This window comes from Mesocricetus auratus, unplaced genomic scaffold (genome assembly GCF_017639785.1).
Source record: "Mesocricetus auratus isolate SY011 unplaced genomic scaffold, BCM_Maur_2.0 Super-Scaffold_100006, whole genome shotgun sequence".
Taxonomy (NCBI): domain Eukaryota; kingdom Metazoa; phylum Chordata; class Mammalia; order Rodentia; family Cricetidae; genus Mesocricetus; species Mesocricetus auratus.
The window spans coordinates 86,040,114-86,184,292 of record NW_024429190.1 but is presented as its reverse complement, the minus strand read 5'-3'; the positions used below and the strand labels follow the sequence as shown (position 1 = coordinate 86,184,292).

The window sequence follows — 144,179 nt, the reverse complement described above, 5'->3', positions numbered from 1 at the left end:
GAGTCCAACAACCCATTGGGTTGCATATCATATATACTGTATATCAGATATTTATATTATAATTTATAACAATAGCAAAATTACAGCTATAAAGTAATAGTGAAAATAATTTTATGGTTGGGGGTTCCTACAATATGAGGAACTGTATTAAAGGGTCACAGCATTAGAAAGGTTGAGAACCACTCACTGTGACAGCCATATATATGTAGTAGATATTCATTCAGACACACTAGCATACATGTAAATGAAACAAAAATAATAAATCTTGAAATGGCTATCATATAGACTTTATATAAATTTAAGAAAACTGAGTACTTTTAAACTGTTTAGTGACTTATCAAACTACAGCATTAAGCTGAGCATGGTGGTGTACACCTGAATTCCCAGCACTTGGGAACCAGAAGCAGGAGGCCAGCCTGGGGTAGAAAGCAAGTTCCAGGCCGAGATAGCACAATGGTTAGGAGGAACTGCTGTTCAAACAAAGCACCTAGGTCCAGTTCCTGACAACCATATCATAACCACCTGTAATTCTTATGCCAGGAGGTATGATACCCTCATTTAGTCTCCTAGGCACTGTACCTACTTGTGCAAATAAAAGCGCAGACACGTTCACATAGAAAACAAATAACTACAATGTCTGTTGAGCAAAGTTACAAAAGAACTAGAGTTCATTTTGTCAGAAAAATTATATAAATATATACATGCATAGCAGAGAATACAAACACATATATATATACCCAACAGAATGCCAATAAAACTTATCAACAGAAAGTATAAATGTGGGTCATTTTATTTTTACTTTTGATACATTTTCTAATTCTCTATAATGAATTCACAGAGGGTGTTAAAAGCTTATTAACTCATGCATGTGAAATGTACTTAAACTAGAATAAAACTGAATGTTTATCTAGAGGCACTGTTTAAACTAGCTATTACTTCTGCAGCCCAAACTTTCTCCTCATTATCTGGATAAAAGAAAGTAAAACCAAAATACACAAATAAAACTGGCAGCCTTGGCAAAGTAGAAAGCAGAATTAACATTTCAGTTAACTTGTCTTTTATGTTCTCATTCTCAGCAAATGTTTGAGCACTACTCACTGGCTCACAAGCCTCAACACAGGAGGTTTCCACAAAACATCTACAAGTTTTTTTAACAGAATTCTGCAAGAAAGGCCTCATTCAGTTCCTGGAGATTAGGAGAAACTCAAGAGATTACTAGTCAAGCCACTGAAAATCAAAATGTGGAGGCATGGGGAGAGAAAGAATGGCCCTTCAGTTAATTAATGGAATGGTCCTATGCCCAGAAAAAGATGTAAGTACAAAGCCCTTTGGCTGAGCAGAGAACAGCTAAAGGAAAGAGAATGCCCTCTCCCATGGTTATCAACACCACCTCTATCTCCAGAAGAAGATGTGCCCAGCAGCTTAGCAGTTTTAACACTGTTGCTGAAGACATGAAGAACATAGGAAGGTCGTTTCAACACACACTGCTAACATCTACCTACATATTTCCTTCAGAAGCACCCTCCCAAACCAAAGGACAAATCAAGCTTTCACTAAGACAACAGGCATGAAGACACTTATTACAGGGTTAGAGATGTGTGTGTACACTCATTTGCTGGTGCCAGCATGATGAGAGCTACCTGGGACATTCCAGTACTTACGTAAAAGTCCACCAAGTAGATGCTGCCATTATGATTCCCCGGGGCATGGGAGATAACTGAGATCTTAAGAAAACTAGCATTTAAAGAAGCCAGATTATGAAATCATGTGATCTGAGGTCTCAATCCACACTTTTCCATTACACTATTATACTAGGTGCATACCCCTGAAAAGAAGATAAAGTCCTTACATTTGTGTCAAATTGAAAAGGTCAGTAGACAGAAGTGACAGGCATATTCCACAGTCTCTGTCATATTAGGGTACATAGGGCGATGATGGTTCACTCCTTTAATCCCAGCATTCAGGAGACAGAGGCAGGTAAGTGTCTGTGACCAGAAACCAGCCTGGTCTACAAAGCAAGTCTAGGACAGCCAGAGTTGCTACACAGAGAAGCCTTGTCTAAAAAAAAAAAAATATATATATATATATATATATATATATATAATGTTGTAGAGGGAGGCTGTACTAAACTGAGGATAAGAAGTAGTCCAGTACATAGTCCACAACTGTCTCTACCACATGCCTGTCAGCTTCTGACCTAGTCTCTACTCCTGTCTCCCTCTTGACAAGAGTGAACAACAGCTTGTCTACAAAATGGGGGTGCAATTTGTAGTAGGATTTTAAAAAGAGACACAAGAGGTTTGCTTTTAAAGGTAGACTTAGTAGAATACAACTCTCAGCATCTACTTATTTAACAGACCTGAAACTACAGGTGACTGATCTTACTTCTACTAAGATTACAAAAAGTACTTCTAATACCTCTGCTGGAGAACTGAGTGAGGAACATTGCTATCTACAAGTGTTGCACTAATGATAGACTCAGGAAGGTAGTATATGAATACCCATTACACCAACAATAACTGAGGGTGGATTTTGTATCCAAACCTTTGCTAAACATTGCAAAGGCGATAAACAAGAAAAATACATGGTCTCTGAATTATCATATATGAACATCCCCTAAAAACACTTATGCTTTATGACAAATTAACAAAAGCATAATTTTTAAAATGCATAAGCTAAAAATAAAAAGAGCATAAACTGAAAAAAATAAGTTTGATGAGATTCTAAACTAGCCTAACACAGCCAAAGCTACCAAAGAAACCCAGCCATAAAAAAATAAAAATAAAAATAAGAAAATAAAAAAAGACTGAGACCACTAGTGAGAAGAAAAACAGGCATTCCTGATGAAATGAAATATAAATATGTAAAGGAAACAGTAAAAATCATCTAAATATGGGGACTATAGGAAAGTAACCTCAATGGAGAAGACACACGGATTATGAATATAGACTTGCATTAATAACCCACTAAAGTTCTTAAAACAAAATTTTAGCTTGTTTACATTAATGACGCTTCTTTAATTAGTAATATCCATAATATGGGCCAGCAAGATGGCCAGGGGTTAAAAGCTTGATCCCAGGACCCACAAGATAGGAAGAAAGAACCAACTCCTAAAGGCTGTCCTCTGACTTCCACATATGCACTGTGGCATGTGCACCCATACACACACACACACCTTTACATACACAATCAATAAATGTAGTAGTTTTTAAAAGAAATAGCCACAGACAGAAAACCACAACTGATCAAAATGCAGAGTTGTGGAGCTCAATCTCAACTGAGTCATCTGCAATACACCTCCTGAACCTAAAGCTCTGGGACTGCTGAAGGAGAAAAGGCAGAAAGATTGTTTAGAGCCAGGGAAACAGGAAGTCTCCTAGGACTCTCAGAAGCTATCTCCATGACGTCTCAGCAACAAGGCTGCCTACACATGACCACAACAAAGCTGACACGTACTGACATGTTAACTAACATGGAAGGGGACAAACTCTGAAAGCTTCAACCCCAGACAAAAAGCTACAGACAACTAAAGAATGTTGAGATGCTAGGGAAGAACACATCAGCGAGTTGGTTATCCATACAAGTATCCATACATACAAGTAACATTATATGGATTGGACAGGTTATATTTATATATTTAGAAATACACACAGACATATACATGTAACAATTAGAGAAAAAAGGCTATGAATTTGAAATAGAACAAGGGATTCTACATGGGAAAGTTTGACGGGGGAAGGGAAAAGAAAAAATGATACTATAATCTCAGAAGAACATTTTTTTTAATCCACAGTAAAAATGTATGTGATAGCCAGAAGTTGGTAACTCACACCTTTAATCCCAGCACTTGGGAGGCAGAGGCAGGCAGATATCTGTGAGTTTGAGGCCAGCCTGGTCTACAGAGCGAGTTCCAGGACAGCCTCCAAAATAATACAGAGAAATCCTGTCTCGAAAAACCAAAATAAATAAATAAATAATAAAAATGTATGTGATATTGTTAGACTGCTTAGGTCATCATGTTACTGCATCATAAGAAAGAAATACCTCAGTCTCTGGTGTTTAGCTGTGGTCCTAAGTTTTAGCTTTTTATTTACCTATTTATCAAGATCATATATTAACAAAGACATTATTAAAAAATGTCTTATAAGACTGGGGCTTTCCAGATAGTTCAGGGGCAAGCCAGTGATTCCAACCAGACAGATATATTTTATGTATTTATAAAGAAACTATAATGTTGTGGTTACATTTTTTAAAAAACAAACAACTTTCACAGATAAACAATATTTACATATAAGTTATTATAATTCTAGGATTTATTATTTCAAAGTAATGAGGAGAAAGGTGGGTGACCCTGAGTTGAATTTTACTGAAGCCTGATGATAGACTATACTATTCTGGCTACCATATTTTTAGATACTTTGTTACTTTGTCTATTATAACATTTTTATTTTATTTTTAAATAAATTACATTGTTTCCTCCTCCCTTTCTTTTCCACCTCCAACCCCTCCATGTACCCCCATTATATTATTTAATCTACCAAGCTAGAATATTTATTGAAAAGATATAAGTCATAAATTTATATTCTAGTATTTTCACAAGTATTTGTTACAACCTGATAAAAAAAAAAGACTAGCAGAAAGACTATCATGTTCTACTAATCAAGTTTTACAAGTTAAAAATTCAAAATACTTGACTGACTGCTTTAAACTAAAAGATAATTTAAAGAAAAACTTCATGGTCTGTGTCAATTCTAACATTAAATAGTTATAACATTTCCTTTACATTATTAAAATTTCAACTAACTGTAAACCAAGTGAATTATTATAAGTAGAAATTGATGAGTGTTAAAAACAACTCTTGTGTTGTTTCTGACCCCGAAAGGTAATCTTTTATCACAGGACAGGTAATACCAACACACACTGACCTAAGGCAGTACAGCAACCCCTTGCCCAGCATAACACAGCTGGATTTACTCCATTTTTGTATTATCCACAAACAGGTGGCCACGTAAGACTAGCTTCACTGATGTGAACACATGCCACTGCAATAAGTCTCCAAACTCCCACAGTGAAAACCCAATTTTTTTGCCTAGCTAAAAGATTTCATATAAAATCAACAGTACACTATTATTCCAAAGTAATACTTTCTTAAACTTTGCTGGTAACAAACATTAATTTAGTACTGTGCTGTATTCAAACTCTGAATTCTCAAAGCACTGCTTAACGAAATAGGGACAGAAAGACTAAGTTGCCTGCAATATGTATTGCAGACAGGATCCAGACCTGTATCAAAGCCCATATCAACTCACTGTATCCTCCCAGTGAAGAAAACCAGCCAGGCCCCGTGTGAGGACTCAGTGTGTGATGTCACCAGGAAGGAGGATCACAAGTTCAAAGCCCACCTAGGTAGGTAAGTGGGCATACACTCTCCTCTCTCTTTCATTTATACACACACACAAGAAATTAAAGCCTCTATAAGGCTTGCTACAGATACTACTAGCATGAAGTAAGCACCAAACCTGAACCGTGGTTGTCTTTTCAATAAACTAATGGAACAAGATATACTTTGTAAGATCAAATTTTTATCTTACTGCAACTCCCATAATCTATTTATTGTAAATTCAATCAATGTCTATTTTAATTCCAAATAAATTTTTCTAATTTTGAATGAAACTCTACAAGGATTGCTCTACATCTCGTGAAGATTAAAGTTTTCCATTGATCATAAAAGGAAAAGTGTTGCATTAAATTATGTATAAAATTAATAACAGCAAATTAAAATTCTGCTACCATAAGTAATAAAAAATACAATCCTACTGTGGCACAAAATGTTTTGCTATGGTGACAGAATTTGAGAAATGGCTCAGTAGTTAAGACAGCTGGCTTCTCTTCCGGAGGACCTGGGTCCCACAAGTCCTGGGTGGCTTACAACCATCTGTAGCTGCCTGCAGTCCCAGGATACTGATGCCCTCTTCTGGCCTCCCTAGACACCAGCAAGGCAAGCGGTGCACAGACACACACAGACAAAACACCCACACATATAACAAAATAAAAAACATTTGCCAACTCACAGACAAGCCCACTCACATGTCAGTGCTTCCACAATTACAAGCGACACTAGCACATGGTCACACTCCATCTTCAGATGTTCGGCTTTAGTCACAGAGGTAAGGGGCCGCAATTTGAATCATTCTTCCCAGAGACACATGCCCACTAACTTACTAAGTTTTCTTCTCCATTCATGCTCTCATATTGCATTGTCCAGCAATGCGCATATATTTCTGGAGATCTCAAGAGCTTGGCAAGTTACTCTGCAAAGTACCCTGGCACAGTAATGCGAATGGTTAAATTGTTTTCCTGCTGTCCATCAGAGCACCCTTTTGACAAGCAACACTCTTCAACAGGCGAGACTGCTTGCCACTCATGCCTCATCTAAACCTCAGCCAAACAAAGAAAACAAGGAACAAAAATGCCAACCAACACGAAAGTTCCTTGGTGTATTCAAAAGGCGGGCAATCGTGGGATCTTCGGGAAGGGGTGTGTTAAAGTCCCTAAAAACTGTCAACGTTCTGTCCTGGCTACCCCTCTCCTGTGGCTAAGTCCGGTGTTTTGTCTGGGGAATGACCCCGGTCTGAACTCAGTGCTGAGTAAGTGAAACGCTGGAGTTATCGATCTGTCTTGGGAACCCTGCTCCAACTGCTCCCTCTGCGCCGGCGACTCCCACCGGGAGCTGAGCTCCGCAAGCCTCCAAGCGCAGGCTTAAGCACCCCTTCACCTCTCGGGGACAGCCCTCGCCTCGGCCCCCACACGCCGTACACGCCAAGCTGACGTAAGTAAGATCTTCTTTCAGTAATCCCACCGGCAGATGGGCGAGCGGCGGTCTCTAACCTGCTGTCAAAGTCGGCCCAAACACCCCGGCTGCGGGACGAGCCCTTCCTCGGGGAGGTGCGAACCGCAGCGGCCATTCCAGTTCGCGTTCCTCGGGGCCAGGCCGCCGGAAGCGGTAGCGTCTGGCACCCGCACAGGGGCCAGCTTCTACACTATCTTCTGGCGCTGTGCTTACGGAGGGCTGGCCCCGGGGGCACGCGCGATCGCGGGCCCCCACGTCTCGGTGTGCACCCAGAAGTTTCAGGCGAGCATTCCCCAGCGGCCTGAGCCTCCGGGGGGAGGCGAGGGGCAGAGAGGAGAGGCTTAGGCAGGCTTAGGCCCTGCCTGCCCGCCCGACAGGGCGCCCGCCGCGCTCCTAGCCCCCGCCCGCATCTCCCGCGGCCCGCGAACAATGCGCCCGCCCGCCCGCGCCGCACTCACTCACCACCCAGGTCAGCGCCCCATCAGCACCCGCGAGGCTGGACTTGGCCATGGCAGCTCCTCCCGCGCAGGCCAGGGAAGGGGGGTTGCTGCTCGCGCTCCGGGGCCGCCGGGCCGCCGGGCCCGCCGCTCGCACTGACCGCTGCGCGCCGCGCTCCTTAGCCGCGCCCCATCGCGGGCCTGAGCCGCCGAGGAGGCCGCGCCGCCAGCCGCCCTCAAACTCGAGCGCGGCGCCCGGGCCTAGCGCGCGGCCGAGGGTGAGGAAGGGCTGGCGGTGCGGCGCGGCCTCCCGAGGCCCACGCGGGCGATGGGGGTGAGGATGAGGGCGGCGAGGGTCTGCAGGGGCCGGCGAGGAGGCGCGAGCCGGAGCCCCGACGCGACCGACTGAGGCGCCGCTGCTTCTCCTCACGCCTCCGAGGCCGCCGAGTAGTCGCTGCGCGCGCCGCCGCCTTGAAGGCCGCCGCTGCCACAGAGGCCGTCCAAGTGGCGCCCGAGCCGGTCCTCAGAAGCACAGGCCGAGAGGGACAATAAACACAGCCGCCGTAGTCGCCTCCCTCTAGTCCGGCATAACACCGCACACACAGGCGCGCTCCGGGAGGGGGAGGGCGCGGCGGCCACCCGGCTGTCAGTCAGCCGCGCGCCGTCCAATCACGGCCTTGTCACCGCAGCCCGTCGACCAATCCAAAAATTCTAGGCCTCTAGAGGGGCGGGACCCGAGGGGAAAACGTCATTGCGGGTAGCAACTGAGAGGCAGACTTGGGTTTTTTGTTTGTGTGTGAGAGTGTGTGTGTGTGTGAGAAAGAGAAAGAGCGAATGGGGTTTCCATCTGAAGGGAGAGCGGGCGGCTGTCAGGGGTCATTCCGGGGCGGCTACAGGAGCCCGGAGTCGTGGGCCGAGGGCTGGGGAAACCTCCGGGCTGTGTCCCGCAGACCTGCCGGGAAGCCTCGGAGGGTGGGGGCAGGGAGGCAGGACGCTCAGGCGTCCCCGGGGACTGGGCCCCTGGAGTAAGCTAGCAAGCTGAGGGCAAGCTGAGGCTGGGACTGCCAGCAGCCGGACCCGGCTCCCAGGCCCCAGGTTGCTGCTGTGCAGAGCGTCACCCATCCGGCAGTCTCCCTGCCCTTCATCTGCCCGTCCCCAAACACCGCAGTCAGCCTTCAGTGCCAGCATTTAGAGTACTTAAGAGATAAGGGTGCCCGGGGAACCAGGCAGGGAAGGAACGCGGCGAGCAGGTCAGGGTTCCCTTTCCGGGCTAACTGACCTTCCCTGTGAACAATGCAGACAAGTCCCTGTCACGTTTCATCTGTCAAGAGCTGCACCGCACTGCTCCTAAGAGGGCACGCATATCTGTTTGAACTTCCAGAGGCATTTTCAGATACACCCTAAGGAATAGATTTATTGGTGTGAAAGCTTTCTAAGAACAAAATTAGCAACACCAAAGCCTTTGGCAGATGGAAGAGCGCTTGACTTCACCCAGCCTGTAGATGGAATTGCATTCAACAAGTTCTCCTTGGGCATACTCCTTCCCGTGCTGTGCCAGGCGTGGCAATGGGTTTAAAGTGACAACAGCTTCAGATGTCAGTCTCCCAAGAGGGACTAACAAGAGGACCCCAAAGAACTTTATCCAGATGGAGCTTACGACGTTGTGTGGTGGTGTTTCTGGGAGTCTCTCCCCGCAGCTGAGTATTTCCCTTGAGGGAAAACAAAAACGTCTGGGGTCACACCTCTCAACCACATTCTGAACTCAAAGTGGGGGCTCTGAAACACGGGAATAATTTAAATGTAGTCCTTAAATAGCTCTCTGGAGACTGGAAGTTTGGTTTATTTGGGGACTGTGGGTCCGATCACTAAAGCCTTTCTTTACCTTGAATTTAGTGTTCTGACTTATAAATTGTCAGCCAGGGTCTAAGCTGGACTGAGAACTTGACAATGAAGTACCATGGCTGCGTTAATGAACTCTCCCAAGTTCAGCTTCCCGCCTCCCTCACTGTGGGTTTTTATTCTCATGCACTGTGACTTTACATCCCTGAGTACCCAAATAGTTGATCTTTGAAAACTTAAAGGTTGAGTATTTAAAAGGTAAACGTATGTGTGCTCCACATAGAAGCCAAGCTAAATGTAGTCTGTCTGATTTTGGAGACAAAGTCTCTGTGTAGCTTAAGCTGACCTTAAACCCTTGATCCTTTTGTCCCAATCTCTCAAGTGTGGGGATTACATGTATCACCGCCATACCCTGCTGATGTTTTAAAAAAAAATCAACAACAACAAACAAAAACAAAACATCACTTTCAAAACTCTTGAGCATCAGATTTTGAACTCAATCCAAATAGTTAATTAGTAAAATTCATGTTCACCTTCCAATTTCCCTAAGCTGAAGCAGTATTAAACCCATTAGCTTTCTAAGCAAGAACAAACTTCTCTAATGTTTGTTTATTCTTTAAAAACACTAGCCTAGGGGTTGGAGAGATGTACAAATAAAGACCTTTATTTAATGACCTTTCTCAGTAGCAACCATGGAAGCTCAACTTCAGGTGTCTCTTGGAGTTTATGTGGCTTTTGTTTTGGGACTGTGTCTCACTGTGTAAGCTGGCCTTCCTGCCTCAGCCGCCAGTGTACTGGACTGGTAGGCATGCTGTATTATGCCCAACCTATTAAATGTCTGCTCTGTTAAGTACTTGGGACATGGAAAGTTAAGCAATGAAAATAGTTCTCACATTGAGTTAGTACAACTTTATTATATATATTTTTGGCTGTGTTGTATAATTTTGACACAGTGTTTTTGGCCCAAAGGCATTTTTGCACTTGCTTATTTGCTACTCACTACTGGTCTATCACTAAACTTTATACACAGCAGTTAATTTAATCAATAAATAAAGTAAATATAGAAAATAGCTTTTGAAAACCATAGTGCCCTATAGGGCTGAGTTCTGCTGGAACCATATATTGCTCCAGTATTGCAATTCAATGCAAGGCCTGATGTTTTAGTCAGCAAGCTTTTAGAGCTGCCACTACTGCTCCAAGCTTCATGCTGTCCCCTTTGTGTTAGTTGTGAATACGGAGTATTATAAAATTGTTTTTAATTTCTCCGTGTGTGTGTGTGTGTGTGTGTGTGTGTGTGCATGTGTGTACAAGTATTGTGGACAACTGAAGACATATGACCACATTCCTGAGTATCATCACCACTATAAAGTAAAAAAAGAAAAAATCTAAATATCTTTAGTTCCTACCTGCAATGAATACAGGATGTTTATTTTTGTTTTGGAGGAATTTGGTTTTATTGGTTTGAGTCCAGTAAACTGTTCTGATCCCTAGGTAAGGTTCTAATTACTTCTATAGACAGAAGGAACATCTTCATTTAATTTTCCTTGATATAAATCAATAATGATTAAGGGCTCTTAACTGCTCTCCTGAATTAAATAATGTAGAAAATGCAATTACCACATGCTTGACTTGAAGCTGTTCATGGCCTTTGCAATGGAGTCTAATAGAGTGGACTTTCTCAGAGCAACTGCCTTGTTCTGCAAAGCCCTGTTGAGAACACCGAGGTACTGTCATCTGCCCGCCCTTCACAGACTTGCCAACACCGGCATGCCTGCTTCTCGGCTGCATTTGAAGTCCTTGTACAACCCTCTCCAAGGTTCGCTAAGAGTCAGACCTGAGGCAACAAGATAGCCATGACCTTCCTGCTTGTCTGGTCCCATTTCTGGAGTAAGAAATGCCATAGCTGAAGCTGCCATGTTGCTTTTATTCTGTAATCTCTTGGGATATTTTGTTGAGAGGTGAAACCCATGATGGATTAGAAACATCTATACTAGAAGAATCTATACTAGACTTGGAAACCCTCCAAGTCAGAGGACTCTGTAAATAAACAGAGGGGAGAACTTGAAAGTCATTCAAGGTGTTAATTGATTATCAAAGCACTGAAACACACCATCTTTTAGTGCACCAATTAACAACAACAAAACCAAGTTATTTCTTCTTTTCAAAACCGTAAGATTAGTCGCAATATTTTACAGAACTATTATCTTGTCTAGCAGCTTTCCTCTTTGCTTTGAGAAGATTGTCATAGAGCAAGAAGATGAAGAAGTCTAAAGCAGGGTGATTCTCTAAGGAACACATTGGTGTTTTAAGTGTTTGTGGAAGACATAAAAGCAAAGGCAGCCAGCTTAGTAAATTCCACACTCTGTTGTGCTGCATACCCAAATAAAGTGTCTGACGCATAAGTCAATGTTCAGCAAGTATCTGATCAAACCACCAATGAAACATTGGTGTCCTTCATGCATATCCCTGTGCTCAGACTCAGCGGTTTGACATTTATTCTTCAGCATTGTAAGTGTTTGGTATTTTGGCGGTGTTCTATGTTGTATACTAGAGAGGGTAACAATACCTAAAACTGTTTGACTTAACATATCACCAAGAATTGATTAATTGGGACAGGCATGGTAGGACATACCTATAATATCAGCATTCGATAGGCAGAGAAGAAAATCATTGCAAATTTGAGGCCAGCTTGGTCAATGTAGCGGGTTCCAGATAGGCCAGTTGTGGTGGAGTTGGGGGTAGCACTGGTTTCTCTTTAGGAATAAGAAACAGGATTGTGTGATCAACGAAAGACAAAGATATGTCACAGTTCCAGGAGAAAGAGTGAAGGGCAGAAAGGGGGCCTTGGCACAACAATCAGTGGTGGCTTCATAGTTCTCACCCTTCACTTTACCCCAGCTGGTGCAGTAAGGGCAGGCTCTTTCAAACATATCAGCCTGAGGTGCAGATGGCATAATCATTCTTACTGTAGTCAAGAAACGAGAGGTCACACAACTGTTTAAGTAGTGGGAATAAAAATTCAAAACCAAGTCTCGCCCTAGCCAAGTCATACCCTTCTGCCACAAAGCCTTGTTGGCCAGCATACTTAGAAATGGAGAAAATTTGACCACATCCTGGGAACCTGGACCGCCATGGAAACAAACCTTGATCTTCATCATTGGCCCTTAGCAAAGCCCCCCGTGTTGTTTATTGTTGAGTTTTGGTGACAAGTAGCTACAGTTTGTGTCACTGACTGATCGTCTTCAAAACCAAACTGCATTTGCTTTGTTTTGTCTAATAATAACATATAATACAACAGTTGCTTTCTGAAGTCTAAAATATGGAAGAGAACCCAAGGATCATAGTCCCATGTTCTGGTAACAGGTGACCACCTGTGCAATTTAAACTTTATCATGCAAACTCTATGCCCTTACTCCAAATATACAGCTCGGTTTCTTCGGCAGTTGCATTCAGATGCTGCATGAAGGCAGACCAATGCTGGGACAGTGTTTATGTGCATATTTCAGATAGCTTCCATTTCACAGAAGCTATTTAAGGCAGCATAGAATAGTTTCAAGTAGTCACACAGAGGCTACTGGCTTATAATCTACTTTACTATACCTAACGTTTTTGTTTCTTTCTTTCCAGCATTTTGCAAATGATGTTTCAATTTGCTAGACCTCCAAGAAATATACCTGTATGTTTTAAACTTTGTTGCAGAAACATGCACACAGTTGAGTAGTTCTCACGTGTAAGGATCCATAATGCCTGGTTGTGTTTTAAGTTTCTTAGGAATACTGCAGGGAACAAGTTCTTCTTGAACCATAGTGTTCAGTAAGTAGCTGCACAAAATTCACAGTGAAGCTCTTTCCAGAAGTAGCTATTGACATCCTGAAAATGTGTCTTAGAGAAACAACTCATGGAACCAGTGCCACTGTGTATATTATCTGTTCTCTGAACATGCTTAGTTTATAAGTTTAGACCATTCACACATCCTGTAGACCAGAAGCTCCATTCTTATGTATGTGAAAAATAAAAGTATCTTCTGACATGTACCAGAAGGCACTCTAGATTGCCCAAGCTGACAATTCATAGGGACCCCAACCTAGAAGCAACCCCAGTGGCCATTGATAACAGAATAGACTAATTGTCTGTGCATGCAGTGGAGTCCTGCCCAGCGCTAGCAATGACTAATGGCTAAACACACTGTGAATCTCAAACAGTATGCTAAGGAAGACAGAGTGAAAGGAACACACATTGTAAGATGCCACTTACACAGACTTTGAAAGCATGTAAAATTAATCTACACTAATAGAAGTCAGATATGGGCACCTGTGGATGTAGGCTTGAGTGTGGTCATTTCTATTTGCCAGACTAAGTGATGATATGAGTATGCATGTCCTAAAACACCCAGATGCACACTTCTGCATTCTCTACTTCTTTGTGTAATTGCTGCATTTTTAAGAAAAAATGTTTTAGGGTCTGGATAAGTAAAAATGGCTTGGCTGTTCTTCCAGAGGACCTGACTTTGATTCCCAGAACACGCATGGCAGCTCACAACTGTAACTCTAGTTTCAGGGGGTCCAATGCCTTCTTCTGGCCTTCCTGGGCACCAGGGAGGCATGTGGTACACAGACATACATGCAGACAAAGCATCCACTCACTTAATATAATTAAATAATATTCTTTAAAAAGAAAAGAAAAACGTTTACTTTAAAAACCTTGCCTCAGAAATCTTGCACAGTGACAAACACCTACAAATCCCAGCACTCTGGAGGTAGAGGCAGGAGGGCCAGAACTTCAAGGTTATCCTTGGTGGCTACATTGCAAGTTTAAGTTTAGGTTCATCATGAGACCCTATCTCAAAAGAAACAAACAAAATTCACAAACACTTGACAAGAGAGTGTGGAAAATCAAGCTTACCCAGATCAAATCCAAAGATTCAGTCAGAATCTGAGGTGGCAGAAATCTCTCTCCCACGTGTTTTCCTTTTGATGAGTACAACCTACAACCGGTGTGATGGGGACATGTAAGCTCCCACATAAGCACTGGAGGGCCACAATAAAATTGATTAGCTGCCTTGCTCAGCAGGATACCTTTACTTCCTAAATCTCAAATTTCAAGAGGAAAATTATGTGGACATTTTGTAGTCAAAACTACTATTATTTTTTGGCATGGTGCTGGCAACTTTCCTGCTTATGGGCATTAATCCCTACAGAAAACGATTAGAATAGGACTCTGAGTTTTAGGTGATTTGTTGAGTTTTTGTTTGGGTTAGAGGGTTGTTCATTGGTGGTTGTAGTTACTGTGACAGCATCTCACTCTGGGGTCCAGGCTGATCTGGAACTCATTATACAGTACAGACTGACATGGAACTTACAGTGCTCCCCTGTCTCGGCATCTCAGGCATTTTCCACTAAGGCCAGCTTGGATTAGGAGTTTGTTCTACAAAGTTCTCAAAATTACATCTGCAAAAGAAGATTGTGTCAAGTAAGACCCATAAACAGTCCTTTTGCATGCCTTTCCTGACTGCACTCCTGCCACAGGGTTTATGTCTTCCCAGAACATCACATGTGTGGAAACACACACACACACACACACACCACATACATACACCACACACCCATAAACATTACAAACACACACATACACCACACACACACACACACCACATACCCATAAACACCACAAACTCACACATACACTACACATACACACACACACACCACATACATACACCACACACCCATAAACATTACAAGCACACACATACACCACACACACACACACACACCACGAAGCAGGAGCCAGTCATCAATGGAATCTTAAGTTCTGCCCAGAGAGTTCCTTTACGTGTTCTAACCACAATTTCTGGAGTCTTACCCTGCCAACACAACTGCACTTGACTTATTAGCAGTGACTGCGTGGCTAGATAGCCACTTGGCTCTGAGCCAGCTTTTCAGTCCAGGAGCAGACTCTCAGGCAGAGGACTGCTAGGCTTGGAGATGAGTGCTCCATTAAACACCATGTGTGCATTTCGAGATGCTACTGGCATTCTTGTTCTCTACCTGCCAGAAGTCAGTATCATAGCAACAGCTACCACCAGCATTATCCTCACTGTGCAAACAGTGTCTTCAGACATGCTGACCCTTAAAAGACAAAGTGCCTTTCCTCCCCGTCACCAGAGAGAGTCCCAATCACTTTCAACACTGTTAAAGGATGTAGTGAATACCTCGTCATTGTTATAAAGTACTTTACAGACAAGAAAACTAAGGCCGGAAGGTTGACCTGCCCAATGTTCCAGCAAGGTGAGCAATAGAGCTGCAATTTCAGCAGATATGTCTCTTCTTAATCTCCTTTTCATTTTTTTCAAATTAATACAAAGAGGCATTAGAGAACACATTAAAGAAACCATACCGGACAGTGAACATCAACATTTGCTAAGAATAAATGCAACAAAGCCCTAAAATCACTCTAACTAACATCCTTCAGTTACTTCTAATGGAGTAAATAGTTAAATTGTTTCAGGTCTCCTAAAGGGTTGCGTCAGATAAACTCCTTTATAATACACATTCAGGCCAAATAGAGAACTTTGAGGAATTTTTAAGCAACCCACAGATAATGCTTAAGCTCATCAGTGGATACACAGCACTCTGAATGAAAGGCTCGCTGCTGGCTGGCCCCTCTGCTCTAGATTTCATGTCCAGTGCAGGGTAGACATTTGACAAGATAAACGGCAAAGCACCAGAGGGAGTAAGGAAAATGCATGATTACAGAGCTGTTTCTATTGGGTCTATTGTTGCATGTCAGATATTCAACATACACTAATCATTTGGCACCTGTCGTCATGTGCAATTCGTCCTACCAATATTTATTAAACACCTTCTGTGTCGGGTGGGTTAGCAGGTGCTACAAAGGATTAACTAGAGACAGAGCACACCTCTTGTGAAGCACATGGAAGAAAAGAAAGGGAGTAAGCAGCTGCTGAACTAGGTAATTACATCTGGGGAAAACAGGGGAGGAGGCTGTTGGGAGAGAAGTTGAGTTCTGAGGATGGAATGCCTTAACAAGCCAAAACTAGCCAACAGCACAGGTGAGGCTGAGGCGGGAGGGAACACTTAGAACTGAGGGAAAGGACAGCCCCAGCAAAAGGAAAAAAACCTCAGCCAAGGCAAGCAGGGTTGGGCCACCCTAAGGATTCTTCTCTTTGTCTATCAAAACCAAAAGCAAAAGAAAAAACTGGGAGAAGCCATTGAAGAATTCATAAGCAGTGCCATGTCTCAACTACATTTGGAGTTTATTATTTTATTTATCCTATAAAGTATGCCATAGTATCCAATATATAATACATATCATCTACTGTCAATAAGATCAGGCACCAATTCTTAGAAACTAAGTCAGGCTGGCTACCATGTTTTTCGTCTTACTTTTGGAAAAATGAGACAACTTTGGCCAATTACTGTCTCCCTCTTATTAGCAGTAAACGAGTCTTTCACAAAATGGTACTTAAACATTGTATCTCATCATTCAACAAAAGCTTAATGTCTAGAATCTATAAAGAAGCCAAAAAATTAAACACAGAAAAAGAACAGGGGAGAACGTTCATTTATGTCAGAGTTTCTGTGTTGCCCAGATCCTCAATAGCATTTGTTTTCTAGATAGTGTTCATTCTGAGTGGAATGAAATGGAATTACAGTGTGGTTTCGATTCAGCCCAAGCTTCTTGGGTTATACCTGCAATTTCAACACTTAAGAGCAAGACCCTATTTCAAAAAAGGAGGGGGAGGATGAGGAGGACTATGTGGAGGAGGAGGACTATGTGGAGGAGGAGGACTGTGGGGAGGAGGAGGACTATGTGGAGGAGGCAGACTATGGGGAGGAGGCAAGTCATGCCATTTGCAGAAAATGCATGAAACTGGAGACTTGTATTAAGTAAAATAAACTAGATACCCAGAAAGACAAATGCTAGTTTGCTCTCACAGGTGGAAATCTGCACCATAAATTTTTAAATATGTGCTATGAAAATTAGATGGGATTATTGGAGAGAGAAAGAAGAGGGGGAAGAAGAGAGGGTAGGGGACAGATACTGTATGTTTTATCTCAATATGTGAAATCTAGATTTTATGTATATACACATGCTCATTTACACAGTGAAAGTCAAACAACTTGGGAGGAACAAAGAGAGTGACAGGAAGAAGTGGGAAAAGTCACAGACAGCAGAAGCTGAGCTACCAGGCAGTCGACAGGCTTCTGACAGCCAGCCATGCAAGAGGCCACAGGGAGTGGCAGAAACTCAGATGCTAGGTTCCCTAGACATGACTTTCACTAGGTGATTCTTATCCCAGAGCTCTTGATTTTCAATGCAGCCAACCCCCACTTTTGTTTACTCACGTTGTGTCTCTTTTTTATCCAATTCTTTATCCATTCTCTCTCCCTCTCATTTTTTGTTTGGATTTTGTTTTTAAACAAGGTCTTATTGTATAGCCACAGCTGGCCTGTAACTCATTATGTAGACCAGGCTGGCCTCAAGTTCATAGACTTCTGCTTGTCTTTTTCCCAAGTACTAGCATTAACTGCAAATTTTTATGGTTATTTTTAATTTCTTAGCCCCAATAAGTTTGTGAATTAATCCTTGTGAAGTTCAATTTCTCCAGGTTTCTAGTTCCTTCCTCTGGGAACAAAAGGCCCTGACTTTGGTGTTCCTTTCCCCCTTCCTCTTCCTGCTGGTCCCTTTGTTCAATGATGTTTTGACTTCCACCTCTATGCAAAAAGTAAGATTGACAATTTCAGAAATATAACCAGGGAGTGAATGGCTTGCCTGTTCATAACCTACTCTGGGAATCTTTTCTATAATTCTACAACAAACATTTCATATTTTACCCACATTGTCAGCTTCGGAAGGCAAAAGCATGGCCATGCTCTTTCAACAGAAGGAATGAGAGCGAGCGCCTATTGTTTACCAGAACTGAATGGTATAGTTTAACAATCTGGGAAGGAGGAAGAACAGGAGGTGAGAGAGGGAGGGAAGAGAAGGAGGGCGGGTGGGAGAGAGAGAGGAAGGAAAGACAAAGAGGGAGGGTTGGGGGGAGGAAGGGAATAACTAGATCCCCCTTGTTTGGTTTCAGACATTTCAAAACTGCTTTTGGCTGCTTAAAAGTCACTTTGGTACTGGGCCTTCTTGTTAGAGTGTCCTCATGAGAGGTCATGGGACAAGAGTCAAACTTTGGGGAATTGCTCTTCCCCTCAGCTCAGCCATCTAGTGTCTCTCCCTTGAAGGGAGACAGACAGACAGACAGACAGACAGACAGACAGACAGACAGACAGAGACTGTGTGGATTTGCATTAAGTTGGTTTGGTTGCTTTTCTACTGTTTCCTGGTTCTATCCATTGGATGGATTTTTAAATATATATTACAGTCTTATGAGTTTAAAACAGGTCATCAAATCATTGGCTGACACTCAAATCACGAGACAGTCAAGAATAAAAAATAACATGCCACACCTTCCAGTATGATGTTAAAAATTCTATTTTCATATAAACAGTTACTGGAAATTTATCTTCAATAAAAAAGAAAGACTTCTGGAAATTCTAATGACAAAGACAAGCAGCCCTGCTACTGGACTAGAATGCATTGATGTTCTTTGGGTGTTCACACAGTGCCTATGTAAAAACTTTCTCTTCTTACCCCCTCCTCCAACTTCCTACCACCCCAGCATAGGAAACACCAAAACAACAAGAAAGAAAATAAAGACTGGTACTGTGCCTGCCTCAAAAGTGACTCTTCAGGATCTTGTACAAGCAGTGACATAGAAAGTCATGGGGAGACAAAAGCCAGGAACAATGGAAAAAGTCACCCAGTGGCAACTGAATTCCACACCTTCTCCCTGTATCCCTGCAGAGTTCCAAACTTTCTGCAACTACAAGTGATGCCTGCCTGTTGCTTATTTTAGAAGTGCAGAAAAATTGCAAGTATTCCTACAGGTACCGTTGGATCAATGTTATATATGTTAGGGTTCGAACCTGGGACAAATGGATAGCTGATGTGTCCATTAACATTTCATAACAGGCCTGGCTGCCAGGTCCTCCCTGCATCCCTCAGCCCCTACCTGTTACTGAGTATGGATGGCATACCCCGCCTCCTACCCTAAACTTTTCCATCCCGGAGGCTGGACTGCCCTCCCCCGGCTCCTCTGACCCTATATAACTCAGCCATTTGGGCTATGCCAGTCTGTTGGTGCAGGCTGCTCCTCTTGGTCAGCAGCTCCTGTTCCCTCTCCACCACATGGTCCAGCTCAGGATTTCCTAGGTGTCTCTGTCTCTGCTATACTCTCCCTTTTAGCTACTATAACTCTCCTCTTCCATCACACCTAGGAGCAGTCATGTCCTTTCCTTTATTTCTTTTTGTCATGCAATATACTACTACCAGAAAGCTGGCTTTGTCAGCTCCGCCCTGTGTTTGAGACTGGGGAGCAAGGGTGTGCTCTGTGGAAAGCAGACACGGTGCAGCCAGCAGAAAGACACTTGTCTGATTGTTGGAGCCAATTAGAGGAATAACTCAGGCAGAATGAACATGTTCTCCACCCCAAACCTCAATGTCTGCAGTTACTTCGCATCCAAGCTCTCGGGAACACAGAGAGCGCTGTGAAAAAGAAAGTGCAGGTACCTCGTTCCTTTATGCACCCCCGAGTTCTGTCTGTGCTTCACCGTGTGGTTCATAAAGTGGTGACGCTATGAAGACCATCAGATACATCCACTCTCACAGGTGACAGCACCGTTTTCAATAGGGTGGTATTCCTTTCTTTAATCTTAGAATCACTGTGCACACTAAGTCTTCTAATAGCTCCGTCAAAGCCCGTTTTCCCTACTCCTAAATATCTAACTTTTACTATTATAGAATATTGTTAAAATATTTAATACATTTGGCTTTTTATTGAAAAAATTCTATAAAAAGTAGTGTTTTACTGGCTTAAATGTTACTTTAAAATAACACTTTTACTGGCATTTAGTGCACGTTTTATGACAGATGTCACAACCAGCCATAAACATCTACTCCAGGAAGAATTATGACGAGGCTTCAGCCTCATAAATGGTGTATCTCATCATATCTTAAGAAGGATTCTATGCTCATCTGTATTCAGGACTAACCATTCTGAAACACTTAGCGGCCTTGATTTTAGCAGGATTTTCAACCTTGAAGGTCCTGTCTGCCTTTTAGCCTCTTCTGTATGTTTATAGGTGTCATAAATACATTATACAGCACTTTCTAAAATTACTCAGCCACAGAACATTCTGCTTCACATAGAATCTCAAGACATACTTGGTAGAAATGGTGGCTCACCAGGAGGTGGTGGCATACCTCTTTAATCCCAGCACTCGGGAGGCAGAGGCAGGTGGATCTCTGTGAGTTCGAGACTGGCCTGGTCTACAGAGCGAGTTCCAGGGCAGCCAGGGAAACCCTGTCTCAAAAAAAAAAAAAAGAAAAGAAAACAAAAACAGACAAACAAAAATACTGGCTCTCAAACCACCACCCAGGCCTCCCTGTAGCAGTCGAGTCTTCTATTCACCAGAGAAATTAAAACTCTGGATAATACAAGGTGAAAAGAAGAAATCAGCTCCACTAACAGCAGCATCCAAAAAAATAAAATACCTGACAATAATGGAACAAAAGAAATGCAGAACTTGCACACTGGAAACCACAGAATGATCTTGAATGGAATAGTTAATAGATCTAAACGAGTGGAGTACCTTCCCATGCCCCTGGACAGACTGACGAGATGGTCCATCTCTCCGCACTGACTGACAGTGCAACACAAGCCTAGGCGGGATGCCAGCTGTCATCTTTGTAGAAACTAACAAGCTCGTCCTGACACTTATGTAAACCTCAAATGGTGATAGCTCAAACAATCTTGAAATAAAGTTAATCACACTTTCTGTCTTCAAACTCACTACAGATAGGAGTAACCAAGACACTGCAGCACTGGCGTAGGATAGCTACTAAATCAAGGCAATGCGGTTATGGACTCCAAATAAACTCGTGCCAAAAATGGTGTTTTCAACAGATGATGCTGGGAAAACTGGCTGAGCAAATTGAGTCTGAGGTTGGATCCTTTACACCATTTGCAAAATTCACAAAAAGAAAGAAGAGACTTCCTGGAAGAGTCAAAGTATAAAACTGAGAAAAGCAAGAACAAATCTGTGACCTTGTATTGGGCAACAAATGATTAAATATGCCATTAAAGCCCAAACAACACAAAGAGACTGCAAGAGAGAAGGGGGGTGGAAAGGAGAAAGGAAGGGACCAACTTCACCCAAAGTAAAAACTTTTGTGGAAAAAATACCATTAAGACTATAAAAAGATAATCTGAGGTGTAACTCAGTTGCTAAACTTGTTGTTTAGAGTGCCTGGAGTCCAGACTTCCAGGTTTACTCCCTAGCACCACATAAACTGAACCTAAAACCTCCTTTCTGCACTTCCATGTCTTAGAAGGTGGACATAGGAAAATCATAAGTTCAAGGTAAGCTTGTAATACATGAAATTCTGTCTTTAAAAAATAAGAAAGAACAAATAATAAAAGATAACCTTAGGCCAGGCACAGTGGTGCATGCCTTTAACCCCAGAATTTAAGAGGCAGAGGCAGGTGAAACTCTGTGAGTTCAAGGCCGGCCTGCTCTACAGAACTAGTTCCTAGCATGTAGGGCTACATATTGAAAAACCTGTCTAATACCAAAACCAACAAGATAACCTATGGAGTAGGAGAAAGTATTTGCAAGTGTATTGGATGGTTTTATGTCAACTTAGCACAAGCTAAATGCATTTGACAGGAGGGACCTTAAGTAAGAAAATGCCTCCTTAAGATTAGGTTGTAGAAACAGATATAGAGACCCATAGCCAAACATTAGGCTAAGCTTGGAGAATCCTGTTGAAGAGAGGGAGGAAGGATTGTAAGAGCCAGAGGGTCAAGGACATCACAAAAGAACCCACAGAGACAACTAACCCAGGCTCATAGGAGCTCATAGAGTCTGGACTGACAGGCAGTCTACATGGAACCCACCTAGGCCCTCTGCATGTGGGTGACAGTTGTGTAGCTTAGTCTACTTGTGGGATTCCTAGCAGTGGAAACCAGTCCTGTCACAAATTCTTTGACTGGCTTTTGGGAACCTATTCTTCATACTAGGTTGCCTTGCCCAACCTTATTACAAGGGGAGGAGCTTAATTCTATGCTAGACAACTTGGTATGCATGTTTTGTTGATAGCTATGAGAGGTCTGCCCCTTTCTGAACAGGGCAGGGGCAGGGGAGGTGGGGGAAGAGAAGGGAGGAGAGGAGGGAGGGGAAACTGCAGTTGGGATGTAGAATAAATAAACAAATTTAGATAATAATAATAATAATAACAAAGATCAGGCCTGTAGGGCACTTTCTTAATGAGTGAACAAATGGGGAAGGGCCCAGCCCATTGTGGTGGAACCACCCTTGTCTGGGTCCTGGGTGCTGTATAAAGGCAGACTGAACAAGGCATGGGGAATAAGCCAGTAAGCAGCACTCTCCATGGCCTTTATATCAGCTCCTGCCCCAGATTCCTGCCCTGTTTGAGTTCCTGTCCTGACTTCCTTTGATGATGAATGATATGGAAGTTTAAGCCAAAAAAACCCCTTTCCTCCCATGTTGTGGAATATTTGTTTAACTATGTAAAGATGTGTTGCATTTGTTTAACCATGTAAAGATATGCTGCTCCTTTACATTGCCTGCCTACGGCATCTGATTATTCTAATAAAAAGCAAAATAGCCAATAGCAAGGGAGGAGGTATAGGCAGGACTTTCAGGCAGGGAGAGTAAGTAGGAGGAGGAACTTAGTTTAGGAAAAAGGAGAAAGAAAAAAAGATGCTAGGGGACAGACAGACATGAAAGAAGCAGGAAAGTAGGACATACAGAATGAAAGAAAGGTAAAAAACCCTGAGGCAAAACATGAATAGAAATAGATTAAATTAAGTTAAAAGAGATAACAGGACAAGCCTAAGCTAAGGCCAAACATTCATAATTAATAAGTCTCTGTGTCTCTATTTGGGAGCTGGTTGATAGCCCAAAGAAAATTCCAACTATATTCCCCAACTTGGTTTTCGGTCATGCTGATTCATCACAGCAATGGAAATCCTAAGACAGTAAGCTACACACACACACACACACACACACACACACACACACAGATAATAGTGGACTTGTTTTAAGAATATATAAAGAACTCTTACCACTCACAACAAAAAGACAACCCAATTTAAAATTTAAAAAATAAAAATGAGCAAGGTAGTTGAACTAACATCTCAGCAAAGATGGTATGCAAATGGCTAATAAAAACCCGAGAAAGGGTTCAATAATATTCATGCATAGAATTACCATTTGACTCTGCAATCTTCTTCCTAGATTATGCTCAAAATAATAATAATAATAAAATGTTTGTAGTTTCCATACGATGGGAACAACTCAGATGCACATCGGCTGACTAAGGGGGGGATGGAGTATATTGAATACAGCAAATAATTATCTACATTAAAATATCATTTGACGTGCGTTGTGTCTATGACCTGGGGCCCAGATTTTGTCCTTGCTGGCAGTAAATAGGGAACATGACTTCCAGATTTATGTGCTCCCCTTCTGGGGTTTTCCTCAGCCCTTCGACTTCCTGCTATGTTCAGGTTCTGGAATGTCTGTAGCTGACTTCAAGGATCTACTGAAGCAAGGAACTGTATTTGAAATCTTCAGTTATGTTCTCTTTATTTATTGTGTTTTTAAAATGTCCTTATTCCCAACCATTGCATTCACAATTTTCTGTATATTGAAGCATCAATAAAATAATTCTGTATCACAAAAAAAAAATATCATTTGACGCCAGGCATCCCAGCACTCTGTGATCTCTGTGAGCTCGAGGCCAGGCTGGACCGACAGCCTCCAAAACAATACAGAGAAACCCTGTCTCGTAAAAACCTATATACATACATATATATATATATACATACATATCATTTGACTAAATGAGGAATGAAGTGCCAAAGCCACAATTGGACAAAAAAATCCTGAAACAGCATCAGAGATGAAAGAAGCAAGTCTCAAATCACATGTCTACATCTAAGTGAAATATTCCAGATGGACTCACACAGAATAGTGGTAAAGGCTGGTGAGGGAGACAGGATCTCATGGTCCTGATGGAAACTTCTAAAAACGATTGTAGTAAAGGCTGTTCAGCACAATGAACACCTCATAAACTTTAAATGTGGACTGTATGATAGAAGAAATGTCTCTCAATTAGGTCAATCCCCTTCAGCTCTGCAGCATAGGCTTCCACATGTAACCAGCAGGACATTTCTTCCAGGGAAACCACTTGTTATTGAGTCATGGAGACCTAGGGAGCTTATGTGGACTTATAATGTTGTACCAAACTGTTCTCAAAAAGTAGTGAGCTGCAATATGAAAAATAAATCATCCAGAGACTGATATTGGGGTTCAAACTTCAAGCTGAGTATCAGAAAAGCAAAGCAGCTGGCTACTAGCTCTCACCTCTAGCTCAGGTTGAAGGGGCTGATCCACACATGAACTCTTTACCAAGTCTCAAACTGCTGCCTCTCTTCAGAGTAACTGGAAAACAAATGCCTGATACTGAATCTTTTTCCTGTCTTCAATACCTCTCATGAGTCCGGAGATTAAAGGGGGGAGCTCTGTTACTCTTTTAGACTGATTCCATCTTGTGTAAGCCTGGATAACCTTGAACTCCAAGAGCACCATCTGCCTTGTCTCATGAGTCCTGGGATTAAAGGTGTGTGCCACCACTATCTTATCTCTGTAGCTTGAGGCTGAATTTGCTTTTCTGAATCCTCAGTCAAGCTTTAATAAGTCATAAATAATATATCACTACATCGTGCTTATGACCCGAATTCTCAGACATGGGCTCCTGTGGGCATCCCTGACCTACATACAACATAGCTCACATGAAACACTGCTTTCCAGAATTGTGGCACCTGAGACACCAGTGGAGAACACCCCTGTGGGAGTGGCTACTCAGAAGTAGTTGGCAGACAGAACAGAAGCAATGAAGGGGACATCTCTTCATGCAGACAGGTGCTGCAAGGAAGACTCAGGTCGTGATGCCACACACTTTTAATCCCAGCACTTGGGAGGCAGAGACAGGTGGATCTCTGAGAGTTCAAGGCTAGCCTGGTCTAGATAGTGGAATCCTGGACAGCCAAAGCTCCACTTTGAGGTCCTGTCTCAAAATTAAAATAAAACAAACAATGATGGGGGAAGTCCTTCTGTGTACATGTTTGTCTTATTGGTTGATGAAGAAAACACTGTTGGCCAATAGGGAAGCAAGATAGGTGGTACTAGGAGTCAAGGAGGATTCTGGGAAACAGAGGCACAATCAGTCACCATGTAGGATACGAGAGAAATAAGAGGTCTGGACCCTTTCTCCAGTAAGAGAAGACCATGTGGAAATACTAAAATTAGTAGTTATGGGTTAATAATTAAGTCAGAGCTAGCCATTAAGAAACCATATCAAATGGCCAGCAGCTTCATAATTAATATAGCATCCTGTGTGTTCATTTGGGACTGACGTGGCTCTGGGACCAGGCTGGCAGGGAGAAGGCATATTACAAAACAGCATTAACAAACACCCAATAAACAAAACAAGACAAAGTTAGAGCAGGTTGGGATTCAGGAAGGGCCATGGAAAGAGAGAGAGAGAAGGAGCAGGCCTGAAGACGAGAACTGAAGTCAAGCAAGAGAACCAGAGCTAAGTCAAGAGAGGCTCAAATCAGTCAAGTTTAGTCTAAGAAGCAGCTGAAGCCCAACAGCATGTCCCCTAGACAACTCCAAAGCAAGCAGCCATGGAGCCACCAAGGTGACACAGAAAACTGGGGTGAGAAACATAAAGCAAGATGTGGATAGTTTCTGCAATGACATGGGGGAAATTTGGGAGTCACAGGAAGGCGACTCAAGATTGAGGCCAAAAATATAACTAGGATTAGAGATGTGGTCACAGGTCAGCCTATAGGGCCGGGAGCCTGAATTTGGTTCTCAGCACCCACAATGAGTGGCTTACAATTGCCTGTATCTCCAGCTCATCTACTTTACAATCTTAAATTTTGACTCATTCTAGCTGGAAAATATAAACTGTAAGCAATTTCTATCTTTAACTCGAACACTAAATCTAGCTAGGGCCTATATGATAAATAAGTATATAGTAGAGCTTGTTATGGTATGATGAAATACCACACTGAAAATTAGTTTCCCTTCTCAGTTAGCAGTGTATCAAGATCATGCTAGCAGGTCATTCCCATTAGGCAAATGCGAAGTTAGGGGAGCCAGGGGCTAGAGTTCAAGCCTAAAAGAGAACTTCAGAGACTTGGCAGAGAGAAAAGAAACAACAGTAACAACCAACTTATAAGTATTTACTGACACAAATCACGTAATATTTGTAGAGGCCCCCTGGAAGGAAAGTCGGACTTAATGCTTTGTCCTTGACTTCAAGGACATTTTAAGTATGGAGCCTGGTATTTAAAAATAAATGAGAATCATTTATTCATTCAACAAACATTGACTGAGTTCCTACTAGGCTGAAGTCTGGTGAATATGAAGGAATTGTCCTGTCTTGATTATATTGTCTATCTTGTATGCCTTTCATGTGTGAAATATTTTCTAAGAAATTATTTTAAGTGGTAATTAAACTGTTCAGTTTCAGTGTTGGTTGATGGTAACTATTGATACTATTGATTTTAGGATTTTTCTATAAAATTGGATTTTTTAAAAACATTAACCTTGTGCAATGGTATGTGTGGTCATCAGAGGGCAATTTTTGTGGAGTTGATTCTCCCTTTCCACAATGTGGTTTCTGGGGCTTGGATTCAGGTTATCAGAGTTGGCAACAAGTGTCCTTACCTGGTGAGTTATCTCACCTATATCAGGTTTTAATTAAATATATAAATATATATATGTATATATATTAATTACATGTAATTAAATATATATATGTATATATTTATCCTGAAAACAGACCTAGAATTAGCATTAAGTGAAAATTAGCTTTTCAACTGATCCTAAATTAAAATTTAAAAAACCTGAAAAAGGGGTTTGGGGGGGTTTGGGGTATGCAGGCATTTAATTACTTTTGCATACTTTTGCATTGCCCTTTCAAAGTGCCTGGAGTTTGAACCCTAGCACACCCAGTGAGCGGTCAGTGAGCAAGCTGTTGAGTGTCCTAAAAGACACAAGCGCTAAGCTGAGCTGTGGGCAAAGTTCTTGCCTCGTCTGCGTGGGGTCCTAGGGTGAGGCCCTGGTACTGAAAAGGGAAGGTAAGATTTGTTCTCCTTGCTGTCTCTGGACAGAGTCCCCATCACATGTGCCCAGTGTAACTCTTACATACTGCCTGATCTGGGTTCCTCATAACCGGGCTGCTTCTAAGCCGACAGACGATGAGCTGAGGACTATGGCGGTAGCCTTTTCTGATCCTCTTGGCCATGTTGCTCAGCTCACTACTCAGGGCCACCGGCGCTGTTAAATTCTCAACACGAAACCTCTGCCCGATGGAAAGTTCACATCCAGTGCAGAGATGACAGGCAGGGGAGCTGTTTAAGTTAAAAAAGAAAGACGACAAGGGAGTTTTAATGCATGCCTTTCCTGTGTGTTCAGGCACAGGAAGCACCAAGCCTGGTGTGCTCCTGGCAATTTCTGTGGCTTAGAAACCAGCTCTATTCAACGTGTTTCTTGTCAAGCTCTGACCACCTCCATCCTGCTCAGACTGCTCCTTTTAGCCCCCTCCTCCTTCCCTCCTTTCCTTAAAATGCAATTGAACAGCTGGCAAAACTCCAGGTCTGACTCCATTCCAGGCCTTCAGAGAAACGGCAAAGACTCCCCAGCTTCAGCATGCCCAGGAGCTGGGAAGAAGGATGGACAGTCAGACGGACTGTCAGCTCAGGCCCGGAATCGGAAGCCAGCATGAGCCAGTGTTGCATGCAAGTGATGCCCCTGAAGGCTGAAACCGGATGGCATAGCAGCTAACACAAAGGCACAGGCTCTCCAGGTGCAGCCACAAGGCACCTGTGGGGACTGGCCTGAGGCGCGTCCCCTAAGGAGTACATGACTCGCTTCATAGAACAAACCGCCTTGGCAGTTGAGCCTCGTCTCCAAACCGCCCCTTGTTTGGGAGTTCATTGTTACTTCTCCTCTCCTCAGCTAATAACCTGCCTCTTTTTACTGGGAAGTGAATTAAGTTAAAACCATCAAAGACTTCCAGCAGCGAGATGGCCAGTTCCTCTTACCCATATCCACTTTGCCACTGATTCTCAGCAACAGCAAAGATGGCTTTCTCTGACGCTGAAATCCATCTTGTTTCCCCGCAGCAGCTTTGACTCTATCAGGAAATGCCATGTTATCCTGTTCATTTGAATACACCTCTGCCGTGGCTCAGCTAATTCTGCCCTCTGGACAGCCTGTGATCGCACCTTGTCTCTTACTCGGCCTCTCGGACTTTTTCACCGTTCCAGGGAGGCTGCCACATTTGGCTCAAAGCGGCTGCCATTCTCTGCATCAGTCTTCTCTGTGGTTCACATCAGGAGGCTCCCCTCGTCTCCCATTACTGTCTTCATCACAAGCCCATCCTCCTTCACTCCAGACCTCTTCTGCTCCTATGGTAGATCAAGCTGATCCCCCCACGCCCACCCAGCCTCTTGGATACGCCCACGTGGTCAAGGAGCTTGCACACGGCTCCTCTCACTGTCCGGAGTCCCAGACACCTGCCGGGATCTTGTTCTAGGTGCTGGGGATTCAGGAATACATGACTACCTGGGGATGGGAGTGAAGCGATCAGGTACGGGGGATGCAGGAATAGATGGGGTGGAAACAGGAAGTAGCAAATAGATACCAGGTGGTGTAAGAAAGTCTGGCCAAGAGAGTGGGAAGGTGCGCTCTTTTATTTGTGGGGTCAGAAACGCCCTCCTTTTGAAAGCTGCCGCCTGGGTAGAGACCTGAAGGAGAAGGAGACTCACCGTGGGAGCAGGGTGGGGTCCCAGGAGGAGGGAAGGTCAAGCGAGGTCAAGGCAGGGGCTGCAGTGGTGATCCCAGAACCGTGAGGAGCAACCCAGAGGTGGAGGAGGGCAAGGCCTAGGAGGCAGCAGGTGCCAGGTCCCGAAGACTCAAGTATTCTCCAAGGAACTGGTTTTACAGCCAGTACCAGAGCTCCTGGGATCTGAGCAAGTGGCATGCACTGACTTGGTGCTCTTTTGTTCCAGCCTGTGTCTCCAAATTACCCAACGGCCTCTCCTACCCGTGACCCCGGCAACTCTCGTTACCTCTAAAAAATTATTCTTTAAATGCAGCTGGAATTGCAATATTAATTTTCTTTAATTTTGTGTTTGTTGTTTTGTTGACTTCATTTTGAGAGATGTTCTCACTGTGTGCCCTAGGCCGGCCTTGAACTTGAATCCTGCTTCGATCTACAGCATCACCGTGCTGGCCCAATACCACTATTCTCAAGGTCCTGGTTAGCAACCACTGACTGTCTACGGTTACAATTATCGTTTTAAGATGAAATTTCCAAATGCTGAAAATAATGCAGTATTTACAGTTTGATTATAATCCAAGTAACAGAGGTCTTAAGACAAGATTGGCCATAGCTTGGAACAGGAGTCTTCTATTTCCCAGGCTGCAAGAGGTGTGCCAATGGCTTCCAACAATGTTTCACACCATCGCTGTCATTTTATAGAGAGAGTGGAGAGGCTTGAAAGCTGACCAGGTCTGGGCCACACGTGCTCCAAGGCCCTTTGAGTAGCTGAGGCTGGTGAGGCAGTGCCAGTCCCAGAGTGAACAGAGCCAGTGCCCCAGCTCCAAGACCCGGCTTCTGCTCCCTGCTTCTCCACCGAACCCTGAGAAGCACACAAGCGTGTTCCTATTTGGTAGGACATTCATTTTATATCATTGCAAAGGAAATCAATGACTTCATAGAGCCTCCTTTCCAAGGGTATACATTCTGATGGTTAATACCTTAACTAATAACCAGAATTGCTCACCTGGTGTGTAGGGTGGGGGTGGGGTGGAAGGTTTGGGAAGTTTAGGCCTGCTCATCCATACTCCAGGGAAACTGGTTATTCCTGAAACTTTAAAAAATATCCCTGTGCTTATAAAGAAAATAGCACACCCGGGCATTATCTAGCTAACGAGCTGTTTATCCACGGCCCAGGGCCGGAATGTTAAGGTTGCCTAATAATGAAGGAACTTGTTCCACTCAGAAACCTTGTTCTGCTTCCAGCTGTAGCCAAAGCAGGAGACACAGGGCTGGCTACCCAGCTCCTGCTCTGACATACGTGGATAATGGGAAGAGGCAGAAGATTGCCGGTTCTTCGTTTTGTTAGTTCCTGCCAGAAGGATCCTGGATTCCTGACTACCAGGAAACAGACTTGAGAAAGGTGTAGATGAATTCCACCCTGGGCATCTGCATGCATGACTCTGGGACTCCACTTAATGGTAGGAGATGGATCTGGAATTCAGGGCAAGGACTGGCCGTGGACCTGGGGGACTGGGGCAGGGGCAGCTTGCAACTCAGGCAAAGGGCTTCCAGCTGATGCAGGAAAGTTGACCTCCTGGACAAACGGGCCCTGGGAGATTTGTGAATCCAGGCTGAGGAGAAGCAGCCAGTCGGTGGCTGAGCCTAGGGGCTTGCAGAGAAGGAGGAAAACCGTGATGTGGTCCCAGGTCCCAGCAGTGTTGCCTCCTGGGTTAAACATCCCATTCAAAAGGCAACAGCCTAAGGAAACTGCCTGCGACTCCAGCTCCTGCTTTTTGAGGCAACAGCGGAAGCTGTCTGGTAGATTCGTTAACAATGATGGAAACATACGTCCTACAACTAAGCTAAAACTCCTTTAGAAGCTAGGCCTCTGGGAAACAATGGGGAGTAAAGAGGTGAAAGGTATTCCAGAAATTGGGTTGTCTTTAACTCCCTCTGAACAAAGTAAGTTCATCACAAGACCAGTTTCGATGAATTCCCTTGAGAATCACCAAGAAACACATTAAACCCCAGCCTGTACAATACCCTAAGGTGGAGGGGGCACAGGCTTCGGAAGGTCTCAACAAGCAGACAAGCCCCTCCTCCACGAGCCACATTCCTTTTCCAGCTGCAAGCCAGACCTACCAGAGCCAAGCTGGAGCACTCCCTAGGGACAAGCAGGAATGCAAAACAGAGCAGAACTGAGTGCTGCGAAGATTCATATCCAAGCCGGTTTTATGAGGCTAACAAAGGACGTCAGAACAACTAAGACCAACTGGAGCACAGCCCCGTCTGGAAATCGCTGAGGTTGAATGAAGTGCTCCAGTTAATTAGAATTTCCTTTTGGAGGGAAGAGAACAGTGTTCAACAAAGCTATTAGCTGTTTGGAACCTGGGAGAGAAACCCAGTAACTTATTAAGGTTTGAAGAAAAGTAATAAAACTCATTTATGATCTGAGTTCTTAAAACCTCTACTTCATTTTATATGCTCATAGTCTCTGTTCTTTCTTTCCTCCCTCCCCTCTCCTCCCCTCCCCTCCTCACATCTCCTCTCCTCTTCCTCCCTCCTGCATCTCCTCTCCTCCTACGATGAATACAGTCTCATATTGTGGTCCCGGCTGGTCTTGAACTTGTAGCAATCCTCCTGCCCAGAGTGCTGGGATTTCATGTGTCACATCTCCGTGTCCAGCTTAAGACTCCATTCTTATCTTGAAATTCACAGGCATGGATGGAACTGGGAGAAACCATTCTGAGTGAGGTAACCCAGTTACAGAAAGACAGGAAGGGTGTGTACTCATTCATATATGTATATTAGACATGGAACAAAGGATTACTAGACTACAACCCACATCACGAGGGAATCTAGGAAACAAGGAGGACCCCAAGAGAAGAACGCATGATCCCTCGAAGAAAGGAAGGGGGACAAGAACCCCTGAGGAAATTGGGAGCATAGGGGGATAGAGGAGGGAAGTGGGAAGGGGATAGGGGAGAAGGGGAGGGGGAGGAGAACAGGAGAGATCAGTAGGTCTAAGACAGGGAGGAATAGAGGAGGGCAAGAAAGGAGATGCCTTATAGAGGGAGCCAGTAAAGGTTTGAGGAGAGGTCTGGCACTGGGGAAATGTTCAGGGATCCACAGGGATGACCCCAACTAAGAATCTAGGCAGTGAAGGAGAGGCTACCTTTGATGCCCCTCCCCTATAATGAGACTGATGACTGCCTTGGTTGCCATTCCTAGAGCCTTCATCCAGTAGCTGATCTAAGCAGAAGCAGGCACCCACAGCTAAACATTGGGCCACACTTCTGGAATCCAGTTGCAGAGAGGGAGGAGAGATGAGCAAAGGATCCAAGACTGTGCTGGAGAAACCTGCAGAAACAGTTGGCCTGACCTAGTCGGAGAGCAGGGGAAACCAGCATTGGACTGAACCAAGCCCTCTGAATGTGGGTGCCAGCTAGGAGGCCTAGGAAGTCTATGGGACCTCTAACAGTGGAGCCAGAGTTGATCCCCGAGTCACAAATGGACTTTGGCAGCCCAGATACACAAAAGCGGTACTAGGCTCTCCCCCAAATGATGTGAAGGACTTTGATGGTCCCCCGTGGGAGGGCCTCACTATCCTTGGAGGTGGGTTGGAGGGTTGGTGGGGGGCATGGGAAAATGGAAGGGTGAGGGAATGGGGGAATTGATATGTAAAATAGTGTTTCTATAATAATAATAATAACAATAATAAAAGACTCAGTTCTTACAACGTGGTGGATGCTGTAAACAGCGAGAGAAGATGAGGCTGTGCTTCCCTCCTACCCCTGAGCACCTGCTCACACTGTCGGTGTAAGCCACAGCTCTCAGGATTGAGAGAGGGCTCATTCTAGAGCCAGAGAGCAGTGACCACAAACACAGCTTTAGATCACCCCCAAACCATGTCCCATTGTAGACGTGGTTTCATAAAGTGTTTATTGTCAAAGAACCAAAGTCATAAACCAAGGCTCTTTCCAAGTACATTTATGGGACTATTGGGCCAGAGTGTCACAGGAAAACAGTATGTTTAGATGCTCTCTGATGACATCCTAAGCTTTGATAGGTGAACAACAGTGGTCTAAACCAATATGTCCCGAAAGGACAGTGACAAGGTTAGATCAGACCAGAAGAGGAGACTGTCGAATGGCTAGAAAGATCCCTCTGGACCTGCAATGTCTCAGCCCTCCATCACCACCGCATCCTCAACGCCTTGGCAGCCAGTTGTTTCAGCTGTGCTAGCTGGAGTCTTCCAGTCCTAGGCTGCAAAGCTTCTTTCGTGGACCTTAAAACCTTATGCAAGAGGGCAATCATCATAACCTGTCACTCAGCCCTGGAGTAGCTTCTGGCATACTGAGGATACCAGGGTGACAGTATCCGTGTCAGCCATCAACTATGATGCCAAAATGACTGTGTGAGTAAATGCAAATTTCTGGGGGGAATCTTTTTAGTATCAAAGAAAATCCCTATGGATCTAGGAACTTCTGGGAGGTCCTGGTGGGCAGGAAGAGAACCCATAGCTCTACACAAGAGGCCTCTTGCTGAATGATAGAGAGCAACTGAATGCCTCTTCACAGACTGGCACAGCAGGGTGACACTCAGATCTAGGTTGCCAAGGGGCCAATTCCCCACTGGCATAGCAGGGTTCCCATTTTAAATCCTTGCACAAGGATGTTATCTGTGTGCGGCACTGGCAGGTGGGGGTGGTGGGCTGGTGCCTATCATCAAACTCCAGCATTGGTATGTACTCAGCAGATGTTTTCATAAACTAAATGAACTAATTTCAGCTCCCATCCTGCTGTGAGCCTATCATGAAACACTAGGCATGTGATTAGGCTCGTGCCTTGACTTTTCCATCTGCTTAGTAGGCATGGGCCCTGGTAAAAGGACTGAGTGAAAGGTTCTCAACAATTTAGAGTTGCCTCTGCTTCGTTTGTTCTAAACCATGGGCAGGTGTCAAACTGTCAGTGTCAAAATGGCACCATTATCTTCAATGTCTTTCTTCTTACCAAAAAACCTTCTCTAGCTTAACACAGTGGCTCATGCCTGCCATCCCAGCACTCTTAGAGGCTGAGGAAGGAGGACTGCCAAGATTTCAATGCCAACCTGAGCTACAGAGTGAGACCCTGTCTGTAGGGAGTGATTTTACCTATCCCTAAGCTCTGACCACTCCTGTGTGGGTGTGTTCATGGATACGTAGAACGTGTACAGTGGTAAGTAGAACTAGGGGGGAGGGGACTCTCTCTCTTTGGGTTTCAGTTTTGACCTGGAGAGCAGCTGTGACCTTTGGTTCTTGGATTTCTTGGTGTTCAAGTAAGTGATTTCTCTTTCAGTAAATATCTTAGGACATTCTCTTTTGTGTAGTTTAATATTTCTGCATTACCTGTCTTCATTTCTTCTCCCATTGCTATGATAAAACTATCATGATAAATGCAACTCAAGGGAGAAGGGGTTTACGTGAGCTCATAGTTCAAGGCTATAGTTCTTGATGACTGGGAAGTCAAGACAACGGCCAATCACATGGTGTCCCCAGCCAGAGAGAAGAGAGCAACGAAAGCTACTGAGCAGCCCCCCCCCCTTTTCTATTTAACCATTTGGGGATCTGCCACATTTCCCCCTCCAGCCAGAGAATGGCGGCACTCACAGTGGGCAGATCTTCCCACATCAGTGTAATCGAGTCCCACACATGCCTGTCTCCTGGGTGATTATAAATTTTATCAAGCAGACAATTAACATTAACCACAGACTCCATCATCAACAAACTAGGGTGTGTATTCATGAATGTCAGAACTATTCTATGTTTTCCTTTTTAAGATAGTTTTGTAATTTGTGTATATACGCATTTTACCTGTTTGTAAGCCCGTGAGTCACATGCATGCAGTGCCCATGGAGACCAGAAGAGGGTGCTAGAGCTCTTAGAACTGGAGTTATGGCCACTTGCCAGCCCTACTGTGGGCGCTGGGAACATGGGACCTCTACAGGAACAGTCAGTGCTCAAACCACTTGAACCATCTCTCTATCCCCAAAGCCTTTGAGACATGATTTTATGTATATATTTTCTTGGCCAGACTAAAACTTGTAGCAATCCTCCTGGCATGTAATCACCATGCAAGGTTCTAATTAGTTTAGAATAAGAATTCCCCACATTGATATTCAAGTATCCGAAAATCACTACTGCATCTTCCTCAGATGGCCCCACCCAATGTTCTTCAGCCTGAGTTTTGGGGGCTGGGTAAATAACTCCTGACACCAGCTGACAAGGAACCAATGCGATGGGGAAACAAGTATTTTAATTAACAGGAGAAAGCGCTTACACACAAGCTGGGAAGATGAGAAGCGTGGCCGGCTTCTGAGAGAGAGAGAGCGAGAGAGAGAGAGAGAGAGAGAGAGAGGGGGGGCTTTTGCTTTCTCTTCCCCTTATATCCTCACCTGTCCCCCGTACCCCATCCACGCCCCTTTGGGACGTGGGCAGTATTGTCGGCTCACCCCTACAATTCCCCTTTTAGTCTAAATAAGATATTTAAATTTGATACAAAGCTCAAACATATGCAACATTTATACAGAGAAGGTGATAAACAAGTTATAATCTACTTATATTCTAAACTAAGCATATCTATCCCATCTAAGTCCTAAATTTATCTGAAAGAGATGCCCAAGTCTGAAACCTCCTTTTTTCATTATTTGGTACAAACTGAACCAGATGAACAATAAAAGACACACAAGTTTCTGACATTCTCTAAGCCAAATAGCAGCCCTAATAAGATGAAAATAAAGCAGAAAAGATTATTACATGGCAGTGCTTGTCAGGTGAAGGTAATTCTTAAAATATTTTAAACATAAGCCAGGCATGATGGCACATACCCAGAACCCCTGTATTCACAAGGTTGAGGCAAGAGGATTTACTCTGAGGCCAGTTTAGGATACCCAGTGAGTTTGAGGTCAAACTGGGCTGTATTTAAAATGTCTTTTAAAGCTAATTCCCACTGTCAGACATCAAAAGTCCCTGCATCAGCTATTGCCTCATGCGATCTGGTGATTGTGCTCGGGCATGAAAAACTTGTTCTGTGGCTACTGTGAGGCTTTGGAAGATTCTAGTACAGGTGTTGTCTTGTACCAGAATGAGAACTGTATCATCCCACTGGCTGGAGGCAAAAACTCTTGACAAACAGTCGACTTTGACCTGCAACCATCCACACATGTAATTAGTCTCCAGCGTTCCAGTAACACAATGGGAGTTTATATAGTAGCTGCACCACTCTAACCCAGTGAGAGAAATGTTACACATAGCTTACAGGCCAAAATAGTCAGCTACAGCTCAAAAGAGTGAAGTGTGTCTTACATACTTTGAAGTAGAAGGCGGCTTCCCACATCTTCCTCAGTGCTTGGCATGTGGGCAACTTGACACCAACCCTACAATTAGAAAATACAACATGAGAAATCAGAAAAACTGAAAGAGTTCTGAACTAGGAATCAAAGAAACACTAAGGTTTCACTAGACAAGGCTTGCTAGAAACAGGCAATTTCTTAATTAACACACTTATCTCCTGCTAATTGTGACTCACAAGGTATACAGAGAGCCAGGTTTAGCCATGCCTTTAAGACTTCACTTTCCTAGGCAATGCTGTCTGCATCTTTAGGGTTGCTTCATGTAAGTGCTGTCTATGTTGGCAAGTGACACGAGATGGGGCTCCCCCCAGGCTTTGCACAGTGCTGAGTTCATCACCTTCTGCCACAATTTCTGGTGGCTCTCTGAGCTCTGGGGACTGACGTCTGAACAGCTACATATTCCATACACTGGGGCACGATGCACTTAGCCATCAGACTTAGAGTCACACATCCTTGCACAATCACAGCCACCTGCAATGCCAAACATCCCCGCCACGGATGGTGGGAGTCCTTTCCAATTCTCAAGCTGTTTCATTCACGTTACATCACACCGGAGTAAGCAGGTGGTGATGGGGCAAGGACCAGATGCTGTTTGTCTGATGTTTAGATGGGATTATAAATTGGATATTCAAATGTAAAGGGCATTCCTTCGCTCACTACACACAGATCACAGATCAAAAGCCCCAGCTGCCTGAATCTGACGTTTCACCTGAAGTTGTGAAACACAGCTAAGAAGCCCAGACCTTCTGCTACCACACTTCCCACCCTAACTACCCTAACTGGGAGTGAATGGCTCATTCAGTGTCTGGTCCTACAGCACAAGGCGTATGGGAGGTGTCCAGGCCTGACAGGAGACAGGAAGGCTTACAGTACCCTAGTGACCGTGCAACATAATGGTGATGTCACCAGATGCTACTAATGTGGGAAACTGGACTGTTAGCAACATGGGACTGTCCTAGGTATTCTCAATTTCTTAAAAAGTGTTTTCTTTCCTGCCATTTAATATTTTGTCTTAGAAAATCTGGCACAAAGCAGGAAACTAATCACATTACTGAGGTTCCTAGCTTACATGGATCTTGTCTGACCACAGTAGCTTCAGAGTGAATATATGACTCACACAGAAGAGAAGTAGGTTGTGACTCAAGAGTGGCCCTTGATTTTCCTATATACTCTGTTTTTAAGCTTGGTCTGAGAGAAGAAACTAGAGAAAGCTGAAGTCACTGTCTTTTCCTTAGAACCAACCAACAAGCAAAGGCAGCCAGAATATCACAGGGAATTACAAAGACAAACTACATTGGTAGAATATTGAGGAAAACAAAAACAAGAAATTTAATCACTGTAGCCATTGTAATCTCCCCAATATTAGCTATTAGTGTACAAATGATTAGCTTGTTAATGGCATAACTTCTTCCTTGGAAAAAGGAAAGCACAAGAGCGAGGGCACAGGCTCACATCTATAATCCCAGAGCCCAAAGTCTAAGACAGGAGGATGGGCGCATACTGAGTTCCTGGTAGCCTGGTAGCCTGGGCTACAGAATGAGAGACTGCCAAAAAAAAAAAAAAGGAACAAGAGGCTGGAAGATGGTATACAAGTGTGAGAACCCAAGTCTGAATATCCAGAGCACACATAAAGCTGTGTGCAAAACTACATTTGCAAAACCAGTACTTCAGTGGCAAGAGGAGGAGCAGACTTCATGGAAGCGTGCAGGTCACATAGCCTGGTGTAGGCAGTGCCACACAATAGAGAGCCTATCTCAAGAACAGTGGAGAGAGCATCAGCAGCGAGGCCGTTCTCTGATCTCCATGATGTGCGTTGTGGCACCCATGCGCTGCCCTCACATCACACACAGAAGAATCAGAGACTTGTTAATAAACTAAATGAACTAGCCCGAGTCCAAGAATTTTAACACAAAAACCCCTGTGTGACCCGGAGGTCTACCTTTCCAAGGCCTCTTTCTTCTGGTGAGATGCAATCCTATCCCTATGTTAGGATGTGGTCCTCATTCTACAATCTGATATGCCTAAAGATCCCAGGATCCAAGCTTCAGAAAAAAATGTAAGTAGCAGAAATATCAAACACACCTTTTGTAATTTCTTTTCTTCCTGATTCTATTTATGCATTCCTATTGTAAAACATTCACCCACAGTTCACAGAAGGAATTGTTTCATAAATAGAAGTATAATTTAATCTCTATGCAACTCATTCTGCAATAAGTGAAATAAAAATTATACTTTTATCAGAAAACAAGGCTTAAACACAACTCTGCATTGGATCTGAGAAAAATAATTAACTCACACTCACAAAGCAAAATGAAGTTTCTATAAATAATAAACTTTTAAAAACCTGTGAAGGCTTTGAGAAATCAAACGTTTCTAGTTGTAAGAAACGCGCTTCCTTTGAATGAACCTGTGAACACCCATCACCACAGGGTTCTATGGTACATGGAGGGAGAGTGGGCAAAGGGTGCTGCTCTAACCCGAGGCTCAGTTCCTCAGACTTCTGGAGAGTAGAGGTCTGGAATTTAGGTGGCACACATCTATAATCCCAGTGGTCGGGAGGCTGAAGCAGGAGAATTGTGAGTTCCAGACCAGACAAAGGCTACATATCAAGATACTCCCCCACCAAAATAAAGGAGGGCAGACTTTAGGCTCCCACTGTATTTTTGGGCAGCTCCTCTCCCACATTTTATTAAGGAAATGCTGTACCTTTACCTGGTAACAGAAGTCAGGAGTCACAGGCCCAGCCAGAGCTAGTGCTTCTGGGGCGATAGTCTGAATTCAAGCAACAGTGCAGCCTCATTTCCTCAGCCGTAAAGTTCTGGGATTCAATCACCTTGTGATTCATGTTCCAAAGCTCCACCATCATTCCCCTTCAGCATTTAATCTGTTTCAAATTTGAGTGTACAAGACGCCTAAGATCTTTGCTGGCTGTGTTTACTAAGGGAAGATCAAAGGTTTCTTTGCTTTTTAAGTCTTTTACATTTGCAAGGGATACTTTAACATTTCAGATGACAGTGTCTTTCCACCCAAGAAATCAGTATGAGAAAAATGCCTTTGTTTCCAAACATTTACTTTCCTGAAGCCTAAATATTTTCCGACATGTAAGATCTCAGAGTCACACACATTTAAGGGCAGCCTTTAGCCCACTGTTGTTCATAGCCGCTGGGTTGCTTTGCTTTCTTCCCACTAAGTCCCTCCCCGAGTAGGAATGACTGTTGCAATGAGAAAGTACTAGAAGACGGTCATCTTCCCGAACACACCTTATAGAGAGGATGGCTTCCAGTGTGTGGTATTTTGTGATGAACACATTAGGTTGGCAAGAAAGACACAAGGTGGGTACCCTTATATGATAGGATCTATGCCACAAGGGAGATGAGGGACAAACTTTGTGTCAAGGACTAACCAAACAACTGACACAGCAGCTTGCAGAACACTATGTGTGATGCTTCATACCATTTATACAGATTTACAGCTATTCACGACTGCAGTGTGTTAGTAGTTACTGTGCACAGCAAGACACTACACAATAAACAGACTCTAAATTTGTGCGGGCAGGTGTTTTTAGAGAAGGGAGGACCCAACCAACTGGGTACTAAGGAGACCTTGAGAAGTATCTCTGGACAAGGGAAGATAGGAACAAGAGGGTCCAAGGAGGCTTTGATACTGTTGTCTCTTATTAGATTATAAAGGAGATGAAAGAAAAGGTTTATGTTACTTAATTTCTCTTATTATTTATTCCTGTGGCAGGGTATATACACTGAGTGCATACAGACAGAAGAGGGTGTTGGTTCCCCTCAAGCTTGAGCAACAGGCAGCTGTGAGGTCAGCATGTCAATGTGGTTTCCAGAAGCCAAGCCCAGGTTCTCTACAAGAGCAGGAAGCACTCACTCTTAACCACAGAGTCTTCTCTGTCCTTAGTTTTATTAGTATTCTTTGCACTTTCTTGTATTAGTTTTTAGTAGCCGGATATTAAATAATGGCATGGGTATCTGGAAGGAGCATTGAAGAATATAAATTATTTTTTTTTTTTTGTAGCTAGGGTCTTTCTATGTAGCTAGACTGGCCTAGGCCTCTCAGTCCTCTAGTCAGCCCTCTGCGTTCCTGAGTACTGGAATTACAAGTATGTGTCACCATGGCGAGCTTCTAATGGTGATTTGGCTGGCCAGCTCTGCAGAGAGGGTTTCCCAAAATGCCTTGGGAATATTCTTTACAAAACATGCTGAGAGCCACACTCACAGTACGAATTTGAAGACAGCAAGGAGAACTTAGTACATTGTTTCGCAGGCAATTGAAAGAATTTGAGGAAAGGTGTATGTTGTAAGGACAGGGATTAACACACATTCTACATTCTGAGATTGGTAAGAATAATGATTACCAAAAACTTAAGCAACCTACTTATGAATCCTACACACATAATACCAAGGCCTACTGCCTCTTCACAAGCTGTTCAGCACATCAAACTTTCTTGCTTAAGCAACTTGTAATACAAGGCAGTTATATTAAATAACTGAAATATAAACACATTCATGTACAGTGAATATTCCTCTAGGGCAGAACACTTCTAGGCAGGTGATTTTTTTAATTTTTAAATTTAAATTAGAAACAAGGTTGCTTCACATGTCAATTCCAGGTCCCTCTCTGTTTCCCTCCCCTCCTCCTGTGCCCTCCCACCAACCCCCCCCAATATTCCCTCATTTCCCCAGGGGGGGTGAGGCCCTCCGTGGGGGTGTCCATAGTCTGTCATTTCATCCAGGGCAGGGCCTAGACCCTCCCCGCAAGAGTTCAGGGTGAGAGTGCATCTCTCATTGTTGGATGGGAGTCCAAAGTCCATTTGTATACCCGGGATAAATACTGATCTACTACCCAAGGCTCAATAGATTACCTAGGCCTCCTCACTGACACCCACATTCAGGGGGTCTTGATCAGTCCCATGCTGGATTCCCAGGCATCAGCCTGGGATTCAAGAGCTAACCCTTGTCAGGTCAGCTGTTTCTGGGTGTTAAACCAGCCCAGTCTTAATCCCTTTGATCATCAGTCCTCCCTCTCTGTCTAGGCAGGTGATTTTTATATAGGACTATCCTCAAAAATCAATTATTAATGGCCAAATAAAATGTGAAATGTATTGATTTAGCTCTAAATTTTCAATTTGATCTACACAGAACCAGAATATTTTAAACATAGGTTCTTAAAAACATATTGGTAAGGAGTGATTGGCAGGAGACTTCACTGCAGCTGGGAACATATGGGGATTGGAACTGGAGTCTGAGGGGTCATGTCCTAGAGAGGCTTGCCAGCTGCATCTGTATAGGAAGTATGGGTCTGTACAGACACAGTGGGCACCCCACCTCATTTCTCAATATACACCCAAATCCAGATTTCATGTCAGATACCTTCATTTTAAAGTCTCTGTTGAAAAGATTGGAGATAAACCAATACTGTGAACCACTGTACACCACTCTAGAAAACGGGAATTAGACTGGAGAACCACTTGAACTGTTGTACACCACTCTAGAAAACAAAGAGACTAGAGAACCATGTGAACTGTTGTACACCACTCTAGAAAACAGGAAGGAGACTGGAGAACCACTTGAACTGTTGTACACCACTCTAGAAAACAAGGAGACTGGAGAACCATGTGAACTGTTATACACCGCTCTAGAAAACAGTAAGCTCTTAGACAGTAAGTTGTGGAAAAAATGAAGCTGGGAGTTGTGGCACAGATATACAAAAAGTAACTTCCTGGAACCCTGGGAGCTTAGGCTGTTTCATAGCTCACCATTCCCTAGGGAAGGAGTGCTAAAGAAATTTATAGAATGAGTTGTGAAACCAAGGTTGGCTACTGATAGGATCAGCTTGTTCCCTAACCATAAATACAGCAAACATCTGAAGAAAAACCACTAACATGGGAGAGAGTGGAGATGAACAAGGCATTAGCATGCAGAAACAGAGGTAGCTCTGCAAGAGAGAGCACTGGGACGTTCCAGCAATTTTAAGGGCAGAGAAGGTATTGCCATCACCAATTGTTGACAAGAGGATGAGCAGGAAAATGACTGTGCTAGATGTTAAACATAAACATCCAGACAATGAACTCATGTAACAGAACAGGCGAAGACATAGGTGTGCACACCTGAGGGTCCATATGTTATTAAAAACACCAACATTCTCTTTCTTCTTGTTGTTTTGTTTTTCTGAGACAAGTTTTCTCCATGTAACTTTGGAGCCTGTCCTGGAACTCTATCTGTAGATCTGCCTGCCTCTGCCTCCTGAATGCTGGGATTAAGGGTGTGTGCCACCACTGCCCATCTCCAACACACTTTTAATATTAGCATGCAGTCTTATTAAGAAACATAAGTAAACAGGAAGTAAAGCAGAAAACAAAAATAGCCAAGGAAAGTGCCATCTGAAAAACCAACTTCACAAGCAAACATGGAAATGTAAATTAAAACTAGATATTTTCCATCCTCCAGAATCGTAAAAATAGCTCTGCTACTTTTGTTATCTATTGCTGCATAACAAAATCACTCCATGTGCCTTAAGGTCACTGATTCTCGAGGCTCTGGAATGTGCCAGGAATGTAGTGGTCCTGGTCCTGAGTGAGACAGCTCTGACCTGGGCGGCATGCTCTCAGGAGGCTGCAGTCTCAGAGCCACTCTGAAACAGCTCAGCTTGTTGGTCCTAGCTGTTGAAGGAGGCTGCACTTTTCCTTGAGTCGGCTAGATGACCCCAGTGTCACAGACTGGCTTTTCCAGAGTCAGCAATCCAAGACAGCCAAGGTCTTTAATGCCGAGCCTCGGAAGAGCACATGACTGCTTCCATTAGCTGATGCGACATAAGAGCCAGCTCTAATTTTGTGTGGAAGGGGAACAAGAGCACGGGACTGGGGAGGCAGGCTACACTGGCTGGCTGCCACTGCTGCAAGTTAGCTTTTGCATAAAGGACAGAGCTGTCTTTAACACCATTGCTAAGTGTACAGCCACCAACATTGTGAATGCATATACCTTCGCATATGTCCTATGTGGAAAATGTAGGATGCTCTACATAGTAATGCTGGCAATAAAAAAAGAGGAAATGGAACTCTGTAAATAAAGGGATGTGTATTCATTACAAAATACTGTGCTGTCAAATGAGGAGAGTGACTAGAAATGGACAGATTTCTAAAACAGTGCTAAGAACCTGCACATTCATTTTAGATAGAGGAAAAAACGCGAACACATGAAAACTGCTCTGTGTGCACACAGGTGCAGGCCCACGGGACATCTTGGAACAACACATCAGCAATCTTGTTAGTCGCTTCAGAAAATGGTGTAGAGTTAGGGCTGGATGCAGCATTTTCAATATCCAGGACTATCTTGTTTGAATTTAGCTAAAAATAACTTCAATAATTTAAACATTTGAAAAAGGGGTACGCAAGCCTGAGAGCAACCTAGTGTGTTTCTGTGACATGCCTTGCCAGGCCTTACAGCAGCTATGCAGCCTTTCTGAAACTCCTGCGAGCTGACTTATGAATTTCCTAGTAGCTAAAAATTGCAGATTTCTAAACAAGTTTTTTTTTTTTTTTTTTTTTTTTTTTGGTTTTTACGAGACAGGGTTTCTCTGTATTGTTTCGGAGGCTATTGGTCCAGCCCGGCCTCGAACGCACAGAGATCCGCCTGCCTCTGCCTCCCGAGTGCTGGGATTAAAGGCGTGTGCCACCACCGCCCGGCTCTAAACAAGTTTTTAGAAAACTAGGAGGCAAGGTGTGTTGGTTCATCCCTGTAATCCTAGCACTTGGGAAGCTGAAGCAAGAGGATCGCACTAAGTCTGAGGCTACCATGGGCTCCAGAGACCCTGCTTAAAACAACAAAGGTTGAGGAGGGGAGAATTGAGGAAGATAGTACAATCTCACTTGCTGCAGTTAGCTTTTTCCATTTAGCCTTCCAGTTTGATGTCTATACATTGGGGATAAGACATTACCTACCACCTAGTGTTGCTAAAGCAGTTTTGGGAATCTAGAGGGAACAGTTGTGTGTAATAACTGGAACTTGTATTGACTTAATTTTCATTTTTCTCAAAAGTATTTAAGGAAGGCATGCCTGAATCTCTTAGTTCCTGAGATTTTCTCAGAATATAAGGAAAACCACAACACCATACTTCCTTTTTAAATTTTATTTATATATTTTTTGCATACCAATCACAGTTCCCCCTCCCTCCACTCTTCCTGCTCCCCCCCCCATCTGCTCCTCAGATAGGATAAAGCCTCCCATGGGGAGCCAATGAAGTCTGTCCCATCACCACATTGAGGCAGGACCAAGGCCCTTCCCACTGTGTCTAGGCTGAGCAAGGTATCCCTCCATGGGGAACAGGCTCCAAAAAGTCAATTCATGCTCTAGGTTCTACTGCCAGTGGCCCCACAAACTGCCCAAGCCACACCATTGTCACCTGCATTCAAGGGGCAGAGTTTGGTCCTGTGTAGGTTCCCCAGATGTCAGTACAGATTCAGTGAGCTCTCAGTAGCTCAGGTCAGCTGTTTCTGTGGGTTTCCCCATCATGGTCTTGATCCCTTTGCTCATATTACAACACCACACTTGAATTATTATATACCTTCAGAATTTAGAATAGCTTATAGAGAAGTCACTAGTTCTAAGAACAACTATGCTTTTCACAGTGAACACTGCTGTTAGAGTATCCCAGAAACATCCATAAAATGAAACTCCTGAGTCTATAGCCTTACATTTCAGGAAGAAGTAATTGGGACAGAATCTTGTCTGTATTGCCATTTACTGAACTCTTTGGACAAGTCATTTAACATCTTTGGTCTTGAGCTTTTTGTAGTGAAAAAATGACAAATTCGACCTAAATTATCTCTAATCCTATTGTCACCAAAATTCCACCACAAGATGAGTATTAATCTTTAATAATCCATCAGCACTAAACAACACTGCAGCAGAAAGCAGTGCCAGTAGAACTGGTTGTGGTGGTGGTGGGGTGATGTGGGATTTATAGGCCTGTTATGAACGATGACCACCAGGCAGGGGCACACGGTGAAGCTAGCAGAAGCAGTATCAGGGGCCTGGCCTGGTGTTATTCCTAGTCCCCTCCGAGAATTCAGTAGCTACACAGAAGAGGGTTAACAAGCGAGGGAGCTTGATCACTCTGCAGTGTGCCCTCTGTGAGTGCCTGGACTGTCAGTCAGCTCACTTGCCTAGCTCAATCTGCCTAGCTCACCAGCTCTCTTACTAGTGTATTATTTCATACACTATCGAGAATTTCTCAGATTCCTACCCCGTTCTTCAATGTTTGAATAAGATATTTATTAGTGATTATTGGACTCTCTGCACTGAAACTCTCATGGGAGACAAATATTTAAGTGTCGAAGCTCGGGAGTAGCTCAGTGCTAAAGCACATCCCTGTGTTCAGTCTTCAAATGTCCAGCTGCCCTTTCCCCTCAGTTTCCTACAAAAGGACTCAGTAAAACCTAGCAAGTATTTCTGCAAAGAAGTAGTAGTTGTATTTCAACAAGTCTAGCACCACCTTACTGATAGAAAGCTGCAGACCTGAAGGTTTCCAGATTTCAGGGTTGACTACTGAAACCCAACTGAACTCATACACTCATCAAGTCACAGTCACCAAGCCACACTCACCAAGCTACAGCTGCTGTCCAGTCTCTCCAGCTGCAGGTGCTTAGCCACTGAGGCTGCTACAAATAATTAAAAATCTGAGAGTCCCAGAAAATTAATATTCAAGATATATCAACAAGTTCAGAAACATAGACTATTTAAAAATTAAACAAGTCAGACTTTTTTTTAAGACAGTGTCTCATCTAGCCAAGTGTAGTATTGTATTCTTTCTTGGTCCTTCTTCATTCAGTTTATCTAATTTTAAATATGTAGGATCATGCTAGAACATATTTATGAGAGACAGAGAAATATACCTTTTTAGCAAGGGAGTAATTCTCAAAAGTTGGTCTACTATTTAAGGGTTAGTAAACAACTAAAGATGATTTAAATGGGAGATGAAGTTTATTGACAATTGCTACTCTGCCTTTCTCTCTACAAGATTCTAATATTTTTAATTGATTTGGCATTAAATCCTATAGCTAGAAACAGATTCATGAAACTTAGACTATGGTGAGTTGCTCTATGGTATACTAAGGCATGTCTCAAACCTGTTTCTGCTTTCTGTCCAACAGCTTCAAATCTCATTTACATTACTTAACTTTCTCATACAATACAATTTCAAAGTCAAGAATATTTTATTTGAGGTAGCTCATAACTCAAAGCTACCAAGTTCCCATACATTATGGAGCTTGCAACGTATCTTTTACTTTAACCTGTGTTAAATGTTTTCATAACCTGTGTATACTGAGGTAGTTTTCAATATTCATCATACCCATAAAAGCCTGTTTTTAGTTAAGATAAGCACTGACAAGGTGTTAAGACAAAATAATCTGCTTTATTTTTAACTGTCCATACATTTACAATCATAGAAACCTTCATGCATATAACTTAAGAGATACTTGACTTTCATATTTATTCAAATTAAGAATGTTAGGAAAATCTAATCAGAAAATGTTAAGTGACTAGTAGCCCCAGATTTTATCAGTTATGAGAAGCATTTAATCATGAGTACCATTATTTTCTTTTACAACCCTACTAACAGTGTTTAGTTTAGAATTTCATATGGATACTTTATGCCAAATATCTTATACCAAAGTTTAGTCACAGGTAGAAGTGAGTTTTTAATTGAAGATTTCTTATGGTCCACACCATGAAGATATATATTAATGAGGATTACATGATGTATAGCCAGCAAAAGAAACCTGTTGGTCAGGGTGGTGAACTGCCAACTAGATGCACACTGAGCTAACACACTACTGGAGGGTATGGCCGGTCCCTGATTGTGGCCAGCTTTTCCCTGAAGTTCAGGCTTTCAGAGGTCACTGAGTTCTATAATTATCTCCAAGCCATTTTCTCCATGGTCACTTAGGCTTTGCCTAAACAGCTGGGTATGTTGCCAAGCAACATCTCCATGTCCTCTGCTCAATTCTGCTTCCAAAGTAACTTCTGTGGCACCAGAAAAATCATTATAGGAACGAAGGTTTTTATCTGTTGGAGGAAAACAAAGAATTTACCCTTGAATTTTGGTAATTTGAAAAGCATCAAGAGGTTTGGAATGCACTTCAACCCTTACAAAGCAGATCATTTTTCTTTACAGAAGAAATTTATCCTTTGGAACAAAGAAATGATTTTTCTTCCTGCATTTGTTTCACCACACATGCACACAAAACCCCCGTCAATGTGTCTAATATAAAATGAGATTAAATATTTTACCACAGTAATATGAGTAACCCTTTGGTACAACTCATTAAATGCACGCAGCCCACAGCCTGTTGAACACTATGGCACTCACCTCCCAGCAGGTTGACTTGAGCTGAATCAGACCGTAGTTTCCACCTCACAGATCCACTCTCAAAGCTTTGGCTACTCGTTCTGACGGAAATGTTATCTATTTTCAGGCCAGCTGATCCACACTCAAACTTCCAGGAAATATAAGCAAAAGATGATCCTTCTTTTCTGGCCAAATACACCTAGAAAGTCAGGGCAAGGGGGAGGAATTTTCAGAAGAAACCAAACAGTGCAGAAAACCAAAGTCTCAACAATAATTAAAAATCAATTTTTTCTAACTAAAAAGACTGTGTTATCATTTGTTTATTGCCATCAGCAGCATTTCCTATGGCATCTTTTGGAATTTAGAAAGTTGTTAGAGTACATGTGTTTCCTAAACTACAGTCTATTTAGAAGTTCACTACTTAAAGAAAGCGTTGAGAGGAGCAACGCTGACCATGAGTTGTTCTTACAAATGACCGCCCTTTAACTCATCTCCTCAGTCAGGATTTCCATATGTACTTTCCTACAGTGAGGTCACAGCCTCTCGATGGACGTGGCGTCTGCTCAGCACCACTAAGGGCTGCCTTTCTAGCACACGCCCTGCTCCCTCACAAGCAGCACTCCTCCCCACTTCAGATAGCCATGGTTTAAGGAGCCCGGGTCTACTGCTGTTTCTAGTATATCCCTGTCACAGGAGGCCTCTGTATTTGTCATGAGACTCACAACTGTACCTCGTCCTCTGCAGGCTAACCCACTCACTTGGGCTGGAGCCTAGGAATCTCCCTCTATTATCCCCTCTTCTATCTGGACTCCACAACACATCTGTGTATCTGTATGAGAGAAAGAACGGCTCTGAAAAAGACCCCGCCCTCACCATGCTGCACTAGCCATATAGTATAACGCTTGCACCTTGCTGCCCTGCCTAATGCCGCTCTGTCCTAACCACCGTCATCAGATTTGAGTTTTAAGTCCCACTTCCGCCCCAACATCTGCCTAGTCTTAGCATGTAGCTCAGGTACCAGGATCTTGCCTTAAATCTAAACTGTCAGCTTTCAAATCCTTCAAAATTTTATAATGCCTGGACTTGCCAATCTTTTCTTACTTCACTGTAATTATTTCTTGGGTTTCTGCCTAATGTACCCACATCAAAAATGCTCTGGCAATACAGACTCTGGATTCATGGGAGAGGGGGCTCTAATAAACATGAAATAGTTATCAAACATTAAAAATATGGATAGATATAATACACACAAATGGGCAATTATTCACATTTGACTGGCTCATTTAGAAACACATAACTGATATTCTTTAACTATGGAGCAAATGTTTGAAAAGACCATGTGAAACATACCTACTATGGCAACATACGACTATATGGACTACTTTGTATTCTAGTCTCTATCATCAGGTAAAATTAACCACCATTATCATTCTACTTGTTCTATGTTTTCCTAGGTTAAATATCCTTGGGTGGGTTGTTTTTTGTCAACTTGACACAAAACTAGATATATTTGGGAAGAGGGAATCTTAATTGAGAAAATTACCCTTCCAGAATACTCCAAATGTCAGAAGAAAGTAGAATATAAAGAGAAACGTGTGGATCTATAGCTCTTAGTTCATATCCAACAACATAATTACAGTCCACATTAATTTGCAAGGGGCTGAAAACAATAACTTACCAGAAGCTAGATCTTCCTAGTATAAAATGCGATAGTGTTACTAAAATTCTACATGTTTGTAAGAAAACATTCAAGAACGCAAATCTGGAAACATACCACAGAAGCTGTGGCTAATGATGAAAACTTTATTCTGCAACAAAGTCTCTGGAAAATGAAGCTGTATTTGGGGCACATTATAGATGAGGAATGATCTGGATAAGGTGAATACAAAACTCAATTAGAATCAGTCTTAGTACCAGATACTCCAGGCTACCAATGTTTAGAAACATGGTAGAATTGAAACCACCATATTAAATTCAGCACTAGTCAGTTAAAAAAAAAGGAAATAAGTAGAAGCAGAGATTCACAGCTAAGCACTGCACCTAACTCCTGGAATTCAGTTGTAGAGGAGAAGGAGTCATGAGCAAAAGCATCAAGATCATACTGGGTAAACGGATAAACTCACAGAGAACAGCTGACCCGAGCTCATGGACTCCAGACTGACAGCTGGGGAACCTGTATAAGACCAAACTAGGCCCCCTGAACATGGGTGTCAGTTGGGGGGCTTGGGCAGTCTATGGGGCAGCTGGCAGTGAAACCAGTATTTATCCCTAGTGCATGAATGAACTTTGGGAGATCATTCCCTATGGAGGGATACTCTCTTAGCCTAGATACAGGGGGGAGGGCCTAGGTTCTGTCCCAAATGATGTGGCAGACTGATTATTCCTCCATGGGAGGCCTTGCCTCCCTGGGGAGTGGATGGAGGGTGGGATAGGGGATTTGATGGGGAGATGGTACAGTGAGTGGGAGGCTGGAGGGAGAGGGAACTGGGATTGGTATGTAAAATAAGATTATTTTTTAATTTAAATAGAAAAATTAAGGAAAAACTAATACTAGAAAAATCAAGTATTGAGGAAATCTCTGGCCTTACACATCTCATCTGAAAAGTAGAAAAGCATTTTTTGTTGTTTTGTTTTTTAGTAATTTAAGTTAATTCTGTGAAAAAATATGAATGCTAGATACATTCATTTGCTTAAAGGGGGGCATTTTTAGCTAAGGTTACAAAATAAACTGGTTACATATATATGCATGAAGGCAAGTCTATGGGGCATGACCTTGATTAGATGATGTAGGAGGGCCCATGCCTGGTGGTCTTTTGTTGTATAAGAAAGCAAACTGAACTAGCATGAGGAACAAGCTAGTAAGCAGCACCGCTCCATGGCCTCTGTTTGAGTTCCTGCCCCCAGATTACTTTCCTGAGTTGCGGCCTGACTTCCCTCAGATGGACTACAAAGGTGTAACATGAATATCCTTTCCTCCACAAGCTGTTTTTGGCAATATTTATTGCAGCAACAGAAACCCTAGTTAGGATAATATTCATGGATGTGAAATGTTATCAGGGTTAGTAAAGTGGAGATAATATAGCTACTGAACAATCTTGCTCTAAGAAGATGGTCTTGGGTGCTGGAGATGGCTCAGCTGTTCAGACAATGTCTTGTTCCTATGGAGGCCCTGGATTCCATTCCTAGCACTGGCAGTAGGTGGCTCACAACTTCCTGTATCTCTATCTGCAGAAGATCTGATTTCCTCTTCTGGTCTCACTGCTACAGGCACCTGTACTTAATATAAATATAAACCGGGAGACAGAGGCAGGCAGATCTCTGCACTTGAGGCCAGTCTAATCTCCACAGCAAGTTTCAGGGCAGCCATAGCTAGACAGCAAGACCCTGCCTCAACCCCACCCCCAGATATGTCTGTTTACTGTTCATACGCTCCGATGTGGGGAGCTGTCGAGTGCTCCACTCAAGTTCAAGACAGCCTCATCATAACATTCTCTAGTGTTCACCCTCTGTGTGTTCCTCTTGTAGTTATTTGTAAGGAGAACCTGGGACTCTGTGATGACGGCATGTTCCCTGGGAGTCATTAGTCTCAACCATCTTAAACTACTGGGTATCCATCTAAGGATTAGGCACAGCCGGAATAGCCCTTTAGGAGTGGCTGCTAAAATCTGTTATTTAGGAAAGATAAGCTAAACAAAGGGGCTACCAGAGGAAAGGTGTTGGAAAGAACTAAGTCTAGGAGAAAGCAGTGAGCCAAAAATAGGCATTTATATCTCAGCAAACATTTCTCAGTCCATATTTCCCCTAATGGAGTGGCGCAAGGTACAGTCATGTAAAGTCAAGTTAATTTCGAATTACTAGCTTACGCTAAAAATTACCTTTATTGTATTGAGTGGTTCTGGAGGATTATAAAAGTTGCTGAACATGACTAAAAGAACTGCTTGATTATAAATTTATTTTTTTAGTATTAAAGGTAGTAGCTTTTAAGACCATAAAAACTTAAGATTAATTAGGGTTTATATTTTTAATTCATCAATGCCTAAAAAACCAAACACACTATGAGCAAATAAAGGGTATTTATGCTAAAGAATAACTTGGAAACAAACTAAACCCTATTTATATTTAAAAATTCTTATTCCTTTTTTATACACTATATTCTGTCCATAATTAAATGATGAAATAATACTTTTAGAAGTGATAGGAATATTTAGTTTGGTAACCTGAAATGCACTAATAGAATTTATAGAAACTTTTACTATGTTCATGTATATGAATAATAAATACCAGCAGGACAAGTAACTCTAACTTAAAACATTTTTAAGCTCCTAAATAGTGTGTGTGTGTGTGTGTGTGTGTGTGTTATGAGTACACGTGACAGTGGAGGACAGAAGAGGGGTTCAGATCCCCTGGAGATGGAGTTACAGGCAGTTGTGAGCCCCCTGCAGTGGATGGTAACTGAAATTGTACTCTCTACAAGAGCAGTATATGTTAATACACTTTGATCCATCTTGCTGGCCTCTGTACGTTGTTTTTAACTTCCTACCTCACAGACCAGTCACTGTTTACTGGGTTAATTTATAGGCTTCATTCCCAGTGTGCAGATTTGTATGTTCTTTGTGGGTGTACTGAAGAGTAAGTGCTGCTCTCTGACCTTAGCAGGAACTCTGGTAAAACTGGAAATGATGGAGCTTTTTCTTCAGCAACCCATTCCAGTCCCTTTTGGTGTCTGCACAGACACCAAAGCATGTATAATCTGTGGGTGAGGTGTATGTCATGAAATATACAAACAGATGGAGATTTCAGGACTGAGAAACATTTGCTGTGACTTTCTGGTCTGGCTTTAAAGAGTGTTGAAGAGCTTCTTCACCTTGGGCTGCTGAGGTTCGCTCTAAGTTTCCCATTCATTGCACAAGCACTCTGTAGGCACCCTTCCCACAGATGCCCAGCAGAGCAGCTGTGTGTCACAGGACTTTAATTCACTGCTGGCACACTGGTATTGCTTGTGAATCCTAATTTTGGTTATTCTATTTTATTGCTGAAGTTAAATGAATCCACTTTCAGGTACCCTGTATTAAAATCCTTCTGTGCTATTTCTCTACTTCACCACTTACTATTTCCATGATCATAAACACTTTGCTTCATGTACTGTTCTGAAGCTGAGAAACTCTCCCTGATGTTTTTCTTAGGGAGGCATACCAAATCTTATTTCTGAATGAGGAAAACAACAGCTTTTAAATTTGTTTCCTCTCTTAACACTTGAGATTCACATTCTTATGCTGTCAATCCAATAGCTAGTCCACACACCCTTCTTATACTAGGTCATTGTCTTAGAAGTTACTATTGCAGTGATGAAACACAATGACCAAAAGCAACTTGGGGAGGAAATGGTTTATTCTGCTCACAGGTTTATATAACTTATTATTATCAGAAGCAGTAAGGGCAGGAACCTGGAGGGAGGAGCTGATGCAGAGGCCATGGAGGAGGGCTGCTTACTGGCTTGCTCTCCATGGCTTGCTCAGTCTGCTTTCTTACAGAACCTAAGACCACCAGCCCAGGGATGGCTCCACCCACAATGGGCTGGGTCTTCCCTCATCAGTCATTAATTAAGAAATGCCCTATGGCTGTGTACAGTCTGATCTTATGGAGGAATTTTCTTAATTGAGGTTTCTTCCTCTTAGGATGACTTTAGTTTGTGTAAAGTTGACATAAAACTATCCTGCACATTCATAGGCACCTTGAGGCTTGCTTCTTTGTTCATTCCATCCCGAATGACAACCATATTTGACAATCTACACATTTGATGACCAAATGAAAAATTCCTGACACAAATGAGTATAGTGACAGAAAATAAACTGTTCAAAAGTCCAGCTTGAGATACAAATCAACAGAAAGCTTGTGACATATGTAAGACTCTGAGCACTGCAGGGAAAAAGAGAAAGAACAGGTGCACTCAAGGGTGCTGATTCAACCCATATATCTTACTCTCGCAAGTCTGCAGTAAACACTATGTATTAGCCATCAGACTCATGAGTATGGCAAGAAATGGGAAATGATAAAGGAGATCTTGAAGATGCTACTGCTCTAAGAGAGACAATCTATTCTTACATACAGCTACTGAATAAATGTGCATGCCACACAGTGAAAGAACCTACAAAAGGTGAAAGTCCCAGTCATCTGGGCCTGGGCATTAAGCAAGCTCCGAGGATAAGCAGTTTGCCTAAAGGAAAGTAAAGGAGGTTGATGGGGGAAGTCCTGTATATATGTCAATAAAGCACTGTTGGCCAATAGGGAAGCAAGATAGGTGGGACTAGGAGTCGAGGAGGACTCTGGGAAGGAGATACACAGGGAGTCAAGATGTAACCGCCATAGGGATAAGAAGCCTGGAAATTTCTACGGTAAGAGAAATACTTAGATTAGCAATTATGGGATAAATACTTAAGTCAGAGCTAGCCAGTAAGAAACAAGAAAGGCCAATAGCTTCATAATTAGTATAGACTCCTGTGTGTTTATTTGGGACTGATGCGGCTCTGGAACCAGGCTGGTGGGAAGGCTTCTCTCTACAGGAGGTTCTGATGAGGAAGGACAGGGTGGCTGAGGTTCCTAGGCGGAAGGACAGGGTGACTGAGGTTCCTAGGAGGAAGGACAGGGTGACTGAGGTTCCCAGGAGTAAGGACAGGGTGGCTGAGGTTCCTAGGCGGAAGGACAGGGTGACTGAGGTTCCCAGGAGGAAGGAGGACAGGGTGACTGAGGTTCCCAGGAGTAAGGACAGGGTGGCTGAGGTTCCTAGGAGGAAGGACAGGGTGACTGAGGTTCCCAGGAGGAAGGACAGGGTGGCTGAAGTTCCTAGGAGGAAGGACAGGGTGACTGAGGTTCCCAGGAGGAAGGACAGGGTGGCTGAGGTTCCCAGGAGGAAGGACAGGGTGGCTGAGGTTCCCAGGAGGAAGGACAGGGCAGCTGAGATTCTGAGAAGGAAGGACAGGGCAGCTGAGGTCCTGAGGAGGAGGAAGGACAGGTAGTTGCCCAACAGAGCACTGAGCAAGAGGAAGCTGAAGAAACAGCTAGGGTGCCTTCTGGAAAAACACTCAGAATTTTGGAAGTGCACACTGAATTTTGGAAAGCATTTCCCCAGCAGAGAAAACAGCACATGTTTGAAGGGATATGGCAGATAGGGAGATGAGCTAGGCATTCATTCACCTTGCTTTTAATGGTGAGGTGCTCACTTGTCTCCCAAAGAGAGCACTAGTCTTCTTGATTTGGCTTTTATGTTTCTTTCAATTCAGATATTATTGAACAATGATTTGGAAACTAGAAATTTGGGTATGTCTGTATGGCCTTAGGAGGTAAGAGTCTCTAATACTTAGAAAACGGGCTACTTGTTAACATCGGTGTGGGATGTCACTGAGTAAAGGAGTGCTGGGACTGGCCTGCTACTCAAAAGAGCTGGCAAACAATGGTTGATGTCTCTAAATGGGGGACACAAGGGTTAATGAAAGTTGCTATTCCAAGTCTCTCTCTCTACTTTGCTCCCTTCTTCCCTCCCATTTCTCCAAGATTCTAGCATTTTTATTGGATTTAAATCCTATAGCTAGAAACACAAAATATTGTGCCCTACTCTACATTAAATCAAATCATGTCTCAAATAGTTACGTCTGCCTTATGTTTAATGACCTTCACATTTCATTCACATCTCTTAACTCTTCATACAATGTACCCTTTCTAACTACAATGCTCTCTCTTGATCCATGTATCAAAACAGGCTATATATGCCTACTGCTTTGGTAAACACCTACTCATCTTTGAGTGTCCAGCTCAAATACTGCCTGTTCTGTGGAGATCTGCCCAACTCCCACAGCCTGAGCTAATTACCTCGGCGTTTCCATAGTAATGCACTGATATCCCTATTATAGCTCGTTGCATGCTAGTTAAGATGGCTGTTTATGTTTTCCCTGTTAGAAGATAGGAAAATGGACTCATATTCACTCATATAGCTGACAACAGACGTGTATATGACAGGCACTCAGCAAATGTCTGCAGGTGAACACACGAATGGGGAAGACAAAAGAGAAGTGTGACAGAGCTGCCCTGCATCTCAGCACACACACCTTCTGCCACACATCATTTCCTCTACTATTATTTTCCCTAGCAACACTGCTGGCTAGAGAGGAACATGGGCTTCCTTCAGTTCAGCAAGTATAAACTAGTTTCTGTGTAAGGAAAACTTCTATTCCATTCTGCTTTCTGCTTAGGAGTTTTTAGACTAACGACAGTCTTCCAGATGTTCATCTTCTACCAACTACATAATCATTATAGACATACACACCTTGAAAGTCTAAGTTTTATTTTTTTGTTTTTATGCATTTCATTAGCTACATAAAAATACTTGCAAAATTACAAGCATCATAATCCCACAACCCATTCTTGGTTCAGTAAGAAGTATCCCCACCTTATCATTTAATACAACTATTTATTTTTTATTTTTAAAGATTATTTGTGTGTGTGTGTGTGTGTGTGTATGTATGTGTGTGTGTACTTATACATGTAAGTGTGGGTACCTATGCCCATACATGGGTGTGGCTAACCTCTTCTTTCACTATTATTATTTATTTTCTATTTCTTTTGAAGCAAGGTCTCGCCTTGAACCTAGGCTCATGTTTTCTCAGGGTGGAAACCAGAAAGCTCCAGCAATACTCCAGTTTCCACTCAACTCAAAGCTGGAGTTATAAGTATGTGTGGAACCAAACTTGTTTCACAGGTGCTGATATCATGATTGCATACCAAGTGCTCTTAACTGCTGAGCCACCTGTCCAGCTCCCATAAGATATGACTTAAACTGAACCTTGTAATAGCAAAGCATTAGGTAAGTTTGGAAACAAAAGCTCAAAACTGAATCCAAGAAAGGAAGCAGAACTTGTTTGTGTTTCTTTGTACTGTATGGCAGATGTTTATGAACACAGCACCTTCATCTGTGACTTACTGTTTTGATCTACCCAATGTGTTACAAGCAAACAATGTCCCGTTTAAATATTTTTGTAAGTTAATTTTAAAGCTCCCTATGAGTTAATCAACACTGTGGGGGGAGGCAACTATCAATAATATGCTGAGGGGAAGAGGCAGCTAGATGGCTTAGTGGCAAAGGCACTGCCAAGCAGTCTGCTGACCTATGTTCAATCTCTGGAACCCACATAAAGGAAGAGAGAGTCAACCCCATCAAGCAATCCCATGACCTTCAGACATGTGCCATGGCATGTGAACCCATCCCCTGCCCTCCAATATTATTAATAAAAATTAACAGTATTCACTATTGATGTCTTGAGGGTAACATAGATTATTTACAGTGTTTCCAAGGAACAGGAATCCTTGAAAGCAAAGCTTTTATTCCTTATGGATAAATGACAATAATGTGAAATTTAGTAATTATGTGTGAGTAACTACAGTGCAATCTTCATTCCTTTAACATTGTAGAGCACAGATAGGAAATAACCAATACTTGTGCTCAATTACTCACATCCTAATTATACTTGCTGGACATTGGGCTAAATCCATTAAACTTCCCAGCAGCTAGCATTTAGTAGGTTGGTAATACATGGTTGTGAAAGAATTAAATGATAGCACTCTTACATAGTTATGTGATAGACAGTCATGAGGGCTATTGGTTACTTGATTTACTTTTTCCATAAAAGAGTAAAATTTAGTAGGTGGTTAAGAACACTTTTTGCTCTGCAGACAACCCGGGTTCAATTCCCAACAACCACACTATGTTTCATAATCATCCACAACTCTAGTTTCAGGTGACCAGATGCTCTCTTTTGACCTCTGTGGGTACCAAGCATGCACATACATATATGCAAGCAAAACATATACATAAAATATAATGAATAAATCTAATAAAAATTTTAAAAAGGATTACATTTGAAAAAGGATTACTGATAAAAATGGATATTTTCATGATAAAAGTGCAAGAATCCTTAGTGCATTTTTGATGAAGTGTTGGAAACATTATTTTCTTTTCCCACTGAAAGGATTACCAAAAGCAATTATATCAGTTTTCACATTCTATATAATTGGAAAATGAAGGCAATATATATCTGTTTAAACAATAACACAAATTTTAAAGTTTCATGCATTAAATTACCATGTTCCAGTCTGTTTCAACTTTTCTGAATATGGATTCCATTTTCCACACACCGTTCTCCCATCCAGAGATGTATTTATTGTTGTCTGAGACTCGAATGTAGCGGTCCTTTACAATATCATAACGGAGATGAAACTGCTTAGAGATCTTTTCATTTTCAGAAGGGATGAGCAGGGTTTCCTTTCTCTTAAAAGTAGAAATTCAATATTTAACATTATGGAGACATGAAAACAAAAAGAAAAGATGCTATGAACTATAGTAAGAGGCCCACTCAAATTGAAAAGGAAAAATGTATTTCACTAGAAAAAAACTCAGAAAAGACTTTATCGCTTACATATAGTGAGTATAATACTGATACAAAACAAGGCATTGCAAGACAAGTGTGCGTTTTCATCATTTACAGTGGTGGTTTGAATGAGAATGGCTCCCGTACACTCGCATGTTGGAACACTTGGTCTCTTTTGGTGAAACTTTTTGGGAGGGATTAGCCTTATTAGAGGAGGTGTGTCATGGGGGAGGCTTGAGTCTTCAAAAGCCTTCTGTCATCCTAGTGAGCTATCTACTTCCTGCTCGTGGATCAAGATGGGAACTCTCAGCAGCTGCTTCAGTGCCATGCCCACCTGCCTGCTGCTGCCATATGTAAGTTACCTTGGTAGGATGGTTTATCCCAGCAATAAGAAACTACCTAAACCCATTCATTTTTTCTCATTTCTACTCCTCCACCTCCATCTGTGACTAACACTAAATGTTACACCATTTTGTCACTCTCACCTTCTCTATCTGTGCTCTACACAGATGTTAAAAATTACAACAACTCCCTATGTACTAGAAACAATGACCACTGTAAAAATATCTAACACAAGTGTGTGTCTGTGTGTATCACTGACAATGTTTTAAAATAGTAGCACTAACTGGGGTATGGTGGTGCAAACATAATTTCAGGACTGGGAAGGCTGAGGCAGGAGGATAGAAAGTTTGAGGTCAACCTGAACCATACTGCAAGTCATTATCTCAAAAAATAAAATAAAAGTGAAAACCATTATCAATGTATGAAAGAGAATATAATTCTCTAGCAGAACCTGTATACCGAGCTGTCAAAAGGTAAATAAAAGAAAGTTATTTTTTATCATTTGACTTGATTAAGCTATATTTTAACATTTTCCATTCTCTTCCCAACTTCTCCCTTCCTCCCTTTCTCCTCCCTCTTCCTTCTCTTTTTGTGGTACTGGAACACAGCATCTTGAGAATATGAGGCATGCAATTCTACAAACCCCTCTTCTCTGTTTTATAAAAAGTATTTCAGAATGCTAACACAAACCAAAGGGAGATGTCTAGAATGATTACCTATTTTCTTATAAAGGATAATTGTCAAAATGAAAAGAAAATATACATATATTACTGAATGTAACATGTATACAAAGAAGCAAAGCAGCATGTAATAAGATTAATATTTCATAAAAACTGGAGATCAGGCTGCTCTCAAACTTGAGCCTCCCTAGGGCTGGAACTACAAGTGTGTGCTATCACTCCTAGTCTGTTAGGATAAAACTTTCCTTTCTGGAAACAGTATCAGCAATATTTCCTTCTTTCTCCAAATGACTGTAAGATTAAGATCCAAATAACTTTAGGATTACTATTCTTTTCTGCTCACTTTTAGGATACCCACTTGTAAAATGGGAGTCAGTGGTTTCTTTTTAAAACCACGGCATTAAGATGGTCTCTAGCAACTGAGAAATTCCCAAAGTTTTCAAAAGGGGAAAATGATCTCGTTATGACCCAGTTCATATTTTTAAAGTTTAATTAGTGTTCACCCATGTAAGAGGAAGCACACTCACCCCAAAGATGAAAAGGAAATGAAGACCTAAATAATGTCCATGCTTTCAGCTGAATGCAGTTGTGAGTTAAATGTGCTATCTTTAATGGCTTCATCTAGATTCACACCCCTAACTTGTACTGTGTCAGCAGTGATCAGAAATATTTGTTGGACTTGGCTGTGGTAATTCTACAGCTAAACCAACATTACTACACAGATGATGGAATAAACTAAAAAGCAAATACAAAATTTACTGGAGATAATTCACTCCTTTAGGACATATGAAAAATGGGTACAACAATGGTATATTTACATAAAGGTAACATAAAACTTTAATTTGCTCAGAATTGTTGTCTGGTAACAATATGTGATGGATTATTTTCCTTTCAAGCACTTTCATTAGGTTGCTTCCTAGATTATGCATATGCTGAATAATCCAGCAATGCTACAGGAAGCTCCCTAGGTAAGGGCGATCCAAAGTACTGTGTCTCAATGCTCTTTACAGAACACTGTACATAGACTTTTACCTGGGTCCTAACTGTAGAGTTAAGCTACACAAATCAGTTCCAGTGTTATTCATTCAATTTCCAGAGATTAAACACATGATACCAACCATTCCTTTAGCACTGAGGACTGAACTAGCGCCTCACACATGCTTGGTAAGTGCTCTCTCTTCTTTTCCCTTTTCATTTTGATAAGTTTCACTACACCGCCATACTGAACTTGGAACTTTCCTGTTTCCTGTTTCAACCTTCCCAACATCTAGGAGTACAGGTCAGTGCTAACAGAACAGCTACCTAAGAATTCTTATAGACTACAGAAAGGAGATATTGAAAGACTTAACAACTAAAGGAGCAGATTATAAGAAATGAGTCTAGTATTACTTTTAAATGGAAGCGGAAAAAGGAGATTTCAATCTTGTTTCATATTGTAAATCTATCTCTATATCCCATTCATAAAACCTCCCAGAAGGAAAATTATTCTGATCATTTGCCAACTCAGTTTTCTAAAAGCTAAGAGTATAGTATAGCAAGCAGGAAGTCAGATTAATTGGCTAGAACACATACCTCTAGACCCACTTCACCTCGGGCTACTCTCCAAGCCAATGACCCAGACACCCTTCCACCAAGTTCTCCAGGTCGGGGGGTCTTGGGAGATATAAATTCAACAAGCTCCACAATTATCCTCTGGAGAAGTTCTTTTCTTCTGTTTTCTGACAATGATAGCTGCCTCTGTAATTAATGTTTAAAATCAGAGTTTAGGGGTATACAGAAGTCCACCTCTAAGCAAAATAAAAGCATTGATATTTTCAGAGGTCTTGAAAGATGCATCAATTTTATTTCCACACTCTTTAGAAACTTCAAAAGTATAGAAAACTTAACTTTACATATTTTATTTTCAACTCTTCATGAACTGGATTAGTGCAGCTTTCAAATAGGAGGTAGCACCTTCTGCCCTAGTTGTGAAGGACTGGCTGGTGTTATGCCCATGGCCTTGCTAAGGAAAGCTCTGTAGACATGCATGTGCTCATGTGCACACACAGAGGGTATGAGGGCAACTGGATTCGGTGGGGAAATGAACTAATGTGAAGGACCACACTGTACCCTCTCTCCCTGCCCAGGAACTCGCACGTTATTAAGCAGCATGGGAAGAGGCTGAGAAACCAGGCACAAAATGTGGGCTTAGCCTCTAATAAACAAGACAGAATTCCTATTAGAGTCCAAGACAGGGAAGGAAACCAAGTCAAATGCAAAATGTTCCAGCCAGGTTCTTTTTTTTTTTTTTTTTTTTTTTTTGGTTTTACCAGACAGGGTTTCTCTGTATTGTTTTGGAGTCTGTTGGTCCAGCCCGGCCTCGAACTCACAGAGATCCCCCTGCCTCTGCCTCCCGAGTGCTGGGATTAAAGGCGTGTGCCACCATCGCCCAGCTCCAGCCAGGTTCTTACACTGGCAGGCCAGGGTCTCTACAAAGTTCCTCATGAGACTAGAAGGTCAGTCTGGGACCAGAGTGAGACTTGCCACATGTGAGTCAAGAATCAGATGAAGACTATTGACTTCATTTTTCTTGTCAGGCAAAGCAAAATTAGTTATTTAAGTATGACAAAACTTCCTATGTACATACAATACTACCAAAGGGGTATAAAATGACTCTTCCATCTCAGACCTCTAGTTCTTCCATTCCCTGGTAATCACTATAACCATTCCACACCTTATTTCAGAAATTTTCATACAAGAACATATGGGTACATTTACATATACATTTCTACACAAGTACAGTGCATCATTATATTCAAGATAGAGTCTGATAATTAAACAAGACAGATTTTGTTTCTTCAGACAGGGTCACATTATACAGTTCAAGTTAGCCTGGAATTCACTACCCTCCTGCTCTAGTCTCCCAATGGCTAGGGTTGCTAGGATTACAAGCATTTACCAACAGGCCCAGCAATCACATACTGTGTGCATGTGTGTGTATGTGCTGTGTATGTGTGATATGTATACATATGTGGTATGTGAATATGTGTGGTATGTGTTTCTGTTTATGTGTAGCTTATGTGTGTGCATGTGTGCCTATCTTGTGTGTATGCCCAGAGGTCAGAGGTCAACATCAGGCATCCTCATCTATCTTCTCCTATCTCACCTTTGAGACAGGACCTCTAAGGAACCTGAATCTCACCATCATACCTAGATGAGCTGGCCAGAAAGCCCCTGGGACCTCCCTGACTGTAAGGGCTAAGTACTGGGTTACAGGTGCAAGCTACCACATTTGTAGTTTACATGAGTTCTGGGGATCTGAACTTAGATCCTTATGTTTATGCAGGAAACACTTTACCCACCGAGCTATCTCACCATTCCACAATCACATACTTCTCATGCAAATATTATAAATATTGAAATTGTGCTTCGCTGAACTTTGAGAATGAATGTGACATTTAACATAAACACCCCATAATAACTCAATGAATTATACAGATTTTCCATGAATAAAACGACACTGGCTTAATAATGTAGTCTTGCTAGAGAGATGTTACTGCTTTAGAAATTTCAATGGGGAAGGGAGGGGGCTAAGCATACAGATCAGTTGGTAAACTGTTGAGAACCCTAAGGCCCTGGGTTCCATCCTGCGTATATGACCCTGGGTATGACAATGAGTCAACATGTAGAGAATAAGAGACTGTAGAGTTCTCTACACTCAACCGGATACCCCTCCACTCAAGTCTTGGGGATCACTAAAGAAGGAGACAGAAAGATGAAAAGAGCCAATTGTGGATGACGTACTATCAGCAAAGGCACAGCAGGGCAGGTGTACATATAAAACTCACAGTAGTTGTGACAGTATGTACAAGACCTGTTGTACAAGCTCAAGTCTGACAAAATCCCAGCATGAAGGTGGGGAGGTGGGCATACCCACTACTAAGGAGCTATTGGGAGAAGGAAAGGATTCCTGATATTAACCTCTGGCCTCTATGCATACACACATGGTAGGCACACACACCTACAAGGGTATGAATCCTGGTAGACAGATCAAGCTCCAGGCAGGCCAGGCCACATACACAAGAGTATGTGGGCAGCAAAAATTACACAAATTTTTTTTAGAAGGATATGAAGTTGGGTGGGTGGGTAGGGAGGTAGAGTGGATCTGGGAACAGTGTGGAATGGTGAATATGATCAAAATATACTGCATGAAATTCTCAAAGAATAAAAGAAAAATGTAAAAACTAGGCACTCAGCATACAATCCCACTGCCAGAGAGTCTAGGAAACAGAACCTTCATCCAGCGACTGATGGAAGCAGAGGCAGACACCCACAGCTAAACACTGAACTGAACACCTGGAATCCAGTGACAGAAAGGGAGGACTGATGAGCAAAGGGGTCAAGACTGGGCTGGTTTAATTCACAGAAACAGTTGACCTGAACAAGGGGGAGCTCTTGGACCCCAGACTGATGGCTGGGAGGACAGCATGGGACTGATCAAGACCCCCTGAATGTGAGAGTCAGTGAGGAGGCCTAGGTAATCTATGGGGCCTTGGGTAGTATTTATCCCTGGAATACAAATGGACTTTGGGTGCCCATCCCACAATGAGGGATGCTTTCTCAGCTTGAACTCTTGGGGGAGGGCCTAGGCCCTGCTCTGGATGAAATGACAGACTCTGGAGATCATCCATGTAGGGCCTCACCCTCCTTGGGGACCTGGGGCCCAGAGTGGGGATTAGGTGGGGGGGGGTTGAAGGGCCTGGGGAGGGGTGGCAGAAGGGGAGAGAGAGGGAGCTGGGTTTGAGATGTGAAGCAACTTTGTTTCTAATTTAAATTTTAAAAAAAGGAGGAAAAAAATAAACTAACAACAAAAACAAAAAAAACTAGGCACTGATGTTGCCCATACTAGCCTAGCACTTGAGGACATGGTTACATGAGACCTTGTCTCCATAAATAAATAAAGGGTTAAAACTGACTATTCCTGATGATATATAAAATTTCAAATGTCCTATTGAAAATGACAGCTACCACATACCTGCTTATTAATCCCATTAATGGTTTCTCGGAGTAATTCTTCTTTAACCTTGGTTCTCCTGGATATCACCTCATCGTGTTTACAAGAGTATCGCCAGGTGACATCAACTACCTGGGACCAATCACAGAACATAACTATTTAATCCACTCACACTGACCTCTTATTTTTTATATATAACTATAATGCAAGGAATTTTTCCATGCAACTCAGAAAAATATCACCCTTTGTTAGGATTTTAAAACCAGGATTCAGGGTATTGCTCAATTAATAAAAGGGGGGTGGCATGGAGGATTACAACCATAATTCAGCACTTAGGAGGCTGAAGCAGGAACATCAGTTCAAGGCCTACCTCATCTGTCACAGTAAACAATGAAAATGAAAGATATTGAAGAGATTATGCTTTAATTTTTTCAAGAAAATATACTGATAAATAAAGGGATAAAGTTTTCAGAATATTAGGGTTTCAGTTTAAAGCTGATGCCACTGCAGAATTAAACAAAGCAAACTTTACCCTCATGACTGTGTTATTATACAGATGACTTCTGACAAAATGGACAACTGAAGGAAAATGTCCAATCTTTCCATCACACTATGCCAAAATAATTCATTATCTAGATGCTCAAAATAAACTTCAACCAAATTAACCCCAACTGATAAGAGTTTTACATTAGGATGTGAAACTAAAAGTATAATAACTGAAAAGAAAATTATTGTCATTAGGCAGGTAAAAATTCTTAGTTACAACATGAAAAGCAAAATCTGTAAGAACATGCTAAGCTGGAATAAGATTTTTTTTTCTTCAAATCATTTAGAACACACCAGGCAAATTTTTGCAACATGTATTTCTAAAAAACAAAACAAAACCAAAAAAACCCAACTTGCATAAGAACACAAAAACTTCTAAACTCAGAAAAGAACAAAACACACGATGGGAAAATAGGCAAAGAAGACACAGGCTTGTAAGAGGAACACCCGGCACGGACCCCACCACACTGTGCCACGAGGACAGCACAACTATGCTCTCATCCACAGGGCTAAATTTCAAAGTAAAGCCACACTAAACTTTGGCAAAAATGTGGAAAAACTGGGAAGTCTCATGTACTGCTGGTAAGAAGATAAAATGGTGCCATTCCTTTGCAAAATAATTTGACAATGATCCAGCCATTCTACGACTAGGCAGTAAGCAAGTATATGCCTGAATGTTTGTAGCAGCTTAATTTAAAATATTAAAAACTGAACCCACCTACTGTCCATCTGTAGGTACATGGATATGAACATTCCTTGGTACACCCACAGCAGAAAACACTGATTACAATGAGTTTTTGGTATTATAAATGACACATATTTAACAGCATACTGTAAATGTGTATGACCTGAATGCCAAATACACTTTAAAATATTTTATTCTTGGATTCTTTCTCTTATGTCCTACCTCATCTTTAGAGAATGCTATGATATATGAAAGCTTTTTGCCCCATCCTATTTCATAAAGGAGAGGTTTGTCACAGACGTCTTCACACGCATCACAGTGCAGCCACCGCTGCTGAGAAGGAGAATAGACTTCTGTCCAAACATGGTCTACTCATGTGGGGTAAGAGAAAGAAAAGGGAAACAGAAGTTAAGTACATAAAACCATAATGACTTCTAATTAACTGTACATAATTCTCTAAGAATCATATAGTATTCTAATTCATAGTATTTAAATGTTAGTTAGTTAGCAAGAGCAGCTTGTGGCATACATAACTGTAGAATATCTGTACTTACAATTCTGTAAAATGTACTCAGTTTAAGTCTTAACTAAGAATAGTGTGTGCTATAACTCTAAAGCAGGCAAAGCTTTGAGCGAAGCATCAAAACCACCAGGCTGGGAAGAATGACTGTGACTTTTGAAACTACAATCACTCTCTGGACCCAGGAGGCCTAACGGGATATCTGGTTGTTTATGGTCTATATTTGGTTTTGAAATGGAGTCTCATCAATAGGTAAGTGGACACCCAGGCTGGCTTCAATCCTCCTGCCACGGCCTCTGGTGAATGCTGAGATTACAGGCATATGCCATCATACCCTGCTTGAGGCTCTACATTTGATTCTGAGAGACTATTAGCTGAAGTTTTCACCTGATTCTAAAATAATAGTGGAAACAAGGAAAACCTTGAAACAGAGAAAGCAACCAGACACAACAGAGTCATTTCTAAATAAACACCGAGTCAAATACCAAGGCTTTCCTCAGAGTGTTTGTGCAGACTGCAATATAGGCCATGCCAATTACAGCAATCCCTTTTAAAATGATCTCTACAGCACATTATTACACATATTCCCATCCACATAGAACAGGGCTAGCATTAATGTCATGCTAAAAGATTAGAAGGATAGAGTCCAGCTCCCAGGAGTAGAGTTAGCTCTGTTACAAAAATCTTCTGGAGCCTTGAGAATGCCTGTGAGGTTGGTACTGCTCTTATTTTACACAAGGTGTGGTGGTGTGAATAGGAATGGCTCCCATAGACTCATGTGTTTGAATGCTTGGCCCATAGGGAGTGGCACCATAGGAGGTGTGGCCTTGTTGTAATAGGTATGGCCTTATTGGGGAAAGTGTGTCACTCTGGAGACAGGCTTTGAGGTCTTATGTGTTCAAGCTACACCTAGTGTGATTCACAGTCTCCTTTTGCTACCTATGGATCAAGATTTAAAACTCTCAGCCCCTTCTCCAGCACCATGTTTGCCAGCAAACCACCATGCTGCTCACCATGATGATAATGGGCTAAACCTCTGAAACTGTAAGCCAGCCCCAATTTTCCTTTATAAAGAGTTGCTGTGGTCATGGTATATGTCCACAGCAATAGAAACCCCAACTAAGACAGAAAGTAAATAAAAAACTTAGGCTGATATAAGAAAGAGAAAAATGGGGGCTTGGGCCACAAATCTGAATTTCCAATCCATAGAGCCCTTTTCCTGCCTCGCCTCTTCCTCTCTCCTACCACATGCTGTACCTGTGTAATCCCACACATAGCGAGCTTCAAACCCTAATGCACGGCAACACAGCGTAAAACAATTGGCCCACTCGCCACAGCGTCCACATCTTGTTTCCAAAAGTTTCTCTGGGTTGTTATATCTGGTTTAAAAAACAACAACAAAGACACCAGCTGTGATTCATGATTAAAATCCAATTTTTAAAGAATTTATATCACTTGTATGCTAAGTTATCAATCATGATACTTTGTTTTTTTGTTTTAAAGTATTGGTTAAAGTACGGAGCCTATGTAAGGCACTGTGTTTGTCTTTGTGAACCATGCTTAAACAGTGGAACTGTCTTCAGTGAATATAGTTCTGGGCAAAGATAATTTCAAATAATTTCACTATATGCAGTCAATTTTAGTCTTAATTAAAAATGGGTGCCACCTCTTCAAAGAAGATAAACATGCTGATTAGCAATATACATACCATCATGCTCAGGATCAGTAATACAAGCCATGTAACAGCTAATCTCAGTGCCCTCCATTCTTAGGATAATTTTATGATTGGCTGGAGAGGGGCATTTCCATCTTAATGGTTTTGGCAAACAAGATTTAGGTGGGCAAGTTTTCTAAGAAATGTAATTAAGATATTCAACAGTTCTCTTCAAAGTAAGTTTTTAAAAACGACTCAACAGATTTTAGTTTGGGGCAGGGACAGAGGCACAGATTTAGCTCAGTTAGTATGGTACTTGCCTAGCATATATGAAGCCCTTGGTTTAATCCCCAGCACCAAATAAAGATGGCATGGTGCTGTACAACTGCAATCCCAGCATTTAGGAGGAAGAAGGAGGAGGATTAGAAATACAGAGTTCAAGGTCAGCCTGTGCCATGTGAGACCTTGTTTCCAAAAACCAAAACCAAAAGTAGGGCTGTGGGGATTAGGGTTTGAAGGGATGTCTCAGTGGTTAAGAACACTTGCTGCATAAGCATAAGGACCTGAGTTTGGACCAGCACTCATGTAAAAAGCTGGACGTTACCATGCATACTTTTAACCCCAATGCTGTGGGTGATGGAGCAGGAGGATTTCTGAGGCTTGCTGGACATTAGCCTAGTTCCAGTTTTGGTGAGAGACTCTATCTTAAGGGAATAAGGCAGTTGTTTGAACCAGCTTCTGATATTTCCTCTGGCTTTCACCCTGTACCTGTGAACACACCTGTACATATACACACCCAGACTCCTCACCCCCACACAGAGATCTTAATGTAGTATAAATTCCAGTTTTCTTTTTACTAATGATTTTGATTAATTCTTTGATCACTTAAAGATGCTTGTTAATTTACAAGCAAGATGTGTGCAGCATTCTTCTGAAAGTTACTCCAATCATAAAATTATCCTAAGAATGGAGGAGGGCACTGAGATTTTCATTCTGAATGAGAAAGGCTCTGCTGGTGTGTTCAGTGCTCCAGCTGAGTAGAAAAGTCAGCCCCAGGCCTGGGGAGAAAAGGAAGTAGCGCCATGAATGAACTGGCTCTCAATGACAAGTTTGTTGAGCATGTTTTGCTTAAGCTAAGTTAAATTAATTTAGACTTCTATAACTGAAGAGAGATGTAAGTTTACATTAAGGCATAACAAAGAATTCAAGCTCTCTGATCTTGGATCAAGTCAAATGGAATAGATGAAGAGCTATAGTTCAAAGGTGAATCATTGCACCACAACACTAAGGCCTTGAGTTTTAGTTCTGGTATTATAAAAACAAAATGAAACACAACACCCCAAAACATGTTTATTATTCCAACCTTATATAAACAATCGCTACAAGTAAAGCGGGAAAATGGTTTGAAAATAAACTTTGCATAAATATGCTAGCCAGCACCACTCCACACTATAAAAAGAAACAAACAAACAAATAAACAAATTGAAAGGGATTTAACTATGTATGATTCTGTAAAGGGGCTGTGTTTAAAAAAAAAACAGGTTTTAGATAACCATTAGGTATTATATTTCTTAATGTATAATGTAGGGTTGGTTCCAAATTAGGTCAGAACTGAGTACTACAGTTCCAACAGAACAGGCTTTTCTAGCAAATGGGCAATAGAACTAAACTTTCTAAGTATTGCCTATTAAGAAAATCTACTAAGCTGTGTGGTGGTGGTGCACGCCTCTAATCCCAGCACCAGGGAGGAAGATTTCTGTGCATCAAGGCCAGCCTAGTCTATAGAGTGAGTTCCAGGACAGCCAGAGTTACACAGAGAGACCTTGTCTGGAAGAAAAACAAAAACAAAAACAAACAAACAAACAAAAACTAACATTAGGCTTATAAGCTAAAGGTTGGGAAAAGTGAATTGAAAAGTTTTAATTTCCCAAATTTAAAATGTAGATACTTAGTCAGGCTTATGGTGCACACATGTAATCTTGTCATGTAAGAGAATCACGTTTGACTTCGACAACACGACTCAGTCTCAAAAAATTAAACCAATCAACCAAACAAGAGAAACAAAACAAAAATGCAGAGATTGAGACAGATATGAAAGGCTGGGACAGGAAAAGTCCTAATTAAAACAAATTTCTGCCTTTATAAGTTACTTTTATCCCTATATTGGATGATTAAATAAAGATAACACTTACTATCAATGGGATCACTGCTACTATTATTGTCACTATATATTACTATCCATAACACTTTCAGAATTTAAAATGCTATGAATACATTTAGAAATTAATATATTAGAATAAGAGTCAACAAACTTCGCATAGAAGGAGCAGTAAGGGCTGGAGATCAGCTCATTTGACAAAGTGCCAGCCTAACATGCACAAAGCTAGGAGTTTGTCCCTAGCACTGGATAAACTGGCTATAGTGATACATGTCTGCAATCCACCACTCAACAAGTAGAGGCAGGGAAAAGTTAAGGCCCAGCCTAGCCTGGACTACACAAGACACAGACACAGATATGATAGAGAAAACAGAGAAATGGAGACCATGGATATTTTAGCAGGTCTTATGGTCATCAGTTCTCATCAACTCTGCTGTAGCTTGAAAACTGTCACAGTACCAGTTAGATCAGTGTGACTGTGTTCTAACAAAACTAGAGAGTGTAGATGAGCTGGGTCAGTCTGCCCGTCTTCAAGGACACTAGCCCACTGGAACATGTGGCTCTGCAGGCCTTGCCTTTCTCCCCATTCCTCCTGCCTTGCTGTTAGATGGCATTCATAAAGGCAGTCACCAAGATCTATTCCCTTTTTGGCCACTTCCTCCTCCTGAGGTTGACTATGTCCAGCTATCAAAGTACTGAAGTGCAGCAATCAAAAGTCCCCTTCAACTCACCTAATTAACATTTCCATTTAAAATTAAACACCTCATCCTAGCATGGGGTTTTCCCTTTACCTTTATAAACCACCATTTTCCTATGTGCTACATCTGTCTCCTCTCTATCCAGAGGCAGTCCTTTGTTGTCCCCCAACCCCTGAACAAATATCTCTGCCCCTTCTCCTTTTTTCCTTTCCCTTTCTCCCTTGTCTTCTATCTCCTGTGTTTGACTCTTACTCCCTGCCCTCTGTCCCTTTGGGGCAAATCTCCTTTGTACTGAAAACCTAGTCTTAGGGATCCTGAGCCCATTCTTTTTCTTTTAAGTCTAATCTGCAGACCTATGTCCTAATGAGATATTAAGTACAATTAAAATGGAGACTAAGAAGCTAATTTAATAATAAATTTCCATTAACCACCCCGCTGAGAGACCCTCCAACATCAGGTCGTGGGTACCCACCTTGGGAACCGGTTGCTCAACTGGCATGCATCACAATAATGATCCTCCACGCTGTTTGCACCCCATTTCAGCTCATCCTCATTGGGCAGCAATGCTTCATCTCTAGATCTAGTCTCTCCACCACATTTGCTGCACAAAACGTTATTAACCCAGTGGAAAAATTCCTCTTTAAACCAGTGTAGCAGCTCCAGTAGAAGGAAGTCCTCATCACTTACATTAGTACCTTGGAAGTTAGGAGAGAATCAGTTAATATTTAAAGCTGACAAAATTCAAAAGCTCCTTTATATTTTATGCTTAAATTGGGAACAGAAATACATGAAAGTATAAGAACATGTAACAACAACATCAGATACTGTGAACAGGGTCAACACACAGTAACCTCTGTGACTTGATAGTAACAGCAACGGGTGTGACCACCGCAGCCTCTGTGCTGTCTATGCAGGTGAGCAGAGCATGACAGTGTCTCAAGGGACTAGGGTCAATCAGGAATCAACCCATAGGTCACAAGGGAGATAGAAAAAAATGGCTGATTTTGAAAAACATTAGGGCTGGAGTTACAGCTTACTGGTGGAGCGCTTGCTTGCCATGTGCAGGCCCAGGGTCTTGTCGTCAGCACCACAAAGAACATGTTAATACTGGCCATATTAAATTCGCTACTAGATACATACACAACAACGTGAAACAGTAAAACAATCATAGGTGGAAATCAACATATCAGATACTTTAAAAATCATTCTGCTAGCTTTTTAACAAATTATTTTATGTGTATGGGTGTTTAACCGACATGTATGTCTGTGTATCCAGGCATACCTGGTACCCCTGGAGGCCAGAAAAGGCATCAGATTGCAGGATACTGGACTTAAAGAAGGTTGGGAGTTTCTATGTGGGCACTAGGAATCAAGTACAGGTCCTCTGGAAGAGCAGACAGTACTCTCCAGCATCTACTCTTTTTTTTTATAAATCAGTTACATCAACTGTGCAATAAAATTTACCCATAGACATGCATCCCAAAAGACATAAGCACACAACCTTATCCACACTGTACAAAACAGTCTCAGCAAGTAATCACAACACAGAATATTTTGCCCGTTTATAAATAAAGAACCACCTCCTATCATATCTATTTTAAAAAATTACATTTGCTCAGCTGGGCAGTGGTGGTGCACACCTTTAATCCCAGCCCTCGGGAGGCAGAGGCAGAAAGATCTCTGAGGTAAAGGCCAGCCTGGTCTACCCAGTAAGTTCTAGGACACCTGGGCTACCTAGAGAAACTGTGTTTGCAAAAAACAAAACAAAACAAAACAGATTACATTTACTTGTGTATGAGCAGGGGACCACAGTGCACTCGTGTGAAGAAGGTCAGAGGACAGCGTGTACATTGGTTCTCTCTTCCTATGTCGGTCCTCAGAGATCCGAGTCAGCTTGTTAGGACTAGTGGCAAGTGGCTTAACTTGCTGAGGGATCTTGGCAGCCCCTTCTACTACACTAAAGACCACGGCTTCTCTGGGAATCAGGGAGACACATACACAAGAGGTTCTCCCCTTTCTGTGTATATATGTTTTACATGTATTTGTCTGTTAGGGGTGGGAATGTCACTGTGTGCATATGGAGGTGATAGGACAATTTTCAGGGCTAGTTCTCTCCTCCAATTATGTGGCTTCTGGGGACTGAACATCATCAGGCTTGGAGCAAACACCTTTACTGTGCCCTCTTGCACATTTAATGTTTTGTTAGTAAAAGAAATAATATTTATGAAGAAAATACATAGTATAATGTTAAGATCTAATATATCTGATGTTAGTCACAGGTGTTTGAAATAGTATTCTCTAATAATATTAGGACTGCTGATACCTAAGGGGGTATCTGCAAATTTTTAAGTCGTTTAAATGCCTTAAAATAACAGGTATTTGCAATTTACTTACTCTTTAAAATCAAGTAGTAAATTTACATTAAGTTCTTAAAAATCTCAACTTGTCTAGATACAAAGTAACTTAAAAATCTTTAAAGGTGCAGGATGTTGCTGGCTCACGCCTTTAATCCCAGCACTCAGGAGGCAGAAGCAGGCAGATCTCTGTGGCCAGCCTGATCTACAGAGCCAGTTACAAGACAGCATCAAAAGCAATATAGAGAAACCCTGTCTCGAAAAAACAACAACAAAATCTTCAATGGTGTACTAAAAAATCAAGACTATAAAAATAAAACAAAACATGCTGTCATTAATAAAAGAGGTCTTTACAGACTCGATGAAAAGGTTCTGTTTGATGTACTTGGCTGTCAACGTCATCTTATCACGCTCCTTATAAAAAAGAGCTGGGACACTAACACTAACTGTCAGCAAGGTCTCCACATGCATAAGTTAGGTAGGATGCAAAACCATAGAGGTTACACTACACTCTATGGCTAACTTTAAACAGTTATAATACTGCATCTTCATATTTGCTTGCATTTCTTGTGTATGACTGCTGGCATTATGGTCTGCTCATGTGAGCTAACTTTTGATAAATTACACTGCTAAGTTTTAGTGTCAGGGATGGAACTCAAGGTCTCATGCATACTAGGTAAACACTCTACCGCTGAACCACATCACAAACTAACTTTAGCTGTTAAAAATGTATTGTGTGTATGAAAAATTAGGACTAATGATAAAATGTACTATGATATACATGTACATGCATGTGACATACCTAATACTTTCTTTATTTATATATTTTTATAAGTAGACATGTATAGTTCAAACTCATGTTATCCAAGGATCAACTGTACTCTATTCTCTCATAGCTTTGTCTGATATATTTCAAAAGTTTAAAAATATGGGGGAGGGGCGCTTATAGTTCAGAAATACATCATGATGGGAAAACTTGTGCTTTTAAAATTGTTAATTCTCCCCAAATTAATTTGTAAATCATAAATTTTTCACAAAATCCTATGTACTAAGGAATTTAATTTGAAAAGAGAAAATACACTAAATAGGCAACAGTGACTGGCAACTTAGCTCAGGCATGGAACACTTGCCTGAAATGTGCAAGGCACTGGCTCAGCCCAGCACTGCAAAGAAGCAAACAAACAAAAGAGCTGGCACACGCCTCATTAAGAGCTGCGCCGGCTTTCAGTGCTTGCTCTTCACTGCCTGACACTGTGCATATTATCTACACAGGGGAGGGCTATCTGTCATTTTACCCAAAGACCGCTCTCATTGGTAATGATGCACACGTCTAATAAATATCCTTGTTTTTCTTAGTTCATGGGTAAAGGTTTTTAAAGGTAAATTTGTTTACTAATTTTAATAATTAAATATCATATTACTATAATAAATACCAACAAAACAAGAAAGTACTGAAAGACAAACCTCTATTCTTTTTGATTCAGGTCCTCTGTTTTTAAGTGAGTAAATGGTATCTAATAAAGCTGGCACACATGTGATGGTGCAGGCCTGTAACTGAAAGCACTCAGGAGGCAGAGGCAAGAACACTCTAGGCTAGCTCAGACACACAGCAACACAGTATCTCAAAACCAAGAACAAACACAGAAATAAAACACCAAGACAAAACTGCATTTCAAGGAAATTCTAAGAGAATGGACTACCTATTAAGTTGAAACACGTAGCTAACTAGATACTGATATTGTAATTCATTTATTTAAGAAGTCTGCCTACCTGAGAGACACTTGAGAAAGTGCTCAACATCCTTAGCCATTAGGGAAATGCAAATCAAAACAACCTTGAGATATCATCTTACTCCTGTCTGAATGTCTAAAATCAAAAACGCCAATGATAGCTTAGGCTGGAAAGGATGTGGAGAAAGGGGAACACTCGTCCATTGCTGGTGGGAGTGTAAACTTGTACAGCTACTTTGGAAATCAGTATGGAGATTCCTCAGGAAAATGGGAATCAGTCTACCACACGACCCAGCAATTCCACTATTAGGCATATACCCAAAAGTTGCCCATTCATACAACAAGGATGTCTGCTCTACTATGTTCATAGCAGCATTATTTGTAATAGCTAGATCCTGGAAGCAACCTAGATGCCCCACAACTGAAGAGTGGATAAAGAAAATGTGGTACATTTACACAATGGAGTACTACTCAGCGGAAAAAAAACAATGGAATCTTGAAATTTGCAGGCAAATGGACTGCACTAGAAGAAACCATCCTGAGTGAGGTAACCCAGTCACAAAAAGACAAACATGGTATGTACATATCTTTCAGAATGATAAAAGCCAGAAACTTAGTTTTACATCAATAAATAAAATAATAGCAACATGCTGAATTGTCATATTATATAGAAAAGTGAAATGAGTGATAACACTATCACTCTGGAGAGAAGAAATGAGACCACTTCAAAAGGTGCTTGTAGATGAGTAGTATTTTGAAGACAGATTGCTAAAAATGTTTATTATAAAGCAGGGCAACCACTTTCCCTCAAATTATAATGTGCCAAAAAACATATATTCTGCATTAGCCAATAATATGTAATAACAAAAGTGAACCTGTGTCTAACTTCGGGGACTAATTCTGCTAGCTTCACTAAAGCATGCCTGTAATCCCAGCACTTGGAAGGCAGAGGCTGTAAGATCATGAAGTCAGTGTTAGCCTGAGATACACACTGAGACCCTATTTTAAAAATTAAAGACAGTGGTGTAGTTTCATGGTGGACCACTTGTCTAACATATACAAGACACTGGGTTCAATCTGTAGCATTGTTAAAAGACTATACAAAACATAAAAGCTAATACTTAGTATAGTCCATAAAACTCAACTTTACCCAGAAACATTCAAGTTAATATTTTAAGAGAAATGCTAGCCGGGCGTTGGTCGCGCACGCCTTTAATCCCAGCACTCGGGAGGCAGAGGCAGGTGGATCTCTGTGAGTTCGAGGCCAGCCTGGTCTACAAAGTGAGTTCCAGGACAGCCTCCAAAGCCACAGAGAAACCCTGTTTCGAAAAACCAAAAAAAAAAAGAGAAATGCTAAATAGACATTTGTTTAAGGAAGATGTACAAATGTCCGTTAAAAGATGTTCAACATTACTGGAAAGGCAAACCAAAATAAAAATGAGGTGCTATCTCCTCTGTATTAACATTATTATTATATAAATAAAAACATACACAGTAGTTGCTGGTGAAGACAAACTGAAATCCTGTACACTGCTGATGGGAAAGCAAAAATGGTACAGCTGCTGAGGAAAAGTTTGGCAGTTTCTCAAAACAATTAGAATATTAGCAGTTTTGGGTTAAAACACCCACTAATTAAAACCAGCTATCAAAGGGATATCTGTTCACCCATGTTTCCAGAGGTACAAGAGCTAAACATGAAAGCAACACAAGTGTCCACTTAAGACATGAATGTTCACACAATGGATCATTACCTGTCTCACAACAGAAGGCAATTATGTAGTATGTTTTAACACAAATGAGTCCTAGGAAAGTTACACTAAATCAAATAAGCCAACCACAAAACACTTATATGCAACAGAGCAGTCAAAATCAGAGACAGAGAGTACAACAGTGATTGCCAGTAGCTGGGGGCAGGGAAGGGCAGAGTGTAACTAACCATTTAATGAGTTGACTTTCCATCTTCTATAATAAAAAGAAAAGATGGCAATAAAGGTTGTACCACAACATAAAACACTAAATAATGACGAAATACATGCGTAAAAGGGTAGAATGTGGAATTTTCTACATTGCTGTTACAATATAATTTTCTTAAAAAGCAAAGGTGTGTCCATTATTGTTATACTTCTTAAAAATCTACATATGTATCAGTTATCTATTTACAGTATGCATACATAGCTAAAGGTGCTACTATTTAGCAATGATGTACAATTAGCAACAAATCATTATGGAAGCCACTACCTTTATCTAACTTTCTAGCTTTGAATAACTTTTCTTGAGATTTTCTTTTCAGTTCATTGATTGGGATGCATGTCAATGCTTTCTCCTGAAGGACAGGATTTTCATAGAGCTGCACATGCTCAGTGTTGGACTGAAGAACTTTTAAGATGGTTGAATCACCAACAACCTAAGAAGAAAAAACACTAAAATTAGTTGGTTTTTTTTGCAATGCCACAAAAATAACATATTAAAACCACTGTGGTTCTATGATTTCATAGATATCATATAGAGTCAACAAAAAACAATTAGATGGGATGCCTTTATAATACTAGTATTTGGAGATAGCTACGGATATTTGAGTCAGTCTATTTTCCATTGTGCATACACTACTGAGGGCGTACATTCACATTTGTCATAATGTTCTGACCAAGACAGTGCTCTGAGCAACACATCTGATAATCCTTTCAACTATAAACCCTTGTAACATACAGCATTACAAAGGAGAAATGATTTTATGAGATCAAGAATGTCAATTCATACCTAAAGAGGAAAGGCATATGTATGGGCTAAGGGAAGAACACAAAACAGTATGCCCGCCTGCCAAAGTGTTGACAGAAACTGAAAAGTTTTCCAAAATAATTATACCATGTGAGGAGCCTTTCCTACACAGCAGGAAAGGAAGTGGGTGGGCAGGGTCTGCAGAAGACCACTGTTTCTTCCTCCTTGTCATCTCATCACCAAAGAAGCCTGCTTCTTGGCAGTGACACTGCATGCTTAGAGTTCGCCCCCAAAAGGTTAGTCATCAAGTCTGTGCCAGGTGCCTTCAGTACATCTCAAAGGTAGCATGTCTTGCGCTCACTACAGATGCTGGAAGCATATGCATCTGGCAGGCACCTAGGCTCTGCCAGGTATGGGGAGAGGTCTGTAAAACTGTCATGAGCCATGAGGGGAAAATTGTGTTAGAATTAGTACCAGAAAAGCAAATCCTATAGTAACAATGGAAAACACAACAGAATATGAAAGCAGGTACGTCTTCCAAGACTAGAGCACACATCATACAGACACTCCTCCAGTGGGTTATAGCCTGGAAAATCTATCACAAGTTGACAACTGCATGAGTGAAAAAGCATTTAGTCCCCCATTGCACCACACTGTGAGCCTCAGGATGCCGAGGATGGCGGTGCTGCAGCTCACTGTCCTTGTCTATAACAGGGAGTATTTGCTATGTAGCTCCAGTCCAGGAAAATCCTGAACTCACTGAAATTCCAGGGGTGGCTTCTACTGGATTTGTACTGCACTTCTTTCATGCCATTAAAAGTAGAAAACTCAAGGCAACCTTGTAAGTTGAACACTGTAAGGTGGGAACCATCTGTATTCAAAAGACGCTAGTACAGACCTAAGGAATAAAAATGTAAACACTGAAATAAAGAAGGACTGGTATAATTAAACAATAGGATAAATGTATCAAAGAAAGGTCAATTAGAAGACAAAGTAAGACATTTTCTAAGAGTAAGGCATAAAAAGAACAGACACTCAAATCAGAAAGTTTCCAAATCCAGGAGAAATTCTTGAAAAGAATATAAGAAACAACTCAAAGAGATAAAAAAAAGCTAATTTCACATAGCTGAAGAGCTAGGATGAATGGAAAACAAAATGAACTAGACTACAACACTGCATAGCAGTAGGTAAAAGATAAGATCCTAAAGGTCTTTGAGTTTAAGAAATATTAAATGTGTATGGGGTGAGGGGGAGTCTGGTATCCGACATCTTATTGAGAACACATGAAGCACATGTTTTGAAATTCTGATGAAAAAAAGAGTAGGTACATAGAATTTATACCCAACCAAACTAATCATGTAGAAGGGTAAAATATACTTCAGTACAGAATTCTGCCAGAAATTCGAAGAAGAGCTAATACTAACACTCTTCAAATTGTTCTACACAATAGAAGCAGAAGGATCACTGCCAGACTCTTTTTATGAGGCCACAATCACCTTAGCCCAAACCACACAAAGACATAACTAAGATAGGGAACTACACACCAATCTCCCTCATAAGCATTGATGTAAAAATACTCAATAAAATACTGGCAAATTGAATCCAAGAACACATGAGAAAAATCATCCACCATGATCAAGTAGGCTTTATCCCAGGAATATAGGGATGGTCAACATACGAAAATCCATCAACATAATCCATCACATAAACAATCTGAAAAAGAAAAACCACATGGTTATCTTGCTAGATGCTGAAAAAGCCTTCAACAAAATCCAATACCCCTTCATGATAAAGGACTTGGAAATATCAGGGTTAACAAGAACGTACCTAAACATAATATAGGCAAATATACAGCAAGCCGACAGCCAACATCAAACTAAATGGAGAGAAACTCAAGGGAATTCCTCTAAAATCAGGAACACGACAAGGTCGTCTGCTTTCTCCATATCTCTTCAATATTGTACTTGAAGTTCTAGCTACAGCAATAAGACAACAAAAGGAGATCAAGGGGATACAAATTGGAAAGGAAGATGTCAAACTTTCACTATTTTCAGATGACATGATAGTCTACATAAGTGACTGGAAGAATTCTACCAGGGAACTCCTACATCTTATACACACCTTCAGCAAAGTGGCAGGATACAAAATTAACTAAAAAAAATCAGTAGCCCTACTATAAATAGACAATAAATGTGCTGAGAAAGAAAGCAGAGAAACGTCATCCTTTACAATAGCCAAAAACAACATAAAATATCTTGGGGTAACTCTAACCAAACAAGTGAAAGACCTATATGACAAGAACTGAGTCTTTAAAAAAAGAAATTGAAGAAGAAACCAGAAAATGGAAAGATCTCCCATGCTCTTGGATAGGAAGGATCAACATAGTAAAAATGGCAATCTTACCAAAAGCAATCTACAGATTCAATGCAATCTCTATAAAAATCCCAGCACAATTCTTCATAGACCTTGAAAGGACAATTCTCAACTTTATATGGGAAAACAAAAGACCCAGGATAACCAAAACAACTGTGTACAATAAAGGAACTTCAGGAGTCATCACCAACCCTGACTTCAAGCTCTACTATAGAGCTATAGTAATGAAAACAGCTTGGTATTGGCACAAAAACAGACGGTAGACCTATGGAATCAAATTGAACAACCCTGAGATTAACCCTCACACCTATGAACACCTGACTTTTGACAAAGAAGCCAAAACTATACAATGGAAAAAAGAAGGCATCTTCAACAAATAGTGCTGCCATAACTGGACACTGGCATGTAGAAGACTACAGATAGATCCATATCTATCACCATGCATAAAACTTAAGTCCAAATGGATCAAAGTTCTCAATATAAATCTAGCCACACTGAACCTCTTAGAAGACAAAGTGGGAGGTACCCTTGAATGAATTGGTACAGGAGACTGCTTTCTGAACATAACACCAGTAGCACAGACACTGAGATCGACAATTAATAAATGGGACCTTCTGAAACTGAGAAGCTTCTGTAAGGCAAAGGAAACCATCAACAAGACAAAATGGCAGCCCACAGATTGGGAAAAGATATTCATCCAACCCCATATCTGACAGAGGGCTGAGCTCCAAAATTTACAAAGAACTCAAGGAGCTAAATACTAAATAATCCAATTAAAAAGTGGGGCACAGAGCTAAACAGAATTCTCAATAGAGGAGTCTAAAATGGCTGAGAAACACTTAAGAAAGTGCTCAACATCCTTAGTTATCAGGGAAATGCAAATCAAAACGACTTTGAGATACCATCTTACTCTTGTCAGAATGGCTAATAAAAAAAACACCAGGAACAGTTTATGCTGGAGATGTGTGGAGAATATTCCTCCACTGCTGATGGGAATGCAAACTTGTACAGCTACTTTGGAGATCAGTATGGAGATTCCTAAGGAAAATGGAAATCAGTCTACCACAAGATTCAGCAATTCCACACTTAGACATATACCCAAATTGCACATTCATATAATAAGGACATCTGTTCAACTATGTTCATAGCAGCATTATTTGTAATAGCTAGAATCTGGAAGCAACCTAGATGTCCCTCGACTGGAGAGTGGATAGAGAAAATGTGGTACCTTTACACAATGGAGTACTACTAGTGGAAAAATATGGAATCTTGAAATTCACAGGCAAATAGATGGCACTAGAAGAAACCATTCTGAGTGAGGTAACCCAGTCACAAAAGGACAAACATGGTATGTTCTCTCTCATATATGTACTTTAGACATGGAGCAGGGGATTGCCAGCCTACAATCCTACCTCCAGAGAGTCTAGGAAACAGGGAGGACCCTAAGAGAGATATGCATGGTATTCTGGAGAAGGGGAATGGGATGGGATCTCCTGGGGGGATTGGGAACATGGGGGGGAGGAGAGGGGAGAGAAAGCTGGGAGAAAGAGAGAGGGAGAAGAGGACATGTGGAAGCAGGAAGGTTGAGTCAGAGGAAGAACAGAGGAGAGTAGGATGAGAGATAACATAATAGAGAGAGCTACTATAGGTTTGAGAAGAGATCTGGCACTAAGGAGATTTTCCGAGATCTACAAGGATGACACCTACTGACAATCTAAGCAATAGTTGAGAGACTAACTTAAATGCCCTCCCTCCCCCTGATAATGAGATTGATGACTACCTTATATGCCATCCTAGAGCCTTCATCCAGTGGCTGATAGAAGCAGAAGCAGACACCCATAGCTAAACACTGAACTCCTGGAACCCAATTACAGAGAGGGAAGAGTGATGAGCAAAGGAGTCAAGACCTGGCTGGTTACTCCCACAGAGGTAGCTGACCAGAACAAGAGGGAGGTCATGGACCCCAGACTGGTGACTGAGAGGCCAGCATGGGACTGATCCAGATCCCCTGAACGTGGGTTTCAGTAAGGAGACCCCAGAAATCTATGGGGTCTTGGATAGTAAATCAATATTTAGCCGTGGCATACAAATGGACTTTGGGAGCCCATTCACTTGGAGGGATGCTCTCACAGCCTGAACACATGGGGGAGGGCCTAGGCCCTGCTTGTGATGATATGACAGACTTTGAACATTTCCCATGGAGGGTCTCACCTTCCCTGGGGAGTGGAGGGCAGATGGGGTGGGGGGTTGGGATTGGTGGGGGTGAGGGAGGAGGGAAGGGTGAGGGAGCTGGATTGACATATCAAGCAAGCTTTTTTCTAATTAAAAAAAGATTAGAAAATAAAATAAACAATATACTGTTAATAACTTTTAGAATCAAATTAGTTCCTCTTTGCATTGTTGCATAATGTACAAAGTACAATATTCATGAATTGTATTTAGAGTATGTGTTCATCATGTCATAGTGATAGCACATAATTGAAGGATGGGATGTGTAAGACAAGTGAATGAGAAATGGAGAGACAGTGGTGAGGATGGGGAAGAAGCAGCAAGAAACCCAGGCCATGCAGGACCTAAGGGAAAATTGCATACTGACTTGTTTTAAAACAGTTTAGAGGAAAGGTTCTTCAACAATGGTCTGTTAAAAGCAGGATTGTGTTCAGAGATGTGTTTGTGATGCCAGGGCAACATGAGAGAGAACAGGCCAAGAGAAAGGTATAAATCCCACCAAGAAGCCTTCCTGAGAAAAGACATCAGAGGTGAGCCCTGTGTCTGTGAAACCTTAGTATCAGAAGAGACCGGATTCTCAGTTAAGAGTTGTATCCAACAGCTGGGAAGAAAGCAGACAAAGAGTCAGTTACTAGAAATGAAGTCAATATGGAGAATATGCTGATTGAAATAAAACAGAAATTGTTATAAAGCAAAATTGATATAAAAACAAACTCCATTTTTATTTGAAAGAATTCTTATAAAAATGATACACTTAAAGTGGTATCTTTCTGTTGGATGCAGTTTTCATTTAGAGGGTTAAGAACTCATTTAGAGTATTTTTATTTTCAATTTATTCCCTTTCTATCCAGAAATTACCTCATTCATTGTAGTTTTAATGCCATTCAAATGATCTTCAGCAATAAAGTTTATTTTCTTGCCTTATTTTGTTACATGGTAATTTGCCCAAGGAGGGGGACTTAAGCCACAAGTATAGAAGGCTGTTGATTGCAGGGCAATTATGGCAGCTGGGTAACCATGTACTAATGCTACACAAGGCAGCCGTTAATTGCCCAACAGAGGAAAAGTTATTTGGAGTATAAATAGAAGTTTAAAATATGAAATCTGTTTGAGACCAAAAAGGCTTTGTCTTCACTATTCATCCTTCCCATTAGTTTCTGATGTGAGATATTCAGGACTCTTTCTAAGAAAGAAAAAATCATGACCCTGTCAAGTTGGTGATGCTGGATGAACATGCTCACTTCTCTAACCAAGAATCAACACCTCCAAGCCCACCAGCTCTTTCCACTTTTAATACTGTCCTTTATATTTGTCACTTCTAGATGTGGTGACTATTTTTAAGCATGAACATCCTACGTAATAATAAGTTTTAAATGGCATCTTTAACTCATTTTGGGATAAACACTTCTTACAAAAAATAACTTTTTCTATAGTGTAAAGATCATGAACTACTAAGAGGTGTAAATGATATATTACCCATAATTTTACCACTTAGAGAAACTTACGGTTAGGGTATATGTATATGGTTTTCCAGACTTTAGAATTGCATACTTTTTTCAATATGAAAAATTGGTTCATAATTTTCAATATGAAAATTTTAAATGTTACCCACATATAATTTAGAGTGTTTAGTTTTACCAGGCTCAGTTTATCTTTCTTCTCCATATGGATATCAAAGAGATCACAGCTTTTTTGTTGTTTCTTTTGTTTTGTCTTTGGCAGGGTCTGCCTATGCAGCCCATATCTTGGAACTCATGAACTCCCTACCTCAGTCTTCTTTTAAATGCTAGGATTAATGTACTGCCCCACTACAACTCATGAACTTCACTAAAAAAAGAAAAAGAAGAAAGTGTGTGTGTGTGTGTGTGTGTGTGTGTGTGTGTGTGTATGTGTGTGTGTGTATACATGAGTGAAGGCACCTGTGGAGTCAGAAGAGGTTACTGGATACCACAGAGCTGAAGTTATGGATGGTTGTGGGCCACCTGATGTGGGTGCTAGGATCCTCTGCAAGAAAAACACATGCTCTTAACTACTGACCCAGCTTCACCATTTTTAACAGAGACTAAGTGTTATGATATAATAATAATGTATATCATAATTCAAGCAATCCCATACTTCAGGATACAAAGTTATGTTTTACCTTTAAGAGTGGCAGATTAACAAATAAGATACAGAACAGTAGAATTCTTAAAGCAAAATAGATTTCTTCTCTTATTAAATAGATTCAGACTAAGAGGTTGCCTAATTATTGATTCATGAGACAAATAAATTTAAAAATTAACTAGCTCAGAGAGTCTATGGCACAAGGCTATAGCATCTGTCAACCACCTAAGAAACCTTGTTTGTCAACTCCCAACACTGTAAAAAGAATGTAGGTGATTCTACTTTGTCATTATTCTAATATTATTGAATAATTTCAATGAATGTATCATAAATTATGATAATTACTTTAAAATATTTCCTTTTACAATACAGGCAGTAATTTCTAGTGGTAAAGAATTGATGAAGAGTTCTTAATATTATATCATCCTGACTTAAACTTTAAAAACTTACTTGATGAAGCTAAAGAAACAATTACAGAGTTTCTTAGAATTTATTTAGCTTCTATGGAATTTAATTGTGTGTGTGTGTGTGTGTGTGTGTGTGTGTGTGTGTGTGTGTGTGTGTGTGTGTGTGTGTGGCTTTTTTCTAGACAGGGTTCTATTTTGTAGCCCTGGATGTCCTGGAACTCATTCTGTAAACCAGGCTGGCCTTGAACTCACAGAGTTCCACTTGCCTCTGCCTCCCCAGTGCTGGAATTAAAGGTGTGTGGCAACACCAACTGGTTGATTCTCCAGTCACACTGAGGAGGTAGCAGTCTGAGGCTTGGTGAGAACTTGTGGAGGCAGGATCAGCCCTTTCAGCCTGAGGCAGAGGTAAGAGCTAGTGGCTTGGCTGCTTTGCTTTTCTGATCTTCAGCTTGAAGCTTGAACCCCAATATCTGTCTCTGGATTTTTGTTTTTCGTGCCACACCTGGGGGGATATGAGAGTTCATTGGAGGTTTTTAAATTTATTCTTAATTTTTACATGTTTGGGATATGAAATATTAGTATAGAAGCATATAACCTAGAAATAGGTAGCCATTGGATTATGCAGTCAACATAAGTAAGGCCAGGCAAGATGGCCTATGCCTGTAACTTCTGCACGTTGTGGATAAAGGTAGGAGGAGTGTTAGTTTAAGGCCAATGTGGGCTGAAGTGAGGCCTTGTCTCAAAACAAGGAAGAGAAACCACTGTTGTGAGGAGTGGAGGCTGAAGTTACTATTCTGTCAGTCAAGCAGTTCTACTTCTCTGAGACTGGCAACTTTGTACTAAAGATGTGAAACTTTACATAAAGAATCATTGTTTCTAAAAAGCAAACCTAGGAAAGCTCCAGAGTTTACAGGGTTTTCACAAGGGCTAGCTCCTGGTACTTTGGATGATCTGATAGTTAAATTTCTGAGAACCATCAAAAGCACTGGTTGGTTTTATTACTATAAACCAACGGAATGTGTGAAGTTAATGAAAAGGTGAACAAGTGCTTTAAGGACTTACAGGTTTCATAAACCAAAGGAGACACAAACCAGTACAGATAGAGGAGTTAAATCTTTCATGAAAAAAGGCTGGAAACTACTCAATATGGGTTACAAGAAAAGGGCAGAACACATCTGTATCTTAGATGGCCAGGACCTACCACCTTTGTTTTTTATTTTCAAAGGAGAAGCATGGGGTCTTCCACGATAAGTCAGAAAAAAAACTCAATCTTTTGACTACCAAGGAAAGAAATTAAGGGTCCAGAATTAGCCAATCTGGGATGACAGGTGGTTTTAAGAATTGATTACATAAAGTTCTACTGTATGGAGGACAGCAATAAGGCATTCCACTAAAATTACAGTATGTGGATATGAGTTTAAACTGGGTACTCATAAAATTACTTTTGGAATAGCACAAAATTTTCTGACATTGAAAACTGAGAACATTTAACAGCCTTCATCAAAAGGAAGTTTTGCCAACCAAGTATTTCCTATTGTTACAGAATTTTGTCCTCCAGGGCATGATATGGCTACTGGCATCTATCTCAAAACCACAGCAACTGTGATGACCAGCACTCAGAAAACCTTCACAAGACTGGGTCAGTGCCTCAAAGAAGGACAGTGTAGTTAGGGAAACCTGTGGTGGTTTCAATGGGATATTGTCACCCATAAGTCTTGGGCACTTACATATTTGGCCCTCAGTTGTTAGCACTGTTTGGAGCTTAAGAGGTGTGGCCTTGCTGGAGGAAGTGTGTCACTGGGAGACAAGTTCTGAGGTTTCAAAAGCTACATACCACTCCCAGTTAGTACTCCCATTTATAGTTCAAGATGTGACCTGTCAGCTCCTGCTCTAGCCTCCATGTCTCCCGCCTAGTACAATGCTATTCCTTGTTACTATAGACCCTAACACTCTTCAACCATAAGCTCTAAATGAAACCCCTTTCTATAAGTTGCCTTGGACATGGTGTTTTATCACAGAAATAGAAAAGCCTTACCTGAGCTTCTAGCTTTCCCCTTGCTCTTACTTACTAACCCAGTTGCATTGGCTGCCAGGAATAAGCAGTATATATGTAGTGGAAAACTACCTGAAGAGTAGATTCCATTTCTGCAGTTTCTGGGAGAAGCTTACCCATGCCCCATGCTAGAGAGCAACATTTTAGTGATACAGCTGCTTAGGCATCATTTATAAGCCTCTAAGAAATAAGGCCAAGAAACTCACTAGCTCATCAATTTGGACTTGGATAAACTCATTCTTTTGGTTTGCTGCTAGTGCCCTATCTGAGGTACACATATATTTATTTATGTCTCTCCAGGAAAAGGCATACCACAGCTATTAAATGGGATCATTTAAATTTATCAATAGCATCTGCTAAGATATCAAAAAATCGGGGCTGGAGTGATGGCTCAGAAGTTAAGAGCACTGACTGTTCTTCCAGGGGTCCTGAGTTAAATCCCCAGCAACCACATGGTGGTTCAGGACCATCTACAATTCAATCAGTGCCCTCTTCTGGCATGTAGGCAGAACACTGTATATGTAATGAATCAATAAAATAAATCTTTAAAAAATGTATCAAAAAATCTGACTTCAATTCTTCATGCAAATAATTAAGTTAACTTTAAGTATATACTGTCAATTTATTAGATTATTGTTGTGAGATATTTGTACACAGTGTGAAAAATATATTGCTGTGATTTGTGCACTACAAAGCTGGATGATCAATAGCTAAGAAGAGATTAGGTAGGCTTCATGGGACAGAGAGTACTCTGGGAAGAAGGGTGGAGTCACCAGCCAGATGGAGAGAAAACAGGAGTTGCAAGATGAAAGAGAGGTAATATCTTGACAGAATGTAGATTAATATACATGGTTTAATTTAAGTTATAAGAGCTAGTTGAGATGAGCCTAAGCTAAAGGCCATGCTTTCATAATTAATAAGTTTCCATGTCATTCGGGAGCTGGCTGGTTGAATAGAAAAAGACTTGTTATAGATTATTATTTAATTTAAACCTAAAGAAATCAATTTTTCATTTCAGATGTTGATAAAGACTGGACTAAGAGAATTAATAATCCCCATGGTGACTGGCAGCAGGTAAAATTTAGATTAAAAGTGTAAATATAACAGAGGTAATCAACTAATCTAATGTCCATAATATACACTGGTTCAGCAAGTTTATTTGTTTGAGGTTAAAACATGTTCATTTGTGTAACTAAGTACCATGAAAGCAGGTATATTTGTAAATAATAAACAAAACTTAAGTGTTTCAGAAGTATGTTACAGGTTGAGTTTTAAAATACAAGTACAACAACTGGGCATAGTTATACACAACTCTAATTCCAGCACTCAAGAGGCTGAAAAGGAGGAATGTTCTATAGATGTCTGTTAAACCCAGTTGGGTCATAACTTCTATTAGTTCTTTTGTTTCTTTGTTAAGTTTCTGTCTGGAGGTCCTGTCTAGCGGTGAGAGCGGAGTGTTGAAGTCTCCTACTACTAGTGTGTAAGATTTTATGTGCAATTTGAGCTTTAGTAATATTTCTTTCACGAATGTAGGTGCCTTTGTATTTGGGGCATAGATGTTCAAGATTGAGACTTCATCTTGATGGACTTTTCCTTTGATGAATATAAAATGTTCAGAGAGTAGGTCATGGGGGAACAGGAAGGTTGAGTGAGGGGTAGAATAGGGGGGAAAGAGAGTCATAGGTTAGAAGACAGATCTAGCACCAGTGAGACCTCTAATGATCTAAAGGGATGACACCAACTGGCAAGCTAAGCAATAGTGGAGAGACCACCTTAAGTGTCCATTCCTGATAATGAACTTGATGTCTATAACCATCCTAGAACCTTCATCCAGTGGCTGATGGAAGCAGAGGCAAACACTCATAGTTAAACACTGAACTGAACCCATGGAACCCAGTGACAGAGAGAGAGAAGCGATGAGCAAATTAGCAAAGAATGGGCAGGGATGGTTCAACATACGAAAATCCATCAACGTAATCCACCATATAAACAAGCTGAAAAACAAAAATCACATGATCATCTCACTAGATGCTGAAAAAGCCTTTGACAAAATCCAACACCCCTTCATGATAAAGGTCTTGGAGAGATCTGGGATAACAGGGACATACTTAAACATAATAAAAGCTATATACAGTAAACCAACAGCCAACATCAAACTAAATGGACAGAAACTCAACGCAATTCCTCTAAAATTAGGAACAAAACAAGGCTGTCCACTCTCTCCATACCTTTTCAACATGGTACTTGAAGTTCTAGCTATTGCCATACGACAACAAAGGGGGATCAAGGGGATACAAATTGGGAAGGAAGAGGTCAAACTTTCACTGTTTGCAGACGATATGATAGTTTACATCAATGACCCAAAGAACTCTACCAGGGAACTCTTACAGCTGATTAACACCTTCAGCAAAGTGGCAGGCTACAAGATCAACTCAAGAAAATCAGTAGCCCTACTATATACAGATGATAAAAGGGCTGAAAGAGAAATCAGAGAAACATCACCCTTTACAATTGCCACAAACAACATAAAATACCTTGGGGTAACGCTAACCAAACAAGTGAAAGACCTGTATCGTAAGAACTTTGAATCTTTAAAGAAAGAAATTAAAGAAGCCCTCAGAAAATGGAAAGATCTCCCATGCTCTTGGATAGGTAAGATCAATGTAGTAAAAATGGCAATCCTGCCAAAAGCAATCTACAGATTCAATGCAATCCCCATTAAAATCCCAGCACAGTTCTTCACAGACCTTGAAAGAACAATAATCAATTTTTGTATGGAAAAACAAAAGACCCAGGATAGCCAAAACAACCCTGTTCAACAAGGCAACGTCCGGAGGCATCACCATCCCTGACCTCAAGCTCTATTATAGAGCTATAGTCCTGAAAACAGCTTGGTATTGGCACAAAAATAGACAGGTAGACCAATGGAATCGAATTGAAAACCCGGGTATTAACCCACACACGTATGAACATCTGATCTTTGACAAAGAAGCTAAAAATATACAATGGAATAAAGAAAGCATCTTCAACAAATGGTGCTGGCATAATTGGAGACTGGCATGTAGAAGAATGCAGATCGATCCATGTCTATCGCCATGCACAAAACTTAAGTCCAAATGGATCAAAGACCTCAACATAAATCCAGCCACACTGAACCTCTTAGAAGAGAAAGTGGGTGGTACCCTTGAACGAATTGGTACAGGAGACAGCTTCCTGAACATAACACCAGTAGCACAGGCAGTAAGATCAACAATTAATAAATGGGACCTACTGAAACTGAGAAGCTTCTGTAAGGCAAAGGACACAGTCAGCAAGACAAAAAGGCAGCCCACAGAATGGGAAAAAATATTCACTAATCCCACATCTGACAGAGGGTTGATCTCCAAAATTTACAAAGAACTCAAGAAGCAAGTCTCCAAAACACCAAAGGACCCTATTAAAAAGTGGTCTGCAGAACTAAATAGAGAGTTTTCAATAGAGGAGTCTAAAATGGCTGAGAGGCACTTGAGAAAGTGCTCAACATCCTTAGCCATCCGGGAAATGCAAATCAAAACAACTCTCAGATACCATCTCACCCCTGTCAGAATGGCTAAAATCAAAAACACCAATGACAATTTATGCTGGAGAGGATGTGGTGAAAGGGGGACACTCCTCCATTGCTGGTGGGAGTGCCAACTGGTTCAGCCACTTTGGAAATCAGTGTGGAGATTCCTCAGAAAAATGGGAATAAACCTACCACAAGACCCAGCAACTCCACTCTTAGGCATATATCCAAAAGATGCCCATTCATACAACAAAGATGTCTGTTCCACTATGTTCATAGCAGCTTTATTTGTAATTGCCAGAACGTGGAAGCAACCTAGATGTCCCTCACCTGAAGAGTGGATAGAGAAAATGTGGTACATCTACACAATGGAGTACTATTCAGCAGAAAAAAAATAATGGAATCATGAGATTCGCAGGCAAATGGATGACACTAGAAGAAACCATCCTGAGTGAGGTAACCCAGTCACAAAAAGAGAAACATGGCATGTACTCTCTCATATATGGATTTTAGACATAGATCTGGGGAGTGCCAGCCTACAATCCTATGGCCAGAGAGTCTGGGAAACAGAAACTTTATTTAGTGGCTGATCGAAGAAGAGGCAGACTCCCTTGGTTAAGTACTGAGCTGAACTCAAGAAAGCCAGTAACAGAGAGGGAGGACTGATGATCAAAGGGATTAAGACTGGGCTGGTTTAACCCCCAGAAACAGCTGACCAGACAAAGGTTAACTCTTGAATCCCAGGCATCAGCCTGGGAAGCCAGCATGGGACTGATCAAGACCCCCTGAATCTGGGTGTCAGTGAAGAGGCCTAGGGAATCTATTGAGCCTTGGGCAGCAGATCAGTACCCATCCCAAGTATACACACGGACTCTGGACTCCAATAGAACAATGTGAGGTGCACTCTCACCCTGAACTCTTGGGAAAGGGTCTAGGCCCTGCCCTATATGAAATGACACACTATGGACACCCCCATGGAGGGCCTCACCCTCCCTGGAGAAATGAGGGGATAACAGGGGGTGGGGGGGTGGGGGAGGGCACGGGAGGAAGGGAGGGAATGGGAGAGGGACCTGGAACTGACTTGTGAAGCAACCTTGATTCTTATCTAAATTTAAACGGGAAAATAAAATTAAAAAAAAAAAAAACAGCTGAAACAGCTGATCTGAACAACGGAAGCTCTTGGACCCCAGATGGACAGCTGGGAGGACAGCATGGGACCGATCCAGACCCCCCTGAGTGTGAGAGCAGTGAGGAGGCGTGGGCAACCTATAGGGCCCTGGGCAGTAGATCAGTGTTTATCTGTGGCATACAAATGGACTTTGTGTGTCCATAACACAAAGGGGGATGCTCTCTCAGCCTGGACTCTTAGGGGAGTGCCTGAACCTTGCCCTGAGTGAAATGACAGACTCTAGATATCCCCTATGTGGAAGGATAGGGTGGGAGGCTGGGGGGAGTGGTGGGAGGGTGCAAGAGGAGGGGAGAGAGAGGGAACTGGGATTGACATGTAAAGCAAGCTATTTAAAATTAAATAAAAAAAAAATAACAAGCCAACAAAGAAAAGAGGCTGAAAAGGGAGGATCATGGGTTGAAGGTCAGCCAGGGATACACAGCAAGGAACTCAAGGAACTGAAAGAAGGAGAAAAATAAAAGGTAGCCATTTTCCCCACACTTGCTATAACTGACAATTTTCAAAGTGCTTAACAAATGTGAAGATATTAGAGTTCAAACACCAAGAACATTTGAGAAATACTTTCAGGAATAATTCTTTTTTTGCTGTTTCAACACTGACAGGAAGTAAAGGAATTCTGGGCTATAATACCATTGGATCCGAGGGTAGGCTTGGTGGTTGCCCAGTTTGGTTTCCTGAGTGCTGTGTAGAATCCTCAGTCTGCTCTGAAAGAAGCCTGATAGCAGCAGGCTGCTGAGACAACTCCACCTTCGTATGTGAGCCATCCAATCTGCTGCTTCGCTCTAAGGCAATCAGGTCACGGATTTTCTGCAGCTGCTCCACTGATGCTTTTTTAGGAAAAATGAGATGGGTTTCTCCCTGGAATTTACAGAATCCAGAAAAATCTTAACTTTTGCTTTAAACAGACAGTCATTCTTATACACAGTGAAGTCAATACTATTGAATGTATTTTATCTTTTTTAAAAAACAAATTTCTTATTTTTTATGTGTGGATATTTTGGCTGCATATACCTGTTTTGTGCACAGTGTGTGTGCCTGGTGCACAGGAGACCCAAAGGAGGGTGTTTGGCTCTACTGGAACTGGAGTTACAAATGTTTTGTTTTGAGCTGCCATGTGGATGTCAGTTCCTCTTGAAGAATAGACAGTGCTCTTAACCTGAATGTATCATATCTCAACAAATATACTAGTTTTAGACAAAATTAAGAAAATGTGTTCCTTGCTAGTATATAAAGCTTAGCATATTTAATGTAGTTCAAGGAACCTTTATTTATTTTACCTTATTTTTTTGTGACAGGTCTCCTGTATCCCAGGCCAGCCTTGAATTTACTTTCTAGCTGAGGATGTCCTTGAACTTCCTGATCCTCCTCCTTCAACTTCCTAAGTGCTGGCATTACAGACATGTACCACCAAGCCCAATCAATGTTGCGCTGGGGCTTGAACCTATAGCTTCATGCATGAGCGGCAAGCAGTAATCTACCCACTGAACTACATCCCTAGCTTTAGGACAGCGTTAGAAAAATGTAACACTTTAGATCATAAGAGTGGCAAAATGAATATCCCTATATTTTCTGAAATAAAATAAAATACTGTAAGCTTCTATTAAATTCCATACAAAGTAGTGACAGTAGAAAAGGCATACAAAAGATCTGAGCCAGGAGGCTACTCAGGACACTGAGAAGCAGAATCCCAAGATCAATGAAGGCCTGGGCAAGTTAGTGAGATGTTCTCACATTAAAAAAAAATCTGGAGTTACAGGTCAGTGGGATACATTGGTTGCCTAGCATTTATCAGTTCCCAGTATAGATGTTTGGTTTTGGTTTTGTTTTAAACTCAACAAAAATATCAAGAAGGTATCACATAACTGAGAAGTTGTGTAACACATAGTAAGAGAAATATGGTTGACAACAATTAACTGGCTATCTCAAAATAGTTAATAGCATTTTCAATGTTCCCAAAGAAATAATGTCTGAGGTGACAGATATGTCAGTTACCTTGACCTTGTTTAGTAAATTATATAGTAATAATAATACCTATGTACAATTTAACTAAAACATTTTTTATAAAAGTTATATGAAAATTTCTAAATCCAAGCCCTTAGAAAATAGTTACATCGGAAGTATGTCTGGGTCCACCATTTTTCCAGAAGTTAAAAGTATACATTGACAGTTAATTTGAAAATATGGATGTAATTTTTTTGTAGTGCCAGTAGTCTTGCACACAATAGGCAAGTCCTCTACCTTCAAGTGACATCTTTAGTCCCAAACTATACAATATTTGTTTATTCTTTCTTTCCTTTCTTTTTTAAATTCAGGGTTTCACTGTGTAACTTTGGTTGCTCTAGAACTCACTGGGTGGGCCTCAAATTTACAAAAATTTGCCTGCCTCTGCCTCTGCCTCCTGACTGCATGAATGTACCACTACACATGGTCTCCTGGAAGTGGAGTTATAGGCCTCTGTGAGCCCCTGTATGTAAGTGATGAGAATCAAGAGAATCAAACTCAGATCCTCTGCAAAAGCAGCAAGTGCTCTTAATAGCTGGGTCATCTTTCCAGCAATCCCCCAACTGCCCCACACACAAAAAAATTCTATAGATTATTAACAGGAATAGAAAAGTCTTCTAAACAAAACAGAAAGTGCTTATCCATAGCACAAACTGCTTTAATATAAATATTACACAAAACTCCTAATTTAAAATAGTAAGTTGTAAACAAAGAAAACAGGTGAAATGAAAATATATCCAACCAAATTTCAAGGTATTGAGAAGTCACAGTAATTCTACCAACTGTAATGTGACTAAATGTTATTACCACACACAGCAGTCACCCCTGTTATACTGACTAGTTTTATGTCAACTTGACAAAAAGATAGTGTCATCTGAGAAAAGGGAACCCCAATTTAGAATATGCCTCCATAAGATCAGGCTGTGGGCAAGCCTGTAGAGCACTTTATAGTTTATTATGGGTGGGGACACCCCAAGGCTGGTGTTCTGGATTGTAAGTAGGCTGAGCAAGCCAGTAAGCTCCACTCCTCCATGGCCTTAGCTTCAGTTCCTGCCTTTAATTTCTTGCTCTGTTTGAATTCTAGCCCTGACAATCATGAATTATGATATGGAAGTGTAAGCAGAATAAAGCCTTTCCTCCTCAAGTCGTCTTTGGCCATGGTGTTTGGTCATCACAGCAACAGTAATCCTAAGGCACCTGCAGATCATTTAAAACAACTGTAAATAACTTTCTCTGGTAATAGCAGGCTGCTGGAATTAAGTAATAATAACAGAAAACCTCACTACACAGAATCATTTTTCAAATGTACACAATGCTTCATGTATTAACCATACTAGCTGTGAAAATTAATTTCTACCACTCACAGTGTTGATGTAGTCTAGGTACTATGCAAGCATTTCATGTACATTCTCTCCAGTAATTCTCAGAACATTCTGAAAGGCTATAATTTTACCATTTAGATACATTTTATGTGAAAATACAAAGGCTCAAAGAAGTTGAATAACCTAACTGGTGTTACCCAATAATTGCTTGATTGTAGATTCAAACTGCAAGGACCTCAATTGTTTTGTTGACTGACTCCATCTTTTTTTTTTTTTTTTTTTTTTGGTTTTTCAAATCAGGGTTTCTCTGTATTGTTTTGGAGGCTGTTAGTCCAGCCCAGCCTCGAACTCACAGAGATCTGCCTGCCTCTGCCTCCCGATTGCTGGGATTAAAGGCGTGCGCCACCACTGCCTGGCTGACTGACTCCATCTTAGTCTGAAACCAAAATCTACAAGCTTTTGCAAATAGTTGTGAGGATGAGCAAACAGAACATCTACAACAGTGAAGGTTCACTTTCATGAATCTGGCTTTTCCAATTTTAAAAAGGAAGTGAAGTCCACTGCATATTAGAGATGGGGGACAGGGATAGTTATGAGACAGGAATGGGACAGTCAATGGGTACAGTGCTACATCTGGAGTAGATTCTGGTGTCTTTTTCCTATAGCAGAGTGAATGTAGTTACAAATGTGTAGTTGTATCTCCAAACAGAGGATTTTGAATGTACTCAACATGATGGACATGTCAATGACCTTGATTTGCTCATTACCTCATGCATATACATAAATCAAGACATCACATAGGACCTCACAGGAATGTACAAAATAGCACACTTCAATAAAAACAAAGATTGGTCTGTAACCCCAGTACTAGGAAAGCCAAAAGGCAGCAAAATCACAAGTTTGAGGCCAGTCTGGACTCCACAGTGAGTTTCAGGAAATAATGTCTCAGAAAATAAAACAAAAAAATTAATGAAAGTTTTAAAAATGGAAAAATGTTTCACATCTACATGTACCATCTACATGTTCCCGCCAATGGAGCCTTCTGGGGACTTGGTATTAGTGAAGCTTCACTGAAAATGCAGGAGGCAGTCCCCCCGTAGGGGGAATGGATCTGAAATTGAACTCTGTGGCCAAAACTGAACTGGTATATATTTGAGTTAAGTATGGAGCACCTAGGTATCTGGATCTATATCTCAGTCCACACTTCAGAACCCCAGGAGGACAGAGGTATGGCTCTAACCAACCCTAGAAATGATAACGACCAATCAATATGTTCTTATTGAAAGTATTTAATTCATAGCACTATGTTTTCATAAAATGTCAAAATTACAAGCTAAATGTAATTTTAAGAAATCAAGAATTCTAAGAGTCAACAAACCTGGTTATCAAAACATTTTTTCCCAAGATAATTCTCACTGCAGGATGTTTAGCAAATTTGGCCATGACAACTAAATGCCAGTAATTTGTTTCAGAAAAATCAAACAACCCAAACTTTCTGCCAGATTTCCCATTCTTCATCCCTAGCAAAGTGAGAAAGAGGATACAGGTGAAGGACAGGTCTGACTCCTGGCTGAGAACTTCCCCCACTACACTAAACTGCAGGGTGGAAAAGAGATTTGGATCCCAGTCTTCCTCAACCTCACTCATCATTTTCAGGATTTTAACATATATCTGTAAATTTCAGGGAAAAAATTAGATGCTCCTTTCAATTTAAAAGTCTATCAAAACTCCTAATGCATGTTCAGCTATTTTAATCCTTCATACAACTTAGTCACATTGATGAAACAGTTACTTCATATCTGCAGAGTGAAGTCTAAAACCTGCCAGAAAGCAAATATAATTTCACTTTATCAAGAGCACTGTGACTCCATGTACATCAAATACTATCCCAAGTCTCAGAGTAGTTTGTTACCCGGCATGGAGGAGACCAGACCAACTATGAAGACTGCCTGGCATTGAGGCATTTTCTTGGATGTGGGATATTTAGGGCCAAAACTAATACAGTCCTTGGCAAAATGGGTCAGAAGTTATCCTATCTAGCAAACAAATATGTGTTAAGTGAAAGACAAATATGATTCCCTTGTACCTGTGACACTTCAACAATGAGAAACTGATACAGCACCTACATTTCAATTACAAAGATTTCCTGCAGGGGCTGGAGAGGTGGCTCAGAGGTTAAGAGCACTGACTGCTCTTCCAGAGGTCCTGAGTTCAATTCCCAGCAACCACATGGTGGCTCATAATGAGATCTGGAGCCGTCTTCTGGCGTGCAGACATACATGGAGGCAGGATGTTGTATTCATAATAAATAAAATAAATCTAAAAAAAGATTTCCTGTGATTAAGAAGACTTAAAATTATTTAAGTCTTCATTTCCTTGCACGAAACCAGCAGTAATCTCCCTATATAATTTGAAATTCTCTAATTCAGATGCTTATATATAAACTGTAATCAGACGATACCATGCTTTATAATCCTGGCCTGATTTATTTTGAGTTGTGGGCTTATCTTATTCAATAGACTAACATTTCTACTTAAACAGTATTTAATAGCAAATTAGTCAAACCTGTCCAAAAGTCATGCAGTCCTTTCTTCCTTAAAAACTACTACTTTCCAGGATTTTTTTCTATCTTATTTAGTGGTACTGCTATTATGGTGATATACTGCTTATGATTTATTAAAGCCACTGGAGATCAAAATAGCAAAGCAGCCATACTAGTTAGCTACAGAAGCTAGGCAGTGGTGGTGCACACCTTTAATCCCAGAACTCAGGATTAAGAGGTAAATGGATCTCTGTTAGTTCAAGGACAGACTATTACAAAAGTCATCCAGTCCTAAAGAAACAACTCACACAAAGGTGATCTCAGCACCTGGGATCACACGCCTTTAATCCCAGCACTGGGGAGGTGGAGACAGGGGAGATGGCTAGGTGGAGAAAGGAATATAAGGAAGAGGAGAAAGGATCTGTCTCTGAGTCTTTTATTTTCCAAGTTACATGCTATAGACTTAGTGTCTGAAACCTAAACGAGATGTCCCCAATTTCTTCCTGTCCCCTTGTACAAGACTTTTAATTCATCAAGACCTATTGGTTCCTCTGCACACATACACAAATAGAATCCCTGAATCCATCTCTCTGCATAATTCAACAAATATTTCCAGCCTAATATCTGTGCTATAATAGCAATCCTCTAGGAACTAAGAACACAAGGGACAGAACAGATAAAGACTCTTCCAACATTACATAACCACTGCCATGCCTGCTTAGACTAGTTTAACAAGCTAAATTGGTTTTCCTGCACCATCCCTTGCCTGCACTCCAGAATGTTCTCTTTACAGTAACTAAATATTTGAAAATATTCTTCCCTGATTAAAACTTTTCAATGGCCCCACTATTAGTTCCTTATCTTGTCTCTGTGAGAAAATATACAACACAAACAGTTTAAAGGAGAAAGGATTTATGTTGGTTCAGTCAGAGGGTTCAGTCCCTAGTCACTTGGCAACATGTTTCTGGACCTATGGCTAGACAGAATATCATGATGGTGGGACCATGTGGAGGAAGAGGCTTCTCTAGTCAGATAGGAAGTATACCAGAGCAGCAATAGGGAGTGGCTAGGCTAAGAGATAGCATCTAAAGACATGTTCCTAGATATCCACTTCCTCCACTATGTCCCTACCTCCACAGTTCCACCCAATCTAATTAGTCTACGAAAAATTTGAATCCCTCAAGGGATTCTACAATTCATTTAGTCATGGACTTCCTAAACTGTCTCTGAAAATACTCTCATAGACAACCATCACAACTTCTTCTCTTACTCAAAACAGTCTAAGTCTTTGTAAGCCTGGTTTCTGTCTACCCCTAAAGCTATTTTCTGGGTCAGAGCTACCACTGATAGAAGCCCTTTGCCAGTCCTCTGCATGAACTGAGTTTCAGATACCTGAATGGCTTCATGTTACTCAGGTCCTGTCTTTCCTTCCTCAGAGGCCTTCCCTAGTCACTTCACTGTACAGGACTGCAACTCTAATTGCTGGGAGTACAATACACTGTCTTGTTTTCTTCTTTGTACTTGTCTCTGCTTTCATATTTTCTAATATATTAGAACATAAGCTCTGGGTATGCAGCAGAATTTGGCTAGGAAGGATAAACAGGAAGGGAAGTACATCCTATTTCTTTAACAAAGTCTATAAATACTGATGCAGACTGATACTGGCACCTGTAGTCCTGCTTAACTTCCAATATCCTATACATAAGAAATAGCAGAACATAAAAGTTTCAAATCCTATCTGTCTGTCTGTCTTTTAGAGACAGTCTTAGTACGTGATCCAGGCTGCCCTGAACTCACGATCTTCCAGTCTCAGCTTCCTAAGTAGGTAAGACTATTGAATAAAATTCACAATTCTGATAATTGTGTTTGTTGTGCTATCTCTGCCACAGGTTTGAGAGGATGGAGACACCAAATTCTTCTTGTGAAATAATATGATAGAACATCTTGAGATTCCTGTCACAGAAGAAAATGATTCTGTGGGGCAGGTTAGCTCATCTTTTCTGTATTCGTTTCACATTTTCTACTTCTGACTAGAGACAATGGTGATATCTTGGGATTCACTGCATACTCACAGAGCCAGTGTTTGGTTTTTGGGTTGTATTTCACCCTTTTTATTCTGAATCATTGAGATTTATAAGAATTCCTACCTGTGGAAATTTGCTTCATTTTTATCCTGACTTTATCATATTTTAAAAATGTCTAACAGGTTAAAAAATATCCAGGCAAAAAACTAGTTCCATACATTTTCAAAATGTAATCAAATAATTAAAAATACTATTTCATTAAAACAACTATACACCCCTACTGCTGACTGCTTTGCACATGAAGAGGGGGAGGAAACTCTTACACATACTTACCTCTTCAAAGCCCATTTCAAACAAACACTCAACAGCTCCTCTGACAGGCAAGAGTCTAGTAGAAAAAGCTGTGTTTCCAATACGGATGGATCTGTATTTTTCATCATGGGGGTTTCTGATAAAAAAAGATATAATATGTAGCAACTTACCTTTTAAGAGTTTAAGTATGTTTCTTTTCACATTTTATATCAGCTGCACTTCTACATGGCAGTATAGGCTCCAACTTTAAAGACTGAGCAGACCAGACAAACAGTTCAATTTCATGATTCTTACCTCTGTACCACAGGGCACTTTTATTGTCCACCCTTATGGATGACAGTATTAATGCTGCCATAGGAAATGGTGTGACATTTTAATTCTGTACTGTAGTTTCTAAAAGAAAATAATGGACAGTAGCTCCAGGCAGAGGGCAGAGAACTTTGCTTGTTCTGAGGGATCCCATCATCCATAATGGTGTCCAAGGCACAAAGATGGTGATTAAGAAGTATTTGTGAACTGAAACCCAGTTACAGAAGCTTTGCACGAACCTTAATAGTTACTTAGCTTCGTTTCCTCCCTGGACCAATGACCGTTTTTACTGTAAGTTCCCACCTCAGTAGAAAATATATTTTTAGTATTCAAAGTAAGGTAATCAAAGGAAAACATGAATATTCAAGGACAAAGCTTAAGTTGTACAGCTTAACTATCATACATTAGTACCGATCTATAAACTCTTCCATGAGAACTATAAGACTGAGGGTCAATGATTTTTATGACAATTTGATATTAATACTATGAGATTTCCATTGCATTCTATAAAATCTGTAGATTTACAAAGGACTGGATGTTAAAAAAATTCTTTCCACAAATGATTTCAAAAGCAAGCACTGATTGTTGGGAGCTAAGGACCGTTTATCCTCTCTACATTTATTCTATGTATGAGGCCAGAATTTCTGACAGTCATAATATCTAGACCACAGCTGAGGGGAGATTCCCTGTGCACCACAAAATGTTCAGCATCCCTGCTTCCCATGGCATACCATTTGAAGAAACAAAATCAAACTATAAAGTAACCCCAACAGTTGCCAAGCTAACTATGGACCACTGGGACTTTTTATGATACATGACACAGGTAATAAACATGTCAGTGTCACCACAATCGGATATCCCAGATTAAAAAGGCAGCAATTTTAACTTTCCCAATAGCTTCTAGGGTTCTGCATGACAATTACATATTACTTATTGGTTTTTATTGTACTATAAACAGAATAATGACGGTCATATCTAGTTCCCAGATTCTTTATTTTCTCTTTGCTTTGTTTCACCCAGGCTGGCCTTAAACTCAAAATTCTCCTTGAACTAGTTATGGATGCCTAACCCAAATGCTTTTTTAAAAAAATTAAAAATGCTAAGCAGACTTGAATGAGCTTAAGCATAGATGAAGCCCCAAAGTTGGTCCTGTTATATCCATGGCACTATAGGCATTGATCTTAATTTTTCTTGATTCTCCATCAACTTAATTTTCTCTGCATATTTTTCTGTTTTTGTTGTCACACTCTGATAGCCCCTCAATCTCTATTATCTATTAAATATTTCTGCAAGTTGTAATATTTATTTTACTGGTTAGCAATTATCTTATATCTTTTCTTGGGACATTTTCTGAATGGTTAGTTTTTGATAATGTTAAAATGGTGGAATCTTGAGAAGGTAGCAGAATTCCTTGTACTTGTTCAACTGTCACTTTGAAAATATTTTGTCTTCCTAGTTGTTTTTACTCTCATAGTTATCTACCAGTCATTTAATTTTCAGAAAAATAACATTTGTTTTGTATTTGAATCAGGTAAGAAAAGTCAATCCCCCCCTCCAACTCTTTTTTGGAAACAGGGTTTCTGCTTTAGGAAGGATACAGAAAACAATCATTGGCCTCATCTCTAACATTCAAAAAAAGCACAACAAAAACACTTCTCAAAAAACAAACAAACAAACAACCTGCCAGTGAGACACAAGACAAATAAAAATGCATGACTGTGGGGAAGGGACTTGTAGAATAGAGAGGATACTGATAGGGAAGGGAAGGAAGAGTAAACAATGCACTAAAACATGTTTGAAATTTCAAAGAACAAATCTAATCAAATACTCCACCAAACTTGTAATTTAGCAATAATAATAATGATAATAGATAACCTCAGTAGTAGCTATATATGTGCCAAGTCCTTTTTTTTCCTACATTTAACTGCAATCCTAGAGTATTTTCCTTCCCTTTTATAAGGAAACTCAAACTTGGAAATTATGTGTAAATTGCCTATCATCACACTTAAAAACAGTTGATGAGAACCGAAACTTATAAAGTCTAAACATACTCCACCACATAAGCTGCCAACAGACTCACCAACCCTCGACACTCACCTTCACTTTCTCTATGTGTCAGTGACAACCTACATTAAAGACTGGAAGTCAGTTTTATCATTTTGTCTTCTATTACTTCTTGCACTGTCATTACAATTGTGAACCTCTGTCAATGTCTTCCTCCACTCCATCAGCATTTATGGCTATGATTACAACATTGCTTTACAATTACATTAAATGGCTGTATCTTCTAATGCTATTCCTCATGAATCTCCACTCGAGAAACCATGAGTTCCCTTTGCCTATCACCTCACATAAATGATCTCTGATACTCCATCCCTTGGTCCAACCTGATCAAACTTCTATTCTTTACTCTCTCATGCTGGGTCTCCCTGATACCTCCTAACATAAGAGTATAAATACAGAAACAGAAAACACTATCTTGAATTGTTGGTGTTATGTAATAAGCTGTTTCCATACCTGTCTTTCTTCCAAATATATTTATATTCTTTGAACAAAGAAACTTTTGATTCTTGGTTCTTCCCAATAACACCCAGTAAGTCAATAATGTCTGCGTGTGCTTTGTAAACAGTTAGTGGACTATCAAATATGTATGTTCGAGAATGAATGAATTAGGGTCTGGGGATCCACTCTGCTGGTAGAGTGCTTGCCTAGCATTCATGAAGCCCTGGGTTCCTCTAGCTCCTCCTGACACCTAATGTGATAGACCATGCCTGTAATCTAGAGGTGTGGGTGGGAGGGTAAGAAGCTTAAAATCATTCTCAGGTAACAGGTCAAGTTCCGGGCCAAAATTGGATAAGTGAATCAACTGTGATGTCAGTGAAACCGATACAGAGTTGTTTTGTTCTGCTTTGGGCAAAGTAGAAAGCAAGCTCATCTTTTCTAAAACTGGATGGCAGCTTTTGCATACAAATTAGCTCACATTTCTTTCTGTAATTTAATTAGATGTATTACTGCTGGGGATATGATTCACATCATTCAAGCAGAAATTTAAAAGTATTATTTCACTGGAGTTTACAACAACAAGTATGAGTTCAAAGATATGCTAATGAAGTTTTTATTTGCATTTCCACTCCATAAACTGTTCTGAAACTCTGAGGTCAGAAGAGATGGTGGGACAATATGCCTTTACTTTGTTGCTAATGAGTTAAAAAAATACCAATGGAAACAATTCTGATTTTCTCTGCCCAAATTAGAGATGTATAAATATAATGTGTGGCCAGGGCCCAATAAGGCATCTGAAACTTTTCCTTAAGAGTTAGGAAGTCACTGGATATGGAGAAAAGGACACCACCCGCAACCAAGTCAGACCCTGAATTCTCAGAACACACTCTATTCTTGAAAACAAATACAAGGGCAATTTTCACATCAGTCTGAATCATTTGAGTTACAAACTCCTATTTCCTTTTTAGACAAAAAACTCAAGATCAGAAATACAGGCCACAGTAAAGGCTGTAAAATGAACCGGTTTCTTTTAGAAGTTTAGTAGTACACACTCCTATCCAGGCGTTGTCTGCATGCAAAGCTGTCCTTTAAGGACTCTGTTCTTAGTCAGCACCTGTGCTTTCGTCTTCACAAGCCCGTCCCTCTTTCCTGTACAGGGGCAGAGTGGGAGACTTAAGAATTCAGGAGGAAATCTCAGCATCTCAAGAATCAAGCCTGGGCGTTCTTTCGGAGTCCATGGGCATCTTGTACTCTGAGGTGGTGTGTGGTCTCAGGGTAGAAAAGGTGAGGTGTCACAAAGGAGGAGAATGATGGTCACGTGGGCGACAATTATGTAGCTGTGAACAGGCTCAATGCTGCCTAACATATGGCATATAATCACACATGTTCGCTCTTCAATTTACTCTAAAATAAGATTGCTACCTAATCGAAGTTATTGTTGGGGCGGCTCACACCTGTAACCTCAGCACTCGGTGGTAGGTCGAGGCAGGAGGACTGGCATGAGTTCTGGGCTACAGAGCGCGTTCCATGCCAGCCTGGGCCATAGAGGACAGCACCCTGTCTCAAACAAACCGCTTCCAACTAATTCTCTAAAACTGGACCACACGAAGTGTACAGCCGTGAAGCTGAGAATTCCAGCAGACTCCATGTCAGTGTTCTTGAAGCCAGCATCCAGGGGCATGACATCAGTCAGCACTTAACCACCTCCTTAACCTCCCCCGTGTGCCCCTCCCGCACGCCGTCCCCAAGCAAGCTCCCCTGACCCAAAGAGCTGCAGCAGGGGGCTGACTCCAACTTCCAGCACCGACCCTGTGGGGAGCAGCTGTGGAGAGTGCTGCACTCTGAACGAAAGCGACTTCTCCTTCAAAACTCTTACTTAAGGAGTCAGCTTGAACTCAACCCCAGAAATGAATAGGAAGTTCGTAACTTTAAACTACAGATGTTTCAACCACCAAACGCGGCGTGGACATTCAGCCCGCACTCGGGCTGAGTCACAGAGCCCGGGTCCTGCGGTGAGATGGGACACTACATCTGTCAGCGGCAGTGACACCCTAGGCGAGCCCTCGTCGCCGTGCCCGCCCCGCCTCAGGCCCGAGTGCCGACGGCCCCGCCCGCCTGCGGCCCTCAGGCTCTCGGGGCCCCGGCTGCACCTCAGGATGTTGTCGGCGTAGGTGAGCAGCAGCTTGGAGGCCTCCAGAAAGGTCTCCGGGGTGTTCTGGCAGAGCTCGGCCACGGCCGGGGACGCCGAGCTCGACGAGCTGCCCAGTGCGGCCGACGCCATGGCTGTGCCCCGCGCGGCCTCCGCCACCTCGCGCCGCGGCCCGCACTGAGCAGGCGCTGAGCGCCTAGGCTGCCGCTGAGGCCTGAGGCCAGCGGGGGCGGGGCGGGCGGGGCGGGGCCTCCGCGCCGAGGGGCGGGGCGCCTCCGAGGACAGGGGCGTTCTGGGCGGGGCTAGGGGCGGGGCGAGGCACCAAGAGGCGGATCTGATCGTTGGCACTAGGGAGCCAGGGCTGTGGCTGCTGGGTTTGCCAGGCAGCTCAGATATTTTTCAGCCTTCCATTCACGATGGATGCTGTTTGTGGAAGAAACGACCCTAGAAGAAAGAACAAGTTTTTCTTGTGTCTGTTTTGGGGGGATTTGGTATATGGCCTAGGCTGGCCTCAACCTGAGATTACAAGAGTCTGGCTTCAAGAACAAAAGCATGGCTCTGAATTCTGCTGGGTTTCCGATTTGTGTATTCTTTTCCGAATTAGACTGATGAACATCACTTCAGGTTCTCGCTCACAAGGTATGATTCTGCTGTAAGGAGCGTTTTAAACAGCATATTGTACCTTGCTGAGGAGTTGGGGACTCAGCTTATCATGTTGTGACCCATATAAAACATATTGCAAGTAACAGCATAAAATACAATGAGGAACAATGAAGAGAACAAAGCTTATACACACATTGCATCTTTCGACTCATACAGGCATACCATCTACCAGTATCCTCTATTTCTCTTAGAAAATGAATCCCAGTGCTGGAAAGAAGTCTCAGTGGTTAAAGCACTGACTTTTTCCAGAGGACCTGGGTTCAATTCCCAGCACCCACATGGCAGCTCACAACTGTCTATAACTCCAGTTCCAGGGGACCCAGCACTTCTGGCAAAACATAAATGCACATTAAGAAAAGAAAATGAATTCCTAACCTCTTTAGTCCAGTCAATGCCTCATCATACCCTTGATAGATTAAATACCAGTAACTTTTTTCTATTTTACTTTTTTGCAAAAATTCTAAACTTCACCAAATGTGTTTGGTCCTTGTTACTGGGATTGAACCTGAAGGCCTTCCTACATGGAGGCTGTGGCTCCAGCACTGATCTACATACTGAGCCCTTCATTTAATTATTGTTATTTTTTTCTGGAACTCTGTAGACAAGGCTTCTGTAGAACTCAGAGATCTACCTGACTCTTCCCCCTGAGTACTGAGATTAAAGTTGTGGGCCACCACCACCCGGATTTATTATTACCTTTTAGTGATGAGATGACACTAAAGGTGGACTTGACCTCAATTCATCGCCCAGTCAGACCCGGAGCTCTCCGTACTCCATTCTCCTTGAATAGCTGGAATTACATGCATGAACCACAAGGCATGGCTAGCAAGTATTTCTTGGCCTTGCATTTTAAAGATATTTACATATTTAACTTATTTTCTTGGCACTTATTATCTACTGCTTTTTAACATTTGAAATATAGTATTTCTGGGCAAGTTTGTCTAAGAATTCTTAGAACTTCTGAATATTCATCTGTCAAATATGCCTAAATTTTTAGCAGTTAGGTTTGTGGACCAACTTCAAGGATGTGTGTTCAGCTGGACGTGTTAGAAAATCCAGAACTTGAAGGCAGAGGAAGAATCAAAAGTTCAAGGTTAGCCTTAGTTTCATAGTGAACTTGGGACCAGCCTACACCAGACCCTGTCAACATACACAACATACAAAACCCACCGCAACTTTTATAAGTTGCCTTCATTTGTCATTTTAATCACAGCAAGAGAAAAACTTAGTGCTAATATGAATGAAAAAGTGAAAGAAATGAAAGGAAAGGAAAGGACGTGACTGCCCCTAGTGCGGTGGTGAAGCAAGTTTATTGTAGATATGAGGGAAGAGCACAGCCAAAGGCAGGGACCCCTGAGAAAGTCCAAAGTGGACATGACCCATGTGGGGAGAGGGGGAGGTGAGGGGAGAGCGGGGAGCCAAGTGCAGCTGCCAGGAGGCCCGAAAGTACAGAGAGGCAAGTAACCAAAATGTCTGGATTATGTAGGGAGGAGCCTCTGGGGAAGGGCACCCTACCCCTGGACTAGAGAGTTCAGGGTAGAAGGGGGTGGGTGGTTTGTAAGTCATACCCTGTAACAGGTATGGAGTGAGGGATTCTGGGAGAACCTGGTGGCCAGGTCTGCTTTGATGTGTTAAATAGGCAGCTCAGCCGTTTGTCTCATTTGAACCTTAACATAATAGAAATTGGTACCCAGAGTATGGGATATTGCTGTGATGAACTTGACCATGTTGGTTCTTGGGGGGAGTACTATGGAAGGGTTTTGGAGATTTGGGCTAGAAAACGAGATGAGATGCACAGATTGTAGAGAAAAGGAGCTCTAGGAATCTTAATGTTGCAGCCGAGGCATGTGCTGGAGAGAGGAAGATTAGCATGGTTAAGGAGAAGCTTGCCCTGCATGGAACAAAGGGAAAAGGTACTCTATGCAAGACCCCACCTAGTCAAGCTTCCGACGTGTAAAAGACAACCTAAGCATTTTCTGATCCTAGAAACAACCTAATGAAAGTATTGCTGATGATGTGATTCAAGAAGCCATCCCAAGCTGGTAGCTACACTTGGCTGTATTGCCCCATGGGGTTGGCTTTGGACACAAAAGAAACAAGAGTAAGGGGGTCATAGGTCCTCCCTCTGTGGTTTCAGGGAACCTCTGAGACCAGGCAACATGTGGCAGGAGAGTGCCTGCGTGAAGGCTCCAGAGTAAGAGGCTGCTAGAGACAACTGTGTGGAGTTGTGAAAGGGAAACTTGGTTGCAGTGGAGACTAAAGGATGTTGGGGACGTCAACACCATGAGAAAGCTGCCAAGGAGAGCTGCATATAGGCAGTAGGACCAGCCCAAGAGAGAGATGGATGCTGCAGGCAGGAAAACTGCAGGGGTAGAGCTATCTAAGCCCTTGGCAGAAGACACAGAGCTATAGATAGGACTTGGCGTTTGTTCTGGGTTGTGTTCATGCTTTGGCCCAGAATTTTCTTACTATGCCCCACTCCCACCCTTTTGGAATGGTAATGTATATTCTGCATCTTATGTTGGAAATAAGTGATTTGCCTTTTGATTTTACAGAGGGCTCATTCTGAGATTCTTTATATCTTAGAAAAGACTTTGGGCTTTTAAACCGTGTTAAGACTGTGAAAGACTATAGGAACGTTTGAAGTTGCAATAAGTGCATTTTGCATCATATGGCCAGGAGTCTATGAAGACCAGGGAGTGACATGTGGTGGATTGGATGAAAAATGTTCTCCACAGGCTCCAGTATTTGAACTCATGGTTTCCCATCAGTCACACAGTTTGGGGACATTTAGGTGATACTGCCTTCTTAGAAGACATACATCACTGGCATCACTGGGGTTAGGCTTTGAAATTGCAAATATCCTTGTCCTACTTTCAGTTCCCTCATGGTAAAGCATGTGAGCTTTCAGCTTCTTTTTTGATTTTTTTTAAAAGATTTTATTATGTATACAGTGTTCTGTCTGTATGTGCACCTACAAGCCAGAAGAGGGCACCAGATCTCATTCCAGAAGGTTGTGCGCCATCATGTGGTTGCTGGGAATTGAACTCAGGACCCTTGGAAGAGTACCCAGGGCTTTTAATCTCTGAGCCATTTCTCCAGCCTGAGCTTTCAGCTTCTTGCTCCAGCACCTATGCATGCTGCCTGCTGCCACGCTGTTCCCACAACTATAGACACTAACCCTCTGGAACTGTAGGACCTTTGCCTCTGAGTCATTTCTCCAGCCCCTCAAATTTTTATTTTAGAATGTTATTTATTTATTCAGGTGTGTGTGTGTGTGTGTGTGTGTGTGTGTGTGTGTGTGGTACACACATACACATGCCCTGCCCATGGCATTTGGAGATCAAAGGACAATGTCTGAGAGTCGGCGCTTTCCTTCCACTATAAGAGTTCTGGAAAGGTTGTGAGCTAGCCTTTAACAGCTGAGCAGTAGTGGCACACACCTTTAATCCCAGCACTTGGGATTAAAGTTTAACTACAGTATGAGTTCCAGGATAGCCAGGGCCACACACTGAAACCCTGTCTCCAAAACCCCAAAACAACAAAACAAAGGAGTTCTGGAAATGGGATTCAGGTAATAAAGCTCTACTGAGCCTAACTTCTCAAATTTGACAGTGGCCGAATGGATCTGGTGCCTACTAGAATGCCTGTTTCCACCCAAGTTACTAGCCATGCATTCATTCATTTTTAGATTGAAATCAAGGCCGGCTACTTTTAAGCATTTCCTGAATTTATTGAGTTAGCACTTACCTCATTGTCCCCTTTGTGTTACAATAATATTACAGTGAGAAGTTCAACTTGTTGGATAGAAAGTTTGATTGGAAACTGTATCTGGAAATAAAGCTTTGAGCAGGAGACATTTTACAGCAAGGCTACAATAAGCAGAGCCAATTTGAAGATTTGTGTTCAATATACCATGATATTTTGGCAAGAAATGTGGTACTAACTCACATATGGCTATTAGGGTTTTATAAAATGTTTACCCCTTTCCAGATGGAAGTAAAATGATCAGAGAGAGAAAAATAAATAGAAATTACAGTCTTGTTATATCACTTGTGTGTGTGTGTGTGTGTGTGTGTGTGTGTGTGTTGCTTTGAGACTTCTTTCCCTGAGAAGATGCAAACAAATATCTCCTTAAAGGGCATGACTATAAGGTCAAAGCAAGAACCCCTAAGTCCATCTTGGAGTACCTTTAAGTTTGTTCAGCTTACACAGAGCATGGATGGGGGAGTTGCTTACAGAAGTGTGGGAGACCTCAACACCTCTGCACCACCAGGAAGTGTCACTGCAGCACTGGAGGTGACATGACTCACCGCGGCTGCACAGACAAGAGTTCTTTTTTCAGCTGGCCTTCCGCAGCCTATATACCCAGCACCTTTGAGACTTGAGGCTGCCTGCAATGGGGCAGTATTCCATATAAACTGTCAAAAGGTACAGGCGGGAGTCACATTATTTTCAGTCAGGGAGATAACACTAAGCTAGGGGAGAGTGCTGGCATCGGGGACAAACTTGGCTCCCCTAAACATTACAGAAAAGGAGACTACCAAACAAATCATATCCAGGACTAATGAAAGAAAAGCTGAACTTGACCCAAATTCCTTTCTACAGTGGGAAAAGGAGAAATAGCAGTATACTTGGCAACAATGGCCACAAGCGGTATCGCCCACAAGGAAACATAAGCATGACTGAAAGGTTCAGCTGCAGATGGCATAGTCGACCATTTGTCTGAAGAAGGAAAAACAAAGCTCACACCTGGGACATTTCAACAGAGGGTTAGTAAACAACTCCTTGCTGTGTTGCTGCTTATACTTTCCCACTGCAGAGTCACAGTCAGCTCAATTGGACTTTTGATAAGCTCAGGGATAAACGTGCTTTTAGCTCTTGTTTCCACTTCAGATACTGGGCATACTCCATCCACTTTCTGCCATAAGTCAGCAATTAAAAGTTTAATTTCAAAGAAGCGTCATATATTTACTAGACATTGTTGGACTACTATGGTAAATAGGGGTAAGAAAAAAATGGAGAGGGGACACCACAACCACTACTCATCACCATAGACTTCAGGTTTTGTTTTTTAAGGACAGGGTCTTCAGGTAGGTACTGATCCTCTGCCTCCCGTGTACTGAAATTGCAGGCACGTACCATCACGCCCGATTTCTTTGCAGACTTTGACGTTTGAAAGCGCTGTATTGTTTTACGGCGCCTGACAAATACTCTCAACGTCTTTGCACACTATGAAATATTCACCCCTGGCACTGTTTCAGTGGCTGCGTGGCATTTGGATGACCAAATGACCTCGGTATCGTGGTGTGTGGCATTCTGACGAGTTCGAGTCGATACTTGCCCCACGCATGCCAAGGGGCCCCGACGCAATGATTGCGTTCCTTCTCTGGCGACACCGAAATATCTGGGCATTATCACCGAGCGTTAAGGTGAGGATCGCTAAATAAGCAAGACAAGGTCGTGAGGCCGAGCGGCGGGCTCTCAGTCGCCGAACCTGGCGGAAGTCCTGCCCCCGCTCGTCTGACCTCTGACACTCCGGGCGGAAACGCTGCGCGCTGGGAGGGAGAGTGCGCGCATGCGCACAGGGTGGGCGCCCGCCAAGGCTCGTCTCAGGTAGTGGCCGGCGTCCTTCCTAGCGGCGGCTATCACCCGGGTTTCAGGGTGGGGGTGGAGGGCGTGGCGTGTAACCCTGAGAGCTCCTAATGCCGACCTCGGGGAGTAACTCCCCGCCTGCCACGGCTGCGCGGGGCTGTGGTGGGGCTTCCGGAGAGGTTCGCTGCCCCACACGGAAGTAGATAAAGGGCACTTAATGTGCTTTGACCGTAGAAATGTCACATCGACTCAGTCCACACGGTACAGCAATCAGCAATCCTCGCTGAGCCTGGAGAAGGATGCCACCTGTAATCGGATCAGGGTGGGGTGGCCTCCAGGCTTTCCCTGTCCAATTTTCTTGAAAACTAGTGAGGTTGCTCTCAGTTGGCTGTCCGAGGTCCCTCCTAGCTTAAAAGCAAAGGCTATGCCCACACGAGGGTGACATTTAAGCACACCGAGGGTATTTGTTAGATCTTTCCGTTGTTTAAACGGCACTTGCTGTCTCTGTTCCAGGAACGTGTTTCTGATCTTCTGAATTTCAACCATGTTGTCAAACTGCTTACAAAATTTTCTAAAAGCCTCACGCTCTCGTCCGTATCCAGCGTCATGCTGTTGCTCATTAAGCAAACGCAAGTTTTCTGGAACGATGCCAGCAGTCATGTTGCATAGGCGAGTTGTTGTCACAGGCATCGGACTAGTGACACCACTTGGTGTTGGGACTCAACTAGTTTGGGATCGGCTTCTCCGAGGAGAGAGTGGAATTGTTTCTGTGGTTGGTGATGAGTACAAGAGTATTCCTTGCAGGGTAGCTGCTTACGTGCCAAGAGGTACTGATGAAGGTCAGTTCCATGAGCAAAACTTTGTGTCCAAATCAGACACCAAGGCCATGTCGTCGCCCACCATCATGGCCATAGCGGCAGCAGAGTTGGCCCTGACGGACTCTGGCTGGCATCCGAAGTCAGAAGCTGATCAGGTGGCCACTGGCGTGGCCATTGGCATGGGAATGGTTCCTCTTGAAGTTGTTTCTGAAACTGCTTTGTTGTTTCAGACCAAAGGCTACAATAAAGTCAGCCCATTCTTTGTCCCTAAGATTCTGGTCAATATGGCCGCAGGCCAGGTCAGCATTCGCTATAAACTCAAGGGCCCCAATCACACAGTGTCCACCGCCTGCACAACAGGAGCACATGCTGTGGGAGACTCCTTTAGATTTATAGCCCATGGCGATGCCGATGTGATGGTGGCCGGGGGCACAGATTCTTGCATTAGTCCTTTATCGCTTGCTGGGTTTTCCAGAGCCAGGGCTCTGAGCATGAACCCGGATCCTAAGCTGGCCTGCCGACCATTCCATCCAGAGCGAGATGGGTTTGTCATGGGCGAGGGTGCTGCTGTGCTGGTGTTGGAAGAACGTGAACATGCTGTTCAGAGAGGAGCCCGGATTTATGCAGAAGTTCTGGGCTATGGACTCTCGGGTGATGCTGGTCACATAACTGCCCCCGATTCTGAAGGAGAAGGTGCCTTCAGGTAAAGACTGGTTCTGTTCAATATATTTTCTCCTGGAAGACACTATTGGAACTTCAAATTCAAAAAGTGTTATCCAGTCTTGGTGTATAGTATATATATTTTCTATCTTAAACTAAAAGTATTTTTAAAAAGTTCTTTGAACTGTTGGAAAGCATTTGAACATCTTTAAACAAAAATCGAGTGGACTTTAGTCAAAGCCAGTAGAGCTGTATTTTTGCTGACTCATTATGTCCTCCTTTCTGCTTGGTAATCATGAGTGTTCCCTTCCCCAGACACACTTTGAACCCTTTTCAGACCTGGAGAATACAGACAAGTCCTGCCAGATGTGTCTGCTTGGCTGCTGTCCTTTGTAAAGCAGCATTTCTCAGTTGAGCACCTGGGGTCTTGCCGATGGCTGATTCTGACTGTGGATCTAGGTTGACACTCAAGAGTCTGCATTTCTAATCAGCTCTGTCTAAAGACCATGCTTTGAAGAACGTCCCAGATAGTGTTATTTGCCCAGGATAGACCATATTATGTTTTATCTAGTTAAAACTGCCAGGTGTTAGCGAGATTTCCTATATGGGACAAATACTAGTTATTTTTGGCTTTGTGAATCACAGGGTCTCTGCTGTGACACTCCGGATGGAGCTCACCCTGTGCACCTGGAAACCTTTATTTCTTTCACACAAACTACTTGAATGAATAATCTGCTAAATTCGTTTGATGATTTTGTTTTCTTACCAGATGCATGGCTGCTGCTGTAAGAGATGCAGGTGTGTTGCCTGAAGAGATATCCTATGTCAACGCGCATGCCACATCCACACCACTGGGCGACGCTGCTGAAAACAGAGCCATCAAGAGGCTCTTCGGAGACCATGCTGGCGCCCTTGCCATATCCTCCACAAAGGGAGCCACCGGCCATCTGCTGGGGGCTGCAGGGGCCATCGAGGCAGCTTTTACTGCACTGGCTTGTTACCATCAAAAACTACCACCAACTCTAAACCTGGATTGCACAGAGCCAGAATTTGATCTCAATTATGTTCCACTGAAGGCGCAAGAATGGAAAACTGAGGGGCGATGTATTGGACTCACCAATTCCTTTGGGTTTGGAGGTACTAATGCAACACTTTGTATTGCTGGCATGTAAACTTTGCCTTTTAATTGTCATAAATGTATAAATAACGTGCATGTCCATATGTTTAAAATCAATACCCAGATGTCTTTAACACAGTTGGTATTTGTAGGAGGGCAGTTCTTGCTAGGGAAGGGGCTGCCAGTTGCTTTGTATTTTAAAGCAACTTGGTGTCTCCTGTGAGATACCAAGTACTGGCAACTAGTGACAACCAGATTTGTCTCTAGACATTGCCTTATGTGTTCTGGGGGACAAAATAACCTGCACCCATCAACTATTTGATTTATATTTTCCTAATGCTCCAAATCAAATAACTCCTGTCCTTTTCAGATATTTATTTAGAGACTAGCTCCTCCAAGCAAGGCTGTGTTGCTGCGTGTTATGACTCCAGAGTCACCATTTTTTGCACAACACATAAGAAGGAATTATATAAGTAGGAGGACGTGCCATCAGTCAGCATCCTTTGAGGGCAGCTGTCAGCCAGTGATGACCTAGTCACCTATCCAGGTGTCATTAGTGGAATTTCCCAGAACTATGAAGTTTTCATTTCTTGGAAAGAGGAAATGAAACTGGTTTGACATTTCTTGTTCTGGGTGTATTTTGCCGTGAAGAATGACACAGAGACCTTTTGTGAAAGACACCGTTGGTAAATTAGGCCACCTTCCTGCAGTCTACCTTTGTGTCTGTGGGAATGTTCCACCAGCTTCCCACTCTGAGAGTCAGCGGGCCCTCTACTTTGCTGCTCTTCTCCTCTAAAGCCAGAGGAACAAGCTACCCAGAGGTGACAACCAGTCAGAGAAGCACTTGGTAGGCGGGGCCTTTACTTCAGAGTAAGTGCTTTATCTCTATTCAGTCCCTCAGGTCTGAAGCGAAGCTTCCTTCAGGTGCCACGGCATTTTCCCGGCTCAGGGACACCTTCAACTTTTCTGTCCCTGTTCTGCTTTCATGGCTTTTATCCCTATCCCATGAGTCATCCCCAAACAAACTGCCTTTTCTTCGTCCCTGCTTTCTCTGCGGCTCACACAATGAAATGGGGTAAAAGAGGATAAATGGTTATGTGCCTTTTGCAGAAGTTAGTGCATTTCCACACTTTACCCCAAACTTCTTGTTCTTGTTTTAATTTTTTTATATTTTAAAAATAACATGCATGAATGTTTTCCATGTGTGTATGCATATGTGTATCATGTTTGAGCCTGGTGCACAGGGAGGCCAAGACAAGGCATTGAGTCTGGTGCATAGAGAGACCAAGACAAGGCATTGAGCCTGGTGCACAGGGAGGCCAAGACAAGGCATTGAGCCTGGTGCACAGGGAGGCCAAGACAAGGCATTGAGCCTGGTGCATAGAGAGGCCAAGACAAGGCATTGAGCTTGGTGCACAGGCATCAGATCCCCAGGAACTTCAGTCGTGGATGGATTTGAATCACCACATGTGTGCTTAGGACTAAACTCCGGTCCTCTGAAGAGCAACCGGTCTCTTAACTACTGAGCCATCTCTGCAGCCCCTTGTCCTTGGTTTTTAAGACCCGTATGTGGTTGGGGCATGTCTTCGGGTGCATGTGCCTCAGTGGTGGTCAGAGGACAACTTTGTGGAGTTGGTTTTCTCCTCCCACTTTTATATGAGTTCCAGGAATCAAACTCAGGTCTTCAGGCTTACATTGCAAACACCTTTATCTGCTGAGCCTTCGTGAGGAGCCAGTTTTTCAATTAAAAAAGAAAATAGCCTCTTGCTTTGTAGCACAAGCTGGCTCCAAATGTTCTGTGTAGCTCAGGCTGGCCCCAAACTTGACATGCAGAACAAGCAGACTATGAATTCCCAACTGTAGATATAAATTTGTGGTTACCCACCGAACCCAGATTAGTTTAATTGACTGACTGCCGTTCTCCCTCCTTTAATGCTTAAACACTAAATGTAATCAGTATTAATTTCCATTAACATGTGTCTGCTCAGCCGAGAACTTAGTGGGGGCTCTGTGTTGTCACCAGTAAGAACAAAAGTATACACTAGAGAAGATCCAAAGACAACTGAATACATCCATGTCAGCAAATATCAAGTTAAGGGGGAAGATGAGAAGGGAACAATATTCCAGCCTGAGGGGATTCAGTGTAGAAAGTTCTAGAAGTTAAAACACTTGTGCTAAACAAATCCACTATACTTTAAGGTGGGAGGTTGGGAGATAATGCCAGAAGATCTGTTAAATGTTGGGTCGCAGAGGACCTGGCAAGTTTCAAGGAAGTGAGGGTAATAAGCCACTTAAGATCTGAAATGGTAGACTGGCTTTGTATTGTGTCTATTTGGCTGGCCTGAACTGTTTCCCTGCATTCACATCTTGCTTAGGGTTGGTTGTGAGAGATTTCTTACGAGTGATATGAAAGATGTTATTAAATCTTAATGGGAGTCAGTGAGTGAGCCTGCAACTGTTTCTTCCTGAGTCCTGAATTGTTCCTAACTCCTGCAAAAGTATGCCCTTGGCTCCACGACACTGGATAAGCCCAGCTAGCCCCAGCCCATGCCATCAAAATAAAACACAGGAACTTGTCAGCGTTTCGGTTCCTCCTTGTCTTTGTGGGTTCTGGTTGGCTACTGGAACTTTACAGTTGTCTTCCGGAACTTCCCTGCACCTGCTGTGTGTTTCCGACTCCATCACCAGAAGGCAGTCAGTGGTCACAGCAGCAGCACTTGAAGATGCTTAACAGTTCTCGAAGTTGTGTAATGCCTGAGCCGTATATGAAGCGCTCACTTCTATGGCTTTGTTTCTCAGGCTGAATCTTGACTGAGACAAGAGGAAAGGATGATATAGGAGTGCCATTATCACAGTTTATTTTAGAAATCTCACTGGCTGTCGAGATAGGAGCTGACCCCAGGAAAGCTTGAGTCCCTTAAGGGAATAGAGCCTGAAGGGTATTGGAAAGGAGAGCAGGATATGGTGACTCATTTGTATTCCAAAATACAACACCAATGGTGCTTTTTAAAACCAACTCTAAGACACTGACGTACAAACCTGCCTCTAGTGTAGTTAGATGCATTTTGATGAACATGCATATCTGCAAATACTGCTTTAGTGTGGTGATACATTGTTTATGATCTAATAAAGCTTGCCTGGAGGTCAGAATGCAAAGCTAGTCACACCAGTTAGCCGTAGAGATCAGGCAGTGGTGGCACACACCTTTAATCCCAGCAGCCACACTAGTTAGCCATAGAAGCTGGGTGGTGATGGTATATGCCTTTACTCCCAGCACTAGAGAGGTATATAAGACAGGAACAGGGTTTCAGAGCTTGGAATCAATCTCCAAACACATTGAGGACAGGATTGCCCCAGCCTGGGTAGAGGTAAGAACTCTCTGGTGGCTTGGCTGTTTTGCTTTCTGATCTCCGGGCAAGCTTTATTAGATCATGAACAATATATCACCACACCAGTCAAAACGAACATGTTCATCACATCTAAAATTACTTTGTAACCTGTTTCAAGAAGGTTCCCCTGGGGTTGTTGTGTTATGCCATGCCCACTCTACAACACACAGAAAAGCACCCTGACTTTGTTCAAACTGACCACCACTAAAATAGAAGAGGGAGACCTCTCCAGTCCCATATTTCCCTAGCCTTTGAGGAGAGACTGGATTTTCAGACTTCCAAAATCCACCCCTTGCTTTGCAAACTGTCCTTTCTTTGTGTGCAAGCATTTCCTCACCCCTAATAAAAGCAGGCCTTGGTGTGTCGTGTGTCTGTGTGTTTTGTCGTCCGTGTCCCCCCCACCCGTAACCCAAACTTTCATTTCTAAGTGATGTGAGTCATTGGTGTTTGTCCCGTATCTTTTTCATGCACAGATGTGAGGGTCAGAGCTTAGATTCCCAGCATCCCTGTGGATGCTAGGCTACTGTTATTCTGATGTGGTCACAAGCACTTCAGTCCGTTCTTTCTCAGTGTTTATTGGTCACAGATACTGGACTTGTGCAACAGTTCTGAGGCTCTCTGCCTTGCGTGTGTGTCACAAGACTCTGGGATTCAGATATGAGAGCATATTGTAAGCTACTCAAGTAGGCCACTTGGGCTCATTTCCGCCTCTGTTAGCCAGATGCATTTTGTGTGTGCTTGGAACAGCTGGTGAGGAAGGCTGGGTAGCGTGAATTGGCAGGCATTTGCTGTACCCAGCAGGTGCTCCTGGTGAGTATGTGTGGGACTCAGAAGGCTTCACTCTAACATGGTAGCTACACATCCACTCACATGCCTCTATTCAAAATGCTTGCTCTTGCTACAGTCCATGCTTCCTAGACCCGTAACCAAACACCAGGACTTCCTTGTACATTTTCAGTTCAGAAGATACTTCTGCTACCAGAGTGTGGCGGGTTCAATGAGAAACACGCTTCATAGGCCCGTGTATTTGAGCACCTCATCTGCAGTTGGTGATGCTGTTTGGGTGAGCCTGTAGGAGGGATGGCCTTGCTGGAGGAAGCATCACTGGGAGTGGCCTTTGATAGCTTACAGCTTTGCCACTCTCTGCTTTACCCCCTGTTCTCTGAGAATGGTTGACAGTGTCATCTCTCAGCTTTCTGCACCAGCTGTTTTGGGGGCAGGGGAAGGAAGGATTAAGGTCATATGTTTGCTGCCCAGGAGTCCCTGTTCTCAGAGTCCAGCAAAGACCTGAATGCCCAGGAATGAACTAAGAAATGGGTGTCTGTTGAAGCAGAAAGTAGCATGCTGGGAAAGGTAGTGTCTCAGAGCTATAGACCATCAAGAGGACCCTGGGCTGACCTTTTGTAGCACCCTCTCCACCCACCCTTTTTTAACTGCGTTACTTTTTCCTTCCTTTATTTATAAAGACACAACTTTAACACAGACAAAAATGCGCTCATTAACAACAGTAACAACAAAATGGAGAGTGACAGGACCCAGTCTACAGCTGCCTGTGGCCCATACTGAGGGACCACTGGGAACAGTGCCTCCAATAGGCCATGTCCCCGAAGACACAGGAGACAAGTCTTGAGAACACAGGAGCTCCCACAAGGCTGAAAAGTGACCCGTTTAGTCTCCAGCATCATCAAACTGTCCTGTTTCAAAGACGACCTTAGAATAATGCGGTACCAGTGGAGGTGGATGGTGCCAACTGGGGTCATGCATCACGTCTCCGTGTGGGGCACAGCACACCAGGGGTTGATCTCTTGAGAAATGCTCCCCTGGGTGTAATCGGCATTGTAAGGGTTCCCTTGGTCTGTTTTCAGCTCCAAGTCCCAGTCCTCACTGAAAAGGTCAGCAGCTTGTTCCACGGGTGGACCTTCTGACAGCTCCCACGCCTACAGCTCCCCACAGCTTCCTTCTCCTCAGCAAAGCCATCCATCCTCTTCCAAACTTGGGCCCTCATCATGGGCAGGAATGTCATTAGGGATGCTCCGGGTTCCACTGGCTAGTCCATCCATGGCCATCTCAGTCTCTGTCTCCTGACCAGAGAGGTCAGCTGCGGCAAAGTCCTCCTCCATGCTGGAGACCTGCCCCGCACTTGACTCGCCGGACCCCTGACCGGTGGCCTCCTGAGGGTCCATGCCCGGCCGCCCACAGCTAGGCCACCGGGGAGGCTCCGCTCCCCCCTTTTTTGATCCCCACTTTTTCTTAACTTCCTCCACCCCTCTCATTACTTCATCACCTCAACCTAGATGGCCTTTGGTCCAAAGAGATAACAAAGGCCAGGAGGAAGCATCCCAGCTGCCGAGCCGGGATATTATCTCTCGATGGTTCAGCTGCTTCTGTGGGAATTTTATCTCTTTCCTCTGACCTCTTCCCCAGTTGCCTAGTCCCTGTTAGGTCCTCATACATCCACCGGGCGTCATGCCTCCCCTGGCACTATGGACCCCGCTTAGCAACAATAAGCTAAAATAAGCTCTCCTTAAGTTGCTGCTGGTCATGGTGTTTTTATTAGGACAATAAAAAGTAACGGATACACGAGGTGATGGTACCCACCGCAGCTTTGCCTGTTTGGGATATCTTCTCTCCTTAATCCCTTTCCAGTCCACTCTGAGCATTACTGGGATACAACTGCCATCCATTTCAACTCCACTTCCTGCAAGAACTGTTTAAGAGAGGAAATCAGGATTCAACAATTGACTGCTTTCACTTTCTGCTCCAAATTCCCTGTTTTGTTTTATTTTTATCTTCCTTCCTTGGATTGGGTTGGCTTGTTTCCGGGGCGGGTTTGATTACTGGATTGAGGCAGGAAGATGTGCTTACTGCAGGCCGCTTGGCACTGCTCTCCCCAATGCGGGCGGTCTGATTTAGACCACACAGGAGTTATGTGCTTTATGTGACATTGCTGTCTCCATTTTCTGAATAAAGAATCTGAAACCCCTTTACACTTGGTATTTTGAGGCAGGGTCCTGCCTGTATGGTCCAGGCTGGTGGTAATCTCCAGGTACCAGGTTTACAGACATGTGCATCAGAGACCAGGATTCAGAGACCAGTTTAGGAATCCGGAAGTTCAATGGATGGACTGGTGACAGAACAGGAGCTCAAAATGGATGTCAAGGAGCAAACTCTCGAGCCCGGGAACACACCACCCTCCTGAAGAGCAAGCTTGAGCCTCCCCACCAAGAGTGTTCTTACACTTACAGGGCAGAGCAGAGCTCTTCAGGACCCTGTTCTGAGCTGGGTGAAGGAACTGAAGAACGTCACTGAGGGTCGTCTGTGTTCACTTAGTAAAGAGTATGACTATTTTGTTTTCATAGACACTAATGGCTAGATTAGAATTTGTCAGCCACCTTAGCCAAATCCCAGCCCGCACATTAGAGGGATCCATTGATAGTGGTATGTGATTTCTTCAGGTTTTGTATATGTGTCTTTATTTAAAATTTTAAAATCATCATAAAACCATAAAGGAAAGACCCATTATTATTTACAGATGAAAATATGGGTTTTCATACACATTATTTATGTATATTTGAATACATACAAAAATAATAAGCATTACAGAAAGGAGTTAGAACTGTGCAATGGCTGTGTCAGCCTCTGCTCCCCAACCCTCCCAGTCCCTCTCCACCCCTTGTCACCCCTCCCCACCCCATGCAGCTCCACGGGGAACACAGGTGAGACTGAACTACTCATGCTTTGTACGGGCCATGTTAGTATTTTTCCCTCAAGATGTTTTAAAACGTCTTTTTGTCCAAAGCAAGAGAGAAAAGTTTGGCTAGAAATAGATTCAGACAGAGGAGGAATTGGAAATTTCTAATTACTGAGCTCAGTTAGCCCATTGTTGAAGTCATTCTGTCTGATTGGCATTGGCTAAACAGCCATGGAGAGTTGCCTTTAAAGCAATGCTTGGCTTCATGTGGCTATCCTGTGTTAATGAGAGACTGGTGGAGAGCAGCTGCCTGCAAAGTCTTCTTGTGTTCGGAGTGGCATCGTGAGGTAAGGGGAAGACTTTGACTCAGTAGATCGGATCTAAGATAAATTGTCAGCTCTGAAGTTGAGTTTAATAGTTCCTGTCCAACAAGCTGGGCAAAGTGGCTCCTGCCTGTAATTCCAGCACTGTAGAGGCCGAGGAAGGCAGAATGTTGTGAATTTGAAGTTATCGTGAGCTACATACGGAGATCCAGGCTATCCTGGGCTAAAGAGTGAGACCCTCTCAAAACATCTATAATAAAATATAATAAACGAAATAATACCTACCTAACAATGGTCTCTAGATTCCAGTAAGGCTGTTAATGCAGCACATATAATCCTCATAACAGACATTTTCATCTTTGGGAAACTGATTGTTAAGTCCATAGGATGTTTTTATGCTATTATTATATATCTCTATAAAGTTATTATTATTAATTATTGTCCTGTTATCTTTGGGATTCATTGTGGCTTGGGTTATAGCCCTACAAGGAAAATGGTTTGCCAAAGTAAAAAATGACTATCAAGAAAAAAAATTGCCTTGAAATAATCACCGTGAAGCATTGGAACAATAACACAGGAACTTGGAGAATTCACCCTGACCGGTGATGACTAAAGGTGAGAAGTCCCCTTCTAGTAGGGCAGCAGGTGAGGTGATCACTCCAGGTTCTTTCTAGCTGATGTTTTGTTCTTAAATGTCTGTTGAAAGATTATGCTAAGGGCACCAGTATGGAATCCTTTGTCCACAGGCTGGATGAGAACATGACCCAGGTCTGTGCCTGTCTGTCTGCATGGCGAACTTGGACTTGAATGCTCATGGTTTACACAGCCCATTTTTGCAAAGCATCTTCTTTTTTCTCCTTACAAAGATTTCTTTAGAAACTGTCTTTTGGTGTAAAGCAAGAGAGAGAAGTTTGATTAACAATGCATTCAGAGAAGGGATTAGAGTTTTAGTGACTGAGTGCCATTCTTTCACTGCCATTCAGAGATGAATGCATATCAACGCAGAGTGCAGAGGTCCCGGAAGTAAACCCCCAGACAAACTAGTACTGGAGATGTACGTTGACTAGAGCAGCACTGGCAGCAAGGGCAGAGAGAATCCACCAAATGTAGCAGCAGCATCTCTGCCGTCCCCCACATAAAGCTCCAGGAGAGCAGGCTGTTGAAAAGTTTGGGAAACTGTGGAATCTTTAGTAGGTGGAGTCTAACTAGAGCAAGTTGGTGCCTAAGAGGGACAGGAAATCTTGAGGATTCCAGCCAGTGCCACTTCCAGATCTGGTCTTTCTACTTCCGGATCTACTCAGGTGTAATTTTATCACAGCAATGGCAAAAGCAACTAATACAATGATGTCCCTGGAATAATTATCTTTCACTTTTAAACCATGTAACCGAGTCTCTTGGGAGAGGTCATTTCCTCTAAACCTTCCTCAGAATGTTTGTAACCATGAAGGATGGATTCCTGGAAGGGAATTACTGACACAAAATTATCCTCTCTCCCTCCCTTTCTCTCCAGCTTCTTTTTTTGTCCCCTTTGAGGTTGCACTCCCATAAATACCCCTTGCCTTCTCTTGTCCCCTCCCTGAGATGACATTTAAATGGGAGATCCTGAAGATCACCTCCAGTCACATTTTCTGTAACTCTTCTAAACATAGATAATAAAAGTGTGTCATGTATCCTGTCAAACTGCCTTTTTACCTGTTTAATTTGTACCCCTTTATGAACCACATATACTAAGCAGGCAGGGAAGTTATTTCTTGCTGACAAGGGTGACATCATTCCTTTATGTACTACTGTGTTGTGTCTCTCTTGAGCTGGGACATTTGTTTAGTAGTCACAGAAGCTGTATAGTTACTGAGCCTAACATATTTTCTTTTTGTTTTACGAGACAGGGTTTCTCTGTGTAACAGCCCTGCCTGTCCTGGAACTCAGTCTACAGGTTGACCTCGAACTCACAGAGATCTGCCCCACCTCTGCCTCCTGAGTGCTGGGATTAAAGGCACACACTACCACTGCTTGGCAGCATATTTTCTATGACTTGTTTTTAAAAGTTAAGATTTAGTTTCTGTATGGGTACATATGTGTCTCGCTGGGTGCCCAGGAGGCCAGCAGAGGGTACATATGTGTCTCTCTGGGTGCCCAGGAGGCCAGCAGAGGGTGTCATATGTGTCTCTCTGGGTGCCCAGGAGGCCGGCAGAGGGTGTCAGATCCCCTGGAGCTGGAGTTAGAGGTGTTTGGAGCTGCTGCCATGGGTACTGGGATAGGACCTGGGTCCTCTGTAAGAGAAGTGAGCTCTTTCTCCAATGAGCCGTCTCTCTCGTCTGCTATCTGCTTTGTGTAGAATACTTTGCCAATTCTCACTCTAAGGGACCCAAGGAGACTTTTAAGGCAATAAGACCAACTTCCACACAAAATTTAAGGCACACAAACACTGCTTTTGCTACAAAACCTTGACTCACCTGGACTCACTAGGTTACTAAAGGCCGGAAGAATTCTGACACCTCTGTCGGGCCTGTTGACAGCTCACAGGATAGGTCTGCCTCACCTATCCTGTCCTGCTTCAGGGATGGAGGCACAGTGTCAGTCATGCTCCTGGACCTTGAACTCTAAGAGGACCCAAGTCGCATGGGAAGATTACTCTCAGATGGGGGCAGTGACATAGGAGGGTGAGGCTGCACCCTGAAGCAGATGCAGCACCCTGAGTGATCCCTAAGGACATCTTTGGACTACCTTGCAGAATTAGCGCTGAGACAATGACCACACCTTGGCCAGAGCTTTTTAACAATGCACACCCCAAGTTGCTTGTCTCAGTTATTTATCTGTTCACTAGATAGAATCGTAATAGTTCAGGGTTAATATAGGATGGTACTGGCTGTCTCCAGTGCAAATACAGACATTGGTGTCTGTTTTAGGAAGCAGGAGACTTTTTTAGGGTCATTGAAAAAGGATTCATACACAATCAGGCTCCCCCCCTTTGTGAAGACATTCTATCTGATTTACCTGGATGAATGATACCTTCTGATTGTTTTTTCTTCTAAGTTTTTTTTTTCAATTTAGAGTCATCTTTACTCTGTAATTGAGGAAACCAAAGACCAGAATGATAATTAGAATGTTTAATGAGCGTTATTATTAGCTGTTGTTTACAGATGACAAGGCTGTAATGCAATACAATTCTCTCAGTTCTCACAGTAATTATTTAGTGTTTATAGATATTGTTTTGTATTTCTTAAATGCCTTCAATTATCTTTTCCATTACTCTTTGGATAAAAATACCCCAAACTACAAACAAAACAAAACACTGTTTTTGTTTTTTTTTTAGTGTATTAATCTCCATTTCATTGATGGGGCCTATGAAACTCTGAACAAACACCAACACATCCTGTTACACTGACAAAATTAAAGTGCAAAGTACTCTTCTAGTGAGTGGCCACACCAACATCCACCATCAAATAAGAAGCACCCACAGTTAGGAAATAACCTAGAGAAAGAGGAATTCTGGAACCAAAATGTGTAATGCTCAGAGGGGAAAAGGATTGCTTCCTTCCAGAAAGTTCGTGTGTTGAATGAGTTCCAGGGAAAGACAGTGATTCGTTCCTGACCGCTGGATTCCTGGGCTCCTGCTTCCTTCCCTCCAGCTACTCCTCTGATTCAGGCCGCCTTTTCTGTGCGATGACCGCATGACTTGGGCTACAGACCAGACACATTTGTTTCCGGTTCCCAGACCCGTTGGCTGGTCAGGCCACTTCTGCTTCAGCCTGAGGACTCAGTGTTGACACAGTTCTTAGAATGCACAGTGGCTTCAGTGCAAAAATATAGACTTACACTGGAGAGATGGCTCAGCGATTAAGAGCATTGGCTGCTCTTCCAGAGGTCCTGAGTTCAATTCTCAGCAACCACATGGTAACTCACAGCCATCCATAATAAGATCTGGTGCCCTCTTCTGGCCTACAGGCATACATGCAGGCAGAACACTGTATCCACAATAACTAACTAAATCTTTAAAAAATATAGACTCAACACACAAATTTAGTCCTTTCCTGGTCGGTTATCCCATGACCAAAGCAAGATACTTTGAGATCCAAGGGGCAGAGAAGTTTGCCTGCCCAGTTTGACGATGTCCCAAGGGTTTTGAACACATGATGTTTGGAGGCTGTAGGACAGTGAAGTCCTGCAGATATAGGACATCTTCCTCATATTGTCTTACCATGTCCTTTGCCTCATTTTCCATCAAGCACGTGAAATAGGGCTGTAGTAGGTGAAACTTTAGCAAGAACACGAGTGATCTCTGTGCTCCCTGGCTCTGACAAGACTGAGGTAGGAATACTGGGGGGTTGTGGTCCACCTGAACTACACTGGGGAATTCTGTCTCCAAAACAAAAGCAAAACAGCAAAGCAAAGAACATTGTCTCCATGTATGTGCCAAGTAGACCAGGGGCCTCCAATGGCAGCCAAGCATTTTACCTTGCTGGAAGATCTATTGCTGTAATAATACGTTAGTTTCCAGTCTCTGTATTTGAGGACTTCAAAATATAACTATGAACTGTCTCTTATGAAGCAAGAGGTTCTTTGCCTTTTTCCCTGCCTCTTGAGTCTAGGATTGCTGGTGACATTGGCTAGTGGCATGCGATGCTTGCAGTGGATATCACTGCCAATCCTTACCATGAAGTGGCCTTGTGTGTATTTGTCCTCTGTGAAATTGCACTAGGGATAGCCATGTCAGCCTCCCCAGAGGTAAGAAGGAATATGGAACAGAGCTGAGGCCTTTGAGCTGTCCCTGCTGACCCATTGCTGGCCAGTCAATCTATAGGGAACCTGGCTGTGACTGGGAGTGAGCTCAGATGGATACCCAGATGATCGGGGGTCTGTGGAGGCATGAGACACAACGCTGTCTGCAAGCCTGTAAGTCTTCCTGGGGCAGGATGGGGCTTGTCAGAAATACTGACTAGAACACCCGGGACTTCTCCCTTTGTCTGCTTGGGCCTGCATTGCCTTCCCAGAGCCTGGCTGTTCTATCCCTGGATGTCTCCTCTCAACATTCAACCCACAAATCTCCATCCGCACCCCCTGATGTTTCTACACTGTGCATATTCAGCGGGGTGTCATTTTGTTAGCAAGGTTATATTATTATAATTGATTTTGGAGAATATGATTACTGGTGCAATAACAAGTCAAGAAAGCACACTGTTTTCTGCTAAAGCTGCCTGATGCATTTCAATTTCTGCAATAATTGTATTTAATTTTAGCTGGTTGGAAAATCCATTCTCTTTGTGAAATCAGGAAACAACAGAGAAATTTGTCAGCAACCATTGTTTGGAATTTTAATCTCCATGTGGGAGGAAAAGTAATTTTACTCTGACAGCTAATATACAGGGAAACCAACTCAAGACAGAGAAAGATATTTGGAACTAATGTGTATTTCTGGAAAATGTGGCAATGGGATCAAAATCTAATAGGAAGGTAAAAGGCCTGATATCAAGGCTCTATTTTCTTTTGTCAGCACTAACGTAAAATACAAAATAGGAATGTAGAAAGATAAGAGTGGTGATTCCCAGTTCAAAATTTTATCGAGCTGAGTTCAATGTGAGACTTTTGGTGGGTTTGAGGAAAACATAACTTTATGTCAGGGGAATGGGCCCCATTTCTTTAATTTCATAATAATTTCTGTCGTTCCGTGTTCTGTTATCAATATTTTCCTGCTCACAACTAAACTCTAGCGGTCTGTTTTCACATCTCTGTGTGGCACAGCATCACGGTACTGGTTTAATAGGGTGCGAGAGGCTACTTCACACTGTTTTCATGCATGCCTGTCAACTTACTGATCTGTTTGGAAAGCCCTCTCAGCTGACTTACGTAGGAGGCTTCCAAATAAATATACGAAGGCTTACATTAATTACAAATGCTCAGCCAATAGCTCAGGTTCGTTACTAGCTAACTCATATTTAAATTAACCCATATTTCTTATCTACTCTTTGTCACGAGGCTTAGTACCTTTTCTCAGGATGCTGTGCCCATCTTGCTTCTTTCTGTCTTTGTTGACGACTCCAGACTTCACCTGTCTTCTAGCAATCTCCTGCCTAACCTTATCCTGTTCAGCTATGGGCCAGTCAGCTTCTTAATTAAATCAGTCACAATGACATATAGTCACACAGTGTAAAGGAATATTCCGCAGGCTTATTCTTTGCTCCATGCTTCTTCTAGAGGTGGAGATGGTTTTGGTTGTCACATCATTACCATGTAAGTACTGAACACATAAGTCAGTTATTTGGGCCTGACAAGACTTCCAGGAAGTCTCCTCATAGGGGCAAAGGGAGAATGATGCCTTCTTTCCCCTGTTACACTTGTTTGTAACTTCCCCAAGGTAAGGCTGTCTTGGGAGAAAGGCTAGTCATTCAGTTTAGAAAGTATATTGTGATGGGTAGGATGGCTGGGTGGTGTGGGAAGAAGGGTGGTTGTGGCTAAGCCAGACGACCTCAGTTTGATCCCAGGATCCACATACTGGAAGGAGAGAATCAATTTCCTCAAGCTGTCCTCTGACCTTCACGTGTGCCACCAATGTCTGTACTCCTCCCTTCATAAATAAATGTAAGTTTTTTAAATGAGCTGCAGCTGGATAATAAGCATATCAAAACATGCTGAGCATCCTTAGCCACCAGAGAACGCAAATTTAAACTTTGAGATTCCATTCCATTGCCGTCAGAATAGCAATCATCAAGAAAACAAATAACAAATGCCAGTGAGGATGGGGGACGGAAGCAAACACTTACACACTCCTGGTATAAGTAAATTACCAGGTAATTATGAGTAATTTAAGGTGAATTAGTCCAGTCATTACAGATGAGAGTCCTCACAAAACTCAACAACACAACTTTCTTACAACTCAGCTCTGTGACTCTAGTGTATTTCTGAAGGTCACTAACTCAACACACTGTAGAGATACCTGGGCACCCATGTTTATTCTGCGTTACTCACAATGGCACATTGTGGGATCAGCTTGCATGTCCACAAGCAAATGAATGGATAAAGAAAGCCAGGATTTTTGTTCAGCCATAAAGAAGAATGAGATTATCATTTGGAGATTCTTATATTAAGGGAAATCAGTCAGAAAAACATAGAAACATAGATTTCTTTTCCTTTGTGGATCAGAGAGAGAGAGAGAGAGAGAGAGAGAGAGAGAGAGAGAGAGAGAGAGAGAGAGAGAGAGAGAGAGAGAGAGGAGGGGAAACGAGGAAACAGATCTTCCCAGGGAATTGAACGTAACAGAAGGAGAGGAGAATGGAAAGGGTAGGCATTGAATATGGTCAAAGTATGTGGCATACTTGGACAAGAATAAATCTTCATATGAAAACAAAGCAAGGCATGGGAAAGTTTCCACCATGGCACAGGTACAGTGCACTGCATGGAGTCGAACTTTGACAATGGTTTTAGTAAAAGAGTGCTTGTTTCTTAATGGATTCTAGTAAATTATTTACAATTATCTTAACTACGAGCATCTTCCCTTATTGGACATCAAGAGCTTCAGAAATATTGAAATATATATATAGTTCTATAATATATCTATAATATAAGTATATCGAGGAGTAAAACAGGTGTTACCTGTTACAGGCTTATTAGGAAAGTAATTAAGATATATGAAGAAGTGGATTGGAGAGAGGACTCCGTGGTTAAAACTACTTACTGCTCTTCCAGAACACTAGTGTTTGCTTCCCAGAACTCCTGTCAGGCAGCTCAGGAACACCTACTGTGCTTTCAGTTCCCAGGGGTCTAGTGCCCTCTTCAGGCTCCTTTGACGCCTGCATTCATGCATACACATGCCCGCACATAGGCACTCACATTCACATAAACAAAAAACCTTTATATTTTATACAGTTCAGTAAAAAAAGTTGAAAATGAATTTTTACCTTGTCTTTTATATATAAACATACACTTCTAGTCTTCTTTATTGGTGTTTTTACTTGGGACTGAGCTTGAGACCTCAAACATGCTAGGCAGCTGTCCTGCTACTGAGCTGGACCAAGTCCTTCTTTTGTATCCTCATCTGCAGGCAATTGACAGAGAGAGAAGGAGAGAGAGAGAGAGGACAGAGACAGAGAGAGAGAGAGAGAGAGAGAGAGAGAGAGAGAGAGAGAGAGAGAGAGAGAGAGAGAGAGAGAGAGAGAGAGAGGAAGGAGGAGAGGGCTTGGGTTTGGCATGGGTTTTTGAAACCTCAAAACTCATCTACAGTGACAAACCTCCTCCAACAAGGCCATACCGCCTAATCCTTCCTCAATAGTTCCACACATGGGCATCACATATTCAAGCATATGAGCCTGTGTGGCCCATTCTCATTCAAAAATACATAGTGAGCTTCAGCTTGGCCTGAGCTTCACAATGAGATCCTGTGGGAGGAAAAAGAAAAAGGAAAGATGGATCAGAGATGTTGGAGGTGTAGATCAAGTAGAATATTGCTTAGCAGACCTTCAGTTTAATCACCAGAATGGCATAAACCAGGCATATTAATAGAAAGGGCTTGTAATTCCAGTGCTTGAAACACGGAGGTAGGAAAACAGAAATTCAGGGTCATCCTCAGCCACACAGCAAACTTAAGGCTAGCCCGAAATACACAAGACTCTGTTCCTAAAATCTTTTTCATTTGTTTAAACAAATAAAAAAGAATCTGCAATAATTTTAATGTCTATAAACCTTTTGTTTTCTTGTATCATGATGTCCTCATTTATGAATCCCTAGGTTCTAATTTTTCATATGGTAATCATCTATCTATCTATCTATCTATCTATCTATCTATCTATCTATCTACCTACCTACCTACCTTGAAATATTTATTCGAGTGAATTCTCCAAAGTGAATATAATGATTTGTACTAAAGGCTGGGGGAATGATCTCCCACTGTGGGTTGGCTGCTATGTTCACACTGGTTTCCAGTATCTTGCTTGGGCCAATGGGATGCCAGAAATCGATAGGATATCAGTCTGAGTTCTGAGGAGTGATTTTCCTTTGGGCAGTTGCTGGCACCATGAGAAGAACAGTGCCACCAAGGAGCAGGGACAGGACTGCCTTAGTTGAGCTGATTGGACCAGACCAGGTTCTTCTGTTCAGCTCACAGACACTGGAGGGGGCGTGGCAAGATGTGGATGCTCAGAATTCATGTTCCTACACTAGTGAGGCCTGTTACTGTTCCTCAAAAATCGTGCGAGTAGGGCTTAACTGTGTTTTAAACTGACTTGTCTTTTTTTTTCTTTTTCTTTAAGGGTGTTATGTAGTTCAGGCTGGCGTTGAACTCACTATGTAATTGAGGATGACCTTGAACTTCTGACCCTTGTATCTCTACCTCCCTAGTGCTGGAATTATAAGCATACCCTAGGCTTCATATATTTTAGGCAAGTACTGTACCGACTGAGCCATCTCTCTGGCCCTGATCTATCAATTTGAGGGTTTAAGTTCTTCTGTGTATTCTCAAGGGAACACATGAGACTGTGCTGAGGTGACAGTACCTATCATTTTAATTAGGTGGCAGTCGTAGGATAAGATAAACAAGCAGCACTTACTAGATAATTTCTGGACTCAGGTCCCGACTTGATCTTTTGCATTTATCTTGGCTTTGATTTTATGTCTGAAAACTGCTTTAGTAGTGAAAAACAAGACAAGTAATTAGTTTTTCACTTTACAGACATCAAATAGAAAATTTAAGTTACTTAGAATAGGGAAAAACCTTCTATTTGTTTTCCTGTATTTATCTTTTTGTGGTAAGAGTTGACTGAAGTGGTTGTTGCTTTATTTATATTTCCAGCAGCCTCTTCAATCTTCCAAATACTGTGTGAGGCAGTTTCTAACTTTGATGGGATTATTCTCCATAGGTTTAGGGTCATGATGCTGAATCTCATTTCCAGTAACTACTAAAACTCGCCTTTGCCAATTTCCACTTTCTTAGTCTGACCTCACTGTTCAGGCCATGAGTCCATATTAACATTTATGTAAAACCAATAGAAGTTTGGTTCACTATAGACTTTAAGGTAATTTTAAAACAAGATAATTAGTTCCCATAAATTGCACAGGACTGAATTTCATGTCATATTCAATATAACTTTTTTTGAAGTTTGTAGCTTATCTCTTATCCCATTTATTGATTAGTATCCATGCTTTCTACCCATGTGTCCCTTTGATAGAGTCACAAAAGAAAGAGGGTGAGGATTTTGAAAGTCTTACCTCCTTACCCCATCTCAAGCGCATTACTTTTTTCCTCTCTCGGTCCTTGCAGATCTTTGGCCTAGGCTCCTGCTTCTGTGCCCACTGGGTCCTACGATCCTTCCCTCTACCATGTCCAGCTTCCCCAAGGGTCTCACTGAGGGGCACAGCTGCGACCATCCTTGGCTCAAATCCACTCTAGCCCAGGATCCCTGGCAGATGACGCAGTGTCAATCATACAGCAGGCAGCCTCGATGGTTGTTATCAGTCTTTATGATCGCAGGCTTTCATATCCCACCATCTAAGCTCTCATCAGTCCTTGTTCTTCTCCTTCTCGTGCTACGGATGGCACTCAGGGACTTACCCATGCCAGGCAAGTGTCCTGCCACCGTGTGTCCTGTAATCCACTGATTAAAACCAGTAACCAATTCCCTCCTGTCTATTATGCTAGACATACAACCATATGTTTGTAATCTAGTGCTCACTGTTTTCCAGCCTTTTAATCTGTCTCTCAGCAAGGAAGAATTAGAATATGAGTGGAAACTACAAGTAACTGAAAAAGATAACCAGTATAGACCATGCTGTTTATCAAAACAGGTGAAAAGGACAAGTTGCAGATTCTAGGCACTTACCATGGCTCACAGGGACTTTAATCTAGAGACTTATGAGTTGTGATAGTTAGGTTTACTATTGCTGTGAAGAGACACCATGGCCACAGCAACTCTTATAAAGAAAACATTTGACTGAGGGTGGCTGGCTTACAGTTTCAGAGGTTCAGTACATTATGATCATGAAGGGGAGCATGGTGGCAGACAGACAGATGTGGAGCTGGAGCTGAGAGGTAACCGGAAGTTAACTGACTGCTGCACTGAGGGAAGATTGAGAACCGAGACCTCAAAACCCACCCTTACAGTGACACACTTCCCCAACAAAGGCCACACCTCCTAATAGTGCCACTCCCTTTGGGGGCCATTTTCTTTCAAACCACACATGAGTGCAGCTTGAACATGCCCAAAGATGTCTTAGGGTCCTCATATTAAAGCAGAAAAAGAGACATGAGCTTGAATGAAGTTGGTTCATTTGGAAACAAGTTGTGTAGGATGCAAGATTTAGGGTAAGTATTGTAATTTAAGAAAAGTGGTGCTCGAGAGAAAGATGCCATGTGACAGGGTTCAAGCATAGGGTTTTTTTTTAAAGTTAGGGTAAGAGATCATAAAAGGGGGAAAGGGAAGTGGGGAGACTGGCCTCGGGGACTGGAGCAGCAGGAGAGAGGGAAGAGGAAAGAGGGGAAGAGAGAGGGGGAGAGAGGGGAACAGACAGAGGGAGAGAAATAAAGATAGAGAGGAGGATGGGAGGTGGGAAGGGCCCTTTTTAAAAGGGAACATAGTGAACATGCACAGGTGGTGCTCTTAGTGACTGCAGCTCAGGGTGTATCCTGTCAGAACCCCAAGGACAGGTCAGTACAGATGCCTGAATGCTAACAGTAAGGAAGGACCAGAGAAGGAGGGATAGTGGTTTATGTTATGAGCTGGTCTAGTGTTAGAGGAGTCTAGGTTGGACCCAGTGGGACAGTGTGAGGGGCTGCTTGCTTGGAGGATGAACCAGGAAGGATTTGCTCACCAGCTCAAGGTCAAGGGTCCTCCCTGATGTTAACTCCTCTGGGCATCCACATTGAGAACAAAAGATTCCACAGGATTTGAAGACACATTGGGCCAGCTTCCTGGGGAATCCCTGGGTGGGAGCAAGAGGAGTTTCTGTGCAGTCTTACTCAAGAACAATCCCATTGTCCCTGCATGAAAGGGATCCAGCTGCACGGAGTCTGTAACTACAGCATGTGTTTAAGGATGCTCAAGGAGACTTTAAAACACAGGTGCCTAGAAAGCACCTCATTTTGGAGGTGACATGCATACCGGGATCTTGAGGGAAATCATTCAGGGACACAGTCAAGGCTCAAACGTGTGGTAGTCCCTGTGTCTGTCCTTCCCTTTGTCTAATGTCACTGAACAAGCTCTCGTTCCCTCTGTTTTTTTTTTTCTTCTGATTTTTGTCTCATTCCCTGCTCCTCTTCTGTCACCTATGTCCCCAGTGAGCTGTTCCTCATGCTGTGGTTTCTGTGTGTTCTTGCCTTGCTTGGTCAGGCCACAGGCTCTGCTTGCTGCAGCTGAGTGCTCAGTGCTGGAGGTCTAATTCCAATTTCCATGACATCATCACTCACACGCCTCTCTCAGAGGCAGCCCCCAATCCCGTGTTAAACTCTGCACCCTGCTATCCCCCTTAATGTTTCTTCCCCTTTCCATTTTTTTTTCCACACCACATTCGATGCTGTAACGTAATATAATGTTTCTTCCTTACATATTTCTTATCTTCTGCGGAGGCAAGTTCTCCACAAGGGCTGTCCTCTCTGATCTTACGTGTCTGTATTAGTAATAGAGAAGCACATAGTAGGTGCTGAAAAATGCTTAATCTGTGGCTAAGAAAACTAAGCAGCACCAGCACGTGGTAGAATCTCCAAAGGAGCTCTGGGGAGGGAAGATGTCCCAGGTCCTTAAGCCTGCACTGTAGCTTTTCCCCAGCAGGCGAACACCAGCTGCCTGCTGCTTGCCGGAGTCACGTGGTGAGCATCGCTCTTCTTACGTTCAAGGAAGAACAGAGGTGGAAACCAAGCAATTGATAATTCTGGCATGCTGACACAGCCAGGAATCTGTGGGGGAAGGTGGAAGAGACTTTCCACGCAGAAAGGTCAGGAATTTCAACTGTGATATTTTGTTATTTCTATGGTGCTGTAACTTCCTGGGTGTCCTCTAAGCTGAGTCTCAACTACCACCAGTAGGTGGAGGTGATGATTCCTCCACCTTAAAAGCAAGTGCTTATTGATGCATTTGTACCTACACACTCACGTGCGCAAGTAAAATTCACATGACATTACCCTAATTAATGACGGGAAGCACAGGAGTCGGCAGCATTTAATCAATTCAAAATTCCCAAAGGTTTTTAAAATCACCCCAAAAGGAAGTCCCATACTCATGAAACTCTATAGTAATAGATAGTAGTCTCCAAAAGTCTCTGAAAATCACCCATTTATTTTCTGTTTCTCCAGGTTTTTAAAAATTGTATCTATTGATTTTTAAACCGGCAATCTACAAAGAAACCTGACACTGAGTAACTGTGTTTGGTTTGGTTCCTGTTTTCAAGGTTCACCCAGGTTGCACCTGCATCCATATTCCATCTTCCCTGTCACTGAGACGTACTCTACAGTGATACTGTATGGTCACACCCACACTGTGCTTTTCTACAGTGATACTGTATGGTCACACCCACACTGTGCTTTTCTACAGTGATACTGTATGGTCACACCCACACTGTGCTTTTCTACAGTGATACTGTATGGTCACACCCACACTGTGCTTTTCTACAGTGATACTGTATGGTCACACCCACACTGTGCTTTTCTACAGTGATACTGTATGGTCACACCCACACTGTGCTTTTCTACAGTGATACTGTATGGTCACACCCACACTGTGCTTTTCTACAGTGATACTGTATGGTCACACCCACACTGTGCTTTTCTACAGTGATACTGTATAGTGACACCCACACTGTGCTTTTCCATCGCCTGTCATTTGCAGGGCGTTTGGTTTGTTTCCACTTTCAGCTGGTATGAATCATGACGAGATAGACATTTGAGTATAAATATTTGTTTGAACAGCGCTTTTGAGTGCCATGTTCACTTAGTTTTTATTCATTGTCTGTTTACTTATTTGTTCTTTTGTGGTGGGGTCTCGCTCTGTAGCCTGGGGCAGCTCTTGAACGTGAGACCTTCCTGCCCCAGACTTTCAAGTGATGGAGCGACTGGCACAGGAGCCACTGCACCCAGCTGTGCTCATTTGCTTGTTCTATTAGTGCTAGGAACACACTGCCTGAAACACATTTATTGGCGTGGTTTTAAGTGTGTTAGTCAAGTTGGATGTGATGTAATGCGAGAAAAGTAGAAATTTTCTGGGTGTGGTGACTTCAGCACTCAAGCGATAGCACAGTTGGATTTCTGTGAGTTTGGGGCCAACCCACTCTGCATAGCAAGTCCCAGACCGAAAGGAACTACATAGTGAGACATGACCTCAAAAGCAAACCAAACCAAACTACAGCAACAACAAAACCCACAAAACAACAACAGCAAAAAACAAACAAACAAACACCCCTCAAAAAACCAAACCAACAACAACAACAAAAATGAAAATACATAAACATGGATTCCATGGTTCTTCTGTTAAGACTGAAAGTTTAACCTGCAGGACCTGCAGATGTCAGTGACTTTTGAAGTTATCAAGGAAATCTGGAGGCAGCATATTTTCACTATCATAAACTTAAAAGAGATGTTTGACTAGAGAAAAATGAAGTCCTTATGTAGTAAAAAAGTAGTTGAAAGGAAGGGGTTCCTTGAGACATGGTAGCAATAGGTCCACTTCCATAATATATAAACAGTATCAATAATTCATTAAAAATATGAGGATCTGAGCCAGGCGGTGGTGGCCCACGCCTTTAATCCCAGCACTCGGGAGGCAGAGGCAGGCGGATCTCTGTGAGTTCCAGGCCAGGCTGGACCGACAGCCTCCAAAACAGAGAAACCCTGTCTTGTAAAACCAAAAAATAAATAAATTAATAAATAAATAAAAATATGAGGATCTGGACTTAGTGTCACACACCTGTAATCCTAGAACTCCAGCAGTTGAGACAATAGGATCATGAGTCCTAACCAGCTTGGGCTACAGAGCGAGACCTTGTCTGAAAAAAGCAAACAAAACAAAATATACAACAAACAAAAAATATCAACCAACTACTCCACTTCCAGAAAGCCTCAAAAGCAAACAAATACAATGAAATATACTTTATTAAAGAGCAAGAAGGCTTATTTTTTTCTACGATTATCAGAGAGTATAAAACTTAAAATGCAAGCAGAGAGAGTCCAGAGAGAGAGAGAGGAGAGAGTCCAGAGAGAGAGAGAGGAGAGAGTCCAGAGAGAGAGGAGAGAGTCGAGAGAGAGAGAGAGAGAGAGAGAGAGAGAGAGAGAGAGGAGAGAGTCCAGAGAGAGAGGAGAGAGTCCAGAGAGAGAGAGGAGAGACTCCAGAGAGAGAGAGAGGAGAGAGTCCAGAGAGAGAGAGGAGAGAGTCCAGAGAGAGAGAGAGGAGAGAGTCCAGAGAGAGAGGAGAGAGTCCAGAGAGAGAGAGGAGAGAGTCGAGAGAGAGAGAGAGGAGAGAGTCCAGAGAGAGAGAGAGGAGAGAGTCCAGAGAGAGAGGAGAGAGTCCAGAGAGAGAGAGGAGAGAGTCCAGAGAGAGAGGAGAGAGAGTCCAGAGAGAGAGGAGAGATTGTCCAGAGAGAGAGGAGAGAGTCCAGAGAGAGAGGGGAGAGTCCAGAGAGAGAGAGAGGAGAGAGTCCAGAGAGAGAGAGGAGAGAGTCCAGAGAGAGAGAGAGAGAGTCCAGAGAGAGAGAGAGGAGAGAGTCCAGAGAGAGAGAGAGGAGAGAGTCCAGAGAGAGAGGAGAGAGTCCAGAGAGAGAGAGGAGAGACTCCAGAGAGAGAGAGAGAGAGAGAGTCCAGAGAGAGAGAGAGAGGAGAGAGTCCAGAGAGAGAGAGGAGAGAGTCCAGAGAGAGAGGAGAGAGTCCAGAGAGAGAGAGAGAGAGTCCAGAGAGAGAGAGAGAGAGAGTCCAGAGAGAGAGAGAGGAGAGAGTCCAGAGAGAGAGGAGAGAGTCCAGAGAGAGAGAGGAGAGAGTCCAGAGAGAGAGGAGAGAGAGTCCAGAGAGAGAGGAGAGAGTCCAGAGAGAGAGGAGAGAGTCCAGAGAGAGAGGGAGAGAGTCCAGAGAGAGAGAGAGGAGAGAGTCCAGAGAGAGAGAGGAGAGAGTCCAGAGAGAGAGGAGAGAGTCCAGAGAGAGAGAGAGGAGAGAGTCCAGAGAGAGAGAGAGAGAGAGTCCAGAGAGAGAGGAGAGAGTCCAGAGAGAGAGAGGAGAGAGTCCAGAGAGAGAGAGAGGAGAGAGTCCAGAGAGAGAGAGAGGAGAGAGTCCAGAGAGAGAGGAGAGAGTCCAGAGAGAGAGAGAGGAGAGAGTCCAGAGAGAGAGGAGAGAGTCCAGAGAGAGAGAGAGGAGAGAGTCCAGAGAGAGAGAGGAGAGAGTCCAGAGAGAGAGGAGAGAGTCCAGAGAGAGAGGAGAGAGTCCAGAGAGAGAGAGGAGAGAGTCCAGAGAGAGAGAGGAGAGAGTCCAGAGAGAGAGAGAGGAGAGAGTCCAGAGAGAGAGAGAGAGAGTCCAGAGAGAGAGAGAGAGAGAGAGTCCAGAGAGAGAGAGAGAGGAGAGAGTCCAGAGAGAGGGGAGAGAGTCCAGAGAGAGAGGAGAGAGTCCAGAGAGAGAGGAGAGAGTCCAGAGAGAGAGAGGAGAGAGTCCAGAGAGAGAGGAGAGAGAGCCCAGAGAGAGAGAGAGAGAGAGTCCAGAGAGAGAGGAGAGAGTCCAGAGAGAGAGAGGAGAGAGTCCAGAGAGAGAGAGAGGAGAGAGTCCAGAGAGAGAGAGAGGAGAGAGTCCAGAGAGAGAGAGAGAGAGTCCAGAGAGAGAGAGAGGAGAGAGTCCAGAGAGAGAGAGAGGAGAGAGTCCAGAGAGAGAGAGAGAGAGTCCAGAGAGAGAGAGGAGAGAGTCCAGAGAGAGAGAGAGAGAGAGTCCAGAGAGAGAGAGAGGAGAGAGTCCAGAGAGAGAGAGGAGAGAGTCCAGAGAGAGAGAGAGGAGAGAGTCCAGAGAGAGAGAGGAGAGAGTCCAGAGAGAGAGAGAGAGAGTCCAGAGAGAGAGAGAGGAGAGAGTCCAGAGAGAGAGAGGAGAGAGTCCAGAGAGAGAGGAGAGAGTCCAGAGAGAGAGGAGAGAGTCCAGAGAGAGAGAGAGGAGAGAGTCCAGAGAGAGAGGAGAGAGTCCAGAGAGAGAGAGGAGAGAGTCCAGAGAGAGAGAGGAGAGAGTCCAGAGAGAGAGAGAGGAGAGAGTCCAGAGAGAGAGAGGAGAGAGTCCAGAGAGAGAGAGGAGAGAGTCCAGAGAGAGAGAGAGAGAGAGTCCAGAGAGAGAGAGAGGAGAGAGTCCAGAGAGAGAGAGAGAGAGAGTCCAGAGAGAGAGGAGAGAGTCCAGAGAGAGAGAGGAGAGAGTCCAGAGAGAGAGGAGAGAGTCCAGAGAGAGAGAGGAGAGAGTCCAGAGAGAGAGGAGAGAGTCCAGAGAGAGAGGAGAGAGTCCAGAGAGAGAGAGAGGAGAGAGTCCAGAGAGAGAGAGAGAGAGTCCAGAGAGAGAGAGAGAGAGTCCAGAGAGAGAGAGAGGAGAGAGTCCAGAGAGAGAGAGGAGAGAGTCCAGAGAGAGAGGAGAGAGTCCAGAGAGAGAGAGGAGAGAGTCCAGAGAGAGAGAGAGGAGAGAGTCCAGAGAGAGAGAGAGAGGAGAGAGTCCAGAGAGAGAGGAGAGAGTCCAGAGAGAGAGAGAGGAGAGAGTCCAGAGAGAGAGAGGAGAGAGTCCAGAGAGAGAGAGGAGAGAGTCCAGAGAGAGAGAGAGAGAGAGTCCAGAGAGAGAGGAGAGAGTCCAGAGAGAGAGAGAGAGAGTCCAGAGAGAGAGAGAGAGAGAGTCCAGAGAGAGAGGAGAGAGTCCAGAGAGAGAGAGGAGAGAGTCCAGAGAGAGAGAGAGAGGAGAGAGTCCAGAGAGAGAGGAGAGAGTCCAGAGAGAGAGAGAGGAGAGAGTCCAGAGAGAGAGAGGAGAGAGTCCAGAGAGAGAGAGAGGAGAGAGTCCAGAGAGAGAGAGGAGAGAGTCCAGAGAGAGAGGAGAGAGTCCAGAGAGAGAGAGGAGAGAGTCCAGAGAGAGAGAGAGGAGAGAGTCCAGAGAGAGAGGAGAGAGTCCAGAGAGAGAGAGAGGAGAGAGTCCAGAGAGAGAGAGAGAGAGGAGAGAGTCCAGAGAGAGAGGAGAGAGTCCAGAGAGAGAGGAGAGAGTCCAGAGAGAGAGGAGAGAGTCCAGAGAGAGAGAGGAGAGAGTCCAGAGAGAGAGAGAGAGAGAGTCCAGAGAGAGAGGAGAGAGTCCAGAGAGAGAGGAGAGAGTCCAGAGAGAGAGGAGAGAGTCCAGAGAGAGAGAGAGAGAGAGTCCAGAGAGAGAGAGAGGAGAGAGTCCAGAGAGAGAGAGAGAGAGTCCAGAGAGAGAGAGAGGAGAGAGTCCAGAGAGAGAGAGGAGAGAGTCCAGAGAGAGAGAGGAGAGAGTCCAGAGAGAGAGGAGAGAGTCCAGAGAGAGAGGAGAGAGTCCAGAGAGAGAGGAGAGAGTCCAGAGAGAGAGAGGAGAGAGTCCAGAGAGAGAGAGAGAGAGAGTCCAGAGAGAGAGAGAGAGAGAGTCCAGAGAGAGAGAGAGGAGAGAGTCCAGAGAGAGAGAGAGAGAGTCCAGAGAGAGAGAGGAGAGAGTCCAGAGAGAGAGGAGAGAGTCCAGAGAGAGAGAGAGAGAGAGAGAGAGAGAGGAGAGAGTCCAGAGAGAGAGGAGAGAGTCCAGAGAGAGAGAGGGAGAGAGTCCAGAGAGAGAGAGAGAGAGAGTCCAGAGAGAGAGAGAGGAGAGAGTCCAGAGAGAGAGAGAGGAGAGAGTCCAGAGAGAGAGGAGAGAGTCCAGAGAGAGAGAGGAGAGAGTCCAGAGAGAGAGAGAGGAGAGAGTCCAGAGAGAGAGAGAGAGAGAGTCCAGAGAGAGAGGAGAGAGTCCAGAGAGAGAGAGGAGAGAGTCCAGAGAGAGAGAGAGAGAGTCCAGAGAGAGAGGAGAGAGTCCAGAGAGAGAGGAGAGAGTCCAGAGAGAGAGGAGAGAGTCCAGAGAGAGAGAGAGGAGAGAGTCCAGAGAGAGAGAGGAGAGAGTCCAGAGAGAGAGGAGAGAGTCCAGAGAGAGAGAGAGGAGAGAGTCCAGAGAGAGAGAGAGAGAGAGAGTCCAGAGAGAGAGGAGAGAGTCCAGAGAGAGAGAGGAGAGAGTCCAGAGAGAGAGAGAGGAGAGAGTCCAGAGAGAGAGAGAGAGGAGAGAGTCCAGAGAGAGAGAGAGGAGAGAGTCCAGAGAGAGAGAGAGGAGAGAGTCCAGAGAGAGAGGGAGAGAGTCCAGAGAGAGAGAGGAGAGAGTCCAGAGAGAGAGAGAGAGGAGAGAGTCCAGAGAGAGAGAGAGAGGAGAGAGTCCAGAGAGAGAGAGGAGAGAGTCCAGAGAGAGAGAGGAGAGAGTCCAGAGAGAGAGGAGAGAGTCCAGAGAGAGAGAGGAGAGAGTCCAGAGAGAGAGAGAGAGAGAGTCCAGAGAGAGAGAGAGAGAGAGTCCAGAGAGAGAGGAGAGAGTCCAGAGAGAGAGGAGAGAGTCCAGAGAGAGAGAGAGAGAGAGAGTCCAGAGAGAGAGAGAGAGAGAGAGTCCAGAGAGAGAGGAGAGAGTCCAGAGAGAGAGAGGAGAGAGTCCAGAGAGAGAGGAGAGAGTCCAGAGAGAGAGAGGAGAGAGTCCAGAGAGAGAGAGAGAGAGAGTCCAGAGAGAGAGAGGAGAGAGTCCAGAGAGAGAGAGAGGAGAGAGTCCAGAGAGAGAGGAGAGACTCCAGAGAGAGAGAGAGAGAGAGGAGAGAGTCCAGAGAGAGAGAGAGAGAGTCCAGAGAGAGAGAGGAGAGAGTCCAGAGAGAGAGAGGAGAGAGTCCAGAGAGAGAGAGAGGAGAGAGTCCAGAGAGAGAGAGGAGAGAGTCCAGAGAGAGAGGAGAGAGTCCAGAGAGAGAGAGAGAGAGAGTCCAGAGAGAGAGAGAGGAGAGAGTCCAGAGAGAGAGGAGAGAGTCCAGAGAGAGAGAGGAGAGACTCCAGAGAGAGAGAGAGGAGAGAGTCCAGAGAGAGAGAGAGAGGAGAGAGTCCAGAGAGAGAGAGAGAGAGAGTCCAGAGAGAGAGGAGAGAGTCCAGAGAGAGAGAGAGGAGAGAGTCCAGAGAGAGAGAGAGGAGAGAGTCCAGAGAGAGAGAGAGAGGAGAGAGTCCAGAGAGAGAGGAGAGAGTCCAGAGAGAGAGAGAGAGAGAGAGTCCAGAGAGAGAGAGAGGAGAGAGTCCAGAGAGAGAGAGAGAGAGTCCAGAGAGAGAGAGGAGAGAGTCCAGAGAGAGAGGAGAGAGTCCAGAGAGAGAGAGAGGAGAGAGTCCAGAGAGAGAGAGGAGAGAGTCCAGAGAGAGAGAGGAGAGAGTCCAGAGAGAGAGAGAGGAGAGAGTCCAGAGAGAGAGGAGAGAGTCCAGAGAGAGAGAGAGGAGAGAGTCCAGAGAGAGAGAGAGAGAGTCCAGAGAGAGAGAGAGGAGAGAGTCCAGAGAGAGAGAGAGAGAGAGAGTCCAGAGAGAGAGAGGAGAGAGTCCAGAGAGAGAGAGAGGAGAGAGTCCAGAGAGAGAGAGGAGAGAGTCCAGAGAGAGAGAGAGAGAGAGAGAGTCCAGAGAGAGAGAGAGGAGAGAGTCCAGAGAGAGAGGAGAGAGTCCAGAGAGAGAGAGAGAGAGTCCAGAGAGAGAGAGGAGAGAGTCCAGAGAGAGAGAGAGAGGAGAGAGTCCAGAGAGAGAGAGGAGAGAGTCCAGAGAGAGAGAGAGGAGAGAGTCCAGAGAGAGAGAGAGAGAGAGAGAGAGTCCAGAGAGAGAGGAGAGAGTCCAGAGAGAGAGGAGAGAGTCCAGAGAGAGAGAGGAGAGAGTCCAGAGAGAGAGAGAGAGAGAGCCCAGAGAGAGAGAGAGGAGAGAGTCCAGAGAGAGAGAGGAGAGAGTCCAGAGAGAGAGGAGAGAGTCCAGAGAGAGAGAGAGAGAGAGTCCAGAGAGAGAGAGGAGAGAGTCCAGAGAGAGAGGAGAGAGTCCAGAGAGAGAGAGGAGAGAGTCCAGAGAGAGAGAGAGGAGAGAGTCCAGAGAGAGAGAGAGGAGAGAGTCCAGAGAGAGAGGAGAGAGTCCAGAGAGAGAGAGAGGAGAGAGTCCAGAGAGAGAGAGGAGAGAGTCCAGAGAGAGAGAGAGGAGAGAGTCCAGAGAGAGAGAGGAGAGAGTCCAGAGAGAGAGAGAGGAGAGAGTCCAGAGAGAGAGAGAGGAGAGAGTCCAGAGAGAGAGAGAGGAGAGAGTCCAGAGAGAGAGAGAGAGAGTCCAGAGAGAGAGAGAGGAGAGAGTCCAGAGAGAGAGAGAGAGAGAGTCCAGAGAGAGAGAGGAGAGAGTCCAGAGAGAGAGAGAGAGAGTCCAGAGAGAGAGAGAGAGAGAGTCCAGAGAGAGAGAGAGGAGAGAGTCCAGAGAGAGAGAGAGGAGAGAGTCCAGAGAGAGAGAGAGGAGAGAGTCCAGAGAGAGAGAGAGAGAGTCCAGAGAGAGAGAGGAGAGAGTCCAGAGAGAGAGAGAGGAGAGAGTCCAGAGAGAGAGAGAGAGAGTCCAGAGAGAGAGGAGAGAGTCCAGAGAGAGAGGAGAGAGTCCAGAGAGAGAGAGGAGAGAGTCCAGAGAGAGAGAGGAGAGAGTCCAGAGAGAGAGGAGAGAGTCCAGAGAGAGAGAGGAGAGAGTCCAGAGAGAGAGAGAGAGGAGAGAGTCCAGAGAGAGAGAGGAGAGAGTCCAGAGAGAGAGAGGAGAGAGTCCAGAGAGAGAGAGAGAGAGAGTCCAGAGAGAGAGGAGAGAGTCCAGAGAGAGAGAGAGGAGAGAGTCCAGAGAGAGAGAGAGGAGAGAGTCCAGAGAGAGAGAGGAGAGAGTCCAGAGAGAGAGAGAGAGAGAGTCCAGAGAGAGAGAGAGGAGAGAGTCCAGAGAGAGAGGAGAGAGTCCAGAGAGAGAGGAGAGAGTCCAGAGAGAGAGGAGAGAGTCCAGAGAGAGAGAGGAGAGAGTCCAGAGAGAGAGAGAGGAGAGAGTCCAGAGAGAGAGGGAGAGAGTCCAGAGAGAGAGAGGAGAGAGTCCAGAGAGAGAGGAGAGAGTCCAGAGAGAGAGGAGAGAGTCCAGAGAGAGAGAGAGAGAGAGTCCAGAGAGAGAGAGAGAGAGTCCAGAGAGAGAGAGAGAGAGAGTCCAGAGAGAGAGAGGAGAGAGTCCAGAGAGAGAGAGAGAGAGAGTCCAGAGAGAGAGAGAGAGAGAGTCCAGAGAGAGAGAGAGAGAGAGTCCAGAGAGAGAGGAGAGAGTCCAGAGAGAGAGAGAGAGAGTCCAGAGAGAGAGAGAGGAGAGAGTCCAGAGAGAGAGAGGAGAGAGTCCAGAGAGAGAGAGAGGAGAGAGTCCAGAGAGAGAGAGGAGAGAGTCCAGAGAGAGAGAGAGAGAGTCCAGAGAGAGAGGAGAGAGTCCAGAGAGAGAGGAGAGAGTCCAGAGAGAGAGAGGAGAGAGTCCAGAGAGAGAGAGGAGAGAGTCCAGAGAGAGAGAGAGAGAGTCCAGAGAGAGAGAGGAGAGAGTCCAGAGAGAGAGGAGAGAGTCCAGAGAGAGAGAGAGAGAGTCCAGAGAGAGAGAGGAGAGAGTCCAGAGAGAGAGAGGAGAGAGTCCAGAGAGAGAGAGGAGAGAGTCCAGAGAGAGAGAGGAGAGAGTCCAGAGAGAGAGAGAGAGAGAGTCCAGAGAGAGAGAGAGAGAGAGTCCAGAGAGAGAGGAGAGAGTCCAGAGAGAGAGGAGAGAGTCCAGAGAGAGAGGAGAGAGTCCAGAGAGAGAGAGGAGAGAGTCCAGAGAGAGAGAGAGGAGAGAGTCCAGAGAGAGAGAGAGAGAGTCCAGAGAGAGAGGAGAGAGTCCAGAGAGAGAGGAGAGAGTCCAGAGAGAGAGGAGAGAGTCCAGAGAGAGAGAGAGAGAGTCCAGAGAGAGAGAGAGGAGAGAGTCCAGAGAGAGAGGAGAGAGTCCAGAGAGAGAGAGGAGAGAGTCCAGAGAGAGAGAGAGAGAGAGTCCAGAGAGAGAGGAGAGAGTCCAGAGAGAGAGAGAGAGAGAGTCCAGAGAGAGAGGAGAGAGTCCAGAGAGAGAGGGAGAGAGTCCAGAGAGAGAGAGAGAGAGAGTCCAGAGAGAGAGAGAGAGAGAGTCCAGAGAGAGAGGAGAGAGTCCAGAGAGAGAGAGAGAGAGAGTCCAGAGAGAGAGAGAGAGAGTCCAGAGAGAGAGGAGAGAGTCCAGAGAGAGAGAGGAGAGAGTCCAGAGAGAGAGGAGAGAGTCCAGAGAGAGAGAGAGAGAGAGTCCAGAGAGAGAGGAGAGAGTCCAGAGAGAGAGAGAGAGAGAGTCCAGAGAGAGAGAGAGGAGAGAGTCCAGAGAGAGAGAGAGAGAGACTCCAGAGAGAGAGAGAGGAGAGACTCCAGAGAGAGAGAGGAGAGAGTCCAGAGAGAGAGGAGAGAGTCCAGAGAGAGAGAGGAGAGAGTCCAGAGAGAGAGAGAGAGAGTCAGAGAGAGGAGAG

The 144,179-nt window shown here is 42.8% G+C and overlaps 3 protein-coding genes, 2 long non-coding RNA genes and 1 pseudogene across 6 annotated transcripts in view; 1 reads left to right on the top strand and 5 right to left on the bottom strand.

Moving 5' to 3' along the window:
* The window catches only part of Top2b (DNA topoisomerase II beta), a 64,890-nt gene extending 56,996 nt beyond the window's left edge, over positions 1 to 7,894 (bottom strand). The window contains exon 1 of the mRNA XM_005080981.4: positions 7,313 to 7,894. Within this exon, the coding sequence (XP_005081038.1) occupies positions 7,313 to 7,360 (48 nt within the window). The 5' untranslated portion in view covers positions 7,361 to 7,894. The remainder of the gene's footprint in view (positions 1 to 7,312) is intronic.
* Positions 7,895 to 8,620: 726 nt separating this feature from the next.
* On the bottom strand, positions 8,621 to 14,108 carry LOC121140918. Its single transcript, XR_005877873.1, has 3 exons — positions 14,029 to 14,108; positions 11,759 to 11,879; positions 8,621 to 8,996 (listed from the first exon to the last, which is right to left on the bottom strand). It is a non-coding gene; the product is annotated as an uncharacterized LOC121140918 (long non-coding RNA).
* Positions 14,109 to 14,133: 25 nt separating this feature from the next.
* LOC121140920 lies at positions 14,134 to 29,277 on the bottom strand. Its single transcript, XR_005877875.1, has 3 exons — positions 28,406 to 29,277; positions 27,511 to 27,712; positions 14,134 to 14,573 (listed from the first exon to the last, which is right to left on the bottom strand). It is a non-coding gene; the product is annotated as an uncharacterized LOC121140920 (long non-coding RNA).
* Positions 29,278 to 46,927: 17,650 nt separating this feature from the next.
* Positions 46,928 to 104,630, bottom strand: Ngly1 (N-glycanase 1). Its single transcript, XM_005080986.4, has 12 exons — positions 104,434 to 104,630; positions 99,494 to 99,608; positions 91,902 to 92,129; positions 76,897 to 77,062; positions 71,047 to 71,269; positions 67,322 to 67,443; positions 65,767 to 65,912; positions 64,335 to 64,445; positions 60,893 to 61,057; positions 58,013 to 58,198; positions 47,905 to 48,082; positions 46,928 to 47,600 (listed from the first exon to the last, which is right to left on the bottom strand). Exons 1-12 carry the CDS (start codon positions 104,562 to 104,564, stop codon positions 47,425 to 47,427), a joined length of 1,947 nt encoding a protein of 648 aa, XP_005081043.1. The 5' UTR covers positions 104,565 to 104,630; the 3' UTR covers positions 46,928 to 47,424.
* Positions 104,631 to 110,318: 5,688 nt separating this feature from the next.
* Oxsm (3-oxoacyl-ACP synthase, mitochondrial) lies at positions 110,319 to 115,864 on the top strand. 2 transcript variants are annotated; one of them, XM_013121188.3, is made up of 3 exons: positions 110,319 to 110,527; positions 111,204 to 112,211; positions 112,938 to 115,864. In XM_013121188.3, the coding sequence occupies exons 2-3, from the start codon at positions 111,235 to 111,237 to the stop codon at positions 113,338 to 113,340; spliced, it is 1,380 nt and encodes a 459-aa protein (XP_012976642.1). In that variant the 5' UTR covers positions 110,319 to 110,527; positions 111,204 to 111,234; the 3' UTR covers positions 113,341 to 115,864. The 2 variants fall into 2 exon arrangements, with proteins under 2 accessions (XP_012976642.1, XP_005081045.1); XM_005080988.4 differs by lacking the exon at positions 110,319 to 110,527 and adding an exon at positions 110,623 to 110,711.
* Positions 115,865 to 118,127: 2,263 nt separating this feature from the next.
* Positions 118,128 to 118,857, bottom strand: LOC121140915 (annotated as a pseudogene).
* Between the last annotated feature and the right edge of the window lie 25,322 nt (positions 118,858 to 144,179).

Coding starts and splice junctions, on each gene's coding strand:
- Ngly1 (XM_005080986.4), bottom strand. CDS start 104,564: ATGGCGTCGGCCGCACTGGGCAGCTCGTCGAGCTCGGCGTCCCCGGCC. Junction 58,199..60,892: donor GAGGTGAAGTGGGTCTAGAG/GTATGTGTTCTA, acceptor TCTACTTTTAAG/AGAAAGGAAACCCTGCTCAT. Junction 47,601..47,904: donor TCAAGTCAACCTGCTGGGAG/GTGAGTGCCATA, acceptor TTCCTCCAACAG/ATAAAAACCTTCGTTCCTAT.
- Oxsm (XM_013121188.3), top strand. CDS start 111,235: ATGTTGTCAAACTGCTTACAAAATTTTCTAAAAGCCTCACGCTCTCGT. Junction 112,212..112,937: donor GAAGGAGAAGGTGCCTTCAG/GTAAAGACTGGT, acceptor TTTTCTTACCAG/ATGCATGGCTGCTGCTGTAA.